This window comes from Dromaius novaehollandiae, chromosome 2 (assembly GCF_036370855.1).
Source record: "Dromaius novaehollandiae isolate bDroNov1 chromosome 2, bDroNov1.hap1, whole genome shotgun sequence".
NCBI classification, from domain to species: Eukaryota; Metazoa; Chordata; class Aves; order Casuariiformes; family Dromaiidae; genus Dromaius; species Dromaius novaehollandiae.
The window spans coordinates 104,473,888-104,580,386 of NC_088099.1; the positions used below are offsets into that span (position 1 = coordinate 104,473,888).

General features: G+C 42.4%; 2 protein-coding genes and 1 long non-coding RNA gene across 3 annotated transcripts; 2 read left to right on the forward strand and 1 right to left on the reverse strand.

The window, feature by feature from the left end:
* Positions 1–5,364: 5,364 nt before the first annotated feature.
* On the reverse strand, positions 5,365–9,159 carry LOC135327550 (uncharacterized). The gene is made up of 2 exons (XR_010387861.1): positions 8,638–9,159; positions 5,365–6,450 (listed from the first exon to the last, which is right to left on the reverse strand). It is a non-coding gene; the product is annotated as an uncharacterized LOC135327550 (long non-coding RNA).
* A 9,842-nt stretch (positions 9,160–19,001) lies between these two features.
* On the forward strand, positions 19,002–61,609 carry DUSP22 (dual specificity phosphatase 22). Its single transcript, XM_026114897.2, has 7 exons — positions 19,002–19,343; positions 25,775–25,808; positions 33,398–33,480; positions 47,503–47,552; positions 53,512–53,586; positions 54,661–54,832; positions 57,701–61,609. Exons 1-7 carry the CDS (start codon positions 19,323–19,325, stop codon positions 57,884–57,886), a joined length of 621 nt encoding a protein of 206 aa, XP_025970682.1. The 5' UTR covers positions 19,002–19,322; the 3' UTR covers positions 57,887–61,609.
* A 20,420-nt stretch (positions 61,610–82,029) lies between these two features.
* On the forward strand, positions 82,030–98,978 carry IRF4 (interferon regulatory factor 4). Its single transcript, XM_064507099.1, has 9 exons — positions 82,030–82,160; positions 83,678–83,982; positions 84,447–84,633; positions 85,487–85,575; positions 86,145–86,286; positions 88,196–88,303; positions 89,555–89,908; positions 93,787–93,899; positions 96,040–98,978. The coding sequence occupies exons 2-9, from the start codon at positions 83,779–83,781 to the stop codon at positions 96,181–96,183; spliced, it is 1,341 nt and encodes a 446-aa protein (XP_064363169.1). The 5' UTR covers positions 82,030–82,160; positions 83,678–83,778; the 3' UTR covers positions 96,184–98,978.
* Positions 98,979–106,499: the final 7,521 nt, after the last annotated feature.

The following is a 106,499-nucleotide window of genomic DNA, read 5'->3' on the forward strand; positions in this document are numbered from 1 at the left end:
TAATGAATCTTATTCCAACAAAGATGAGAGTGGAAAAGCTGTAGAAATAGTAGACTTTCTTAAAGATGGAAGATAATCAAAACTATTTGTGCTGGGAGGAAAAACAGCCAGAGAGGAAAGAAAGCTTAAGAAAAAGAGATAGGGAGTGAGGCAAGGAGGTGCAAAATAGATCAGGAGACAGAATAGAGAAGTATCATGGAAGCAAGAGGAGATGTTAAAGGAGGAGAGCAGATAAATGTCTACTTGTGAAGTGGAAAAGGTAGGAAAGCTTAAGGGATGAGCAAGCTAAAGTGAGGAGGAAAATCATAGCATATTTAGCAGCTATAACTTGAAAGAAATTGATGGCTTCTGGTATGATTTAACACATATTCTGAAACATCCCTACAGTTCTCAATCAGACAGGAGACCTATTCTGTCAGACACTAGATAGCTGTAACACTTCTTGCCTGCTGGGCTTTTTCCAGTGAAATCAGCCTCTTTCAATGAATCTTCTTTCTCACTTGTTGCAAATGAAATGTAGCTCTATAGTTTAAATTTTCCTTTTCCTATCATGAAGATTAATGTTTTCATCTGAGAAACACTGTTAAAAGTGTTTACTTTATTCTGCATTTTTTCACTCTCGAGCTCTCATTTTATGAACCTACCCACTTACATTAGAAAGTTCTTCTGCTGACTATTACTGGAATGAGTTATCTTTCTACACAGAACCATAGTGAAGCTATCATTCATCTTTTCTTTCTAAAATGGTATCAAGAAGCTGCTCTAGTGTGGGTTAGTATGGATTCCCTCCAGAACTTCTACCAGTTTGTGGTAGAAGATCTATTTTTTATTCCTTATTCAGATTAAAGTCCTTTGGAAATCACCAGAAGATTTGTTTGCGTATAGTTTGTATGCTCAGATACAGAGGTAACATTTTGGAGCCAAATTCAGGACTGAGGAGTATATGGATAGATCTGAATGATGAAATGAAACTTGGAAGTACTTGGAACATTGCAAATCAAGAACCAAACCCAAATGTTTTAAGTTCTAATTGGAATGCACCGAAAACTATCAAAATATTTCAGTCTGGAGCAAAGGGTGAGAAAAGCTTTGGGAAGTTCCAGCAAAAACTGAGATTTGGTTAAGGCCACTCTTGAATTTCCCCCACCCACATATGTCACCTGATATTCAAGAATATTCACAGAAAACAGAAACTATATGGAAGATTTTAGTTTCAGCTGCATTTCCTAGCCTTACATACAGGACCAAGAGTATATGACTAAAGTTAAGCTCATTGGTTCTATCAGAAACTAGGAATCTCTTCTGAAAGGCTGCAGCATAACAAAAGATGCAATTCTTAAAAGGCTGCACTTTTAAAAGATCGATCAGTAAAACCTGTTGGTATATTTCTTAATTTCTGCTTTAGAAACTACACTCATTCAGAAGACTGGATGCTTTACAAATATGTGATAAAATATACTCCTGGCTATAAAGATCTTAAGACCAGTATAAGCATAAGAAGAAGGATAAGAGTGAGGAAACAGTGTTATCGCAATTTTCCTGAGGTACAACTTTTAGCACAGCCTTTGGATATGTTTACCCTTTAGACAGCAATATGGTAAATAGATACCTAAGATAGCTTTAAATAAAGAATCCTGCTTTCACAATGTAAAATAGACTTTTTAAAGTCTTCATCTGCCCCAGCTTCCCTATTGTTATCTCCTGACTAGTTCATATGAAGCTCTGCAGTGTAGACCTACTCAAATTCAGGAAATAATCTTAGGTTTTCTGAATCTCAAATCTAGTATCTTTGTTACTGCTCTTTTTTTTTTCCATTAAAGATAGGATATGAGAACCAGAAAGAGAACTAAGATAATGGAATTAATCTTCATTTTTAGCTTAAAGGGTTTTTTTTTAAATTAACTGAGGTGATCTAATCTTCTAGCAAAAGGAAAAACAGTGGAAAGCAAAAATCTGCAATACTGTAGAATATTTTGAATATGTAGGTTTACAGAGCTGGGTAAGTAAAAGATGGCATGTAACGGTGACACTCAGCTGGAGATATTTGTGTTGTTTTGACGACTGTGATTGTGAAGAAGATTTTAGGGAGAAAGGCTTAAAGTTCTGTCTGTGTTGTCTTTAAAGCTGATGCTTAGACACCACGAGAAAATACAGAAACAGGATATTCATTAGGATGGCAGAGGAAGGATCCAGGGAAGAAATAGGCTTGTGAGAGGCTAAGGCTAACAGGGCTGAGCTACTGTAGCTGTGTTTTTCTATGAGATCCCTCAGCAGTACGTGATGTAAAGAATAAAGAAGTAGAATTGTAGAATCAGAGAATAACTTAGGTTGGGAGGGGCCTCTCGACATCATTTAGTACCGGCTCCTGCTCCAAGCACTGCCAAAGTCAAAGTTAGATCAGGTTGCACAGGGCCATGGCCCATTGGTTTTGGTTACCCCAAGAATGGAGATTCAACGGTCTTTCTGGGTGCCTGTTCCAGTGCTTAACCATTTTGCTTGTGACCTGGCATGAAACTCTATAGGATTTTGTTGGATGTTGGAGAATGGTGTAATTGTTTAATTTTAAAAGGATCATTGCAGCATTAGGATTAAGTGCCAGAAGTTTACACTGAATTAGGTTTCAAGAGTGGCAGGTTAAAAGCAGTTTTGTATAACCCCTTGAAATATGGTACAGAAAAAGTTGAGGCCTTGCTAAGAAGCACCTATGACCTCTAGGGATAAGAGAATTCAGGTATTATTTACATTGTTTAGATAGATAGTTAATTCTTACATGATTCTGCAAATGTTATTTCTTTCAATGGCTGACCTACCCATATTTCAAACCCAGGTTTCTGTCCTCATCTGTGTGAAATGTTCATGGTCAGATACCTCTCCTGATGTCTAAGACATCCTGAAGAACTACAGCCAAAATTCAAAGCATGGATTTAATTTAGCCAGAATGCCTTAAACAGAGTGTCTTCTGTTTGGAGGATGTTTTTGGCTTTTCTAAGTGCGAGATAAAATTTGTCATAGTGCACAACCGTCACCCAAAACCAAAGTAAATGAAAATGCTGTTGATTTTGGTGGAAGCAGAGTTAGGCTGAGGCTAAACTTTGAGGTTTTGAAAATTCTAGCCCTAGATGACAATGGAAACTATTCAGAATATAAACTGTGATGGAAAAAATGAATTAAGAAATAATATTTGAGATTGGGGGTTACATCTTACAATCTAGTAATGCCGTGTACTTGAGTAAGTGCCAGACCAATTCAGTTTTCTCACATCTATGCCACACACAGAAGAGTAACACCCTGCCTGAGGCAAGGCAGAACTATCTTATTATCAAAGGATGTCTCAGAGGGCCACAAAATAATGAAACAATAACTTGAATGTCACAAGCACACAACAAGCACACAAAGCATGTAGCAGATTTCCAGCTAAGCAGCAAACAGCTTATTTTATTCAGCTATTAAATAAAATTTATAATCAGAACAGTACATTTCAGGTCTCGGGGAGACACTTGCACTTCATGCAGCTTCTAGATTATCTACTGGCGTGTGGTATGACTCCTCTCAGGTCTATGCATCTAGGTTTCCTTTCTAAGGTGTGAATGGCATAGGAGTATGCATGTTTTGAGGTGAAACTCTAGCCAAACCGGTGCCGGGATGCAGCTAAGGTGTGTACCTGGTCTCAGGAACTAGAAAGTTTTCGTCTTTCTTAACCTAGAGGTAACTTCAAGGCTTGTCTTCATTTTCAAGAAGCGTAGTTCTTTTGGCTTTGCTGCTGTCCGCATAATTGCCACCATTTCTTCTTTTGCATTTTTGTTGAGATAGCAATCTTCCCTTTGGTCAGTCACCAAACTAACATCTTGATACGGTCAGTTAAACTTCACTGCATCCTAAAAAGAGATCTGTGTCTAAAGCCAAGAAGAGTCAAATGCCAGTTTAAATGTGTTTCTATTCTGAAAAGTCACCATGGAAGAATGCCATCTTCTGAGAAGCAGTCTGTAGGGACAGCTAAGATTATCACTTGAATTGGTGATCAGAGATTTTTTTTTCCTGATTTTATCTCTGTTCATCCTGTAGTCGTGACTGACTAAAGGAGACAGTATTTGATTCAATTCTACCTTGTGGCATTGTATGCTAGCCACCCTGAAAGCAGCAAGTTTGCATAAAAAATATCCATCTTCATAGGAAAGCTCAGGAAGTGCGGGCTAGATGAGTGGACAGTGAAGTGGACTGAAACCTGGCTGGATGGCAGAGCTCAGAGGGTTGTGATCATTGGCACAATGTCTAGCTGGAGGCCTGTAGCTAGCGGTGTCTCCCAGGGGTCAATACTGGGTCCAGTATTGTTCAACTTATTCATCAGTGGCCTGGATGAAGGGACAGAGTGCACACTCAGCAAGTTTGCTGACGATCCAAAACTGGGAGGAGTGGCTGATACACCACAGGGCTGTGCTGCCATTCAGAGGGACCTCGATTGGCTGGAGAGATGGGCAGGGCAAAACCTCATGAAGTTCAATAAAGCAAAGTGCAGAGTACTGCACCTAGGGAGGAACAACCCCGTGCACCACTACAGGCTGGGAGCAGACCTGCTGGACAGCAGATCTGCAGAGAAGGACCTGGGAGTCCTGGTGGGCAACAAGCAGACCACGAGCCAGCAATGTGCCCTTGTGGCCAAGAAGACCAGTAGTATCCTGGGCAGCTTTAGGAAGAACATTGCCAGCAGGCTGAGGAAGGTGATCCTGCCCCTCTACTCAGCTCTGGTGAGGCCGCATCTGGAGTGCTGTGTCCAGTTCTGGGCTCCCCAATACAAGAGAGAGAGGGAGCTTCTGCAGCAAGTCCAGCAAAGGGCTGCTCAGATGATTGAGGGACTGCAGCATCTCTCATTTGAGGAAAGGCTGAGAGATCTGGGATTGTTTAGTCTGAAGAAGAGAAGACTGAGGGGGGATCTTATCAATGGGTATGAGTATCTGAAGGGAAGGTGTCAAGAGGATGGGGCCAGACTCTTCGCAGTGGTGCCCAGTGACAGGACGAGAGGCAATGTGCATGAACACAGGAAGTTCCATTTGAACGTGAGGAAAAACTTTTTTACTGTGAGGGTGACTGAGCACTGGCACAGGTTGCCCAGAGAGGTCATGGAGTCTCCATCCTTGGAGATACTCAAAAGCCATCTGGACAGGGTCCTGGGCAACATGCTTCAGGTGACCCTGCTTGAGAAGGGGTTTGGACTAGATGATCTCTAGAGGTCCCTTCAAACCTCAACCATTCTGTGATTCTGTGATTCTGTTATTAAGGGACATAATATGATCTGCTGCAGAAAAACTTCAAGAGGGGAGGAAGCAATCTTCAGCTCTGGCGATCAGGCTGGATTGAAACTCTCAGACATTCTGTGTGAAAATGAGCACATTTATGGTGGGAAATACTGAAACTGACAAATGTGAAGCCTCTTTACAGAATAGAACTGCCCTTGAAATGTTAAGTCTGCTTGAATTTATAAAGCTGAACAAGACCTTTGGTAAGCTCAATGAGCAGTAGATACTACTGTATATAAAAGACCCTTATTTTGAGTCAAAATTGAAGAACATAAGGACAGTTGCACCAAGTCAGACTGAAGGTCCTTTTAGCCCTTCTGCAATAGCGGCAAACAGCAGATGCTTTGGAGGGAATATAAAGGTGAGGTAAGCATACAGTGAAACTTTTCCAGAATAATCTCTTGGCCTTCAGCAATTTATAGCTCAGAGACTCTTTGTGAATTTTTCATTCACAGATTTTTCCAGTTGTTTTTTGAGCCCATACAGACATTAGTACACACCACCTTTTGCAGCAAGGACTTCCACAGCTCAATTCAATGTATAAAGGATCAATTCTTTTTGTCTGAACTTGCTGTCTCGTAGTTTTATTTGATGCCCCTTAATCATTGAATTGGAAGAGACAAGGAACAGCCATTATCTGTTCACTTTCCCTATGGGTCATAATTTGATAGATCTCTAAACACTTTCTTCTTCAGCCATCTCTTTTCCAATCTGAAGAATCTTCTTTGTCACCACAGCAGCTTGTTCCACACTCATGTTCGGAAGATGTATCTGGAAATCATTCTCAAGCTTTAAAGCTTCCAGAAAAACGGGTAGTTTGGAAAGAACCTTCTTACTCACGTGAGGTATGCTTTCCGCGTAGAAAATTTAGATAAATTTTAAATAATATATTATTTTCGTGGAAAATGGTGAATTTTGTGGTAAAAGCATTAAAGATTTAACAATTTCCATTCTTATCTCTCTTCATGCTAACCCTTCCCATAACTTGGTTTGGAAAGCAGGTACTTTGGTTTACTTAAAAGCCCAAGTTTACTTTTATACTGGAAACCAATTTAGCTAGAAAAACGTCAGGCACTCCCCCTCAATGAAGGTCCAAAATGAAGCACCTCTGCATGACTGCTTCTCTTCTCAGTGTTGAACAGTGGTTGAAACTCAGATTCTTGGAAGGGAGAAATGAAGGTAAAAGTCAGACTTGCATATAAAGGGAAACATGAGCATTCAGTTGTAATTAGTATTTGTCCCACTTGCCATTTACTCATTGGCATTTGTTCTATTCTTCTGCAATTTGGTTTCTAGAAAATGAAAGATAGTAAGGCTTGGAGCTGTGAATGGGGAGCAAAAAGAGAATTAGGAGACCGGGAGGAAGAGTGAGATGAGTGAAGAACAAAGGTTATGGGGAAGGATAAATGAGGAGTTGTATAAATAAACAGGGTAATCCTGCTTCCACATATGCAGAAAACCTGTGCTTTGGCTGATGGATTGAGTAATGATTCATTATTGCAACAAAATAAAGAACAGATATCTGTATTTCCTTCCTCATTCTGGCTTTGCCACACCAGCAGAGGAAACCAACTTCTTGGTTTTAAGGTTTAGTATAAAAATTTTCAGTGGAGAATCAAGTATGTATTGAAAGTGCCAGATTTCAGAGTGGTGAAACAAGCCAGCTAGCTGAGGGACTGAAATCCTCTATGTAACCCCAGAATAGCTCATAGTGGCAGCAGCAATGTAGACATCCCAAACATCAATATACAGCAGACTTGTTCTGAGGGAATCACTTCTTCCTTCCACCGTACCAGAAGTGATTTGAGTGACCTCTGTGATAGGAACCTGTTGGAAACTTTCAGACTTAGGGGCAAGGGATATGGCCCTATTGATTTCAGTGGTGCTGCACTTCGTGCACCAGAGCTGACTGTCACCCTTTGGTTTCTAATAGAACATGAACTATGTTTATTTGGGAGTTCTGAAGGTAGTTATACAGATGCGTTATTTGACTCAGCAAATGCAAGCCCTTTTACCAAAGGTCTATTTCAAAGTTCTTTTAGAGGCAGAGATGCACTGAATTTGCAGCATGAACAGAATGTTATAGTTCATATTCCTTGAGAGTCAGTACTTTGTTTTGCTTCCTGCAGAACTTCAGAATATATTATTTCTTGTTGTTTGTGTTCTAAAATAATCTCTACTGTCAAAATGAATAAACCAAAAGAGACCTGCGTGTTTCAGAGAGCATCATCTACTACATAGATTGTCCACCAAAACATCAAATGGAAATTCTTCTCTTCTGTATGATCACTCCTATGGGTGTGAGTTATGCATAACTGAAGGGGGCTATGGAGGGAGAGAACAGAATAGCCAATAAAACAGCTATCTCTTTGCTATGAGAATCTTTTTTTCCCTTAAGCTTCTTCAGATTGATATTTCCAGCACTGTAAGCTATTGTCACCTGGACTAGCACCAGCTCCACTGCTCAGGTGTGATTCATAGCAACACCACAAAGCAGAAGTGTGTCCTGAGAGAACAGCAACATGAGCCGCCCACCACAGTGGATGTGTATCTCAATATGTACAACTTCCATTAGCTCTCCTCCTTCCTACATCTTTTCCACCGCAGACCCTACTTTGAGAACAGACAAGACAGAAAGCGACACGTCAAATGTTAATATGCTTGTTGCTTTATGTTACTTCTCTGCTTCCTATATTAGAGGGGCTAGTCTATTTGATTAATATAGATGCTAGCTTCTTGCAAATACATCTGTCATAATCCTACTGACTACAGGATGTGGTTGCTCCTCTGGTGAAGGTATTTAGATTCACGTCTGAGGTTCATGAAGTTCTTTAGGTATGGAAAATCTGCAGTCATTGTTTTGTAGGTCTGGCTTTTCTGGCATGTTTTCTGGGCACAGAATCTGTGCAACCACTTCCAGGAAAAGGGATCCTGTGGTCCATCTGCCCCACCTCTTTTTTGAAAAGAGATTTGTGTGAGCAGCTTTTGTCTTTGTTCTTTCTTTCCTACTGTGATATTTTATGCTCAGCCCTGCAGACAAGCTGGTGCCATCAAGCTACAGCCCTCCTATTGTTCTTTGGTGCTTTGTTGCGGCCCAAAGGGAGTCGTTCAGGACGACCTCCCTCCCCTTGGGGCCAAACGACCAAGTTCGTGATGCCCTTGGACTGAATTAAGGTGAAACGACACCAGCCAACCAGTTTTAAGATTTATTAACACAAAGATAAGGCAGGTGGTCAAATGGGATCAGCTAGCTAGAGAAGTCCCGTGCCACACGTTTCAAACAGATTCAACAAAGGAGAAGGAAAAAGAGAGGAGAGAGAGAAAGCGAAAGAAAAGATATCACCACCCGTGGATCCAGCGTTGTCCCGTTGGTCCTCTTCCTTTGGGAGTCTCGGCGGTGGGGGGGCTTCCATCTGGTGGTAGGTAGGTCCTCTTCGCACAGCTCGAGTTGGGTACCTCCAAAGACAGACCCCGAACAAAGAAATCCCTGGACAATTATACCTTCCAATCTAAGCTCTCCACCCCTCACGCGGTAGTTTGGACCAATAGTAATTTTCTGGGTCTGGCGTCTCCTGCTCCTTATTGGATCTCATCGTTGTTCCTAGGCAGGCTGTTTTCTGCTGCAGTTTCTTCCACAGGTGTGTCTCCATTCCTCGGGTTCTGCTGTTGTCTCTCAAGGTCCTGACAAAGAGATGGTAACTCCAGCAATTAGCACTGTTTCAGATGCAAATTGCTGGTAACTCCCTTATCGTTCCCGCCTGCACCAGCTCTGGGGCCCTTTCTCACCGAACTAGGGAGTGCGGCCCAAGGCTCCAGCAAATTCAGCCACTCATGCCAAGCAAGTCTCACAGAAGTTGTATGGCCTGCCTGCACCCCATGCACCAAGAAATGTTTAAGGCAAAAAGATTCATTCATCGGTCCGCCACATGCTTCCAATTTGCATGGAAAATTATTCATGTTAATAACTCTTCATTGTTCCTCTCTTATCTTCCTAAGTCATGTTGGAGAGCTACACAATACAAGCCCTACTGTCAAAAGGTGGCTGTATACTTTAAGGCATTAAGTGATTTGCCTTCAGTGAATTCAAATTAATTCAAGGCATTTAGTGACTTGCCTAAAATCAACCAGAATTCTTAAGATTTTCTTAATTTTCCCACAGGTCATGTTATCCACTTTTGCCTCTGATATCAGTCTTTGACCCAAATACTTCTGCCTGTGTTACAGCTGAGCCTTGTCTTGTTTCAGAGAGGGGCAACTTGTCATTCCACTCAGACCTGCAACACTTGTAGTGCAAGTGAAGGGTATTTTCTGAGCAGACATCTACTTAAAATCTTTTCTTACAGATATCATTTGAATTCAGAAAACATTTGTTTTGGCCTATTCTTGCATTTACTCTTGCATTCATGTTTTCCTTTTCACATAAATGGACCATAAATATTGGTCATGGGAAGATATGAGCCTTTTAAGTTCGTTGACATTTTTCTCCATTTGTATACACAAGATAATGCTCTGGGGAAAAATAACAGTTTTTAACAGTTAGACTCAGGAACGTTTTTTCATAATCTTCAAAACATGCTGACATGCTCATATTATAAGAAAAAAGTTATTATTTGATAGGTATAACCCAAAGTACAGAACTAACACTAATATAAGATGCAATGTCTTGTACGTAACTGCAGAAAACTGTAACATGTTTTTAGAGTACAAGGGACTGCTTTAAAAAACATCAAAGTATCTTTTCAGTTGCTGTTTAAAACCACTCTTGTTTCTCAGTTTTTAAGCACTATCACTCAGCACTGGTTTTGCTTCCTAATGCTGATTTGCTTTCAGCTGAGCTTTTGTTTCACAAAGTTTGTGAAACACACCTGCTTAAACACTTTAGCAATACGGAGCAAATCTGAAAATGGCTCAGTATCTATTATTTCATAACTGAAACCTAGTCAGGTTTCTTTTGTATTTTAGTATGATATTGTAAGCCACACAGGAAACCTACCTTCATTTCTATAGTGACTTATTCTAGAATATTTGGTCAGATATTATCAACTATATAATATATTAAAATTACTCAGTGTTGGCACCACTCCTAAATACAAACCCATCTATATGCTTTATAGCTCTATTCAGCTATTAAAAGAGATTAAAATGAGTTTCATTTTCTGCCAGACAACAAATAAAGTAACCATCAAAGCAGGTGAGATAATAATAAAAAGAAAAAAGACATTGTGAAATTTCCTGAAATGTCTTTTCTTTATTTACATAAAGATGAGGTCAAGTGATTCTTTTATGACAAATGGCATTCCTGTTCCTACTGAAATCAGTGACAAAACTTCACTGACCTCACTGGCAGCATGAGCTGTCCCTGTTAAGCAGTAAAAATACACATTCTGACTGTGTCAGCATTGACTTAAATGGAAGTCTGCCTTGACTCCACTCAGCTTCTGTGTAACTAGAATTTGACTATTCTTGCATTCACTCTAAATGTGTTTGACTCTTTCTAATAAAAGTACAATTGTTCACAATGAAGGGACAGATGGATTTTTACTTACAGAATCATGTTCAAAGGTATAAGATAATGAGATAAAACAAATATACTGATAGGCAGGACAGTCAGCTAGTGTCATCAGCATTGCCAGGTGGAATTAGAGGAAATACACTCACTGCTTTTTCACCTGCAGTGCTCTGGCAGACTGCACAATTTCCTCAGGTCAAGGGGAAGCTTAGATAGCAAGAATACTAAAAACCTTTTGGGCTCAGAGACAAACTGCTTCACATCTACTTGCTCTCCATCTTTCTTCCCATTCCAATTTCCCCCAGCATTTGGATGATGGTGATTTTCAGAAAGCTTTTGACAGGATTCCCCACACCCCCAAAGGCTCATTAAAAAAGTCTTAGGTTAAAGGAAGGTTCTTTTGAGAGTTAGTAACTACCTAGAAGATGAGAAACAAAGCTGGGAGTGACTGATCATTTTTCACAATTGAAGGAAGCTGCAAGTGGAAGGCAGGGGAGGGAGACTGTGCTGGGCCCTGCACTGTCCAACATATGTGCTGTTCAGCATATTCACAAATGGTCTGGAAAAGATGGTAGATAGCCAAGATGGGTGATGATACAAAGTTGCTTCCAATAGTCAAACCCAAAAGCTGGCTGGGAGCAGGGGTATCTTGCATTATCAAGTGACTCAATAGGAAAATGGCAGAGAAAATTCAATGTTGATAAATACAAAATAGTGCATATGGGAAAAATACAACCCTAACAAATGCAGACAGTTCTAAGTGAGCATTTGTCACTCAAGAAAAAGATCTTGTAATCACTGTGAATGTTAATATAAAAACATCAGCTTAATGCTCAGACCAGGGACAAGGTGTGCCCCTTGGCTCAAAAAAAGGAACTGCTGGTTACCAGAAACTGCAAGATATAGAAGGGGAAGGGGCCCTCTGTACTCACCCTGTTTCTCATTCTTCTTCTAACCTTAGGTATCCACTACTTGCCACTGTTGAGAGAAGATGTGAAGCTATATGAATCTTTGGCATGACCTAATACAGCTGCTCTTGTATCCTGATGTAGAATGAACTGTGCAAGAGAATAGATGTAACCTGAGGCCACAAAGGAAAGTGAAACCATTGAAAAGTGTATGACTGGAGAACCAATGTCACAAATCATGCATCTAACCAAGTCCCAGACAAAGGGCCAAAGGATCAGAACAAACGAACAAGCAAAACTCAGAAGAGATCACAAGGAGATTATGAATTAATCTTCAACATATTAGAAGCTTGCTGGCTGTTGCTGTTGCTTTAGCTTGGTGCTGGACCTTGACATAATTCAGATCTTTGAAGGCACTGAATAGTTACTGACAGTAGTTGCAATCATATTGGTCCATTAGGGCATTAGGAAGTTTCATCCCAAGTGGACATATACTAAGGGAGAAAACATATCTTTTGTAACTTCCAGAAGGAAGGAAGGCAAGGGGCACTGAGTCTGCTGCTTAACGTGAGAACATCTTAATGGTTTAAAACACTAAGTCTAAAACACCAAAAGAGACATCTTTACTGGCTGTAAGCTTGCAGTGCTCTGCTTCCCACCCACCTCCCATTCTCAGGGCTGCCTCACCAACAGCTGCCTCACAAGACAGCCTGCTGAAGTGTCCTGGGCATGTGGAACCCCAAATGCCATGAAGATGTACTAACAGACTTCCTAGGCTACCAGGTAGTTTGGAGACAATATTGAAGAGATACATGACTTCTGACCAGATGGATAACTACAACAGGCCAAAATAACCAAACAAAGGGAAAACTATGCAAGAAAAATTGAATAAATATCTCCTGATGACAACAGTACTGTTATTTCCAGAAAGAGCCACAAGTACAAGCAACATTGCAAGGACCTCAAGATTAACTGAATGTTCTTGGGAATGTAGTGAATATGTTGGAAATGTAAGTATTTGTATTGTGGGTTTCATAAATGGTATTTAAGGTTTACTATCTTAAATTTTGGCTCAGAAAACAAAACACGGAATGGAGAATTGTAGCTTTAACTGGTTTAATTTTCCCAAATACAGGAAATCTTAAGCTGTATTCCTTTAAGCAGAGGCTCTTGGAAACCACATAAAGTTGCCTGTCCAGTGGCTTGGGTGGATGCAGGCAGCAATTATTGAATACCACAGTCTGCACTCTGAGTGTCAAGTGATTGTGGGACGGCTGGGGAACTACCTCTTGGTACTGACCACATCTGTGGTTGATTCAAAGATGCCTACTGACTTCAGCGGATCATACCCTTAGTAGGTCACAACTGAGGGGACCACTGCTGCTCACCAAGCTTCAATGGAAATTTCAGAAACTGATCTCTTTCCACTCCAAAGAGTTTTCATGAACTATATAAGAGAAGTCCAGTGTTTATTATTGTCAACTGAATTCCTGCACAGAGGTGTTGTGAAGATTGTGTTCCCTAGGGTTATGCAGATATGAACTGGAAGTGGAATTTAGGTTATTATAAAAGTATTTTTCCATCTGAGAATGCTGATGTCTGCCCAGGGAAGCAAATACATACTTAGCTTATCGAGGGAATGCATTTGGATATTTTCATTCACACTTGGCGATGGACTATTTTTAGTAACTAATAATATATATGTGCTTTGCAATATGTTTTTGATGGCCTACTTGCTATTGAAAATAACACTGTAATAAAAAGTTTGTTTTTAAGAATCCAAAATTTTACTGTATTTCCCCCAAATCCTGGATTAGTAGAAAATGTCTTACTCTTTTTGTAACATGACTGTATCTCTCAGTAAAAAGTAAATAGAGCTGCTTGCTGATAAGACCAATTTCTTTCTTACATAAGCATTGGAGGTAAGGGTGTCAGGTTGACCTTGTAAATACATGCAAAAAAGTCAAAACAGTATAAATTAAGAGTTAGAATTGGCTGCTATAAAAGTTAAAGAAATTATCTATTTTTAACCAGCTAGTGAAATCAGAATTTTTAAGACTGATTATTTTTTCTACCTCTGTTTTTCTAAATGTTTTAACCAAGCAGCCTACAACAAGCACAGTATCTGCAATTCATTTGCAGTCCATCTTGAGTTTTAAGGTGGATTGATTTTTTTCAAGTCTTAAGTACATATAAACAGAAGTAGCTGCTGGCATTTCTAGAGACACAGAAGTAAAGTGATTTGGTACATAGTTGCCATGGCAGCTAACCTACATCTAAATTGTCTTGTACACTTTTCGTAAAGCTTGATAAGTCTCAGCCATTCTCTGGTGTTCCTCCTGTTTGAATTGCCAGTTCCGTTTTTGGGATCTGCTCTCCACAAAGCCTTCTTTTGTGCCACTTTGGCCTGGGGTGCAGGCTCAGCCCTTTCATCTTACCATACACTGTATTCTGTTGATGTTGCCCATTAATGGAAGGGGAGGCGACAGGAGTGCGAGGCAGGTGATGAAGGTCTCCCAGTTACTCTGGCTGTTGACAGCAGCTTCTTGACAGCTTTTTTTTGCTGATGTAAGCTACAGTGGTAACTCCCTTTAGTTTCATGATTTAAAGCAAACAGCCACACCACTGATTTTGATGAAATTACTGCAGATTCACAGTGACATAATGGAAGCCAAGCTTGGCCTTAAGACAGTGAATTTATAAAATAATGAATAACTTCTGCTCTGTGGATACATGATAATAAATAGAGGCACCATCCTTCTATCCAGTACACAGGCTCTGAAATGCTTTAGTAGTGTCTATAAGCACCATTACCATATAGAAATCTTCAAAGACGGGGTTGTGAGTCCTCCAAGCTCTTTCCCACCCACTGGCCATCCTCTCACCACAGTTAAAAAACAAACTCAGTGCTACTTATGAATGTGCATGTTATTTGTTTCTGGTGAAACAGTTCCTTTTCATTAAATCAGCATATTTCAGAGGAAAACCATTCCACTGGCTATTTCCGAGCAGCCATCCTTTTTATCTTCTTTCTTGCCACCTCTGAGAACTAAGTCATGACACCATTTCAGTGGAACCCAGTCTGGGACTTACCAGTTCTTGACAGATCCTGGATGGCTAACATGCCTTCTGCCTATGGCTGAACTGCCTATGGCTCAGAACTCTAGTGTTTACAGAAAGTGAGATCAGAAGATAAGAAGTAGAGAATATTTACTTCTTTATTTTTAACATTGTTAGCTCAACCTGCTGTCAAAGCAGTTTTGTCTAATTTTTTTTAAAGAAGGCTCAGTTTCAGTATCAGCGTGGTTCTGTTTCTTTTGTTATTTTTCAGGCAATTTCCTAGAAGACTAATGCAGTAACTGGAGACGTGGTATCACCAGATATATTTGCATGCGAAGTCAAGGACTGGAATTACTTAATATATCATCCTCATATCACAAAGCAGTACAAAAATCCCTGGATCTGTGGGATTACAGGCCACGCTAAAGTGATCTCTCTTTTCAGGGATACTGGAAGCTATGAGATTCAGCAAGAGCTTTTTGCTCATATTTGCTGAGTTTATTTTTTCAGTCTAGTCATTTCAGGATAGCTGCTTTTAAAAATGGACTTTCAAAGTATTAATAACAATGCAGATACTAAGCACAAGGAATAAGATTCGCAGAAGTGACTATCAATGAACATCCTGTGTTGATTTAGGCCTGCTGAAGACCAGCCCCCATAAATGCATTTTGTAATAGTTTATTAAACAGCAGCTGAAGAAGTAAAACAGATGAGTTCTTGGAATAACTGGTAAGAGAGACAGGTCTGGCAACAATATCAGGGTTCCCCCTCTAGAGCTGTGGGGGAGAAAAGGAGATACTATACATCACAGTAAATGTTTAAGTGGATTTCCTCCCACTGTTTTTTTAATCTTGGTGTATTATATTCTCCCACTCCGTTTTTTGCTATTTCATTGTAAAAAGCTGCCCACACGCAATAAAATTCTAATAAATGAAGCACTGCAGGCTGAAGTAGACGTCCTGAAGAGAGAGTCATGAAACTTGAAAATAAAACAGAGAAGACTGCATGACACCTCCCATTCAAAAAAATGTCAGATGACTTAGTCAGATATATTTGTATTCCATGTGTATTGCCTAATATAACAATGATTTCACGTGTATCACACACAGTACTTTTCAGGGCTCTTTAAAGGATAGAAATATTGTTATTTGCACTTTACAATGGAGAAACTGAACTACAGAGAACTGAATGACCAGCCCACAGATTTCCAGCATATTGATCACAAGGCCTTCCAGTTATCACAGACCTCTTAGCACAACACTGAAGATCACTGCAGTTATCAGGGATATCATTTATTCAGTCTATCATCTTGTTTCACAAAAAGAAACTATTGCTGCAGAGTCGCTGGTAAAGAATTCTTTCATCTTTGGGGCAGAATGTACTTAAAAGTTATTACGGCAAGCCATGATTCATACCTTTTGGACCTCAGTCTTATTTTGTGCGGCATGAGAATAAAGCTAAATGCAATTTGGAGAGCTATGCCAATGAAATATTAAAGCCAGTATCCGGGATAAAGTTCATTGCTGAACTTTCCAGCCATACTGAAGAGGAAGAGAAGAAAGAAGTGAAGTACATTAAGTCGAATGGCTATCCTTCCTGGCCTTACAAAGAGAACACTCAGATGTTTACGTGGCTGAGAGCAACATGACAGACATGACAAACTCTGTGGAGCTTCTGGGACAGGGAGATATAGGAATGGTTCAAAAGCAAAGCAGTGACTCCTCTGGGTCCCCCTGCTCTGCTGCAAGCATACTGCAGACATACTGCTAGGTCCCAGAGGCTACAGGGGGTGTCCATGTGGTGAAGCCAAGGTCCTGATCCCAAGCAGTCCTGGCTGGAGCATGTGTTGGCTTCCTACTGACCTGCTGGCACGGTTCACTTTTTGAGAAAACAGATGTTTGCAGAAGGCAGTAAGGCCTGGCTCATGCCAGAGCTTCCCCTGACATGGGTTGAGGTGTAGCTCAGAGGGGCTCCCGAGGCCACCCAATTCAGACAAAGCAAAAGTCACCTGGCCTCAGCAGTCCATGCTGATTGATTTCCTCACACAATCCCAGGATAAGATTACTCAGCAACGCTCATGCTACACCTTGCCTCCTCACCAGTCACTTGACACACCACCATCATGGAAGCTCGCCCTAAACTGCCTGCCTCCATGGGGAGCAGGCTCTAGGAACTGATGACCCCAACTTTCTCTGGGGCTAGTTCTCTGAACAAATTCACCATTGGGTCAGACGAGGGCTGGGACTAGTTTAAGGATGGGGACATGGATGTACTATTCAGGGTAGGGTGGAGGATGTGTGACTGCCTCCTTGGCAACAGCCAACCTGCAATTGCATTTGGAGACTCAAATTGTTCCCTAAGGCTATACTGGTACAGGCAACTACTGCCTCCTTCCTCATGAAACACCCTCCATCACCATCACTCATCTGTTTGTCATTTCAGAGGTCATCCGTCAAGTTGATACCCTGCTTTGCTGACTGTTTGCATCACCCTATTCTCCATCTTTCACCTTTCCACTGTCTATCTTCTGCTGCAAACTCCCCTGACCAGCCCAGTGCTATTGAAATGTGCCCAACAAACTGCAGCTAACATGGAACTCTTTGAGTCACAGGTGACACATGGATATCCATGTAATTGTGTTTTTTTTTTCCATATATTTTGGCAATTTTTGTGGTTTTTTTCCCCAGTGTGGTATTTATGTTAAAACAACTGCTGAGAATAAAGATGCAGTTTTCTACAGTAAAATATTTCAAGTATTTCTGAAAATACTTATCCGTGTTTCACACAGATATTTGTATAAATGCACGGAGCACCTGAAGCTGGATATGCATCCGTCTTGTCTTTGCTTTGCAGTTGTGCCATTAAGGACTTCAGTTTTAGGGGGCAGTGTTACTGGACTGGTTAATGGCAATGCTGTTACGTAGTAATATCCTGTCTCTGTGTATTTAAACTATGTGTATCCCTTAAGTACCTGCATGACATTCCTCCTCTCTTACATTAACTCTTATGGGTAAAATTGCTTCAGTATCCATCAAATCACCTCACCATACCTGTCATAAACACATCTCTGTGAATAGGGTATGGCTGTATCCTGTCGTGTGTCAAGCATTAGGGAGCAAGAGCATGGATTTGGACTGATTGAGCATGGCTTTGAGCCTAGGCCTGCCAAGACTCATTCAATGAGCATCTTTGTTTCAGACTATTTGCTTTCTCCTCTCTTTTCATCTTCGTTAAGGCTTTATGTCCTTTACGTACCTGCCAACCAGCTGTGCCTGCAGTATGCGGTCACACAGCAGAAGACAGGCACACACAGTGTGCTGTGATGGGGGGATGTGTCCCCCCACAAGGCCCTGCTCCCTGTGCCATACCGCCTGGCCCGACCTCACGCCTGCAGTCTCCCCTCTGCTGTGACTTCAGGCTTTGACACACTGGGAGAGAAATAGGTTGGGAAGTGGGAAGCTCTGGTGGGAGCCCCAGTGTGCTTGGTCTGGTACTATCAGCCAGGCAGGTCCTTGGGCCTGCGATGGCCCATTTGATGTCAAGCTGAAAACGTAAAATTTGTCGGTGTGGATCTGGTTTCGGGACTGTGCAGAGTAGCAGACAAAGGCATCCGGGAAGGCCAGCAAGACACAACCTGCTGGCTCTGACCCCACGGCCCTGCCCTCCCTGTAAAGCCGCACCATAAACCACGATTTTGACATGCAGCCGCCTGTGTGATCATGTCACACCCAGAGTGGCCCTGCAGCGAAGTCTCTGCGGAGCACTGTGGCGCGGACTGCGTCCACAAGCGACACACGGACAGACGGATGGACACGGACACACAGGGACATACGGAACCACCCCCCCAAAGCCGGCTGCGGGCACTGCCGTCGCTGGCCGGCCGCCCCACAGCGCCGCGCACTGCGCACTGCGCCCTCCCCTTTCGCCTGCGCTCGCAGCCCCCGGCGCGAGTGGCTGCCGGGGCACAGCCTGGATGCGGCGCTGTCTGGCCCCTCGCTGCGGGGACACACCATGCCCTCAGCGCCGCTGCCGCTTACTCATCCCCTGAGGAATGAGGCGAGGCCGCGCCGGGCGCCCGCCGGGTGCCGCCGGGCGCTACAGGTGGGGCAGCTCCGCGGCGCGGGGGGCGCCGGGACATGTAGTTCCCGCTGGCGGGCGCAGGCTGCGGCGCGCGGCGCCGCGGACTACAAGCACCAGGCCGGCCTGCGCCTGACGCGCCGGGGCTTTGATCACACGTGGAGGCGGCGACCGCGGGAGGCAGTTCTTGGCGGCGCAGCCCCGCGGCAGCTCGCTCGAACTGGGCGGGGGGCGAGCGGAAACCCGCCTCTAATCGCCCGGCAGCCGGGAGAAACCCCAGCCCGTGTGGGGGGAGATGCTCGTAACCCTTCCCAATAACAACAGCAACAGCAGCCGCCGCCGCCCTAATTAACAATAAGCCCATACCCAGTCACCCCCGGCAAGCACTTTCCCATGCACGCTGACCTGACGCTGGCAGCTAATTAGCCTGCAACCGACAGTTTCTCCTGCGGTGCTAAAGTGCAGGTCGCTTAAGCCATGGGGAATGGGATGAACAAGGTAACGCTGCTTATTGTTATTTCTGTATGTGAGTGCATGTGTGCGGGCAGGGCTGAGCGGTTGCAGATCTCCGAGGATCACGGTCCTTCCCCGCTGGATGCCGCGTCTCCCTCTCCTTTGTTTCGTACTAATCAGCCTTCTGCGTCGATGCAGAAAACAGCAGATGCTGAAGTTGTTCCTAGGCATCTGATTAAAAAAAGAAAAAATCAGCAGCAGAAGAGGTTTTTCTCTTTAACTTTGAGGGTTTTTTTTTCCCCTCCCCGAGGCGAGGGGGAAGGGAAGGAGACCGAGGCGGCACGTCTCCCTGGGGGCGCGCTTCCTTCTCCGCTGCCGCCGGTGCCGGGGCTCAGCCCTCGGCGGGTGCTGGCCCGGGCTTCCCCGCGGGGGCGGCCCCGCGTGCCCGCCGCTAACCGCCGGCCCTAACGGCCGCCCGGCGCCGCGCGGGGCGGTGGTGGCGGCGGCGGGGTTAATGGCGGCGGCGGTGCCCCCTCGGGGACTCCTCCATGTCCCCCCAACACACACCAGGTTTTGGCGTACTCAGGCAGCGCTTTCCGGGGGTTGTGACCGCCGCCTCAGCCTGGGGTCCCCGCGGAGGGGCGGCTTATGGCCACCTGCTGCCCGAGGTGCCCGCGAGCGGGGCCTTTGCCCTGCGAGCCCGATGAAGGCAGCGAGCGCACAATGACACCTTTAACCGTGCAATCGCTTGCCCTAGGCTGCTGCCCCTCTGCAGTCTGCCCGGACTGACTAGTGAATGGCAGTAAGAGGTCTGAAAATGCGAAGCCCCAAGCAAATACTGGCTGTCGCTGGTGGGCTGGGGTCGGTGTTGGGCATACACCCCTCTTGCTCTAGGGGGACAGGAAAGCACTTGGCCCAGTGGACATAACAGTGGGGAAGAAAGATGGATCCGCTCTGTAAAGGGTGTTGGCTTTTTGGCCGTGGAGGCTTACTGTAAGCACGGACTCCCCTAGTATGTTGTGGTGCTTATCAAAGGGCTACTGTGATTTGTCTCAGCATCTCCACTTATGTTTTAAACCCAGGTTTGAAAGCATGGTGGTAGCTAGCCTTTTATATAGCTTACTACGAAGAACAGGAGTTGAGTCATCTCTTCTGTCTAACATCTCACTTTGAGTACTTTGGGGGCAGCTTTACTATGAGTGTGGCAGCCTACAAGGAACAGAAGAACTAGAGCTAGCTGCTCACAGGTTCTGTATGTGTAGCATCCTTGTCCCCTGGAAGTCAGTCTGGTGAACGTTCAGAGTACTTAGTGAGCTATTGAAGAAGTGAAGTCTTCTCATCCAGTGGATAGATGCATTGAAATAGAAACTTCAGGTGGAAGAAAGATCTAGTTGGTTAATCTAACTGAATTAGTAGATAGGAATAGAACTTCCTTTGGTCCTTCTTTCCATTTTCTCTCTGAAAGGCTGAGCTCAACATCATGATATGTAGTCGCTCTTTGGACGTACTTCTTCCAGGAGTGGCTGCTAAGGAAGAAACGCAACTGGAGAGGCTTCTTTCAGATGTTTGTAGTTTTGTTTGTTTGTTTGTTTTGGAAAGTTAAAAATCATCCTGTCACTAGATGCTTTGACAGGGGATGCTAAAGTTGCAATTTAGAATTCTTAGTTCTTTGAAACTTAGCGCTCTTTCTCTGCAGCACATCTTGCTGTAGTACCATGTGAGCAGGAATTGGTGATCTGTGATTTGTAAGTTTGGTCAGTTTAATTGTGTTATGTCTTGCCCTGATGTGTACCAGCCAGCGCTTTCAGGACAAGCATAGCACTACCTTGATTTTTTTTCCTACTGCCTTCTTACTGCTTTCATCAAGATGCTAAAATGTTCTGCAGTTCTGGAAGAGTTGAATCCTCTAAGGAGGCTATAACAATGCTGGGTACTGGCCATCAGGGTTAATTTTTGTAGGGTCCCGAGTGTAGGTCTCGTACTTGCCCCCTTCAGGATGTGCCCCTGGATCATCTGTTCCTTTTGATCTTGTGAGTCAGCAAAAACTGGAGGGGCAAAGAGAAATGTGGAATCGTGAACGCTGCTGTTTGGAGGTATTTCCTTGGCTCAGTGTAGTCTTATCAATACAAATTAGCTTAGCTACCAAATGCAGTGCTTTTTGTCGTAGAGCTGTATGCAGATTATAGAAGAAAATAAACAGCTTAACCAATGGTGGATTATTTCATTTAAGAGAATCTCTTTGTACTAAAGCCAGGGGAAGAGGATTAGTTGTGACCTGTAACGGGTATGGTAAGGAAAAGCTCCAGAGATTGCTGCAGCTGCTGTTGCTGCTCTTGGATGCTGAGCCTTTCTCAGTGGCATGGTCCCCTCCTATTTTTCTGTAACATGATATTGATGCATTTCATAGCAAATAGTAATTGCACCTGACTTGGTGTGGCCATTAGTGCTGATAGGAGGGCTGGAGGCCTGCCATACTTGGGGGGGAGGGGGGGCTTTCGTTGTTAATTTTCTTATTTGTAAAATTAGCTGTGTTTATTTTTTTGAGTTTTTTTTTTGTTTGTTTTCTGAAGCCCATCCAGGCCTCCTGATTTTTTTCCACATTAAACTGAAGTTCATAATACTGTTCTCATTCTACTCAGTAAAGGGGAATTGGCTAGTGGACATGCTTTGACTTCAAACTTACCGCTTAACTACATTAATTTTCAGTGCCTTACCTTTTTTACTTTTTTTTTTTTTTTAATCTTTAAAATACAGAATGAATAATAGGATCTGACTGTTAGGAAATTGTCCTGGTGTTGTCTTCACATTTAATGTCTAACCTTGACTTGTATTCGAAGTTCAAGTTGAAGCCTGTGGTTGAAAATTATAAAGACATTTCCCTGGAGCTGAGGGCTAGCAGCTGAGATGATGCTAGAGATTGTAGTACTTAGATTTGATTTTCTGTGAACAAGATCTGCTTAGTGAAGAGTTTTTCCTGGGATTTAGTCCTTGCTTGTCCTGATACAGCTAAATGCCCATTATTCATACAGACCCTTTTTGAAGGGGTGAGTTGAATGTTATCTCTACAAAAATGGCAGATAAACCATTTTCGTTGTAGAGGCTGATTCATAAGAAATGTAAATCAGTGTGGATAGTTACAGCTGATGCAAATAGTTCTACGGAAGTCAGTGAAGCCGTGCCAATTTACGTCAGTGGCGAATCCATCTCACTGATCTGTGTGACTCTTCTGTGCCGCCTGATAAGGCGGGCTGTCCTGCTCCTGAGTGTGTTCTGCAATTTCTTGCCATCTCCACAGAAAACCTGACTACAATGAACTTGTCTGGAGGAAGTCATGTGTGCAGAGTACCAATTGATACTACCGCAGCTAGAAGTAACATTGGGCAAGGAGTTTGCTGCTTTTTACTGAACCTGTGTTTATACAGAAAACAGCGACAAAGTAACCACTTAACCATTTTCAAGAGAAGCATATCATCCAAGAGGGCTGATATGAAGGGTTAGCTGTCCATTGCAGGGCTCTACTTTTGTGCAAGGTATCCATTAGCTGTTCTCATGAAAGAGATGAGAACAAATACAGGCATTGCTGTCCTTCTTGCTTGGTTGTGCAGTCTCGTACATCTGTTATTTAGTCCGTGGTCATTTTCTCAATGTTTCGGATGATATAAAGAGGCTACTGTTTTTATTCATAAAGCAGTGGTTGAAAAGCTCACAAAAACAACCACCTTATTTTTTCTCTTCTGCCTCCCACCCCTTCTCTCTCACACGCCCCTAGCAGCCATCGGCCTTCATTTTTTGTAGCTTTGAGTTGCAGTTACTGATGGCAGTGTGAGATGACACAGCTGAAAGTTCCCAGCCATAGTCTATATCTGAAGTATTAGTCAGCACTGTATGAAGATTCACTTCTTTCCAGGTAGCTTTCACCCAAAGTAATGTTTCTTGCTTCTAGAATGACTAGGACAACAGGGGTAACATCTGTCCGTGGTTGCGTGGTGTCCTAATTTTCTATCTAGCATACAATGTTGCTTCATTATGCACAAACTTCTGGAATTTTCCTCCACTAACAAGTCAAAAAATCCTCTTTTTTAAGCCCCTTCCTCCCCTAGTGTTTCTTGGTATCTCTTTTATTTATAATGTCTAACCTTAATGACTGAGCTTAATTTAAGCTTTCATCCTCTCTTGAGAGCACATACTTGATGCGGAAATAATGTCTTGGAGTCTAAAATGCTGTAGCCCACAGTAGGCTGTTGTGATTTCAGATTCATGCTATAGATAGGAAATACCAGACTGCTATTTAAAAATATCAGAAAGGCTTTTTTTCTTTTTCTCTCTGTTTCTCTTTCTTTTTTTTTTTCTTTCTTTTTCTTTTTTTCTTTTCTTTTTTTTTTTTAAGCTTAAGTTGAGGGAGCTGACTGGGTGAGCTTGTGAGCTTGTTGGTGAAATTGTTTGCCGATTAGACTCATCTTTGCTTTAGAACATTTTTTTGTCCGCAGATTTTGGCCCTTAGCAATGGCTCTTAGGTACTCTGCTCTTTAGAGTAGCTGCTGGCTACTGAGGTGGTGGCCTTTGAGGGTCTAGCAGAGTCAGAGCTGCAAGCATGCTTAAACTAATAAATCAGTCCATAAAACTATGACTCTTGTCCATGTGGAAAGGGACAACAGGAAGTTGCCAGGATGCTTTTCCCTGCTTGATAACTCATCATTGGAAATTATTCTGCTCCTTCCTCCCCTGCCACCCTTTTATAGGAAAGTTGAATTTTTACAAATGGAAAATGAAGAGGAAAGGAAAAATGGAGAAAGGTGGATGGGCTTGTCTGTGCAAAACTTACAGGTCTCTGTTTGTACAGAGTTAAAGAAACACTTTTTTTCCTGTAGTTTGTGTTGTCTTCTAGCCGCTAATTATATGGGTTTTCTGAATTTCCTTCCAAGACTGAGATGGCAAAACCAAGAATAGTATGCATGAATACTGTTTGGCTTTGTAAATAGTTCAGGATATAGCAAGGGCGACAGAGAAGTCATCTTTTAATAATGTTTGCAGAATTGAGCCCTGTGGTCAGTGCTGATGTGACATGGCACATGGTGATAGATCACCCAGCAAAGCTGAGGAGGAGAAAGGTTTGCACAACCCAAAGCTACTGGGAGTGTGTGAATTGCTGGAGCTTCTCTTTTTTCTATAAGGCTAGGTAAGGTAACAGTGAACGCTATGTTATTATCAGATGCAACCCCTAGCATTAAGGCAGATCCGAAGTTATTTTACAGGCCCTTCTGTTGGCTTGCTAACCTTAGTGTGGTAAGCTGGGTTGCCTTTCAACAGGCAGGTTGCTGGGAGGCAGAGACTCAACTGATAATCCCTAATGAAAAGTCCTTCATGACTTTCGGAATTTCTAGGCTGCCGGACTGAGCTAACTGGGTGGAGTTTTCCCTTTAAATAGCTGTGCTCAAGAGATTGTTGCTGCTGTTGTGATGACATTTGGGTGTTGCTAAGGCTTTAGGAAGTTAGCGCTGACATATCTGTATTGGTGGTCTGCTCTGCATGCACTGAAGAAAAATGGATCATAAGCTCTCGCTGCCAGAATTTTAGTCTCTTCAAAGGATGTGGGTGTGGGTCAGAGATTTCCAGGTGGCAGAGAACAAAATTTTTGGCCAGAAAGTGGGGTATTTTTTCCCCCCTCCCCTCTCTTTTTATTTTTTGTGTGTGTCCTCACTGCTGTTTCCAAGGTGGGAGGGATATGAAAGGGTGGGAGGGGTAGCACTGCAGTGTTTACCCGCTTGTGTGCGTGCACGTGTCCTTGGGCTGCCCAGGGCTGGTCCTCAGGCTGACCTTGAAACTTGCAAGTTAAAGAAAGTCATGTAACTGAGAACAGTGCAGGCTTCTAGGAGTGTTGATGTGAGTGGGTAGATCTGGGAGAGGAAAATGCAACTCACGGACTTTCATCAATTCTCTTTCTATGTGAATACACAAGTAGCTGTTTGCAGTGATTTCCTCTATGTAAGAGCGCAACAGTGCTGTGGCTCTGACTTGCATGGCCTTGTGCTTTAAGCGATTTGCTGGATTTTATATTTTGTAGTGCTTTGTCGAGCTCGCTAAGCAACTTTAGGCAAATCACTTACCTTTTCTGTTTGAAGTTTCATCACTAGTTAAATAAGGGTAACTCTTATCATGCAGCAGGGGGAGGGGCAAGTTGTGAGGCCCACTTCACATTTGTAAAACACTTTTGATACCCTTGGAGAGAGACCACTGTGTGAGAGTCTGACATGATTAACAATTGGTTCTCAACGAAAGCTTCCAGAGTGCAGCATACCTGGAGTGATGCAGTTTGAGAAGGCTGCAAAGATGCACAAAATGTTGTCAGCACTTTTTAGATTGCATTTGACAATAGTCTGCTGCTAAAGTAGTATGTTCCATCCTGTATGCAAATTGAACTTTGTCAAATTGTGTTACCACAAGATATCTATATTTGATACTATATTTCTTTCTCACAGATTCTGCCTGGCTTGTTCATTGGCAACTTTAAAGGTAAGATTAGTTTTATCGTTATCTCTAGGGTTACTTAACAGGGGTCTAAAGGTATTGTTTCACAGGCCTACAGAATTTTCTAACATCTGTGCAGCTTCTTTAACCCCATCTTGCTTGATTTCTGGATTCATCTGGTACCACTTAAAGAAGAACTTGCTCTTTCATCTGTGTGCTGTGCTGCGCTGCAAGAACTTTAAGAAAAGAAAAATGAACACCATCTCCTCTGAGCGTGCTTCAGCTAGAATTCCTAAACACTGGCCTCTTTTAAATGAATCCTGTGCTTAGCAGACAAGCATGTGAGCTAGGCAGATTCTTCATAAGGCTTATTTCAAGCCCTCCTTATAAGTAAAGGCTTAGTATGCCTCCCGCTCATTGCTTTCATTATTCTGGTTATTTATAACAACTGCTAAGGGGTTCTGTTATCAGTGCTTGTGAGACTGATAGGTCTGCAGATTGCTTTCTGACCACCGATACTTACACTATCCATGCTGCAGATGTAAGACGCTCATCTCTCTGGATTTTTTTCCGTTTTGCATGAGGTTTACTTTTTTGTTTAAAGAATGACAGAACCATATTTAGAAAAAATAGATGACTTTATATAGACATCCAAATAAATGACCTGTTCTCAAAACACTGTTAGCAGCAATTCCCACTATGCCTACTCAGAAGGAGGTGGATCATGCCTGCATAGTCATTTTGATACACATAGACCCGGTATTTACTGTGCCTGGGTGCGATAGTGAGGCAGGACTCATAGGGGCGACTGCAATATCATGCCCTTCCATATGCCTGGTCTGTTATGACTGGACAAGGTCGATCAGTGCAGACTCTTGGACTGGGCCTATTTTTTATTTTGATTTATTTATTTAATCAAGTAAAGTGGGAGAGGGGAAGGGTGGGAGGGTGTTTGATGGTAGATGCCTTCAAGTTTCAGACTGCCAGGTGGAGTGGGCAGGAAGGACCCAGGGAACATGGCTCTGAATCTGTCCCTCTTGCTGTGGCAGCCCTGCCAGTCAGCCTTTGATAGTCCGCCCAAGGGAGTGAAACTCAGCTGGAGCATCTGTTTCTTGGTGCGGTTCTGTTTTCAGCTAATGAACAATTTGACCGGCTGAGGGGAGTTGGCCAAGGTTGCAGAGTGAGTCAGCATCTCTGCCAGTCCCAGTGCCTGCGACCCTCTTGCTTGGGCTGCTCTGGCCATTCAGCTGTGTGCATTGCAAATGGTCCATAAATGGTGTGTCAGGTCACTTCTACGCCCAAAGTGGTGGTGTGTTCATGAAGGTGGGGTGAACAGGCGGTATTTTTGGAAGTCTGGCTGAAAGTAAGCAGAAGCTGAAATGCTTCAGCTACCTCCTTAAAAGAGAGAGAGAGGATGGGTTAGTTTTGATATAAATGTCTGTGTTATCGAGTCTGTTCTTACATTAATAAAAAACAAACGAACGAAGTGTTCATTTATTTATTGCGATGACCTTTGCTTGCATTGCATTTAATCATTATGCTCTACCGTTGTGAGTATCTGTCATTATATCTCAAATTATTGACTATATCTGGGGAGGAAGAAAGATTGCTGTTGTAGCACTTCACTAATATAAAAGCATTTTTAAATAATTTTGGCTTTTTCTGCCCCCCACTCCCCTAACAACAATTGTAATCAGTTGTCTGTGCAGTGAAGTCATTCCATTTTGGAACAGACTGTTGGTTTATCACTAGTGTCTTTTTCTGGAGGAATTTGATTACCATGTTCTTGAGGCTTCTGATTTGTGGCACTCTTTCAAAAAGTGACTAATGAATTTTGAGTTTTCCATAAAGGGGATCATTGCTGAGAAATAGACAGTAGCATTTGCAATTGGGCTTGGTTAGAGTATCCCAATTTGGGTAGCTCAAATGTCTAGCTACTTTTAAAGTCACGAGTTTAGAAAATTAATTTCTGTAATGCACCCTTGTTGAGCAGTCTGGCTATTTCTTCTTGTGACTGATAGTTATAATTGAATAGAGTTGCATCTGGTCAGTAAGAGGAATAACACTGAATCCCTGACATTACACATCTCTCCCAGAGACATACTGAGGCATCCATTCACCCTCACCCTCTGTGTGTCTGTGCAGCTGCCAGAGAGGAGAGAGCTGCCTCCAGGAGTGGAGTCAGAAGAGAATCTCTCTGCAGTGCTCTGATCTGCCCTCTGGAGGATAGTCTCTCCTCCTTTTTCCATCGATTGTATAGGGGGCCCAGGCAGGCAATTTTTCCATAGCTAGGTTATCTAAATACCATTCTTTGCACACTCATCTGTCCTCATTGTATGGGAAACCCCTGGGGAAAGAGGCATGTGTGTTTCAGAGTGATGCCCTCTTCCTTCTAGATGAAAGCAGGATGTTAAACGATGTTAAATACTGTAATCCTGGAGGGGCAATGCCTGGAGGAGACATTCAACAGCTGATTGTGGCATTATTATCCAATATTCAGTCATGTTTTTATTCTACATATAGGGCTTCTGAGTGTCTGTTTAGGCTTAATTAACAGACAATTTGTGGGAGAAGACATGCAAACTTCTCGTAATTTAATTCATAGGTAAACTGAGGCACAAAAACTGTTGCAGAGCAAATCTGTGGCAGAGATGGGAGTTGGTTTATTGGATGCTGCACAAGCCCATTTGTAAGTACGATGCTACCTATCAGTGGCACATTAAAACTGTGTTGTGTTCCTGAGGTGAGTCTGAGATTGCACAGCTAGAGGGCAGAAAAATTCAAGAAGAACCACTGCTGTCCATACAAAATACCAAGAGTGAGTTTAGTTTGAGAACCCAGAAGGAAACGGATCTCTCAGGCTTCCGCAGCAAAAGTTCCTGAGGAGCTATTTCTTGGGAATAGGGGGGGATGGTGGGAGCAGCACTAGGCTAGAAAAATGAGGGGAGGGAAAGAGAGACGCCTACCCAGGCTCTTTTTCCCTGTTTCAGTCCAGGGTGATTTTGGTTTCTTGCAGTTGTTCCTTTCAGATGAAATTCAGTCCTGCAACCCCCTCAGAAGACAGAATTTTTTTGTGGGATTGCGTGCCTGTGTGCATCTCTTCTGCACTGGAAACCTGATGTCCCTTGAAAGGCATCTGTGCTCATGATAAAAATAAGTGCTTTGTTCCCTAACAGACTGATGTGGCAAGGCACTTTTTTGCCTCTTTCTCTGCATGAATAGAAAAAAATATTTCTTCTGATATGAGGTTTTGAGTGAGTGGTTGGTTGGTTCCAAAGAGAAAGTTTCACAGCAGTCAGTGCTGGAGACCCAAGAGTGTTCCTACCTTGTTTATTGAAGAGCTTGTGTCCTTCCTTGCTGCAGTTGTATTTGGAAGATTCAGGTTTTTCCAATGGAATATTTGGGGGCTTTTTGATTTGAAGGGGAAAGCCACAATATGAGGTTTAATTCCCCCAAAGAGTCCAGTGGTGTTGTGGATGAGCTGGAGAGTCTTGGGAAAGTTTCTGCTCTTCCTGTTACTGAGTATAAAAAGATAGTGTCCACCAAGTGATTCTGCTGTGTTTCTAGATCCGTTTAATTCCTCTTATTAGCTTCTTTGTTCTTTTAGGAAGAGTTCCCTTTTCTAAGGTTATGTTTTAGGTATTGAAAACAGGAGAGGATGAAGAGACTATTTCCTTTTTCAGGTTCATCTTTTAGGTACTCTCATCAAAAAGAGCACTGGACCCTTCTCCCCAGCTTTCTCACTCCCTGAAAAGGTCCTTCTGAGAGGCTGGGACAAAATATTTATGAGAATGTAATGTGAAGTGGGGACAGGAGAGGTGGAGTTTTTGTTCAGATACTTGGGGTGTGTGTGTGTGTTTGTGTGTGTGTGTGTGTTCCTGCGCATGTGGAACCGCTGAGCTCTGTGGATGGAACACAGCTTTCCAGCTGGGAAGCTGTTCTCAGTGATAGCTCTTAGTGCTTTGCACCACTGAAGATGAGGTTCTCCTTTCAATGTCTATCTCTAGAAGTCTCCAGAGCAGAAAATAAAGTGTAGAAGAAAAGACATTCTATTTAAAAATGTAGTGGTGATGAAACTGTCCGTAATCTCTATATTCTGCAGGCTGAAACTTAACGCTGTTGTACTTCCTAGGCTAACTTGTTTTCTCTAAGCAGTTTTTTATCTCTTTTACATATATAACCTAAAATTTAATACCGAAAACCTAATACTTATTGGCTTACCATGTTATAAGAGTGTGCCTGCTTTTTCCACTAACAACAAAGTCAAAATGGTGTGTTTGAAGGAGGAAGAAGGAAGGATGTCTTTAGTTTGAGATAGCTAGCTAATGTGAGAAAAGGTGATGGAAATGGACAAACGGATTTCATTTATATTTTGTGGAGATTTTTCATCTTGTAAGCTCACAGGTGAGTTGCAGTTAAATGTTGCGGGTACGGACCCATATCACTGTAATGTGTTTTTCCTTTCCTGGCAGGGTGGTTTAGTATTTTGCTGTTATCGGTAGAGGTATCTACTGATACCAAAGGCCATACCTACAGCCTTCCTATTTCAAGAAGGGAGAAATCTTTATTTATCACCTTGTATCTCTATGGAATTGGAAAAGATAATAGAGGATGACTATATGTAAATATGGGACTTCATCACTGTAGTATTAGGGTCCTGTGATCATTAATGTGTCTTATCAGGAGAACAGTACCCTTGGAGAGGTATTGTCTCCCTTTGACATGTGGGGGGTTGAAGTACAAAATATTAAGTGATTTACTTCCCTGATCACACAGGAAGACTTCAGAGCTACAGGGAAGTGAGTTCAGGTTCCACCAGTCCCATTTCAATGACTCCACTTTTATGATTAAGGATCTGTAGCTCTCAGCATATGAGTGGAGATTAGAGCTAGCAGTAGTAGGATGAAATTAAGTGAGAAAAGAAAAGCTAAACACGAGCATGTGGAGATTACAGCTAGCAGTAGTAGGATGAAATTAAGTGAGAAAAGAAAAGCTAAACATGAGCATGTGGAGATTACAGCTAGCAGTAGTAGGATGAAATTAAGTGAGAAAAGAAAAGCTAAACACGAGCATGTGAGGGAAGGAGGAAGACTTCCCTTGTGTGAATTGCATCCTGTCGTTTGAGGAGAAAGTTTCCTGAAGGCTATACTCAAAAGTCACCATCAGCTGGGAAGTTTTTCACTGCATGAAACAAAATATTAGGTAACCTACTGTGAAGAATAATCCGATGTGTGAGGGACTCTTATGGATGCACTAGATGGACTCTATTTCTTTAAATTCTGAGTTGGGATGTTTCATGCTGTGATTTTGAAATGTGAGCCTGTATGTGCCTGTGCAGCACTGTGCTACAGTAAATTCAGAATTACTGTGTTAATGGTGACTTTTCTGGTTTTTGGTGGTCCTCTGCATAATGCCTTAAATTTTTTGAAAAGTTATCGTACAAGACTGTGAGTGACAAGAAGTCTCATTTGTGCTACTATTGAAATCAGCTTTGTCTGTGCTATCTGCAGTGACTTATGGTGGGGACTAGGGGGAATGTGGGGAATTTCCCCCTTTTAAACTATTTAAGGTTTAGATCCAGATAATACAGTCACTGGCTGGGAAGTTTTCTCCTCTATATTCTGTGATTTGAGTGATTGTTTCCTAAATACATTAGGACCTGCTGGTTATCCTGGGATGTAGCCCTAGGATAGCCATTCCCTGCCTGTATCTGAAATCTCACTGTCTTATTGTACAGTTTTGATTTGTTGAAGTTCATGTAGCCTGAGTGTCTTTAGTTAACTGAAAAATTAAAATCTTTCAGTCCATTTGATCCAGACTGGTGGGCCTAATGGACACAGTACAACTCAAAGCAGTTAACTTCTAATTTGGGTTGTATCTGCTTAAGGCTGTTTGCCTTGTGTGGCAAGCTGCTCCTTATCATTTGGTCCATACATATAGTCAGAGGTTGAAGTCTGGTTGTGCTATGTATGCATTAACACTGTGAATTCCAGCCAGCAGGCTCTGAAATCTGCCCCTAGCTTTTGGAGAACAGGAAGCACTGATAGCATATTTAGGATGTTTTCTGGGGCTTCCAAATCCTTGCCTGCTTAGGTGCTGTCTGAGAAATCAAGATTGTCATCTACACCATTAATAAACCTGGAGGTTTGGTGGATTAAAGGAACTCTCCCAGCAAATGTCAGCATTTCTTCTTTGAAATGCTCACTCTGAAATTCTTAGGAAATTGAAATTGTTCTGTGAAGCTAGAATTTAATTCTGTTTCAGATGGACTATGCACTAGTCATGCAAGCTTGACCTGCATGTGAAATCCATGCAGTTTTGACTCTTCTCTTCATTTTGTTAGCCTTAGAGAAGCCTTTTAATTGGATTAGGTTTAAGTTTTATTGCTTAATATTGTGCTCATGTGGATCTCGTCTATGGGACAATTAAATGTCCAATTCCTCTTTATGAGATAAAAGAGGCATTGAAAATTTATAGTGGAGTGGAATAAGATGAAGCAAGAGATACTGACGGAACTGTTGCAGGTACATAAAGAATGTACAGGTGATGCTATTGTTATTTTTGTACCTAGAGAGAGCCGGTTTGAAACCTTTGTGGTCAGTACTCTTTTTTTTTGTGTGCAACCAGGCTAGTGTGAACAGATCATATGGGCTGATTTGGAAGGCAGGTGTTCACATCACAAAACCACTGCTGTAATTGCCATGATGTGTTGTGCCATTCTCAAGTGAAAAGGTCAGAAGTAAATGGACACAAACTAGCTTTTACCTGTATTAGTGGTTCTTGGAGGTCATTTTCAGGTAATGGCCAATGCTAATGGCTAAGGATGGGGAGAGTTGCTCAGTGACTGCAGATAATCTATTTTACCTTCTTTCTCATAGAAACAAAACCACATTTTCACATTATCTAGCATAAAATTTTCAGTCACCTCAATTTGCTTTCCAGTTTTGAATGTTTGAAAGCCCTCGGTTAAAGGTTAGGAGCCACCTTTTTACAACTGCACTTCCTTTCTGCAGCTTTTTTTTTATATATATACATTTGATATCTTTATCCTTCCAGTCTCTCTCTTCAGACTTAAAACTGTGCTATGCATTGGCTAAATGCACCTCTTTGCCTGCTAGTCCATAAGAAATAAGTATCCAGTTCTGGTGCTGGTTGACCCAGTTGGTTCTTAATTCAAGTGGTGTGGTTGGCTTCACCCCTTAGACTTGGATATCACAAGGTGAATTCCCCAAGTGAGAATACATTTCCTGAAAGGGGATTTGTGGGTACAGAGGAGGTAGGCTCTTTCTTGTACAGCTCTGACTGCTTCTTCAGATGGCCATCACCTGCACACAGAAATACACACAGACTTGTATTTCAGATGCAAAATACATGAAACTTTTGACTTAAGAAAACATTCCTTAGTCACTTAAGCTGGTTCTTTATATAGTATATCATTTGTTTTGGAGTTAGAAATGTTTCTTTCCCCTTCCCCCTGTGATGATGGTGTTCTAGAACAGCTGCATTCAGGGTCTTGCTTTGCTTTATGAAGAAATGTACCAATAATAGTGATTTTCAACATACACAAGGGAAAGGGTAGTGGGCTATTTCAAGAGATTTAAAAAATTTCTCTTCCTTTTTTCCGTTTATCACAGATGCCCGAGATGTAGAGCAATTGAGTAAGAATAACATTACGCACATTCTTTCAATCCATGACAGTGCCCGCCCTATGCTTGAGGTAAGAGGGATGGGGGGACTCCATGGAAAACCCTCATTTTGCAGTTGACTGTTCCAGTCATCCTGGTGTTAATTTCACATTCTGTACAGTTGGAGTTTTGAAACTGATTTTCTTTTGGAAATGTTTGACAGCAGTAGTTTTGGGATTCAGGCACAGATTTCATTCTTGCTGCTGTTACAACAACAAAGAAATCTAGCTGACAGAGGAAGAGACAATTGCAGTGTCAATCAATATAACACAATAATGAGACTGTGTTGTTAATTTAATAGTAAAGGTAAGTTTCTGTGTGAAATTAAAGCATCACATAAATAATATTCCTTCTCCCTCTTCCCACTACCAACACTCCTTCATACCAGGCTCCTTTCTTGAATCTGTACAGCAGGTTGTTGTGCAAAATGTCTGCAATCCCTTTCCATGTAAAATAGCATTACTGAGGCTTGGGGTGAGGGAGGAACCAGTGCTCCCTGACATACTACATCTAGTAGAGCACAGCATCTTCAGGTCTCAGGCACTTGACTATGAAGTATTATTATTTCACAGAAGGGAAACTGACCTGAAGAGTTGAAATGACTTGACTTGCTGCGTCATTTTGAGCAGTGAAAGAGCTGAGACTAAACTGAAGGTCTTCTGCGTTTCACTGCTGTGCTTTCCTCTCTATGTTGCTTTACCTTTGGAGGAGGGCAGTGTGGCTGGGCTATGCTATACCTTAAAATCTTGCTCTTTTGATGCATATTGGGAACTACTTGTCCCCCTGAAAGTTTATTTCTCCCTTCCCTGCATTCTGCTTTTCACCAAATATGGCAAAGTAGTGGGTAAGGCAATTGCTGGTGCAGCTCCTCAGAACCTGCTGGGAATATCTGCTTTTCACTCTCTTCACATGCAAAGTCTCCAGTGAATTCAGTCCTTAAACTGCAAAATTTCTACTTGCCCCCAAGCAAGTCAGTTGGTAGGCTGAACAAAAGGTCTCCTTAACATGTCACAGTCAAAACCAAAAATCAAGTCAACAGTGAACTCAAGGTCGACTTTGAACTTAGAAGTGTGAAGAAGAGCTTAGGCTGTTGACTTTATTCTAGTGTCCACTTGACTTATGCCTGATGTTTGTTAATTCTGAAACATACTGAATTTCAAGACTGCTCTTAGTTGAAGCAATATACGGTTGCATTGACTAAGGGAGATACAATCTGGATGCCTTCTGCATGTGTTTCCTCTAGGGAGTTGTTCTCTAAAGTAAATAGAAGCTTGCTTTATTTTATTATTATGATTAGAAAGGAAAGAAGACTAGTTATGGCATAGTTCAGCTGCAGCCCCAGGTCAGAGTTTCTTCTGGTAGTGGTGGTAGTTTTGGCAGCCCACACACCACCCCCTCGCTTGTGGTGGTGCATCTGTTTGTGGGGTTGCATGGTGAACAGAGCTGGTCTGGGTTAAATATAACTAAGTTGCTATTTCTTCCTCTAGCCACTCCCTGCAAAAAGCATAAAGGATTATATTTACCTGGATCAGTTTCCCAGTCTGGTTTACCATGCAGTCTCTCAGAAATTACTGTGGCATGGGAACAGTAGTGGCTGGTGTGAGCACACACATTTATGCGAACATTGATCACCTCTAAAAAGCTGTTTTCTTGAACTGTAGTAGTTGTGTTTGTCTTTTGATAACAATATTTTATCTTAAGTATTTCCTAGTTAACCTACAGGAAATGTTGCAAATATTTCATTAAACAAAGCTGTTTCTATAAGACATGAAAGGTAAACATTTTTAGGTTCAGAATCTCAACAGTTTAAGTAATACATTGTTGAAGTGAATTTGGCATTTTTGACTGTCTGTGGAACAAAGGCATATGGTCGTCAAAGAGGTGACAAATTACCCACATCTTCCTTGTCAGAATTTGAAGTTTCAATATTGATTCTTTGTTCTGATGCAATAATACTTCTGATGTAGCACTTCATTACATCTGATAGCATTGGGCAGAAAATGAGACTGACCAATTTGATTTCCTTGTCCATATTGCATAGGAACAATACTCAAGAAATGAAAGCAAATTTCAGTATATGTGGTGAACACCAGCTTGCTACAGGCTGTAAAAAATACCTTCCATTTTACTGCCTGTGTGGTACTATATGAACTGTTTTTACCTGATTGTGTTTAAAATATTCACAGTACCTTTTAAAAAATTAAAGAATGTGTTTTCATTGGAATTTGATTTCAGAAGTTGATCATAATGATCATTTACAAGTCCTCATGGACTTGTGATTTATTGGTTGCTCATAAGCAAAGGTTGGGCTTGGGAAGCTATTGCTAACTTTCAAGCTGAATATAAGACTTTATACCTTTAGACGTTGGCAGTCTTCATTAAGTACAAGGCATAGAATTGTTTTGTAAGACTTCAAGTGATTTAGACTGGAAGGAATTTGCCAAAATCTGGACTAACTATCTTGCAAAATTGCCACTTAGTTCTTTTTGTATAAATGGTTTCTGGGAAACGTGTCCTTAAGTAGAAGCAAGCGTCAAAGTAATTTATATACAAAAAGAATCCTCATGCTGTCATTCCAGTTAAGTACTCCTCTGCTATACATGGATCTTTAAACTACAAAATGCTTACCTAAATGGTTAAGATACTGGAGATAACTCCATCAGAGGAACTGTAGGTAACTGGTGGTGTGTCCAAGAAAAAGAACTGCATGCAGTATGGAACAAGACTGATTATTTCAGAGGCACAGAAGCCATCCCCTGAGTAAAGTGGTGTCCAACAGCATTGTCGCACAGGCATGGAGGTAATAGCCCTGGTGAATCAAGTTGGCTCCTCCAGCGCACTCTGGACAGCTGCCCATGGAACAGTCACAGATGTTTTTATAAATCCACACAAAAGCCACATACAGGAGAGAATAATGAGGTGTCTTGCCATCTGCTTTCTAATCTGTCTCAGCTAGTTCGGATCTTAAAATCTCTGCTTAGAATGTGAGAAACAGTGAAGGGTAGATGGGAAAACAGATATCTGAGAGTGTGCTTTAAATAATTATATAACCGGCAGTGACCTGTTGGATCTCTTGGTAAAACTGTCTTTAAAACCATAATGAACAGCTATTGGGATTGGAGGCCAAAAGTTAGGTCTGACTATTGTGGTATCCTGATATCCTAACCAAGTTGGTGCAGTCGGCAGAGCCAGTCAGGTGCAGTCAGTCAGAACCCACAGACAATGTGGAAGTGCTTACCTAATCCTGAGCAATTTTTCCCCCTGCCTATTGCTTCAAAGAAAAAACGGCTAGGCCAATTAGAGCTTTTGCTTTGATTGCCCCTTCAGCTATTACTCTTAGGGTATCTCACAAAAGCTGGGAAAAAGCCTTTAGAGACATTCCTGACAAGCCCAATGTTCTCTACCTGGCAGAACTTTTCAACAAATGTCAGAGGATACAAAATACAAGAAACCCACCTTGCTGCTGTTCTGCAACACACAGGGAAAATAATACCACATCAGCCTTTATCTGTATTTAGTTATTCTGCACCATTAAATCTGAATCTACGAAAGTTTGTGCCACTTGATCTGAGTGAAGGAGATAAAGGTAAATCTTGTTTACAAGGTGTCTGATTAAAGGTCCATTGAAGTTAAGGCTGTTTCTCTGTGGACTTTCCTGGCACTTGACCCTGTCCCAGGGGATGGTACTTGGAGATGGATGTGAGCCCAGACCAAATAGGATTTTGATATGGATTGTGCAGCCACTTAAACACAGGTACATCCCTTCCATGGTAGCATGTGCTGTGCTGGACAGCAGTGTGCAGCAGCTGAGCTTTCAGCATCCTTAATTCTTACTGTGATCTGCGTGCCCCCCGCTGCTAACCTCTGTTTTTGTGTGGGGAGTTTATTCAAGTAAGGCTGCATGATAGTGGTCTCTGGGCTTTGTATTCTACAGTCAGAACTTTTGGTCCTTAGTCTATCTGAGGCTCTTCAATTGAGATGCCAGTTGTGATGACTGTTTGTGTGTATTGTAGACACCTGTCCATCAAGAAATGGACTGAAACTACCAGCTTGGTTCGCACGAGCCACCACACATTTGTCAGTTGCTAGTAATTTTGTTGCTCTTGACCCGCACCAGAGGTTTAACCTAATAAACATATGAATTTTACCAGCCCTCTGTGGCTATGCAGTCCCTTGACATTTATTTATAACATTGTCAGACTGACAACCAGAGCATCACAGGAAGCTCTGTATGCTGTGCTCATATTGGAGACACCATTACAATCGCAGTGATCTGGGTCTTAAATCAGCAAGAGTTTACCTGGGCCTTCCTGTGCTGTCACAAGAGTTTTCCCTTGTTCACTCTGTTTGCAACAAATTGCATTAAGAGTAGGTTTTTGCGTGTATGCCGCTCCTATATGCATGTGAAGTTTTTTTCTGTGCTTTTTGTTGCTAGAGAATATTTTGGATGTGTTTTTTTTATGAGGAAAGGATATATCATAGTAGTTTCAATTAAAGTCATTCACATGAAGTGTAAGTAAGTGGGTTGTTTTGAAATCCCAATAAAACACATGTTTTTTTCGATTGGGGGAGGAGGGGATGTTGTCATCTTTCTCTCTGCCCAGCACCAAAGCTGTCTTAAGTTTTAGACATCTCCATTTCATGGATATAGCCAGTCTACTCTGCTTCCCTGTGCAAGCTTTGCTATACAAGCAAGTGATACTGATCTATGCAGGTGTTTCTGTTCCAAGTCCTGTGGTTTGCTGGATTTCTTCTTCAACAAAAAGGGTAACCTAAACGCACTGCACAGAATTGTGTGAATGTTCCACCAATGTCTTCTCATTGCTGAAAAAATAATTTGTGATGCCTATGAAGCATCCACCCTTCTTTTCCTCTAGCTGTCTTACGGTGTTCATTTTTTAGGTTATATGGCTGTTTTCTTCATTCTGCAGTTAACCAGAGCACCTGCAGAAGACAGTTATTCTTTTTTTCTTTAGTATTGTGATGCCCAGAACAGTGTTGTCTCAATCTGGTACATGCTCTCTCCAGAACAGTGGTTTCCCTCCCCCTTCATCTGAATTGATAACTACCCAGAGCTTTGATGAGGTAGGTGGATGGTGGCAGAGGTAGAGAAGAGCTCATTGCTAACTGAATTAAGCATCCTTTTTAAACTAATTTGTTAGCTTATGCAGCCAGAATAACTTAAATGAACTGTATCTTTGAAATTAAAAGAACCTCTAAGGCCAGGTCATCTTATAAAGAAGTTGGATTCCAAATTAGATTTTCCTTGCACATTTTAAAATTTCAATCAGAACAGAAGTATGGTTTCAAATACTCAGTCTCTAAGAAACTGACCTCACAGGAGAGGGAGGAGCAAAGTTAAAAATCTTTCTGAAGAAATCTTCTGAATCTTGAATCTTCTAGAACAATCTTTCATATTCCTTCAATAAAAAGCCAAATGCATTAATAGAAAAGAATACAACCAACAAAAAGATGAAGCAGTTGGAACAGAACCAGTAAGTAGGTGTGAAGAATAGAAGTTGTAGGAAAACAAGGATGTTACAGAGAAGCTGTACAACTTCTCTGTATCAGTTTTGTCTGCTGAATGCTGTGATATATCTATTTTACAAAGTATTAAGAATGACACAGTTACAGCTGGGGAAATCAATAGAGAAAGTGTTGAATCAAGTCAGTGAATTAAAAAAAAAAATCATGACTGGTTTGTAAATCCAGACCTTTGGAGGAAACTGGAGAGCTAAGTGGCTGAACATCTATCAAAAGCCAAGAAATGTTTCCAAATCAAATGGTCATAGCCTGCAGACCTACTATAGTTAATGCATTCATATCAGCCTCCATAAAGATCTGAATTCTCACTTTTTAAGCATGGCTGGATATTGCAAATCTAAGTTCAGTTTTAGCTGGACATGGTGGCCTTGCATGTAAAAGCGGTAAAAGGGTATAGAGGAACTGAACTGGCTGCACTGGCACAACACAAGTAATATTCCTCAGCACAGTTTTTGGATGGTATTTTTGATGCTGTTTTGTTTTTTTTAATTTAGAAATTACTACCTGTCTGCTGTTAACACTTAGGAACGCGATGAGGTTTACTGTTGAAGGGCTTTTACTGAAACTTTGAAGGGGAAACTTTTCAGTCCTCTAGTTCTCTCTCTCCATCACCAGTTTGTGGTAGCTTCTTTCTCTATCATGGTTGCACAGTCTGGATGGGTTCTGTTCTTTTTTTGGTGGTGGTGGTGGGGAGGCGGAAACCCTGTGTTCAAATGAAAGAAAAAGTTCTTATCCCCCCTAACTGATATAACTGGAAGTGCTGAAGGCTTTCTTAGTGCCTGCATCTTTGGTTCTGAAACCCAAAGGAATATTCCCCCACAGAAACCAACCCAGAAAGCATTTGCCTGGACTCAAAAGCATACCACTGCTTGACAAGACATAACTAAATAGAGAAATACTAGGAAACCAATCAGCCATGCTTTATTATTATTATTTTTTTTTTGGTGCACACCAGTTGTGGACAGATGATGCTCAGTAAGTGGGAACCTCCATTCAATCTGTTAAAACTGTTTCTATGCTGGATAGCATGCAGAAGCCTTGAGCTATGGGAGAACATTCATATAAACAAATTGTATCTTGACAACATGATGAGAAAAGTCATTGCTTTTGGGTATGTCTGGGCAGCATATTCTCTGCACAGGTTCTGCTGGCTTTTGTATCTAGGCCATATACGTATGGGAACTGTTAAAGATCAAAATGGCAAGGCAGCATTCAAATTCAGAGATGCAAATACCACATCACAAGGTCAATACTATCATACAAAGATCAGCTCTGCAAGCTGTTAATTCAGTCCAGGCATACTTGCGCTATATTCTTATATCACCAGTATCGGAAACTGTCAATTTTCAGCCGTTAGGCTACCATCAAGAGGACATGTACAAATGCCCCTTTTAATCAAAAACTTAACTTTCTTGTATGTTTCACTGCTTTTTCATGATAAGGGTTTCCCCTCATGAGATGTTTCAGAAGACTATGCTGAGCAAAACAGCTACCATTTTTCTTTCAGGTATAGCAATGCCAGAGGATTCTGTGTAGTAATGTCCTGTCTGGCTTTGGCTCTGCTGGTGAATTTGGGAGCTCTGACTAATTTTTCAAAAGTGACTTTGGTCCACTAAGAAGCCTCCAAGAGACTTCCACAAAGCAGCTTTTAAAGTGTGTCAGACTGGGCCTTCACTATGAGTTATTCTTAGCAGAAGCTGCTGTTAGGATACACTCAATTAGTTTGTTGTTCAGTTTGCTCAGCTAACACTCGTTGTTTTGAGAGAAGCACATTCCTTCAGCAGGGGATGGCCGGGAAGAGAGGACAAGGACCACCTGAGGCTTTCAATGGCAAGTTGCTTATATGAGGGATTTTTAAACCAGCAAAAGCCTGGGCTGGTGTTACTCATTGGTTGGCTGCTGCATTGACGAGAACAGGACAAACCCTCTGACCCATCCTGTGCACAGGAGATGATGTGGGATATTAATTTATGTTTGTAATGTGAACATATTGCAGAGGTGTAATGACTGTGCGCCAGTATTCCCTGAAAGAGAGAGGCAGCTTGGATATACTAGTTTATTGTAATACTCCAAGATCCTTTTTAGCATTAGCGACCAAGTGTGATAGGTACTGCTCAGATGTTAGATAAATTCACCCTGACATCCCTGGAGGGTTGGATACACCATCTAGTCAAGGCAGATTAACAAGGTCCTTCCTCTTAGTTGCAGTATGTAGGCCTGTGAATGCTCTTAGTGTGTCCTGAAGGAGATAAAACCCATTTTAATGTAAACTTATTAATGTTTTCTCACACCTTTCTTTCCCACCCCCCTAGATGAGCCAAATTAGAATTAGAATTCAAGGTTAGAATTAAAAGTAGTATATGCATCTTTTTGTGCAAGTAAAAAGCCTTAACTTTTAAACAGTTCCCTCATGTTACAATTTTAGAAAGTGGGATTTGGAGGAAAGATGGGGAAGAAAAGGTACAGGGCTTTAATAGGACGCTATTTGTTTGCATTTAGCACTTTTCAGCCTTGATGACATGGACTTTTCAAAAGTGTCATTGAGCCTACTTCTGAGGAATACCATGAACAAACTTCGCAAATGACATAGCTTTTACAAGACATTGTATTATTCAAGATAACAGATAACACAAACTAAATTAATGAATTTTATTACAGGAGCTTGCCACTTTCAATGGTTCACATTCTTCATGCAATTTCAATTTCATTCATTTATAATATTTTTTTCAAAACCAAACCTGAGTGTTGTTCACTAAAGTCAATTAGTGGTTGTGTTTTTTTGCTGGAACACAAATGTATTTTCTATGAGTCATTAATAAAATCAACACCAATGGTGATTGCTACAGAAAGTAACTGAAAGGACAAACAAACGGTTGAATGGTTTTCAGTTTAGTAAGTGCAGTTTGGTGCGTTACTGGACAGAACTCTTGGTAAACTCTTGCTGGTTTGGCTTGAGGAAGCTTTGTGCTGGCTGTTTCCCACTTTAGCTTTTTTGCTGAAATGCCCCTAAACAAAAATAAGTCCTCCTGTCCTCATCTGTTGATGTGACGACTCAAATTAACACATGGTTTTTGACTAACCTGAAAGAACTTGCCAGGTGCTGGAGGTTTTCTATTTGCATCTGGGTTCACAAATTTAAGTTTAGGGTTTTAGGTTTAAAAAAAAAATTCTTGGAAGTCGTTGATGGTATCTTTACATATATTTAAATAGAGAGGTTTAATGCCAAAAATATAATCCCGCTCTTTTAAAAATATTTTGATTTTTTTTTTTTAAATCTCCCTAGGAGAGTAGAAATTTTGTAATTTGAGATTGTCTTCCCCCCTCCCCTAACATCCTAACTCTAGATGAGGTTTCCCGTGCTAATTAGAGTGACAGAAATGATAAATATACAGCAGTGAAGGGGACAAAGTTCTGAAGTACATCTGTAAAAACACTACTTTAAAACCCCACTAAATATGAAATAATGAGTAGGGTTTATAGTCCCTCCTCATATTCTCATGCATATTGTTTTGCTAGAGTACTCAAAATTTAAAAGAAAACTGCCCAATGTTTTTTTTATAACATAAAGTGCATGTTAGTAGGATTTAGGGTGCAGTCAAATAGAGCATCATTCTTAATGACTTCAGAATGTCTTTGATCATAATAAAGGACCAGTATGTACATATAGATGCTGCACTTCTTTCACAGCACTGTTCTTTGAACCTCATCCTGTTTGGAGTTGAAATTATTCTTGGTATTGTGAGATCGAATTTCTGTGTGCTCTTTAGAGATCCCATTCTCAGTCATTGACCCATTATCTGACATGTAGTTCATGTAGATGTGTCATTTTGCTACTACAAAATTCTGCATGTTCGACTATGAAAACCTAAATGCCAGTTTTTACAGGTTTAGTTAAAATGTAGCTGGAGTCTTTTTTTTCCTGTAAGCTATAGGTGAGTAGAATAGAAATGGACTGTTTGGATTGGATTGTTACTTTTGGAGTTCTTCATGTGAATTACCAAATTAAATAACAAAGATATGATCCTTTTTTGAAACTAATGAAATTAGAAAGGTGGTGTTTTGTAATCTTAATGACTTTTCCAAATGTGAAATAACTGTTCAGTTTCCAATCCTAATAGATAGGCATCTGAAATAATTAGAAACTTGAAAATGCTTCCAATTCTGTTAATAGCTTTTAAGCTTTAGCGTAAAACATCTGTATATATGTATGTGCACCTAAACTTTTTTTTTCAGTATCTCTACTTTCATTGTAGCAGGACTGGCTTGATTCTAGAATCTGTGATGAAATTGTGCAAGTGTGTAGTCAGTGTTTCTCAAATAACAGTGAATTTTAGAAATTTTACTTAACTCTCGCTTGTTTCAACTTTGACAATCTTGAAATCAGAATACTTGCTCTAGTTTTGTTAGCTCTCACTGTATCGGTTTAACTGTAGCATTTAGTTTCAGGGCCTAAGAGAGACAGAAATCTAGTTTTGGTGGTTACTCTGCTGAAACAGAAAACTGAAAAGTAAATGATGTTTTATTATATTGATTTTGTAGTCTTAATGCTTTAGATGCACCAAAACAAATAGGATTGCTTGTAATTGATTAGGGCATCGGTAAGTATCATGTGAATAATAAGAAACAAGTTTAGAAACTGTATGCATTGAGGGTAGATGTTTGTAGGTAAAGGTGATTGCAGAAAGGAATGTGAGCAATGATTTAAAAGTAACCTTTGGAGAGTAGTAGTGAATTCAGAGTTGAAGCAAGCTATATTCACCGTCTCATTGGCCTAGGAGCTTTGATTTGAACTGGGAGTGTATAAGCTGAAGTGGTACAGTACCACAATACCTGTTTTGTTTTGTGCCCTCTTCCTCCCCCCTGAATAATTCTTAGGAAATTATGTCGTTCCTAGGGGGCAAAACTGTGTTCCTTTTATTTATTTATTTATTTTTTTAAACAAAACAAAAAGACAACCATACAATTGACATCAATTTTATATTTTGTCCTCCCATGCTAATTAACACAGCATTTTAGTTCAATTCAACCTTGGGCATTCCATTTGCAAACAGTAAAGCTTCTTGAATCAAAGTACAGATTAGCTACCAATTCAGAACCTGTTGAAAATTTTGCTGGGAGTTAATCTACTCGACTTTTCAACATTCTTTCATTTTGGCTTATTCTGTCTTGATCACTGTGTCAGTTGTTCTTGCCTGCAAATATCTCATGCTGTGCAGTTTTAGAATGGTAAGCAAGCTCTGCTAGATACTAAAATAGTGATGCCTGTATCATTCTCACATGCTAGTAGCCCATTTAAAATGTTGCAGAACTGACTATTTATTTCTTCCATTGACAAAAGCTGTTCTGCTCTGATGAGAGGGTAGGTGTCCTTTGGGACAATTCTTAGATAATATCTGCAGGGTATGTGTACAGGAAGGACAACAGTGTCTTGGGGCACAAATATACAAAGAACATCATGATCTTGGGTAGGTTTTACAAAAATGGTCACAGACAGCAGGGTTTAGTAATTAAGTAGCTTCCTATTGGCAATATCTTGATAGAAAGAAAAAGTATCCAGCATCTATGAGGAAAGGCTAATTCCAGCAATCAAAATATGAATCTCTACACAGAATATATTCCTAGGATCTCATTTCAAAATACCTTTCCCATACAATTCTGTCCAGTTACTATATTTCAGTTATCCAATTATGAGGACTTTATTTATTTGTTTTTTTTAACCAAGAGAAGCAAAACTTGATAGAGTGGGATCCCCAGGAGTCATGAAGTCTGGCCAAACTGTGTTCGGGTCAAAGTCGCTGAGAGTTTCACTGTTGATTTTTGTGGGAGCAGGATTAGGTCATTGCACAGTACTTTTGAGATCCCACCTCTAACTATTTCTGAGTTGAGTGTGTGATTATTTCCTCACAGGGAGGAGTCCATCACCACAGCCTTCCAAAAACACCGTACAAGTGACATACATTGGTCAAAGTACCAAATTCCAGTGGCTTTAACCATCTCCTGTTTGAGAATCTGTATTAATCAGGCTGACAGACTGATGCTGAGCATTTGTGAGCACAATAATGAAAGGCATGCTATGGGCTTTGCTGCAAGTTGTAGGTGCTGAAGACCTCCAGGATCAGGCTCTGGATGAGCCATTCAGTACCATATGTGGTCTCTCATATGCTAGTTTCATGCTTGCTTTGTGGTAGTGGGAACTAGCCAACCATGACAAAAAAAGAACATTGTGGGTCTTAAACTTGTGCTGGTGCTACTTCTGCTTTTAAAGTGAACCTGATGTGAAAGCCCCTCTGCACTTGGTCTGTGAAAAGCACTCCACAAGTGCCATAGCTTCGGAAATCTGTGAAACAGCTTGAATCAGTATAGATTGCAGGAGTGAACGTTCTGTTCTGTAGCGCACACTGGGGTTAACCTGTCTCCTACTTATGTTTTCTCTTGGTGATGCAGAATTAATGGCATGGAGTTGTCCAGAGGTGTGGGGGAAAGAAGGTCATGTAAATTTACTTTCAGGTCACAGGCCCCAATTCTACTGGAGTGACTCACTTTAAGTGATACTAGTGTCAAAGGTAAACCTCTCAGATGCATCATGCAAGAAGATAATTATCATTATTATCTATCATAATGTAATTATCATCATTGGCTCAGCAGTCTACCAGTTTATAGACTACTGCTACACCCTGTTTTAAACAAATATGTCTGTGCTATGTGCTGTGGAGCCATCCTGGTGTGCCACAGCAGGCCTTCTTTATCCTGGTGTAGGACAGGAGGGACTGTCGCCTGTTGATGTGATTCCCTCTGGCAGCAAGCTGCTTCATTTTGCTAGCTGACTTCCTTCCTATTCTCTTTTGCCTCAGCTGCCTTTGCCCCATGCTCTCATATGCTGGTTTGGCATCAGCCCGGTGGTGCCTTCTCCCTTGTCAGGCACTGCCACGTCCCCGTCTCCCTGCTCAGTGTCTGTCTGCAAAGCCTTCCACTCTCTGGCTGTGCATTCTCCAAACCAGACAGCTGTAGATAGCAAGTGTCTCTGCCCTGATTGTGGCATGCTAGGGATGGCCTGTCAAAATGAGGAGGTCTGGCAAAGCATGAAGGGGACAGGGCAGGCTCTCATTCTGGCAGGCTGAGAAAATGGTTGGTGCATTAAGTGGAGGGCGAGAGATCACATCCCTTTGGGCACAGTGGTGAAGTTCAGGCATCTTAAGGTTAGGAGGATGGTGTATCATGGTGCCAGGGGTCAGGACCTTTTATGAAAGGACTACTGCTTGTAGTATGGCAAGTGAAGTAATGAAGTGTGTATAGGGGGAGAGTAAAGAGGGAATTCGGACCCAGCCGAGCAAAGGTAGTATTTGAGAAGATGCTGCCTCAGGTAACCATCATAGTTGAGCAGTGAGTTTTTCACCCTCTATCCCAAGTGGAAAATGAAATGCCTGGTAGAGGCATGTTATATTTCAGCTTACTGGCAAACACATTGCTTGAAGAATAGCTTGTAGGCAGGATGTATGATTTGCCATGTGTGTCAGTGTTTGAATGTGCATGCTTACAAAGGGGACTTGCATTGTTACAAAGAGAGAAACTAAGGTGCTTTTTGTGGTGGTCTTTCTGCTGTGAATCCTTATCTTTATAAATACATCTGAAAAATTCATAAGTTGGTGTCTGAAATAAGTGGAAAGACTTCCAGGGATTTAGTTTTTGTGTGTCTGAGCTACCACCTATATTCTTGGAAGTTCCATTTGAGAAGTCAGCTGAATATGCTTTTCAGAAGCATTTTTTCTTAACAGTCATAGGAGCAAGACAAGCTTGGGGGGGGGGAGGAGTTAAAATGAGCATTGACAATGCAAAGCAGTAGTGTGTGATTATAGTGTTGTTTTAAATACACCCTGTAACACTTTTAATGTATCAGAAATGATTATCTAACTTCCCTAATTGATCATGTAACTCATTATGATAGCTGACTAAGAAAGTGAGGTTGACTGCAAGAAAAGCCTGAGTTTTACAGTTGTCCTCCTTGAAGTCCTTCCCCCAAGCCCCCTCTCCCCAAAAAGACAAACTCCAGTTGCTTTTCATTTTTTTCGGTTTGTCAACTAGGTAAGGAAAAATGGTTGCATGGAATTAAAAGAAATCACTTTTCACGATTTTCAATTGTAGCATCTGTTCTGAGAAAGCAAAAGACAGGAGAAGATGCAACGTAGTTGTACTAGAAATGTAAAAAGAATTATATTTTGAATAAGAGGTTTACACCCTTTCAGTAAAGATGCTTCTATTTTAAAAAGCTTGTTCCCGGACTTTGGGGCAAGCATGACTAAGCTATATGATGGTGTTTTAGCAACAAAGGAGATACAAAAACAATGTTTTAAAATCCAGTTACATAGAGATGATCTCCCCTTGTCTGAATAATGGTACACCTTCCTCAAAGTCAATAAAACTGCACCAGTCTAGAGCAGAACTCGTGCACTAGTAGCTGACAAATATATTTGTCTTGATGTTTTCTTCTCATTCCTTTTTGCTTCTTTACCCAGGGAGTGAAGTATCTGTGCATTCCTGCTGCTGACTCGCCCTCGCAGAACTTGTAAGTTTTCTTTAATAATAAAAAGCAAAAACCTAGAAGTCCCTCAGTACTGTGATGCCTGTTCTATAATGAGCTAAAGGATCTGTTTCTGATCTCTCCTAAGTATTGCACTAATGTGTTTTTAATCTGTTAAGAAAACACACCAAGGTTTTCTTGCAGCTACTTTGGTTTTGACTGGTTTTTTTTGTGTGTAAGGATTTGTGGGAGGGTCAGTGTGTGAACACTCTTCTGCCTCTGTAGCCTTAAACTTTAGGGATTCCTCAGTGAGTCTGTTCCTAATTATTCCCAGCTTAGTCCAGCCATTGTTTTTGTAAATCTCTCTCTGCTTGGCTGTTCTTTTTTGTTAGCACCGTCTTCAGCCATTAAAAAGAAGAAAGTATTGAAAGACGTATGAAGTCTTGTGCTTCAAAGGTTAGGATAACTTCTTCGCAGTGGGCCTTCAAGGTAGACTCCCAGTGTGCAAACTAGCCCTACAACTATCTGCTCTGGATTATTTGCCCCTTCCTTTGAAAACCCCAGTGCCCTTCACTATTAGGCCGGTATGGCGGGGAGTTTGTCTGCATGACAGTGATTCGTGCCTTGAAGATATGTCTGTTGAAACTACCGTGTCCCAGCCTTTCTCTTTCTCATTTCTGTTAATGTTCGTTCGGTGAATAACTGCCCTGGAATACCAATTGACATGCTCTGGGTTTTAATACTTTGAACCATTGAGCTGAAGGTACATGGGAAATCTTGATTCCAAAGAGTAATCAAAACACACTTTTTAAGAGAACTTGGATAGCGACCAACTCTTTCTTCTAGAGCTCACTGTTTATGTTGGGGAGAAATGAGGGGGGTTTCAGCCACATCCTGCTACAAGTTTTGTAGAGAAACAGAAGTACTTGAAAGAGGCCTGGTATGTACGGAAGGAAACAGAGCACGGCTTTTCTCTCACATCATAGCAATATTCTGGCTGATGCTTTCGGTGGATGTTTTTAGAGCATTTGTTTCTCATACCTTAGAAAGATTCCAGTGGAGCATTTGATGTGTGTCAATTTGCCTTTCCATTCAGGTGCATTTCTGTCGTGATAAACAACAACAACAAACAAAAAACAATTCCCCTTCCCTCATGAAAACCCTAATTTTCAAGACAGGTCTGTAATAAGACCATTTTACTTGTACCTTCTTTCCCTTCCTTCCTCACCGTAGAAGTGTGAAATACCAACAGAGGAAACTGGTCAGTAAACAATTCAAGGGGTCTATGTTTCTTAAAATCAATGGTAGGGGATCATCAATATTATCGAAGTTACTCTTTTAGAATAGGATTTCAGTTAGATGATAGACTGTGACTTCTCAGACCTTCTGATTTTGCAACAATTGTTTGTGCTGCTTTATGGGAGCAGAAGCATAGGCAACAACCTGCATTTGTAGCCTTAGTACCTTAAAAAAAAATAAAAATTGAGGAGTTTTTCAATCCTTTTGTGAAGGAAAAAATCTGAGATTAGAGGGAAGTATTCACATGGAGCCATCTTAATTGTTTTTTAGTATTCTGAGATTTATGAAGCATTTGTGAAAATGTTTTGCAAATCTGTCTCCTATGTTATAGAGATCTGGATCAATTCAGGAATGCAGATAGAAAGGAAAACATTTCTGATGAACGTTAATCAACATGATGAATGTTAATGTACAGTTCAGCCCCTCCCTCACTGTTGCATATCACGGAATTATATTGAAAAGCCACCTCCAGCACTTGAACTGTCTGGCACTGTACCAAAGCTCTTAAAGCTTTGGTAAGAAGATACAAATTTGCATGAGTATTGTTTCTGTTATGCTGCAGGCATCCACAGTACTTACTTTGGTATCGGATGGTTGCAAACAAACGTCATTACTTCTAATATCGATACACTTGATCACTTAAAAAAAAACTTGATGAGTAACTGATTTTTGTTTTTGCTTTATACAATCCAGATCTTCAAGTAAAATCAAATCATGATGTCTGCAAGTAGTGATGTTGCTTGCTTTTCACATACGATCTTTTGGAAGCCAGAGGAAGCTGTTTTTATTCAGCCTGTGAGGGCTTGATAAAATCTTATCTAACAGTGTTTTACTGTTTTACTGTGCGCCGTCTTAGGAGAGAGGGATAATTGGGGAACAGGAAAGGGAACCTATTCCTGAGCAACATCTTTATGTACCTATCCTCTTTCAAAGAGGGATTCTGGTGGTGTTAGAGTAAAAAGAATAGTATCATCTTTTGTTCTAGGTCTTCGTATTTTGTTAGCAATGGCCAACAGGCATAACTGATGGGATGCACATAGTCCTGTCTGTCTGACCCAACACCATGTTTGTCAGGAGAAGTTTCTGAAGCTCTATTGCTACTTTGCAACTGCTGGCAGCTTGAAAGGGTCCAGCTGAAGTCTGTTACTCACTGAATTTGGGAGTGTGAGCCCTTAATTCACTTCATCTAAGTTTTTCTGAGGGGAGCTTTTGGTTTCTTATGTGTGTAATACACATGTACTTGCAGTAAACTTGTTTAGTGGAGCCCCTTTCCTCAGGGGAATGTGTTGTGGTGAAATACAACAGTGTTTCCCTTGCTAAACTGTAGGTGTTTGCTTGGCTTGAAAGCTTGCCTCTACTCCTGTTTTCTGCCCCTCCCTAGTGTATGAATGAAGCAGTTGCTTTTGAGACCTGAGGTGTTTCCTAGGACTTCAGTAAGGTTTTTGTTTTTGTTTTTTGTTTTCCCTGGGCTGTGAGAATTTTGCCTTGGCCATTAACTTCCCCAGAAATGGCATCTCCCACAGAACGTACTACTACTAAGTTCATTCTATAGAAGTTATATCTTCCCTTCCTGTCCTGTTCTAGCTAATTATCTTAGGCTATGTATTTCTAAGGAACTAACATCCAGCTTGTTAGCCCAGTGAGGTTAAAATTAACATTCTGGTCAGGCTGTTAGAGGTGACAATACAGAAGCTAGAGGACCTATTAAGAAAAGAAATTCAGGTGAACCTTAGTTGCATTTAGATTGCCAAAGGAAAGAAACCTCAAGATGGTTCTTCCTATCTGTTTTTGCATCCTTTCTTTTCAACCTTTAAAACACTCTTAGAAATCTGACCAGCAACTGTGATACATAGATCTGGGAATCTGCCATCTGACTTGTCAAGGATTATCCGTTTTGTTAACGGACAAGTGTAATAACTTAGCGTGTGCTGGTAGGGGCACTGTACTGATTCTTCTTCCTGTGGTATTTACCACTGTGAAGAAGATGCAGTTCAGAAGATGCCCAAGTTTAAGCTGTGATATAAAAGCCAGATACCTTGTAATAAATTGTCTTGAAGTAACTGTTTAAGCCAACAGATAAATCGATGCATTTGTCAGATGCTTTCCTGTTACAGATGTTGATTAGCTATTTTGTGGTTAATGTAAAATTTGCCGTTCTTTTGTATGTCTGTGCCACTTGCCACACTGTTAACTGGTCCTCAAAATCTGTTTTCCTATATATAAGTTTGTACCATAACCCTGAAAATGAGTTTAGGCAACTGTGTCTGCTGGAGCCAGCAGAGACCCTTATGCAATGGTTTGTGGAAGAGTGCATATTTCCTCCCCTCTAACTATAAGTGAGGAGGGGTCATGGTTCTACAAAGTAGCACTAACTCGAAGTGTGGCTGTTTCTCTTGTAATCTATATAAATGCCTTTAGACATTTACACTTGATGGTGTTTCAGCAGACTGGGTACCAGCAATAAAGAAGGAAGAATAAAACAATGAATGGAGCTCATGGCTAGCTAGCAAAGGTGCTGCGCTCATTCACTGACTCTTTTCAGCCCAAAGCATTGAAGTGTTTAACCAAAGCTTATGCTAGGCCATTGAAATGAATATACTGGTGTTTGGAGCTGCCTTGTTGGCAAGATTGTTTAGAGAGAAAGAGAAAGGAAGATGGGTGCATGAGAAGACTGGGGTGTGGTCAGACCAGCCCTAACCAAGTTTCATGTTGTTGAATCTCTTTAATCTTGGACAAGTGCTCCTTCATTGTGCAATAGCAACAGCTCTCACACATGCAACCTGAAGTCTGATTTGTCCTGAGTTCATTTATGTGAAGCTGCTTATATCCCACAGACAGACCTGCATGCCACGATTTATTAGAACTCAGCCAGTGAAAACTTTTTGGAGTAGCAGTCTGTTTCAGAGTAGGGCTTCCTTCCTCCTCTTCACTCATCCCACATACTTGATCAGTTTCTTGAGAAACATGAAATCCTGAGCTGACATGCTGTCTGAAAGCTTGGGATTGCATCATTCCTCCGGAGATTGTTTTCCAAATAAGTCACTCAAGCCTTCTCCAGCTGTTCCGTCCACGTTGTATTCAGTGATGCAAGGAATGTCTTGGAAAGGGAGTCCTGGGCTTTGGACTCCCACTGTTTGGATATATCAGCTTAGACACCATTGCCTTTGCAGGTTCCGCAGGCTCTATCACTCCATTGCATTCCCTATGTTGTCCTCCAGCTCTGAGTGTTTATAGTAGCAACAGCTGCCCTGTTGGGCAGGAAGGGAAGCTTCCTTTTATGTGGGCATTCCTGATTTTTTGTGTGGCTGCTCATGTTGGGGCTGAGGGGGTTTTTTTGTTTGTTTTTCATGTTGGCTTGGTTGGTTGTGTGTTGTGTTGGTTTTTTTTTTGTTTTTTGTTGTTTTTTTTAGCCCTTGTGGTATAATATTCACTCAGAGAGGGGAAACATCTTGAATACAGGACGTTGTGTTTCATGGGTGTTGTGTAGCGTGCTTTCAGGTTTATCTTTGCCAGTAAGCCTGTAACTGAGTGCCTCTTAAGGAGCTCTCTCCTCTGCCTATGTGCTACACACATTGCTACCGATTAAATTGCAAGAGTACTCAAAGGCCCCAGTTGAACTTCAGTTCCGCTGAACTGTGAGGTGCTGCTTGCACCTGTAATGAATTGCAGGCAGCCCCAAAGGCTTTGCAGCCTGAAAGGCAAAGGCAGGGTGAGTGACTTGGGGCAGGGATGCAAAGAAGTGAGGTTGCAGATTTGCTGAGATGTTTGCAGTTAGCTGCCAGTGGAGGCTGTCAGTTCCTTTCCTTCAGGTTTGCCCCAGTTGAAATGAAGAGGCATATGTAAAGGATAATGAGAGTGGCTGTACGGCTGGTGAACTGAGTCTTTATCTTCTCCACATATTCTCCTACACTGCTTAAAAAGAAGTAGGCTATACGAGGGGTTGGCTGATACCCTAAATAAGGAGAGATAAAGGGGCACAGCTTATACTGAGATCTGAAAAATCTAGGAGAGGAATTTTGCAGCTAATGCTAGGTGAACTTGAGGAAGCTGATGCAATAAGCCAAGAAATAGTTGATGTATAGGCAAGTTTGGGAGGTACTGAGATCTGAGGGGAGGAGACTGAAAGAGTTGAAGTAACAAGGGTTTGAGTCAAGAATTTTTCATAGCTGGGACAAAAGGGAGAGATTTGAGGCTGCAAAGAGGAAAGACATAAGATTTACACATGTCCTGGTACATGAGTTGCCTTTGACTTCATCTCCTCCTCCAAACCCAGCTTGGAGAGCAGGTAATGGATATCTCTTTGTGAGGACAATGTACTGTGGGAGTGGTTTGCATAGCCATTCTGAGTTTCACCTGATGTCTGAGCATACTCAAAGAGATGTCAGGCCAGGTTACTGGTCTGAAGGGGAATGAGAGACAGGCCAAAATATAGACTTGCCAGTCATCAGCATAAAGTATTTGCTGATGTCTATCACACTGTGGTGCCTAAGATACCAGTTTCTTCTTCAGGTAGCTTGGAGAGTAAGTATACCAATCAGTTTTGTTTTTTATTGGCAGACACTAACTTTTGCCTCTTTAGCCCCATATTCAATTCTAAATTCTAGAAACAGCATGAAGTGAGCTTTCAGATACATTTCTCTTTTTCTAAGTAGTGATTTTACTAAATAGAGTACTTTCTGTATTCCCCTTCTGTTTCTGTTTTCAGGGCAAGGCATTTCAGAGAGAGCATCAAATTTATCCATGAATGCCGGCTTACAGGTGAAGGCTGTCTAGTTCACTGGTATGTATATCACTTGCTAAAAAAAACCTTTGTAAGGGTTTCTGTGCCTTTATTTGGATTTCACCATCTTAATGATAAGTTAGCATTCATCTGCATTTTATAGGGAAATCCTCTTGAACTGAAATGTTGCCTTTATTTGAAGAGCCACAAAGATTCACAAGTACTATTAAAGCCTCACAGAGCTGAATCTTTATCTGGAGTCAGAGTCATCTCATGATTTGAACACTGAACTTGTACGCAGGCCCTTACATGAATCCTCAATTTGCTACTGACTTATGACAGGGCTGTGGACAAGTCATTTAGCCAGTCTCCATGTGTGTAAAACAGGGATAATTTGTCTGAGTCTTGAGAGTGTTTTAAAAAAGCCTATCTTTATTTCTAAAGCACTTCAAAGGCATAAAATATTTTGGAAATGCCAAGGGAAGGTATATCTGATACAAATGTACTCCAAACACATTCTTTACACTCATAATAGTAACAGCTGGAATTTTTTGTCCAGAGCTGTCAAATCAGTAATAGTGAATGGTGCTTGCTTTATCCCAGGGTTTAAGGTGGGGAAATTGGAGTCTGGAGAGCTGAAATTGCATAGTGCATGGACAGTAGAAAGAGGAAAAGAACTCAAACATCCAGAGTCCTGTGCTTTAACAATCCAGTTAAAGTTCATTTCAGCCCCATGAAATAGGAGATGAAATTCATGGTGATGAAGAATACAGTCTTATTTCACTGCTCTGATGTGTATAGGCAAAAAGATGTGGGTGAATTATTTCTAGCTTAATAAAAAATCAAATCTAACTTAGAACACATGTGCTGTACTACCCTCCTATGAAGACTTAATACTTTTTCCTTCCTTACCAGTCTTATGTGAGTTATCATTCAGAACCCACTTTCTTGATCTTGTACATTTATTTTGATGCATTTGAAAATGCAGTAGCAAAAAACACCTCAACTCAAATATAGTAATCTCTCTTCGTGGTGGTAAGCAACACAGCAGCCTGCTGTGACGTTGGGAAGTGATGCTTTTGATTGAAGTAGTGCTGTACTTCATCTATTTATTGCACCTTATTTGTCATGCAGCCTTGCAGGTGTCTCCAGGAGTGTAACGTTGGTTGTTGCCTACATCATGACCATCACAGACTTTGGCTGGGAAGATGCACTGTCTGTTGTCCGAGCAGCAAGATCCTGTGCCAATCCTAACATGGGCTTCCAGAGGCAGCTGCAGGAGTTTGAAAAACACGATGTTGATCAGGTAAATGAATTACAAACAAATGAACTGAGAAATACAACCCCAAGTCAGTTCATGGGTTGCTTTTCATTATCCTGAAGCCTGAGTGGTCTGTCTGGATCTTCTTTGTTGTGAGGGAGTGATTTCTTGGGCAAGCCTGCTCCACTAGGGAGGTGCAGCTGGACCTGGAGATGTCAGGGAATGCTGGATGGGAGAAGAGACAAATCACAACACCTAAACACACCTCCCTCTGTTTGTCTATGCTCTCAATCCAGTGATTCCCTCATGTGGGCTGAAGACATAATGCATAAAAGACTGACACCTTTAGAAGGGTAAAAACTGAAGAATGAGTAGTGCAGAATGAGGCAGCAAGACCAACCTATAAGTATCAGTTGCATAAAAATACCTTTTTTTCCACATCCACTTGGAATAGTAAGCAAGAAAGAAATGATTTGTGGATCATAATCAGAAATGCTTGCTGTCCAGGAATTAAGCTGTGTTCTCATTATGACTTATATTCCCCCCACTGGTACCCTCTGCGACTGAGACCTTAATAAACATTTTGATGTATATGACAGTCACAGGTCTGACTCTTTTTCCTGGTCTTTAAGAGCTTTTTAGGGCTGTGAAGATTGTTGGAACAATGATAAGGCTATAAAGTGGTTTTCTAACATAAGTGGAAGTAACTGAGCACCCACAGGGAGCAGGTCTTTTACGCAGGATGGTTCTTCTGTGGGGGAAGAAACTGATTTTTATTTTAACTTCCTACTCTGGCTGTCCCCTCTATTTTTCAATTGCTCAGCATGTTACTGTTCTCTTGGCTTTCCTGGATTGTACTTATTAAGAAATCAACAAGAACAACAAAACAGACAAACAAAATCTGGAAAGAAAATACGTAAATGAAGCAAAGGAGACTGGCTTTTTGTATTCCCTGCTGCAGAAAGCTCCAGATTTAGAAATTACCATTTGATTTGCATGATGCAGTTTGCAACTGTAAATATTTGTGTTTTTTTTATTTAAATACTTAACTGAATGTTTTCTGGATCGTTTGGAACTGGTGTAAATGGGAGAGTAACTGATTTTAAGAGACAGAAGTCAGAGGGGGACTTTCCAGACTTGTCTCCTTCCTCCCTTACAGTCATTTCTACTCTAATTGGTCTGGGCTAACAGCAATGACAATTAAGGCTATATGCAAATAGCCTGATAAAGACAGTAACGTCTCTTTCTTTTTTTTCATCCACGATGGAGGGACATTCTGCTTCTTTCACTGAGGGGGAGGCAGTACGTTACAAAAAGAAATATCCACCTGTGGTCACTGGCTGGGCTGTAGTTTCCTACTGTCTCTTAATAACAACCACATCCTTAGCAGGTGTCCGTTTACACACCTGATTTCAGTGGAATTGTGCCACCTGCCAAGGGCATGAACTTTTTCTGATTGCAGCACTAGGGGTGTTTTGCTATGCTTATACAGTGTGGCACCCTATGGGATTTCTGGAATGAGGTCCCTTAGATTTTGATCTCACAGGGAGGTGTTTAGTCCCTAAGATCATAACATGGTTTGCACCAGATCCAAATTTCCGTGTGGTAGCCTGAGGCTTCAGATTTGACTTATGACCTTATGATCTTTTATGGACAGGGGAGGAAGTAATTATGCTGAGGTCTTGTCTTCCAATGTCCCTGTAAATGTTCTTTGTGGATTAAATTATCCATAATAAGCCCCAAACAGAACAAAGCTATGGAAGGTGAGGCTAGAAATATTATTACAAAATGATATCCACACTGGTACAGAACAGTTGAGGTCTGTGTCTGCTTGCTTTTTCTGCAGAGAAGACCAACAAGGTTGTCAGGAATGACTAAATGAACTAAAATTCTTCAGCTGGCAAAGAAATGATGGAGGAGAATGTGAGAAAGGTCTAAAAAGTTGAGTGGAATAAAGAAGGTGAACAGGTGTGGTTTCCACTCTTCCTCATAATATGAGATGGAGCTATCAAGTGGTGGGTCCCAATCAAAGAAAAGGAGATGCATATTTAATGCAATATGTAGTTCAACTGTGGAGCTTGGTGTTATCCAGAGATCTTGTGGCAAAAATTGGTGGATTCAGAAAGTGATCTCACGGCAGACAAATCTATTCATTGCTAAGAAACACAAAGATACTGCTTCAGCCTCCAAAAGCACCTGAGCTGAGAATTGCTGGAAGTTGGGACCACGACCAGGGAAAGCATCCTAGTATGCTTACCCTACCATTGCATTCCTTCCCAGGCATTTACTTGAAATGGACCTGGCACAGTTGTTACCATATACCATATTCAGTCATTCACATCAATAATATATACGGCCTCTCCTATAGCTTTTAAAGCTCATGGCCTTTTTCCTCCAAAAGATACCTTTCCCATTATCTGCAGTGCAGTTTTTACTATTGGTGCTTATTGGTTCAGTATGGAACAGCAATATGAGTCGTTGACTTTCTGACCCTCAGCCTTCTGAAGTTCTTGCAGCCTACTGTGACTTGGATGAGTTGCCTGATTGCAGGAGCTTGCAGCATCTATGCATCTCATTTGTAGATGGAAGTGGAGGAGGGTGCTCTTAAGTCCAAGATGTCCTTGTCCAGTGGGTGTTCCTTACTCCATATTACTCCAGCCAGCCATGCTCTTATGCAAGTGTGCCATTTTAGAGAAGTAAGGTATCTCAATGACTCTAATTATGTGTTCCTGTGCCGATGTATTCTGTGCTGCTATTAAAGGAGATGAAAAACTTGGAGTGCTTTTTTTTAGCTTGCTTTTGTTCTTATAGAGTCTTGAATAGAGTCTCTGTAGGGCAGGAGGGAGTATTATTTCTGCATCAATGTCATGTTATTATTTCATCATATCATATATGTATGTTCAATTTCTCCAGTTCAGGCAGTGGCTGAAAGAAGAATACGGAGAAAATTCTTCTCAGGATCTGCAAGAAGCCAAAAATCTTCTGAGCAAATACAAAGAGCAGGCAGAGTTGCAGCAGACTACTGGGGGAAGACAGTGGAATAACAACTTCTCATCTGTGCCATCCCTCTCATACAACAACTACACAACAGAGACCTAATCGTAAAAAGATGAATTTCTTTTCTCTTTTACCTGTTGAAAAACATCTCACCGTAACTTCCATCCCACCTTCAAGACTCCCAGCAGTAATCATGCAAGCAGTTGATTTGTAGGAAGCTTCTTGATGACAATACTACATTAGATGTGTGTGTATGAGTGCATTTGACACAGTTTTATAGTTTGGGCAGCATCAAGCTCTATGTGTGCTCAGAAACATGATCAAGTTACTGAGGCTGAGCCAGTCTGTCAGCCACAGCTATTATCCCCTTATGCCCATGTAGCCTGGCATTTGCCATGAGGTTAGCTCAGCTCCTTTTGTTGTAGGCTAGCAAAGGGCTCTGAGAGATGAACTGTGGTGATTAAAGCTGTGGCAGTTTGACATTTCTGCCCCATTCATGAAGATGTTATTGTACCTGAAGAAAGGAACTTAAGTCTGTGCCTCTGCTGCTCCAGTTCACCGTCCATTGACAAGTAATAACCTGGAGATGGGCTTGTACCTGAATGCTATGCTCTAAACTGGAGCGGGTGAGATATGGGTACATGTCCCTTTCTACCAACAGCAGCATCTAGGGGAGAAGTGGTACAGACAGCTCTGAGTAATAACATCTTCAACTGCCACAGTTGTACTTGCTTCAGTGCACGTGAGACAGAGCTGTTGGTAGAACTGGCGCAGACGGAGAGCACCGAGACTGTTAGCACAGCTCAGCTGATGTGCACTGATTTAGGTCCTGGCCACTTGATTGTGCGTCTGGTCTCCCAACATAAACTTCTCTGGAGAGAAGTTTTTCAGGTTTCCAGTGCCACTGAACTGCATTCCCTGTGGAACGCGTGCCTCTTCAACTCATGCCCGTGTGCCCATGATAACATGTGTCCAAAGAGTGGGCTGGGTGTGAGTGTGAGCACCTGTTTCTTTGCTTGTGCTGTGGTTTGCTCTTTGACTTTAGCTACCTCAAAAATGCTGTTCTTGTCATTGTGGTTGTAAATGCAACCTTGAAAATTGCCTTGTGTAATCTTAATTTCACTCTGAGTGAAGTGTGTGTGTGTGAGAGGGTATGTGTGTGTGTGTATGTTTCACTAATGTCTGTATTTAAGAAGTTTATTGTTTTCTTTTAAAACTGCCCATATTTCTCACCAGTTTAAAAATTCAGATGTTTGAATTTAACTTTCTACCATTTTAAAACCACTGTATGTTTTGCTGTGGTCAGATTTATAGGAATTCATTTGTAAAATATATTTTAAACTAGGTTAAAACTAGGGGATGTACTCTGCTCTTGGTAACATGGTGTATATCTGGAATGGAGCCATTAAGTGACTTAAATGTTTTATGTTTCTAAGACTGTAACTTCAAATTAGAGATGCTGGGCAGTGTATTGATTTCTGATGGTGTAATGGAGAGTAGCATTGATGCCACAGTCTTGGTTTCTTGTCTTTGACTTGGAGGATGAAGGGTCTATTTTTCTTGAAGATTCAAAAAAAAATTTCCCAGCCATGTTAATAAATAAATAAACCAAACTTTTTAAAATATGTGGTGTATATAGTGCTAAAAACTGAGTATTGAGAGTGAGAGGCAGTCAGCACACTAAATAGACTGTTGTCATCTCTTTCAATACCTTTGGTACTCTGACCTCCCACCCTTTTACCAAATTCTTCTTCATGTGATTTTTTCCTGCTTGCTTTGAATGACAGTGAATACTTTGAATGAGAGTGTGGCTTTTTGGGTCAAATAAGCCCTAGCCTTGTTAAAAATCTTCTAAAACATTTTATATCATGTGAAATATGGATCTTACAAATCTATTATTGCCAAAAGGGAAAAAAAAGGGGGGGGGGGATGGGATGGAACTAGCTTTACTACTTTATCTGAGTCCCAGCTCCATCATAATTCTCATTGCAGTAAGTGCTTTAAGTGTATTGAACACAGTTGAGAGCAGGATAATTATATACAGTATGTGCTGCAGTAAAGGATACTATTGGACTTGGGAAAGGTGCTGGAAGTTGCATTGTGTTTGTTCCCAAGCTTATAGCTGAATGAATCACTGCCTATTTGGGATATCCAGCAGATGTGCTCTGTGTTTTTTTGGTAAGAGAAGTATTTGGCTTTTTTTCCTTCCTCTCTCTCTCTCTTTTTTTTTTTTTTTTTTTTCCCCCATCCTCTCTTGAAGATGTTGGTCTGCAAATAAGTGGCCCTTTAGGAGTTTCAGCACACCAGTGCCCAGATTGGCAGTGCCCTCTGTGTTTTGAGCAGAGGGTCACCAGCTTTTGTGGACATGGTAGAGAATATTTTCTTTGGTAACAGGGTCTGACACATGGATTCAGGATCCTGTGTCATCAAGTTCAGGATATTGGTCTCTTTGTTCAACTCTGTCCTCATAATAGGATACATGGTGTAATTTCAGCCCATGCCCAAAAGGTAGCTGCTAGAAGTATTCTGCCAATGGTCATGTAGGTATCCAGTCAGGCCATCCTGTCGCTGACTGCTGATGGTGGTAGGTAGTCCGTAACATTTTTGTCAGTCCTCTTCTGTCCTTGCAGTAGTAATGTTGTGAGTGCTGATAAATTTGCAATTACTTTTTTCCATTTTGAGAAATGCAAGACAGAATGGGAGACATCTGTTAATGTTCATGTGTCTAGGATTGTTCTCTACTGGATTTTTTCTTTTAATAGTTAGATAATCCCCAAAGAGTCATTCCCAGAAATGGGCTTTAAGGCTATACAGCCACCTCAACAATGTGCATTATGCTGCAACTGGAGAGCAGATACAGGGTAAACCAGGAAGACAGAGAGGTGCCATATTGTCAGCAAGTAGAAGTGCTTCTCTCTCTCTTTTAAAAGACAAGAGAAGGTATTTTCTGTAGTCACTTGCTCCTAGATCTTGTTTAGGGGGATATATATAGTATATACCACCTTTGAGAGTGGAAAAAGAGCAACAGCAGTCTAAGAAAACTTGCATCTGGTTTGCCTATGTAGGGAGCAGGAAAGTAGAGTTTATTCCCTTAGCACCTTAAGCTGCAGAAGAAACAGCAGCTACAGTTCTCACCTTGGTCTCCTAGAAAAGGAGAGGAGCTAACATTGCCCAAGAACATGACATGATCTGTCTTCCAACCAGCCTTTCATTGGCAGTTTGTAGGACTTTATAGCTATCTGGAATATGACTAGACCCCAGTCCACATTTTAGTAGTTGGCCTATATAGTGTAGATGATGTGTTCAGTTATTTTGTGTTTCTGTACTTCAAAACATTGTCTTCATTTTGATGTCCACTGGAAAATGTATAAAGTTTATAATACCTTATTGGATATCCATATTTGAAAAGTATAATCAATCTTTTGTAAACTTGATATCCATGTCTGATTATAAGCAAATGCTTTAGTGTTATACTATGTAGGTAATGGGTAAATGGATTAGTATTTATTACCCTGATTTTTAACCTGGAAAGAGTTGCTTCCTTACAATTTGTGGTTGATTGGGAAGATATGGTAAATCATATCTCTGTTTTTTTTTTTTTTTTAAAGACAGTAATAACCTTGGTTGCTATAATGGTCACTGTCTATAAAAGTCGGTGAAAAATTATAGTAATTACTTCAGCTAGTTTAGAAACTAAATCTGGTAAGCTTCTTGATTCTCTGTCTTCCTCTTCCTGGGCATCTTAGTGAAGCCTTGATTGCTTTTTCCAAATGTTTGTATTTAATACATTCTACAATTTTTTATAAATAAAAATAAATGTTAGCATCTGATCTCCTTGTGTGTTTTCTTGAAATAAATAATAGTCCCTAAAAGACTTCTGGCCACTGTCTGTATCCTGCAGGTACAGTAAAAGTATAACACTAAGTCATTTTGATGTTTAGACTTTTTTTCTCCTGTGTGTAGACATCTGGAGACTTCCCCTCTCTTCACCCAGTCCTTCCAGGTGAGTTCAAGAATCTTCAGTTCAAGCATCTTCTGATGGTAGTCCCATAAGACGATATTGCATGTTGCTCTTCCTTACTCGTTGTTGCAGACCCATCATTACTACAGCGTATGTAGTACCTCCAGGTGATTTTTTTTCTTCTGAAATACCTTCTTTTCCATAGCAGACCACTGTTTTATGTCTTAAACCAAATAAAATTTACAGTGAGTTACAGGCTGCAAAGACACTAAGACTCTACAAAGGCTCGCGGTAGTGGCTCGTCAGAAGCTGATGTAAGTGGCAGAACATGCTTCCTGAGCAAAAAATTTAAAAACTTTTAGTGGGGGGGGGGAAGCCCCATTTAAATTCCCACAGATAACAAAGTACATTTCTGGTTTGCCAGAATTACCCTCTTAGCAGAGGTAGTGTCATTCGAACAATCAAAAAAACCCAATCTGAAAGTATGATCAGTCATGTCTAAGCAGCCAAAGCTCATGGCCACTTTAGTCATTGCTGAAGGCTGTGCTATGTTCTCACTGTGGGACTCCCTCATCATGAAGGCAAAGTTAGATGTTCATGCACAATGGCTTCCAGGTCTTTTTTCTTTCTCCCTCCTCTCCCCCGGGTGTTGGTTTATAGACTGCTGGGAATATGTGGATGCTTTCCAAGGGATCTGTGGGAACTAACTATGAGGAAAATTCCACTAGAATAAAAGGTTATGGGTCTGTGGATAGCTTTCACTGGACTAGCAGATGCACCTCTTTCCATAATATGTTCATGCGTTCATCGCCTTCTATGTAAGTGAAGTGGTTCTGATTTTATCAATGTGTATTTTTCAGTCCCCTGCATTTCTTTCTACAAGAAGACTTAAACTGTAATGCAGCCTGCTATGTGAGGCTTGAGTTAGTGGTATAATTGCCTCATTTCTGCTGTTATCCCTAGCAATGTCTTAGATATACGTACTGTAGCACTGACAAGACAGAAAACATGTTAAAAATATTGTCAATCTCTTCTGAATTGTGAAAAGTTCTTAAATTTTAGAGCTGCGTCCCCTTCCTCCTTCCCCCCCCCCCCCACCTTTAAGGAAAACAGTAGTTTCCAAATGAGTAATACATTGTTGTCTTTATCTTCCTTCCAATAAAATAGCATCTTTCAAGGGCAATTTTTATCCAAACCGGATGTAAAAAATGTGCTGCAACCATGGTGCTGTATTATTGTTCCCAACTGTCTATCTCATTTTATTTGATGTTATGTGTAAATACCATGAGTTCCAGAACATGGCAGTTCTGACTTGCTTCTTATAATGCTGTCCCACCATGCAATAAAGTAAGGGAGCTAGAGGGTAAAACCAGTTGTCCTGAAATGTGCTCATAACCTGATCAAGTGTTTGGGCTTTGCCAGGAAATTATGCAAAAGAGTCCTTACGCTTCCTTGAGATGATTGTACTAAAGACGGGCCTATGATGGTGTGCTCTAGAAAATATTAGACAGCATGGGGAAGATGTTCATGTGTCTTGCAGCATTTGTTTCTGTAGAAACCCCTGGAGACATAAAGCATGCAACAGAAGCAGTTAGCTATTTTCACACTTCTTTCTCAGCACAGCTTTAAATGTGGCTCTCCTTTACCATGTGACCCAACTCCCCTATTTAACTATTTCATTGCTACATTTAGCAGCTGTCCAGTACTCTTCTTCTGCCTTCACCCAGGGGACAAATTCTTGTTCATACATGTCTGAACATGTGCAAGCTTAGGTTTGCTTTTGCTCTAGTGAATTATGCAAACTGTAGTTTACCAAAAGCGGGTAGCTTGTGAGTAGCAAGATGACCTCCTGTAGTTTCCATGTAGTTTTTAGTGTAGTTATTAGGAGTAGGCATCTAATAAAGTGTGAGCAGGTGCCTAGTTACCACTGAAATACTGCTCAGCTCAGTATTTTTGGGAGGCTACATTCTGCTCGAGTGTGAACCAAACACATTTGCAGTAAATTGAGGGTAAAATTTATTTGCAAACAGTCCCAAAAGATGGGATTTTCAGCCAGACTTGCACCCAGTTTCCATTTTAGTTGAGGCAATTATGAATGTTCAGCTCTGTACCCTTCATTATTCACTGAACTATGAATAGAGAGATTAGGACCAAGACAACTAAGTTATCTGATTTGAAGTGCAAAAGGTGATTTTAAGCTGCCTGCTAATGCCTGTGTGAATAGATGACTAATTGAGCAAGTACAGCTTTAGTTCTGGGCAGATGCATTTACAAATTAGCCCTGAGTTGTGATCCCTTCTGCCCTGTATTTAAATTTAACAGATATAGGGAATTCGAATTTTTTTAGTTTCTTAAGGAATCTCTTTCGTGCCCCCCCCCCCCTTTTCTTGATGATAATTTCTTTCATAATATTTAGTATTTATCCCAGAATTTTTGAGACAGGACAAGTGCAACTGTCAATGTATAGTTTGCAAACTATTAATTTCATGTAAAAATGTATTAATGAATATGCTACATTATAAGGTTGTTGATTTAATTGATTATGTATTAACAAATACCATTCTGCTGTCTGTGCGTCTGTCCTGGTATGATGGTGGTGGTTACAAGCCTGCCATGATTTCTGTGGTTGTTTGTGAGCTTGTCTGCTATGAATGGCTGAATGTTTTGGAAATGTAACACCGGTCTGTGACACGGCTATGTTAAACCTGACGTAGGGAATATTTAGGGAATATTTAATTTATATTCTTATGTCAAAATGCAATGTTCCTTCATGGATCAACATCGTATATGGGCTGTCGAAGGTGAACAGTGTTTTGTTTGAGTGGATTCTTTCTATTTCTCACTCCTTGTCAGGATGTGGTGGGGCTTTGTTGAAAGCTTGTAAGTAACAGAAAACTCTACCATGTATTTGGTGAAAATATATGTTGAAGTATGGCTGTGTTTATGCATACTCATGTATTTTCACAAGGAGTTGCCTTTTGGAAGTCTTTGCAAGCAAGCCTCCAGCATGTCACTTTACCAACAAAACCGCTTATGTAATCTCTGAATGTCCTACCCCAAATGGGAACTCCACTGAGTACTGTGCAAGTTTTGGTCAAATCCTCAGGTTTTAAAGATGAGATTCTTACGTTCTTAAGTAGATTATTTACTTGACAATGTCTGTTTCGCAGTAGGATTCTTATTAAATTTGATAAAGATATCCATTCATCTGGAAGATCTGGTATGTCATGCAACAACTTCTGTCCTCTGAGTAAAGCCTCATTTTGGCAGAAATCTGTAACCTGGGCTTATTCGCAAGATGCTGAAGGTGCCTGTGTTGCACACAAGTGAACTGATTGGGTTTTTACTGACCAGCACTGCCATTTATCCTGGAAAGATAATGGCTCTTGTGTTCAAGACTACTGAAAACCTTTTGAATTTCTGCAAATCTTGGGGGCTACACAAGCATTTCCCAATCTTTTCTCAGCTATATAAAGCCTTATGGCTCTAAAAGTAACCCTTGGTAATTAGTTTGGGGAAGGAGTGGGAAGAGGTGTGTCACAATATCCAACCCATCAAGATACATTGTAGTAATGTACCAATTCACTGCAAGTGTACTTGGGACTTTGTGTTCCAGGGAAGGTTGTTAAATACATCTTATTTATCTCCTTCAATTGTATTTTTCTTTCAAGGGACAGAAGTGGGGTTGTTACAAATTTAGAGTTTACCTTAATTTTCCTGGGTTGGTCATCTTACATCAAAGTTGATTGCACTGGAACAAACTTTCATCTTATAAACTCTCATATATATCTAGCTGGGCTTCTGTCCCTAGAAATTAGGTGTCCCTAATATGCATGCAGAATTTCCAAAATGACATTGTTAGGGTTGTACAAGTGGCTGTAAAGCAGCTCCTCTTTGGCTCAGAAGTCTTGTGGTTTTGTCTTATCAAGAAGATATGCTGAAAGGCCATCACCTTTGCCCAGACTGTAAGATACTGGACTGAGAAGCATTTGGGATTCTGTTTCTGCATCTCCCACAATCTGCTGTGCGATTAGGCAAGTTGCTTAATTTGTATTCTGCTTCATTTCCCTAGTCAAGTGGGGAAGAAAGAACTGTTATGACTTTCCCTGGTAGAGTTCTGTGAAACCCACTGCTGAAAAGCATTGTGACAGTGTTGGTTGTTTATAGTTAAATGAAATCTCTGCTCTAGATCTCAGGAGTGCTCAGATATGTTGGTAATAAAGAGATTCTGAAGTAGGACATGGAGCTATGATGGTTTCTTGCTAATTCACAGCACCTCAGAGTGTGCACATCAGCCCTTCCTATGTAGATGGACTATGTTGCCCAGACAGGTTGTTGAGTATTGATTGTAATATGGAAAAATCAAGGTCTGATTTCCTCCGTACCAGTTGCTGTATTTGAGCATGAATTATCAAAACTGCAGATGTCATTATTACCACATGGAAAAAGATGGACTGAAGTGAAAGAGTTCTGGAGCAATACTGATCTCAACTCCCCTAGGCAAAATTCATCCTGCAACTGCTTTTGTTGAGTATAAAACAGCAGGTAAAAATAAAATGATAAGAATGTATAACACTGTGATGTCAAGAATGATAATGGGGCAAGTGGAGGGGAAATGTCGTATGGAAAATGTGAAAACATTGGTACAGCTGAAGGTAATAGGGTGAGGACCCTGTGATGTGTGTGCTGTGTTCTGTGTACTCCAGGAACAAGCTGGCAGGTGAAAAAATTAAAAGGGAATCTACACTATTTCCAATATATTGGATGTATGACTAGCACTAGAAAAAAATGATTTCCCCTAGGCTTGTTCCAGAAAGAAAACACATATGGGGAATATATCTAATAAAAGCTGTTCTGTCAGATGAGAACTGAAGGAGGAACAAAAATAGTGCCTCCTTGACTGGGGTGCTGCTGCTGCTGCTTTTGGATGGTTTCATGGAAGACATGAATTTGATTCATTTCCAAAGGTGACTTGGAAACTCCAGGCAGAAAAGAAAGGGACTGCCCCTTGCCTTAGCTGTTTTTCTCTGAATGTATTGCACTTGTGTGAAATGCAGTCAGCACCATTTCTCAGTTCATTTCTGGGGGAAGGTCAGTGCATGGGGATTGACCCTTTGTTCTTCAGTTCGAGTGATCTGGGAGCACAATGAACTTCGAGAGGGACTGGGGCACTTTCAGTGCCAGCTGTGGGCACCTCAATTAACAAAGAAAGCTCTAACTTTGAACCAGAGCATATCCAACCTGCACTCCAGAGAAGCCTGTCTCTTTCTATTGATGGCCAAGGTCTCCTCAGTCTCTTTCTGCTTACTTCCAGCACTAAGCTAGGTGATTAGGACTGACTTAGTCCCCCTAGCCCTCCTTTCCTCCAGCACTGAATGAAGATGGTAGCTGAACTCTGTGCTGTTCATTCATCCAATAAGGTCAAACATGGTTTTATCCATTTTTAATTTGTTTGAAGCACGTATATGAGGATGATTGGAAACTAATTGATGATTTACCTAGCTAAAAACAACCCATGTGAGGTATGGGTTGTAAATAGTCGAGGCAAATGTGGGGAGAGCAAGGTTTGGTGAGCATTATGATAGTAATTTGCCAGCTCTGATGGGAAACTATAATGGGGAGGAAGAGACAGTAACCAATGAATCAATCCACATGGCTCATTTAAAAATACCTCCTTTTTTGTGGCTTTGGTTACAAGAATACTTTGTGGGCAACAGAAGAAAGACAGTAGTAGCTGTTGTGTTAAACAAGCTATATTCTAATTTCACATTTTATGAAGTCCTGTGAACCTCTGAGCCACAGGATTTCCACCAGTGTGTCAGGGCAGGGGAAGAGGGGGACCAATGGGTAATTGATACTTTAAGCAAGAGGATGCAATTAAAAAAAGCAGGAGCTTTGATAACAAGTGCTAGACATTGCAATTAAGGAGTGCATGTGTTAGAGACGGGACAGGATGACACACTGGCAATGCCATTTCAGCAGAAACTGTCAAAATTGTGCTTGAAGGAAATATTCGGCAACAAAGTTGCCTGTAACAGCCATCATCTTCTAGGAAACTGTAATAAATATGGTTGTGTCTTCATCATCTAGAATAAAACCTGCACAGCCAATATTCCCTGCTTGTATGTCCCAACTGGCCACGTATTTCAACACATGGCACCCTCTGGCTTTCCAGAGGGCTCATCAGCTCAGCTGCAGCAAGGGACAAGTGTGCAGAACCAGGTCAGGTCCAAGCTAATGACCCTTCCCAGCTCAGAGGCACTTGAGCACGGCCCCACGGCATGGTTCACTGATGAATGAGATAAGCCATACCCAGGTAAGTGGGAGCTGACTGTGTGTTGGTAGTGTTAAACATATTCTGTCTGGGAGATGATTAGCCTGAAGACCTTGAGGGGAAGTTTTAGACATTGGATGCAATCCTAAGATAAGTCTGTAGTGCATGTTTTCTGAAGTCACTAATGCTTTGGGCAGTTTTGGTTTTAGCTACCCTTCAAAGGAGGGTAGCGATCAATATTCTTGTGCTGTCCCATGTTGGCCAGCTTTAGGAAACAGGAGCTTCATATTTCAGGGATGATTTTTATCAGCCTCTGCAGATGGAAAGTCATGCCTGGAGGGAAGGATGAAGCAATCAGAAAAAGGAAACCCTCTGTTATGGTATGCCTTCCCTTCCACATGTCAGCAATAGTTAGGTGTGAGAAGATTTCGTAAGATTGCATCCTAGAGAGCTGTGTACCAGACTACTGATCTGAAGGTTTCAAAAGAATTTCCCACAAGATAGTGTGTTTAAAATCCTCTTAGCATCTGATGGCCTGAGCAGTAAACAAGGCAGTTGTTTGAGCTAGGCGGATGCCCACTGTGGTCATCTTTGAAACTAACATACAAAATGTAATGGAAAAGAAGAGATCACATAGTCATTGTCTGACTTATGGTTGTCATTAAATTTCTCTTTTTCTTATACTCTTCTAAAGCTTTACACCAATGACTCTCAGTTTCTGTTATTGTTGGTGTGCTGGACAATCACGGTGCATGGCTGTTAAGACCCTGAAGGTTAACGGTCATAACAGATAATGAGCTCTGAATGAGGTTTGCAGGGGGCTGGCTCAGGCGAAGGATCACTGAAGGCAAGAGAACAGCATAATGATGTTTTCAGATGAAAGCCAGCTACGGATTTGATTTTGGTCTGTTAGCTTCCTGTTGCTTTATCTTTAGGGGAAAGCACAACAATCAAATAGCGGCACCTGTGGGAATTGTAAGGAAAATTTGGAGGAACTTTAAAGAGTTGTGTAAATTTCTTGCAAAGGATGCCGTTAGGTGTAGTCACATTTTATTCTGGATTCTCTGAAAGCAGAAAAGGTGGCTAATATTACATGTAAACAGAAAGATGAAAGGAAAAGGACTCCTCTTCAAGAATTATATTGACTATTGTATCTTAACATGCCAAAGAAAGATGATGATGAACATATGATGACTAACCAAACTAATTATTTTGGTTCCTCATCCATTTTGGAGGTTTCTTTTTTTTCCCCAATGCAGACAACTAGTACTGCTGCTTCTCCAACAACTGACTCATTCTTGCTACGAAAAGTAAGCACCTACCCTTGAAGCTCTCCCAGTCCTTAGTAGTGAGGACTATATCTGACTTTCCTGTGTGAAATGGACACCTTTGATCCTATCCCAAACATAAGATTACCGGAGTTTCCAAACTCTCTGCTAACAATAACATACTCAGATATATTACACATTAAACAGGTACTACCTTGGGCTTTGGGCTAAAATTTAGGGGGATAGAGAACATCACTGAAACTGTATCCTGTGACTGCCCTTAGCTACACAGCATATATAGCAACATGGTGTCTTCAGATCTAGGAAGTAACTATGCCAGTAAAGTCCTTACCTGAAAGATGCCTTGGAAGTGCTAATACATGTGCAACTTAATGTAGAGCATTTATGGTTAGGAACCACTGTGCCAGTAAAGAATATTGTCCTATGTCCCTTTAAATACTGATGTCTGTCTTTTTTGAAAGGTTTTCTAAAAAATTGTTGCCATGCAATTGGGCAGGGAAGCCACACTGATGCATAGCATCTCGGACAGTATATCAGCAGGCAGCATGTTATTCTGACAGCACTGCGACCATTTGTTTCTGTGTATCAGTTTGCCCTGTCCTGTAGACCAAAACTCCAGACACCTTGTTCCTAATAAAGCCAATGGGAAAACTCCTCCTGAGTTCACTGAAAAAAAGACCTATCTTTAGCTTCTTGAGTAACAGTTTGTTAAGGCCACCAAGTGGCCATTTCTGTCTCGTTTTCTCAAGGCAGCCCAACAGCCATGCTGCAGAGTGCAGCACTACTGCATCAGGAAAAGCTAACAGCCAGTAATAAAGAGAGTTAATGTGATTTTGGCTTACATAAGATGAAATCACATCACTTCTCTTCTAATTGTTCTGTCTTATCACAAAGAAATTCTCCCCTCTGCATGGAAAAAAAAGTCTGTGAAAGCAAATGGTTAGAGCAGCTCTTAAAAAAAAAAAGAAGAAGAAGAAGAAGAAGAACAATTTGACAATGTATTACTCTTTAGAGTGAATACTGACAGCTATTTGTATGCTTCTCAAGCAGTAAGAGCCATGGAGCACTACAAGAGGCTTTCAGAAGCCTTTGTAAATGTGGTAGGTCTGAATATCCAGAGATGGTAACAAGGAGGAGGGATGCACTGTCCTGTGATGGGCAGGAAAGCCGATGACAAGCTGCCTGTGCCCATCCTCTTGCTCTAAGTGTTAGCCCATGGTGCCTTCCTGCTCAGTTGCTGTCAGAATTGCACTTACTATAAACAAACACAATAGGCAGGATTTTTATTTTAACAGGCACTATACTTTCTGGTCCAATCCACAGCAAAAAGAAAGAAAAAAGAATTGCATAACAAAATGAGTAATGTCAAGTGAGTGAGGGAAATTCTTGGTGTTTTCTAGCATGCATTGCCTTCAGTAGATGTGTGCATGGCTAAGCTTGCATCACTGGCAATGTGAAAAACTTTATTTTGCCCCAAAAGAGAAGCATTCGCCCATGCTAGTAAGTCATCCTTCAGAGTATCCTTCCTGTTCATGTTAACCAAGAGTAGCCATGCATGCAGAGATCTCTTTTTTTCTCACCATTAGAAAAGAGCAACTTGGTTACTAAAGTTAATGAAATAGGCCATTCAGACTATCAGCTGTCAACAGTCATTGCAGCTGTTAGCTCATCAAAAAATATCATGGGCCAGCATAAACTGTCAGATGAAATTTAGAGAATATTCAGAATTTTCCTGAGGTAAAGTGAAACAAAGTGAGGTGGACAATGTATTTTAAAAGGGGAGTTTTTCCGTGTCACTAGAAGGAATGAAAGACTCCATTGTCACTGAAAATTTCCCTTCCTACCTTTGCAAATCTCCCCTCGGCATTCAGAGTGCTTTGTTTCAGCCACTGTGAAGCAAGTATTTTAAAAAACAAATACTAGCCATATGAAATCTTCCGTATGCATGCATGCACTTGTACAGTCCTTTCCAATTCTCCTTGGCAGCAGTTATACAGATTAACACCTGCTGTCTAATGTAAGATTTTCTTCTAGTTCTAGTCTGGTTTCTTCACCAAGTCGCAAGTGTTAGTCTAGTGGAAAGGCTGTCGTGACTCACAGCTGTAGAACTGCCATGGCCCAATCTTACGTAGAGACATCAAAAGCTGCTGTGATCTGGAGTGGAGAAATTTGGGAGGAGAAATAATAACATATTGTTATTATTATTTACCATGCCTACTATTCATGGATTCTTTTCCAAAAGCAGCCAAGTCTCCTTTTTCAAGGTGGTCACAACATTGTGAATTTTTCTGATGACTTCTGATGACATCTTAACTCCTGTGTATTTGCACCACTTTTTCACAGTTTTAGCGCAGACTGGCTAGGCAGTTGTGTTTGCTCCTTGTAGATGGCGATAGGATTTTTTTCTGGTGCATTCCCATACCAAAGCATCCCACGTGTGCCAGCCTTGTCGAAGGGTTCAGATCAGGAGCTCTGACCCTGATTTCCAAAGGGACCAAGCAGTTACTCTGTTCCAGAAGTTCTCAGCACCTTCAGAAATAAGGTGTTGTGAGCATTGTGCCATTGGACTCGCCAAAGGCAGCGAAGCAGCCAAGCTCCCTCCATCAGGCTTTACTGTACTTGGGGGAGAAATGTCCCCCGCAGGCAGTAGCCTGTTGTTTGGAACACATTTTTGCCTCTAGCTTTCGCCTTGCTCGTGCAAGGTGAGCCCCCTAATTGTTCCACTTGGCACAGGGCCCAGGTGTGAGATGGTGCTGGGAGTATCATCTGGGGGAGCAGAGGAAGCCGGTGCCTAGAGGGATGTTACCGTTACACTGCCTCTTCCACCCTGCTCCATGGTAGGGAAAACCCGTGCTAAAACTGCATGAGACAGAAGGTCAGTGACATCCTCAGAGGGAAAGGTGATTTCAAGCAATTTAGCAAAGCCTTATGCTGCCAGAACAGTCTGGACTGCCCTGTGATCTGATCACTGGAGGTGAAACCACTGAAGACCTTGGTGGTTCATCAAGCTGTAAACTGAAGTTTGATTGCGTTGTGTGTTGCAACTAGTGAAGGTGTTACGTGTTATTGAGAACTTTCAGAAAGCATTCACTGATCTGCGTGTTTGCCAGACTGATCATTGATAGCAGGAGAAATTCTGACTGGACATACCTACCACCTCCCATTCTTGTCCTCTACCGAAATCCTTGTTTACAAAGACTTGTTTCTTTTTAAATCATTCTTCTGTACATGTAATACAGTTGCATCACTTCTTTTCAAAGTGAAATACCACTGTACATTCATTTAGGTCTCACACGCACTCCCTCTAGAATATAGCCAAACTTTTGCATTGTGCTGGCGTAAATGAAGAGTCAGATCTCTACGCAACAGAGAAACACAAGCAGTATATTTATTCTGCTGCCTAAGGAAATGCAATTAATAACTGAATTTTTTTCTGTAAATAGTTTAGATTATATCCCTCCTTGCATGCTGAATATTCTTTCTCTGGGGCTGTGAGTTCCTCTTTTGCCTGTCAAAAAGAAGAAGGTAATACAAGCTACTAGACTATCAGCACCATCACCTTCTCACAGACATCTGCATCTCATCACCATCTGCTCAGTAAGTCCGGGTTGAGGATTTACCCCTCGTTAATCAAGATAGGATGAAAACAAGTCATGTTTTAAATTGTACAGGATGTGCTATACCTATCATCTCTGAAATAGTTCCTTCCAAAGGGAAGAGTGTGCCACAGATGATTTCCACCACAGAATGGCCACAGACAAGAGGAAAGCCTCCCAGTTTCTTTAAAGCAGGGAAACCTCAGTGGCAGCAGGAACTATGTTTTTTGTGAAACTTCCCTCCTCAAGTTTCAGACCTTTTCCTATTATTTAAATTCTTCTTTTGCAAAGATGCTTCAATTCAAAAGAACAGAAAATCCAGACAGGCATTTTTCCTCGCTAATGAGAAATTGTAGTAGGTAGTGGGAGCAGAATGGACAACATATACATAGTATAGACCTTGTGGACTCTTTCTAATGTTCAGCGTTTATCTTTCTGCCAGTGTTTTTTTTCTTCTTGCACCACCCTAATCCTTTCCCTCTCCAAGTCATTTTCTGATTTAACTCCTTTCAGCTCAGTCTCTTTGAAGTGGAACCTCAACCCAGAAATGCACAAAACCAAGTTGATCTTTTGAACCAACCCAGGAAATGATGTGGGTTTGAAGTTAGATACAAATGAACAGAGGAACAATTCTTACCTTATGCTGGTATGAAAGCATGCAAAGATCGGTTGAAGCAAGAATACTTGAAGTGTTCATACAGGCAACCTTGGTTTTCCAGGGTCTTGAAGCCCACTAGCCGGGGTGTTTTTTAACCTTGGACCCTTGACAAGCTTAAAGTGTACTCCAAAAATTCTTGGTCATTTGCTCCTCTCTCCGTGCTTGCTCACCGGTGGAGGAAGTGGCTGGAGACAGTGACCCCCAGCCAGGCGTGGGAGCCGGCTCTGCTCTCGGCTCAGCCCCTAGAGCCACCGGCCACAGTGCCAGGCCTTTGGGGCTCCCCAGCAGCTGGTGCCAGTGCTGTGGAGGCAGGTGGGGGTGGGGTGGTGGTGGCCGCGTTTTGGGCCCAAGTGTGAGGTTTGCCCAGCCTGGATCTCTCTTTGATGCCATGGGAGAGCAGGGCTTGGTGGGAGTTGCACAACTATCACCCCCGCTTGTGCAGAGGAGCCTGTTGGGGACAGCAGTGGCAGGGTGGTGTGGCTGCCTTTGGGGACAGCAGTGGCAGGGCAGGATGAAAATCCTTTGGGGATAGCAGTGACTGTTTCCACCCTGTCTTTTACCTCCAAACAAAGGATGTTGGCTCTGGAGAAAAAATTAGCATTACTATGTTTTGGATCTAGAAAAGAACCACCCACTGCAAGATAAAATGTAGCTTGAATTCCCAAGACAGAAGGAGTGAGATGGACACATTTACTCCCAGGAGCAGGGGACACATGGCCGTGCTGTGCCACATGGCAGTGGCCAAAGAATAACATTTCCTTTGCTTGAAACAGGCAATCCCAGACTGTCCTTGATAGACAGATTGTAAAGACTCAGCACAAATTTCTTGAGTTATGGAGAAATTGTTCTCAGGACCCTGTGGCCAGCATTGTAACATGTGATAGAGCTGACTGATTTGTTTCCTGCAAGTCATTAGAATGCAAAATTTTTTTGTACTTAAAAAAAAAAACCACAAATAAAATTTGAGAAATTATTTCTGTCTGTGATAAGCATATAAAAACATACAATTTTAAAAAGCCCCAAAAGGGGAATTTTAACAATTTTTTTCTTTTTTTCTGTTTCGTCAAACATCAAACACTTAAGCTTCTGGGTTTTCATATGAAAGCTGAACAAGTTTTTAAATTTCTTTTTCTAAAAAAATTCTAAATTTCTTTTTTGAAAACTGAGCAGGAAAAAGTTTTGGCTTATTTTTCCATCTGCTCTCCTTGTTACAGTTTTTTTCTTTGTTGTAAACTTTAAATTCTTGTGGAAATTCATTATGTTCAGCTTTCTGATTTTATTTAAGGGCCATAAGGCCTCCCCAAGCTTCGTCAGCACAGGTTACCCCTCCAAAGCCTTTGTTTTGGGAGTGAGCCTTTAAAAACAAGGGATTGGAAATGGTACTTACTATTATTTAATAGAACAGCATTTTTAGAATGGAAACAGTGACTGGTAACAATTTGAAAGTTTCAAAAAGTTGAGTGTTTCCACTTTACACAAAAGTGGAAGCTTTTGGTTTCTTCAACCCAACACCAGCAAGCAAAGAAACAAGAAAGAGAGAAAGCAGACAGGAACAGAGATTTCCTTTCAGTAATAGGTGAGTGGTCATGTTCACTGAATGGGCGGCACGATGCTCATCTTGAAGAGTTACTCTGCGGCTCGCTGGAATTGAGCATGGGAAGCGGGAAGAGAGGTGAAGGTCGTCAGCACATCAGCTGCTTAGGCACCAATAGTAAATACCATGCCATATGCAATGACTGCCTGTGAGCTGAATGTATTCTTTCAAGACAAAATGGGTTTATTTTTCAAAAAGCGAAATGAAATCAAAAAGCCAACCCCAAAATATTTCCTGGTAAAATCAAAGCTGCAGATGGTATTGCTCATGAAGAAGTATTTGAGAAACCAGTTCCACCCAACTCTAGCTATTTGGAAGTCTCAGAGATGCATATTTCTGTTCAGAAATTTTCATAAATCATTGGCTTGAACATCTAATTTTGACGGATTATGGTCTGAATCATAGACACAGGAATCACCAGTGTGATATGTAGACAACTGAGTGCAGCTAGAGGGGGCTGTTTTTCTGTCACATCTCCTGCATCCAAAAAAAAAAAAAAAAAAAAAAAAAGGCACTGTTAGACTCCAGACATGTCTCCCTGTGGCTGCTGTGGTGTGCCCTGCCGGTGGCTTGGAAACTTCCAGCCAGGGCCCTTGTATCACAGGGATGTTGCCATACACAGGTGTTTTATGGGTTTCTGATGGCTGGGAGAGTAACAGCAAGTGTTAAGTTGGCTGCCTCAGCCAGCAGACAATTACATCATTATCAGATGAAATAATAATAATAAAAAAGTCTGGATAATCAAAGTCAAGGTGTTACTGTGTAGTCACTGCCTCATTTCTAGCATCTGATGATCTCAAAATCCACCACAACTGAAAACATACAAGATCTCTGTAATTATCTTAATGTGCATTTTAATGTGCTGGACAAACACTTTCTTAAGTGAATGCAACTTTCCTCACTTTTTATTTGCTCAAGCACATCCTAAAGCCTACTTGCATTTTTTTCCAGTAGCTAAACAATCGGATGAATAAGTGCTGTTTGCTGACTGGACTGTCATAGCTTGGACTGCTTTGGGGAGATGAGGAGGGAGAACAGCATCATATTTGGAAATAAAGCTAAAGCAGAAAAAAGAATGGGAAGAGGATGTCATTCTAGAGTAAACCATTGCACTTTAAATTCTACTTTGACCTACAGTAAGCTCTATTTCTTGCTCTTTCACCAATCATCTCCCTCAATATTGTCTTTAATCATAATGTTGGATGATTTGGTTAGTTATACCACTCATTCATATATTTTCATTTCCTGAACTTGGTGAAATTGTTAGATTCAGGTATCCAGCACAAATGCAACTGAAATTTTTTGGAGTTTCAGAAAGCTTCACTGTATCTTGTTCATATTGTTGACACATAGGTAGTGATGCAGAGATGCTTTGTGACTTTTCAAGAAGTGCAGGGTGAACCTTGAAAAGGCCATTTAGCAAAACACACAAAAAAGCCAAGCTTTTCATTCTCTTATGGAATTAATAAAATCTAGAGCACATCAAGAATAAAGCCCATTCCTCCTACTAGTTTTATACTGGAAATATTCATGCTTTATGGTTCTAGATGGCAGTACTACAATAGGCAGATTAGACGATGGAGTAGTGTCCAAATTCTATCCTTTGTACTTCTGCTTACTCCTTTGGTTTCCCAAAGGAAAATTCCTTTTTTACCATCCTGTTTCTTTGCATGTTCGCAAGGAGCTTGTCATTTTCCTCAGATGACAGTGGTATTTATTAATCATTTGTTGTCACTGCAGTAGAAACTAATACATATTTGCAACTCTCCAGCAACTTTTGCCATCAAGGATATGCAATCTAAGAATTGCTGTTTTCAGGCCATACCGTTTTTCACATATTTCTGCATATTGATGAAAACATTCCATAAATCTAAACATTAGTTATTCCTCATTTCAAAAATCTGTTTGTAAGATACACTCTGTGAAACTGTACTTGTATCTTCTCTCCCCAAAACAGTGGGAAGTGTCAGAAAGCATCAGGACTAGTTCATGAATGAGTTGTTGAGCGAACAAAAAGTTATACCCCTTTGTATCCTAGTTCAGGATCTCAGTGTATCACTTGAGGAAATGTGAATTTTATTGTGGCACTGGTAGGACAATGTCTAATAATGATCCAACAATAACCAAGGATTCTTGAGAACACAGAAAAGAGTAAGATAAGTAAGCAGAAAAAAAATAAAGAGAACATGGAAATACTATTGATCTTCAGAAGAAGTAAATTAATACTAAGAAGTGTCATTAGATGTGAATGTAGTGATTTTATTATTATCAAAACAATTTTCAGCATCCAGCAAATAGTGTTCCTCTCAGTGGAGCTCTCACTTCTGCAAGTATAATGTTGACCATAATGACCTTTCCTGTTAGGTGCCTAATCAGGATCTGAGCTCTCTGAGCATACCTGGCAGACACTGAAGGGACAGTGATGCTTTATGGAGATGAAGCCTTTCATCTCCCAGTGCCAATAGCAAGACTAGCACATAAGTGTCTGCTTTATAAAGAACACATTATCAGAACAAGACCAACTACCCAAACAGCCTGAGACTCCACCAGGATGTCTCAAGGAGCGGAAAATCCATGTGAATTTTGCTGTCAGTTTTGCAGGGGAAGGTTTCAATGCAATGGTCTCTAAGGTGTGCTCTTGGCCTGGTGACCCAGCACTAGGAAGCAGCACAGAGCTGGGAAATTCACCTTGCAACTTCTATCCCATTTCAGTATATGAGCATGTCAATTTGTTGGGAAGGAGAAAGTCTGGATACCAGGTGTTTAGGTACTGGGAGGAGGTCCACTTTTTTCTTCAGAGGAAAGCTGCAGAATTTCTCAGGTGTTACTACATACAGTGAAAGGCTATTTTAGTCTTAGGCATGTACTGATGTATGGAGATATAAAGACAGTCTTATGAAAGGCGTTTTTATATATTTTTGGTTATGAAGTGGAGGAAAGGCATGTGAAAAGAACAACAAAATGTACACCAAATCCACCAAAAATAACTACAAGTGGACCGTGAGACTTTTCACTAGTTTAAAATGACTATGTAATTAGTAACATGGAAGATCTATGGTAGAATAATACTGTTTCATGAGTCCCTATTTTAGATAGAGGAACTGCAAGTATCCTTCCAAAATGAAAGGGGAGTGCCTATGACACAACAAGTCAGCACAACAAAGGGCAATTAAAATCTGGCTGTTAAGTCTAGTGTTAGACCTGGTTAAAGAGCAGGTGCTTTTCTGGTGTAAATCAAAGTAATCAGTAATCTCTCCCCAAATTTCCAGTGTGCCTTTGAATTCTGTTGATACTAACCGTGGAGGTCTTTCTGTGGTATAAGGATGGCTGTCTAGTGATTTGTTTCCTCAGCTCTATGTCTCAACTTCGCTACTTCAAGTGTGGGGTTGTGAAACTTTCATAGTGCTGTTACTTTTGGTCTGAAGTTTGTGGCTGCTTTGGGCAATTGAAGGCATCATCTCACAAAGGCACAAATGGGGATTTTTTTGAGGATTTCTAAGGGAAGAAGGTACCTTATGGACTGGTGCCAATAACAAGTTACTAAGCCCTTCAAAAATCTCCATCTCAGGAAGGAGGTTTGGGGGCACCTCAAGATGTAGACAGGCAGCTGTGGGCTTTTCAAAACCATCATTAGGAGCTTAATTCACTTCTGAAAATGCATTTGCCCAAGCCATTTGTCAAGAGCTCCAACGCAACCTTCACTGGGCTCCTGCAGGCCCCTGAAACCCAGTCTCTGTGCAGCTGCGTTGTGTTCCCAGTTGGGTGAACTGGCTGCTGGGCAATAAAGCAGGGGAGAGCTTTGTACTTGAGCATCCAGGTAAAGAAAAGAGAAGTTTGACCTTTTGGGCTGAAAGTCATGGTCAGGTGGCTGCTGCCTTCATCCAAGGCTAGAACTTGACTGCTGATGCAGATGCTTGCTTGCTGCTGCGTGCCTTGTTACCTGTGGGTTTGCTGTGGCTGTGACCTCTGCAGGCGCGTGGTGCTTCGCTTGCTGCTTGGACTGTGCCTAGTGCAAAGGAGTCTCAACCTTTACCAGTCTCCAGGATCTACTGTACCACACACCTTCCCACCAGAGCTGCAGGTGGACATCCCACACAACCACTGAGGCCATCTTAGTGAAGATGGGAGCAGCGAGCAGGTGAGCCCAGCCTGCACCCTGCCGTCGCCCCAGGCAGGTTCCTCTTCTGTGCGAGGAACTCCCCCTGCACCGGTGCTGTAGGAATTTCGTGGTCTCCAGCGTGGGGGGAAGCCCTGAGCAAGTGGCAGCCCTTGGAAGGTCTCTGTTACTCCGCATCTCGCTTCTGGCGTGTTTCCACCAGCTGCTCCTTCCGACTTTGAGACTGGATTCACCCTGTGGCCTCTCCTGGGAGGCAGGCAAGCCCTGCCACTACAGCAGGTAGCTCTGCTCCTGCACCCAGGGAAAGCGTAGGGCAACCTTTCAGAAGGATTATTTATTAACCACAAGGAATAAATTCCTGAGTGCAAGACTGGCTAATACATGTGCCTTTCGAATCATCACTGCACTCTTCTTAAGGAACTCGCTTCACACATCTCCTGGTAGCTAGTCTGAGCTTTTGTCTCTGTTGTTTTTCTGCCTTGGGTGCAATTCCCACGGGAGTCAGCTGGAACTTCAGAGGTTTTGGGTGAAAGCAGAACCCAGCTTTCTATGCCTTAAATGTTTGTGAGTGACTGTTGAGAAGAAACAGTCATTTTTCCTGGCATGCCCTTAATCAGTGTGACCTTCAGAGTGTGAAAAAAGCAAGGGGCCTAGTGGTGAATGCAGTGGTTAAGCAGCAGCAAGTGTTTTCACATAAGGACTTAAATTCAGGTATTGACACAGAAAACTTCCATGAAGACAAATGGGGCTTTTGGGTAAGGTTTGGCAGGTTGGGTTAGCCACTTACAACGGTGTGGAAATCACTAGAAAAGAAGAACAGATTGTGAGGTGCTCTAAGTGTTCAGATCATGAGCTGGACCATTTAGGGAGTAACAGGTTCTTACAACATGCAAAAAGCACACTATGAAAGGTTACCAGTGCACCACTGCAACATTTAATGCAGATAACACAGTTGCATTAGTGATCAGAGTTTTCTACTCTGCACACTGAAAATGGTGGTCCTAAATTTTTTTGCCATCCAAAGGGAAATGGCTGGTGCCAGAAACTCTGAGTAATGAAGCTGGTAAAGCTAATGAGACTTAGTTTTTACAAATAACTCTTTTCATGAGTAAGACAGGCTAATTATGCATGTAGGAGTATAGCTTTAAGCATCCACTCTAAAAATTTAGGCAACTGGAGACAGTTTTCTATTGAGTTCTTTTTTGCACCGAGACAGTGACAAACCAGTCAGTCAACCAGATAATTTCCCATATATGTACTGTCTTTTTTTTAAGTGTTCTGACTGGCTTTGTCTTCCTTTAAAGATTTCTGAATTTATAACTCATTTACCTAACTATACGTGGAATTCATTGGACAAGCAGAATTATTTTTTTCAAAATATTCTCCAGAATTTGAGAAAGCTGTTAATTTTATCCTGAAGGATGTGATCTAATATAGATCAAATCTGCATGTTGCACACTGGCACAGAATTCCCTGTCTTAAAATTTGCAAAAGAGAGAAGGCATTAGAAGTGTTCATTTTATAGTAATACATTTTGATACATTTTTATATTTAAAGAAATTGCAGTTGGAGCCCTGAGTACCACCCAGTCTTGCTTCTAGGAGTCATACTTTGAGTTTTTGGAAAACGTTTCAGATGCCCATGGCTAAAGCTACGGTTGCTCTTGTCTTGATTTATGACAGCAGTTACCTCCAATCTCCATGACGTGTTTTAGTGTTAAAGGTGCCTTAACTTGTGACTGAAAAAAAATTCTGAGAGGCACTGCCAACACTTTTTCTAGAGGATAGTGCATGTTACAAACTAAATATCTAAAAATGCCTGTACCTCTCACTTCCCCCTCAAAATGTGGTGATAATTACATTTAAATTTCAGAAGATGGCGTTGAAGATTTGCAATTAATATTCTAAACTCTGCATGTACCCTTCGCACCGGCGGCCTGCCAGAACAGTGTGCGATGACTGGTTTTTGATCTGATACGTTACAGCAGAAAGGATGTGGATGTGTGTTGGAAACGTTAAAACAGAACAACAACAAGAAAGTGTCGCGGCATGAAACACGTGTTTGAAACCTGAAAGGCGGTAAGAAAGATTTTCATGCAAGTCCGCACCTTGCTCTTCCTTCCCCCAGCTCCTGCGCCGTTAAAGCAGGAGACGCTGCCGCCGAGCACGAAACAAGCTGCTAAAGCCCCCAGCGCTCCCGTGTGCCGGGTGCCCCACGGCCAGGCTGCCGCGCTGGCTTTTAACGCGGCCTCCCCGGGGAAGCGGCGCCCCTGCCCCGCGCCTCCCGCAGGGTTTCCGCCCCCCGCTTTGACATTTTGGGGGCCACGGGGCCGCCTCGCCGGGGAGCCTCCGGCCGTCCGGCGGCCCGGCTCGGGCGCCGTCGGCGCTGGCTGCCCGGCGGCCGGGGCCGCCCCGCGGAGGGGGCGTCGGGGCCCGGTGGCGCCGCTCGCCGGACGGGTGGGTGCCGCCCGCGGCCCGGCCGGCGCCGTCTAGTACGTTTGTGGTGGGTGTAGCTAGCTGGGTCTTTTACAGTAAAAGCCGTCTGGCTATCAAAGGTAGGAGTTTCCCCATGCTATTTATATACGTGTGTGTCTGTATAAAGAAAAAAAAACCGCGGACGCACAGAGGGCGCCGGGCTCCGAGCGCCCCCCCGCCCCCCGGCGTCTGTTTACCAGTAATGGGCATGTGTCAGATGTTTTCCACCTCGCAAAGTCCCCGCTCCTCTCCGCCGGCTCCACCTCCGGGCCGGGGCCCGCCCAGGCCCCCATTCCCTCCATCATATAAAGAAACTTCCCCGCGCCCGGCGGCCCAGTCGCGGTGCGCCCCTTTCCGCTGCCCGCCCGCCCGCGAGCCGGCGGCCCCAGCCCGCCGCCAGCGCCGCAACAGAGGTAAGCGGCGGAGGCCCCGCCGGCGCGCTGCGCTGCTCTTCGCTCCGCCCGCCCTCCCGAGGGCAGCCCCGCGGCGGGGCCCGCTGGGGCCGGGGGACAACGGGGGCTGGGGGGGGGGGGTCGCCTCGCTTCCCCTCGCTCTGGTCTTTTCCTGGAGCTGGTGATCGATTTTTTTTTCTAATTAAAATTATATATAACATCCCCGCCGCGTTTGCCCCTCGCCGGGACAGAGGCGAGGCGAAGTGGCGCTCCCAGGGGCCGCGCCGTCCCTGCGCCGCAGAGGGTCGCGGAAAGCTCGTCGCAGCTCCGGGGGCTCCGTTTCAGGCTGCGCTTGCCGGGGGTGAGGGTATGGTGAGGGCCTGGCAGGGGCTTCGCCGGGCCGCGGGCCGGGGAGCCGCAGCCCCCGCCGCCCCCCGGCACGTCTTACCCTGGGGGGAAACTCGGCAACCAGGTTTGCTGCGGTGGTGGGAGCTGCCACCTGAGGAGGGGGTGCGGGGTGCGGAGCTGCCTACACTGGCGTGCTCCCGGCTAACAGGGGCTCTGAAGGTCTCCCTGTGTGTAGAAGCAAGGACTGTGGGTCAGGACTCACTTTTTTATTAGATACGGTTAGACTCCTCCCCCCCCCCCCCCCCCAGCGTTTGGGTGAACAAGCACTTTATCAGGTCGAGGGGGACAAACTTTACTCCAGGTCCCCTGTCACTGGTGTTGGTTTCTTTGCCTTAGGACCTTTCCAGTGGGTGCCCATCACTCTGTGGAGCCTTGCCGCTCCAGGCAAGTGCATGCACCTCTGCATGTAGCAAGGGCTCTGGGTGTAGCGGGGTGCAATTCACCCATCTCTGAGGAAAGTGTTCTTATGCCAGACTCCGTAGCTTGGTGTATTTCCACTTTTAGGTATTTGCAATGTATAGATTTGAATGTTATTATATGTGCGTATTGGGAGCAGTTGGAGAGGTAGATATGTATAGGACATCATGTGTTCAAAGGTGTCTTGCTTAAATGAGCTTGAAAAAGCTACTTCAGTGTTATAGTTAGATACCATATAAATTGTAAATGTGTGAGGCTCTCCAAACTGCATGCGTCTGCTAGATTATATGTGCACTGTCATGTGCAACTTCATTTTTATGCAATTTTTTTTCTTTTAGGTTAGAATAAAATCCCAGCTGAACTTAGAGCAGGTCAGGGGGGTTGTGTCTTAAGTCACTCTGTGCTGAAAATTTGAACAACTGGCGTGTGTTCATGCAAAACAGTGTTGAGAAGGGGAGGAAAGTCTGTCAAAGTCTGCAGCCTGAGTGGTGCCTGGGGAGGGTGTGAGGGGCCGTGCGCAGCCTCCTGGGGCTCTGCACCGCAGTGCTGCTGTGCTTCCCGGGCTCTCTGTGCACCACAGCCCTGCTTGGCGTGGTGCGTGCAGCACCGAGCACCAGCACGGCCGGCAGGGCTCTGCACTGGCACTCTGGCTGGCACCTGACCCGTGGGTTTTCCTCTCTCCCTGTCCTGCCCCTCTCCCCCCTCCTCCACAGCCCCCAGAGAGCCGGTGCTCGGTGCTCGGGTGTGTGCAGAGAGGCGGGCTCGCTGAAGCACTCCAAAACCACCCCCATCCCGACCCCCCAAGGCGAGTGGCATGAACTTGGAGCCGGGTGAGTGTGGGATGAACTCGGTGAGCTGTGGCAACGGGAAACTCCGCCAGTGGCTGATAGACCAGATTGACAGCGGCAAGTACCCGGGGCTGGTGTGGGAAAATGATGAGAAGAGCATCTTCCGCATCCCCTGGAAGCACGCCGGCAAGCAGGACTACAACCGCGAGGAAGATGCCGCACTCTTCAAGGTAGGGCTCAGCCCGGTGTCAGGGCTGCAGGGGTGCAGCCAGCTGTCCACTGTGGTGGCTCCTCGCCATCCCACATCGGCAGGCTCGCTCCGCTCAGTGCCCCGCTGCCCCCAGCAGCCTGCCCTGGCTGTGTCCCTGTGTCCCACCGCAGTCTGGGTTTGCGGGGTGAGACTGCCCTTCCTTTCCCCGTTCCCTCATGTGGAGCTAAGTGCTCGTGGGACTGCAGCACATCTGTTTCCGTATCGACTCTGGATCATTTTCTCCCTTTTCTTGTGCCTCTGAAACCGGTTTTCCTTACCTTGTTCCTAATATTGTCTTTTTCTTAGCCTAAACGTGCAAGGAGTAAATTCATGTGCATATAAGCACACATATATATGCTGTTTCAAGCATTGTGATCTTGTACCTTGTAGTTTGATTCTTTTTTTTTTTTCCCTTGCTCTTTTGATTATCTGAAATGTTTCCAGGCTTGGGCTCTTTTTAAAGGAAAGTTCAGAGAGGGCATTGATAAACCAGATCCCCCTACCTGGAAGACAAGATTAAGGTGTGCTTTGAACAAGAGCAATGACTTTGAAGAACTAGTGGAGAGAAGCCAGCTGGACATCTCAGATCCCTATAAAGTGTACAGAATAGTGCCAGAAGGAGCTAAAAAAGGTAAAACGTCTCAAATTCCCTGTGTAATGGAGTGTGAATATCTGTCTCACTGTAAGCATATGAGGACTGAAGTGTGCTTTTCTGGAATGGCCATGCAGTCTTTTTTAAGTGTGCTAGTGCTGCGGTGAATGCAAGGAGCTGAAGTGCAGGGCTCAAGTACATCTTATTCTGATGACTAAAATAAGAGGCTCCGTCTGTAGGACTGTCGGCACTTGAGTCAGAGCACTGAAAGGGAGCCTGTTGTAAAAGATGCTTCATGTGTGTTGCTGCAGAAATTGCTCTTTTACCTGGTGCCTCCCTTCCAGTTCTCTGTAGAGAGAGGCCCATGTTAAGCAAGCAGCTCAAGGGACAGGCAAAAAAAATTGCTCTTTGGATCTAGATTTTGAATAAGAGGAAGAGCAGAAATGTCCTGAGCCAGGCAGTACATAACTGCTGCAGAGAAGAGCTGGGGCCGAGAGACGCTTCGCCTGTGGTCTCCTTCGCAAAGGCTGGGGACGGTGGTAGTGTAGTGTTGCCACAAGCTTGCTGCCTGCTCTCCAAGGAACCCCTGGCACCAGAAAGGGCTTGCAGGAGGCAAAGGCTTGGCAGGGTTTGGGGAGGGCATTGGAGCACTCTGGGGTATGACTGAAGGCCGTTTTACATGCTAGGAAGCTCTATGGGACAGACTGCTTCCCTGAGCTGCCTGGGATAGGAGCAGTGGATGGCAACCCTTCCCCATACGGGCTGCTGGAAGGTGTTTGAGTCCTGTGTTTGCTAAGGGATGGGCTGTATGGATTTGTCTTCAGTGTGCTGGTTTCAGATTTCTTGAAGATATAGCTGACATCATTTATTTTCGTCTGTCTGGTGACGATAGGTGCAAAACAAATCAGCATGGAGGAACAGCCATTAATGATGAATCACCCCTTTCCAATACCTTCTCATTACACTTCACTACCATCTCAGGTATGACATTAGTTATGTGTTTTACTTGGTGCTTGTATGTTGAGCAGCAGCATTTTTGTACTATGTGATATATCTTTCTTTGCTGGTATGGCCCTCTTTAGTTCTGCCTGTGAGGGCACTTTATTATGAAAACTGAGAAATTGAGAAGCAATTTTTCTAATGTCATATGAGGCCACAGGGCAGCTGATTTTCCTTGGTTTTGTTTAATCCTGAGTAACAGCTCCTTTCTGTTCAGTGATAGAAATTAGTGTACTGCCATCCTGTTAATGCCAGAGTATAAGCACCCAATGAAGCATTGGTGTTCCAAGCAGACATTTGCCAGCAATACTTTGACTGCCTTTTGTTATTCTACCCTGCTTATTATTTACACCAGTGGTGAGAAGTTCATTTGAAAGTCTCATCGGTGGTGGTGGCAAAGTGCCATTCATGTAGCCTGTGCAATGCTTAGACTCTCTGTGAGCTTTGGCAAAGTAAATAATACCAAAGAGCTGAAAAGTGAAAGCTGATGCAACACATGGCATCAGTTTCAAGGACTGCCAAATAAAAGAATATCTTGTTAAATTGAATAGGTACAAAACTACATGGGGCCCCATGAACGGAACTGGAGAGAATTTGCCCCGGAACAGCCCCATCCCGATATTCCCTACCAGTGTGCCAGCATCCCTTTTGCAGCTCGCAGTCATCATTGGCAAGGGCCTGGTTGTGAAAATGGTAAGACCATCCTGTTTAGGGTCAATTGCTCATCTTGGTTAAAAGAGATAATATTTGGTCACCCTAGAAGGACCACAGATTGCATATTTCTTATTCATGGCTTTCATTGGGATAAAAAAAGGTGGCTTGACAGAGTGCTGGGCTTCCTTTACAGAGAGCTAGGGGGTCCAGCCGCCCTCACGGACCTTTGTCTTGGCTGTTGCTTACAGTGCTGGCATAGGTGCAGTGTGCGGGTTGCACAGTCACCTGAGTTAAAATCCTCAAGTCAGCTCCCAAAACACATCAGGTGCCTTAAAAGTCCTGAGCAATAAGAAAGGACCCACCCTCCCAAAAATAACATGGGAACATGTGGTCTTTAGCTTTGCCTTCTGATTCCAGACCCTTTGAGGTGCACATTTGCAAAGGTTTTCCCTCCAACCTTGTGGGTTAGAATGGTATCCTTCTCCTAAGAGGAAAGCAACGACTATTACTTTTTCTAGTACTGTGGCGACAGGGCAACTTGTGGAATGAGTCTCTCTTGGTGCTGGTACAGAATAAACAGAATAAAGGGACGCTCCCTTCCCCACAGATCTTACACTGTAAGAGTCCAATGTAATCAGAACTTTCCAAGTTCTGCATCCTTAGGAGAAATCCTGAATCATGTGAAAACTGGCAATGCTAAAATCTGCAGGGGATAAAAGGTGAAAGAAAGGGAAGCATGATCAGTGCCTTAATGGGGAATAGTGCCACAAAGGTTAAATGTCTCACATTGGGCAAGTCTGTAGAAAAACTGGAAGATGAACCCAGATCTTCTGAGCTGAGGCTGAGTGCCGTAGTCATATATCTCCTGTGCATCATAGACACTTGCAGGATAACTCACCTCAGTAGGCAGGTATTTGCTTCATGAGGAGCAGAAGCTAGTTAAGGAGGGCAGAAGAGGGTGTGAAGCGAGGAGGGACTTCTCAGAGTGCTGGAGATATTAAATCTTCAGAGGGCAATTCTCTAGCGGTTTTGGTGCAGAGAAATAAACTTTCTTTGGATCTGCTAAAAAGTAAATACTCTGCAACATTTGCTGGTAGTCTATTGGAACTAGTAGGCTGAATCATTGCTAATAACTGAGCTATTAAGGTGAATGAACTCTGTCCTGAAGTGCGTCCTCTGCATCAGTTAAACATGTTTGGGTAGTTTGCTGAGTTTGGAGGCAGTTGGTAGTGGTTGGTATTGGGTTTCTCACTGGGCTCTCAGGCTTGTCAAGAGACGCTGAGGCTTTGGATCCATGTTGCTCCAACCCTTGGGTTCTGTCACTGGGAAAGGCTGTGTGTGCTTGTCTGCAAGTTGCATGCATCTTCCTCCAGAGATTTGTATTGACATGAAGAAACAGAGAAAAACTTCAATTGCCCATGTTATAATCCATTCACTGGTAGGCATCGCTGGGATCCATCTAATACTCGTTCTTGTAATAAAAACCTGATAGTCTCTTGCTGGACAATTTTCTTTATCTACTTTTTTACCGGTGTTAATTCCAGCTTTACTGTTTTACCTGTCTTTAATACAATTCCTTAGACTAAATGGCTCGTTTTATGCCAGCAAATTTAAGAGCACTACAGTCTAGTTAAAATGTAGGTTATTTCTGTAATGGAATAGCACACTCTTGTTAGTCAAGGAAAAAGTGCTAGAGGGAGTACTAAAATGCTAAGGGAGCATTTCATGCAGACCCAAATAAAAGCACAATGCAGATAACATCTAGAAAGATTTGTAGAGTTGGCACATTTAGAAAAATGGGAAGTAAGACCTTTTTAGGAAGAAGAGGGGGAAGAGAGAGGGTTTCTGGTGGGGCCAAAAAACCTCGCTTTTGCATAGCTGTGATCTTTTCTGGAGTTTTTCTCTTAGAATTTAGGCAGTTGTCACTGACTTTTGTTTGTGAAAACAGGTTGTCAGGTGACAGGAACTTTTTATGCTTGTGCCCCTCCTGAATCCCAGACTCCTGGCATCCCGATTGAGCCAAGCATAAGGTCTGGCGAAGCCCTCGCACTGTCAGGTAAGGTATATAACCCTTCAGGGTTCCTGGGGAGCTTTACAAGAGACTCCCGTTTCTGACTTGCCCTGGCACTGTTTCTCCTTTTTTATGAGGAAAAAAAAAAAGAAAGAAAAAGAAAGAAACCTCTCTAATGAATCAATCTGGTGTGTGGCCTTAAGCCTCTGTTCATCAGGATATTCAAACACTTGTAGCCGGAGCTCCCAGGTACTTGTTCTGTGCTTGAAGTTAATGAAAGTGCTTTGCTGGATCAAGGTGTTAGTTGCTTAGGTGAGTCATCAGAGAAGGTCTCCCTGGGAGAGTTTGGAAGTTTGGGGGGTCAGAAAATTTTAGCTCAGTTTAAAAAATAAAATATTATAAAATATATATAAATTATAAAAATATTTGGGAGGAGCCCCCACAAAGACTGGTCTTATCTGGGTACCTTACTGTGCTTCTGCTGGAGCCATCTGGCTTTGCTCTGTTTTATTATTCTTGGTTTAAAAAAAAAAAGACATTCAGGAAAAAAAAAGAAATAATCTCAGCCAGGTTTGCAGAAATCCCACCACTGGGTGACTTTCTGAATAACTCCAGGAAAAGGTGTGGGAATGTGTTTTTTAAACTAATAATGGATAAGTCTGCAACATGTCGCTAGGCAGGTTTCTTGAGTACGGTTTTTCTCCTGAATCAGGGTCTGTACATATAGACCCTGTGTGAGCTCTTAGCAGTGGGCTGTGTTGACTGAATGGCCATTTGAAAGGAAGGCCTGGGATTTTGGTTACAGTGATGCTTGAGCTGGAACCAGCAGTAGCTTCTCTTAGGGCAACCAAGTGCACGTTTGCAAATCCCCTGTGCAGAAGCCTCTTTTATGCAAAATCTGGGGAGAAACAAAGCTACTTCTTGATTAAATCTGAGGAAGTGTACTGAGCCAGCGGGTTTGATTGTGATGTAAGCTTGGAAAATGTGATGAATGACTTCTTTCATGTATGTATTCTTCTTATTAAATGGAAACGTGAAGTTTGTTGGACTACTGACTTTCCATGTCAGTAGAAAAATTTGAGTGAATGTTCATGTTACCGTGTCCCAAATATTTTAGTATTTAGATTCATTATATGATTTTTACTAATGTGAGCCTGTCTCTTGACTGGTGGTGACTGCTAATAGTTCTAGAGGCTCAAAAATCTCACACAAATTTGTCTCTTGGCCTTAATACATATTTGTACTGTAAAACATTCGTACTAATGTATCACAATGATTTTTTTTTCCTCCTCGTAGATTGTCGGCTCCACATCTGCTTGTATTATCGTGAAATACTGGTAAAGGAGGTAACAACTTCTAGTCCTGAAGGCTGTAGGATATCCCATGGCCAAAGTTATGAGGTCAGCAGCCTGGAGCAAGTTATCTTCCCTTATCCTGAGGATAACGGCCAGAGGAAGAACATAGAAAAACTACTGAACCACTTGGAACGAGGAGTAATACTGTGGATGGCACCCGACGGCCTTTATGCTAAGAGACTTTGTCAGAGCAGGATCTACTGGGACGGGCCCCTCGCGCTCTGCAGCGACAGACCCAACAAACTGGAGCGGGATCAAACATGCAAGCTCTTTGATACTCAGCAGTTTTTAGCAGGTAATTCTTACTATGGGTTTGATATCATTTCTGCAGATGTCACACAGTTGTTCTCCATATTGGCTTTATGAGAGTGCTCTTTTAATGTCACCAAGGCCACTGGCAGAAGGCCCGGCTCAGCACCTCTTAAGAATTACCCCAAACTACTACTTCTAAGCAAGCACAGTTAAGGCGTGGTTAACTTCTGAATAACCCTGTCAAACTCTGTTCTCTGTGCACATCCAGTGCTCTTGCACAAACCAACAGGAGGGAACTGATGCCCACCTGGGGACCCCCGAAACCCCGCATCTCTTTAAGAAACATGAGGAAGAACCTAACAAAATAGTCTTCCCAAATATTGGGTAATAGAGGAAAGTGGATCCTGATTTCAGACCTGCTAAGTCCTGGGTAATTTTGTGATCTGCAGTCATGCTGCTCTCAACCAGACCCAGACTGAGTCTGAAATCTGGCTTGGAGTATTCAAATATCGGCATCAATTCCAGCAGAGATCTTTTCAGTCTGGGTTCTGTGCTGGTGTTTAAAAGATATCTTGGGGGGTAAAAAGCTTAAATAAACTCTGGAGTTTCAACATCTGCCCAAGGCTCTAGGCCAAGTCTTGCGCTATGTCTTCAGAGCTCTGTAGGAAGGTTTTCTTTTTCTGTAGGGCAGTCACGAACGCTGATACGGAGGGGGCAGTGGTGTGCTGCAGGACTGTGTCTTTTCCTTACAGCCCATGAAAAGAAAAGGCAGAACCTCAATCTGGCTTTCTAGCACTTTGGAGCAATGAGAGGGAGGAAAGCTGTCCACCTAGATTAACTAGTGGGAACAAGTCATTTCCCTTTCTTAGAAATGAGAGAAAGACTAGGCAGCTGGAATACACATTGCCCCTTGTTTGAGATGTTTGGAATCACTACAGGTGACCTGTGTGGCTATGGCTTGGCATATTTTTCCATTAAGGCAGAGCATCAGCACTGGCATGAGTCTCTCAGGAAAATAATGCCATGCAAAATAACAAGTCAAACCCAAACCAACAGCTTTAGCATACTTTATATTCCAGGGCTCATGTGTCATCCTGGAAAAAGGACCAAGCAAGAAATGCGCTTAAAGAGAAATCTATGGATACGAGAACTGACAGTTAAAAAGGGGAATTTGAGGTCAAGGTATCGGGTTAAGTTTCAATCACATGCTAATTTAAAGATGTATAAATCTGCCTATGATGAAGGTTTTGGAAATCCCTTTCCCTTCTCTCAGGTAGTTTTTTAAATGTAATCTGGGTTCTTCCAAATGGTTCACAGGATGGATCTCTTTTTAGAAGCCTAACCCCAAAGAAAAGCTTTAACAACAGTTATTTTCCCCCGTTCCTAAATTATGTATGCACCAGTGCCTGTGCAAACGCAAGCACATGGTTGTAGTCATAGTCTGCGGTGTGTGCAAAGTGAGCTTTTGCATGTGTTAATGCTCAGCTAGGTTTATAAGTGACTTGTCATGAGCTTATCATATCTGCAGATTAATTTAAAATACTGAGGTCCCAGACTAAAGGCAAGTGTGGGGATTCCACCATTAGGAAATTGGGCTTTCCTTGGGAAGAGACACAGCAGACTTCTACCAAGTGGGTATACACTGAACAGGAGAGAAAGGGGCAGAAGCAGAACTGCTGTGGGCTGCAGTTATTGGGGTCCTACTGAGGAGCTGGACCCTGCAATGCAGACTGTGCTGGGCGATCGAGCCCCGTCTTAAGCAGCCTGTACTAGAATGGCAATAACTCAGAAAACAGATGTTTGGGGAGTTCTGCGTAATAAATGCAGTATATCAGGGTGGGTGAAGAGTGGGAGGGTATGGAAAGAAAATTTGGGAGCGTGAAGACGAAAGCTAGAGGAAGGCTGGCTTGGCAGAGAGACGGGCATCTGGAGCCAGAGTGAGCAACGGTTTGGGTAGGAGTGTGAGGAGCCGTATGGTGCAGGGGGGAGGCGCTTGGGCATGGGGAGGAAGATAAAGTAAGTAAGTGGATGGCTTGGAAGAAGTGCGATGTGGACCTCAAGCCCTGACTATCCTGCAGGTGACAAAGCAAGTATTTTCTTTTCCACTTCCATGTCAAGGATGGCTGTGTAACACTCCCACAGGTATTCAGGATTTGGAGAATTGCTGAGGCTAAATAAAACTGGCAGGAAACAGAAAGATGGGCAAAGTTCTGCATTAGCAAATGAGACAAGCATATCAGGAGCTGGACTGGTCCTGGATGGATCGTCCTTCCCCGTCCTGTAGCAGCACTAAGGAAAGCGGGATCCTATAGAAAATCTCTCTTCTCTCCTAACAAACTTCTAGAAGGTTCAGAGCATTTTTAAGGCTTTTGGGGGAGACTCTGGAGAGAACTATGCTTTACTTCGTGTTTAAAGTGAACTGACCATTGTTCACTCTTATAACCGACCCTCCCACTAAGGCCAGTAGCTGCCAGCTAGGGCCATTGAATTCACACCTTAGTCTCAAAAGCTGGAGTAGAAATGGCAGCTGAGAAGATGTATTTGTCATCCCCATTTCAAAGACTCTCCTTTTCCTGTGTAGCAAGGAGTACTTCATTATAAGACATTGATTTTAATATTAATTCCCTTTGCAACTTGTTCCAGAGAGCACAAACAAGGTTATAAATTAAAATGAACTCTCTATCAATCAACTATGTAGAAGGACTTCACATAATGCAGACTTTACTGGGGATATTGTATTAGAGGCAAATTCTTTTTGAAGGAAATACAGTTTCTAAAATACAACATACTGATTTTGATCTAAGTGGAACTCTCCTATAAAAACCTTCCTAGTATCTGTTGTGGGGAACACTTTGACTATTGAGGTAATAATATAATTTGACCTACCTTTTCTCTTTGCATGAGGGTGTGGGTTAGTGAAGAGAGTACAGAAGTGCAGAAAACACAGGCTCTTTCCCTGGCTTTCTGCATGGCTTAAATAAGGTCCTTTGCCTTTCTGTGCCTCACTGTCCCTCATTAGGAACAGTGATGATAATAATGGCTACATGACTGTCTAGCTAAGGCTGAATTTTGTGCTGGCAGTGCAAGTCTCTGATTCTACTTACGTAGTGGTTTCAGTGCTACTGTTGGGTGTTGGGAGTTTTTCAGATATGGCCCAAGGTTTTCCCCCTCTGCTTATTTAAGTCAGTGGTAAAATTCACGTTCACTTCAGCGGGCCCAGGCTACCCCTGGTGCCTGCTCCGTAGCAGAAAAGTGGATGTAACAACAAGAAATGACATGGGGTATATGGAAGAGATGAAAGGAGGTGCTGGGGCTTTGGACAAAAGGAATCGAGTGAAGCCTGGAAACTTAGCTCTCACAGCAGACAAAAGGAAAGTCTTGCACAGGCCTGTGTAGAAAATGAATGAAACAATCCCTTTCGTTTTTGGAGACTTGACCTGGCAAGATGGACAATGTGGACTCCCTAGGTTCATTTCAATCATATATCAATAATAATCCCTTCCATCTCCTATTAGCCTGCACTGTTTATTAAAAAAAGAAAAGCAATATGTAAGCAGTATCGTTCCTGCAAAGTACACATGCGCACAGGAGAATGGCAACAGGGTCCTTTTCCAAGGTCCCCTAAAACTGTTCCAGAAGTTTCTGATGTTAAGGCCGAATATAAATATCAATTGGAAGACATCCCAGCTTGTACATATGAAATGGCTTGTGAGGCAAGACAAATAGAAAAATTACAGTGTTAGAACTTCTCCTCATCTGTGGGAAAGCCTCCAAACTCAGTTTCTTCTCCTTGCCCTTTGCCTTTCTCCTGACCTCTCTAATCCTCCACTGGACCATCTTCTTCCACCATGCTCCAGGGTCCTCTACTTGCAGCTCAGCCACCCACAAAGACTTTCTTAACAGTCTTTTCTCTCTTCCCAGAGCTGCAAGCTTTTGCTCATCATGGACGTCCACTGCCAAGATACCAGGTTGCTCTGTGCTTTGGGGAGGAATTTCCAGATCCGCAGAGGCAGAGGAAACTGATTACAGCCCATGTAAGTAGGATTTCTGCCTTAGCTAAATGAAATATATTCCTTGGGGGATGTGAATCTGCCAGTCAGGCTTTTCTACCTCATGTAAGTTGTGAGGGAGGTGATAAATTCTTGAAAATACAGCACCATCGCAGCTGGGGTTGAATTCCCAAATCTGCCAAGGACTGACTGGTGGCCCTGGGAAGGTCAGAGCACCTGATTTCCCTCAATGCAAGACATAAGTGTCTTGAGTAACTTCTGTTGCAAAGCCCTTTGAGACCTAGAGCTGAGAAGTGCCCTAGGAGAGCTGGACACTGTTGTAAATACAGGCCCAGTAGAGCAGTGCCCTGGGCTGCAAGGCCAGTGCAAGACGTGGTGCTTTCACAACTGCTGTATTTAGAGGTGCTCTGTAACTCCACCTTGCTTCTCAAAGACCTCAAAAGCTTTCCTACACAATGATACAGGGACTATCTGTGCAGCTCCAGTGTTAAGATAGCTGGCAAGCAAGAGAGCTGGATGACCACAGTTCACACACACTCAAAGCTAATGTTTCAGGATGCTATCTGAGAGACAGTGATGATGGAGACTGTGACAAGGCACTTTTTATATTGGCTCTGTTGGCCCATAAACCCACAAGAGAGTGATAATGCGCATGTTAGTGGCAGGATTTAGTTTATTGCTTCCTTGGGTAGAACGCTGGTGTCTGCTTTAATTTTTCTAAAGCACCTGGATACTGTGGGTTTCAAATCAGACACTTGTCATAAATCATGGCTTTCCCTTAGCTGTGTGGCTTTCACACATACACTGCTGCTTGTTCCTGTCTGAATCTCTTGAGTGGAAGGTGGGAAGCTCTCAAATCCATCCTGAGGTATCCAACAGCTGTTTAAGGGGGCTCTAAACCCCTCTCTCTCCTTAAACTCTGTGCCATCCTCCTTTTAGCTTTCCAACTTTCTAGCCCTCTTTCCTAGCACTCCCTTCCCAGCCCTCCATCTCCTGTCTTGGCAGCATCTCCATGAGCCTGCAACTCCTGCCCCCGTGACCTTCTGTGAATCTCTGTGCCCCCTGTATCGGTTGCTCTTCAACTTGCTCAACTTCTTGGGCTAGCCCAGCTCCTGGCTTGGCTGGGCTCTGCTGTGGGGTGATGCACGGTGGTGCCAGGGTCAGGCTGTGTGGGGCCACAGTGGGTGCCTCAGAGCTGGCTGGCTTGCTGGCCGCACCGCCCTCCCATCTTCCTCGCTGCAAGACATGAGATGCTCAGCTGCCTCTGAAAGCTGATGTGAGGAAGAGAAGGGGGATTGATACAGCTGTTCCACTAAAGTGTTGCCTTTCTGGTTCTGTCCCTTTCTGGAAGGAGGACCTGCAGCATTTGTATTATTCCTCCTAAGTGGTGCCCATGTCCTAACGTTGAGAGGCTGGCTGACTGGGAAGAGAGGGTTGTGGCGAGTAACCTCAAAACCTGCTCAGTCCTCAAGTTGAAGGAGAGCTTCAGGTGCCATTTTTTAGTGTTCAACTTAAATATCTACAGACAACGCCTAAAGCCCTGAGGGGGAATAGTGGTTTTTAAGTAGACGGAAGCAAAGGCTGTGCTAGATTGTATGAATCCCTCTTGACAATGTTAGTGGCTGAATAGATTTCTTATTAGAGTGTGTATGAATAGAAATGAGTATATTGAGGTCTAATTTAAAACACGGTTGTTTGGCAACACATCTAAGCGTAACTGAGGGCTCCAGTGTTTCAAGTTAAGTGAGTAAAGTTCTTGAGAGTGAAGGCTAGACTTTCAAAGCCCCGGGTGTGCATTTGAATGTGTCTAACTTGACCATATACATGCCTGGTGTGTGCAGCCCAAAAGCAGGCATCACTCACAACTGTGGACTGGCTAATGGTGTGCAATTGCAAATACATCGTTTGTGTCACTGATACATGTCCTTCTAAATACCTGCCATGCAGGTAAGGTATGCATGCAGTAAGCAAAGCACTTGTCATCATAACAGGCAGGCACTGTCTTAAAACAGAAATTAGTGAGGATATAGAAATTATTTTCCCATTCTGGCAAGCAGAACTCTTTTGTCTGATCTTGCGCTTAACTTAAAAATGCCACAAATAGCTAACATGAAGAGCATGAAATTTTGTCATATGTCTGATTAACATTTTGTCTGTTCTTAAGGTTGAACCAATGTTTGCCAGGCAGCTGTATTACTTTGCTCAACAAAACAGTGGACATCTTCTGAGAGGCTATGATTTACCAGAACTGGTGACTAGTCCAGAGGATTATCACAGATCTATTCGCCATTCCTCTATTCAAGAATAAGGTCCTCAGAATGACTGTTTTAAAAGGCACTGTAAAGATTATGCAGAGTGGAGGAGCAGATCTGGATTGCAATTTGGAGATCCGAATCACAGCTGGATGCGTTCAGGGAATCAAGGGTTCAATGATAGGAAAGTGAACTAGAACAACAATATTGTATGATACAAATGATGGTTTTTCAGCGTTTGGATGCTACATCTCACATAGATTCCACTGTTGCTGGGAATAACTCAAAACTGACAAAACAATTGCTATGTTTACGTTTGCTTAATGTTCTCCTTGGGTTTTGAGGACTGATTCTTATCGAAGACTTAAATCCATAGTTTACACTGTTACATTTACAGGGCTATTTATTTTGGATTACTGATCTCAGGGAAGGTACAGAAATTTGCGGTATTCCCAGTTTGAAACTGTAGCTACCATAGATGGGTAGCAAATGTAGATGGTTTTTTGAGACTAACTATACATGTAAGTGGTTAAAAATTTAGCTTGATAAGTGTGGTAGACATTTTATGCCTATATTCTTGTATAGAAATTTCCATGTATTTTTTAAAAACAATGCAATTCTTCAGAGACATATTTTTTTAATGCCTGACTGACATTTTTCCTTACAATGGATTTTGTTGCTGCCACTGTTATTGGCCCCATAACAGCAGTTTTTAAGGTGGTGAATTTATGGTACTGTGTGAAAAGTGACCATTTAACTCAGATTACCTGTGGATTTAGTGGATTAACCACTAAAATTCTAGAGTCCCGAAGAGCAGGTTTAAAAATAAATCACATTTTTTAATGATTGCAAGCTACTATACATTATATATATATGCATTAGAATTAAGTTGGTGGACCTTCAAAAACAGCACAAAAATGGTACTGCTAACCTTTCTTCATGTCACATGCATGAGCCAAGTTAAAATAACTACCACTTCTGCCTTGTACAGAGCCAAATTCTGTTCTTTCTGTGTGCTCAGAGTTCCCTTCCGTTGGTACTGAAGTAAATATGAAGGAAGAATTCAAGGAGAGCAGAATTTGGCCTCCCATACTAAGGCAGTCAAGTAAATATTTGTTTTTACTTTTGTTTTGAAAAGTTTTACAGAAGTATAATTTCATGTGATTTACAGCTCTTATCTATGATGCCATTTTAAAGGTAAAGAGAAGAAGAGGTCTATTGGGTATGTATCTTAGTGAAATTTTCCTTTGTGTTATGCTGGAGATCAGACCAGGTGATCTTACTAGCTTTAACTCCAGAACATGATCCTCCCTGTGATTAACAAACATACTTCACTTGATTTTCTAAATGAGGAAGAAAAAATGGTACTTGGTCTGGCAGCAGACTTGTGTTCTAGGGACCTTTAATATATACATCTTAAAGATGCATACTCTTTCGGGATATATTATCCCACTCCTTCTCCACAGTGCCAAGCGAAATGATGGATCATTTTTATTTTTGTGTTCTTTGTTACTTGAAGTGTTTTCCTGGCTAACAGATTTTCTTAAGGGAGACCTCTTTCTTAGATATTAAAAGCACTGCTTTAGGTGACCTTCAGAGCTTTTGTGTATACTTTTGGCCTGTGCATACGTTTTACTGAATGGGACTTCTGCGTTCAGACTGCACTGATACTATACAATTATTTGATGTGGTTTTCACTTTTTTCTAGTGGTCATTGCTTCATACGCTCATTGCTTCAGCTCACATCTTAAAATAAAATCCTTATTCCCTACCAATTTGATTCGTATGTGTTGTTTTCGGTAGCGGGGCACATCTGACAGATGCAGTTCTGCACAGCTAACCTGGGCAAGACCACTGGCTAAGTCTATGGGGAACTATGTTTTAAGTCAAAAGCGCAGGGAAAGGTCCAAGAGGTAAGGATTTTTACTTACAAAAATGTCTGCGATATTAGCTTAATTAGTAGGAAAAGGGAAAAGGGGAGTTGCGGCTTGGCTGCCAGCGGCTGTTCAGTTCCTGTGCCGTGCATAGTTTAGCCAAGTCCTGTTGTTGGAGATGGGGTGCTGCTGTGCACCTCGGTGCTCTGCCTGGTGCCGCGCTGCCTCCGGGGGCTCGTGCCCCTTCCCATGCAGCCCCATGCTGTAACGTGCTCTAGCCCGTCCCTTGCCGAGCTGGGGCTTGGACCTTAAGGTGATTTTTAGGAGTAGCTGTAGTTTTAGGAGTGCTTTCAAGTGAGAGGCAATCCAGGAGAGGATGAAAGGGAAGATAGTAAAGTAACTGAAATAATTAAGTTAAAACTATAGGAATTAATTTTGCAGAGCAGCTGTTGCTGGAAGTAGGGTGTCCTTGAGAGGCTTCAATAGCTTGCAGACAGAGAAAACTGAAAATTTTTTAAGAGATCTGTAAAATATCTTTAGATGGGGAGCCATGTTTTTCTTTATGTGGTATCGTCTCCTGTGAGTATCAAAGGTACATTATCATTTTTGGCTTTGGAACAAGCTTTTAATTATTTTCCCTGAAAAAAAAGCATGATTTAAAGTCAGCAACTATGAAGAGGGAGGGGGGAAGACCATCATCTAAGTTCTGGTCAAGCACAACTTGCTTAGTATTAGTGTAGGTTAGCTCCAAGTAAAAGATTTATTTTAAACAAGCAAAGAGGTCCAAATATTTCTATTGGGGAGTGTGTGTAGGGGGGAAGAGTGGAAGAAAAATCAAGCTGTTGAATGGAATAGAATATTTTGTAAAGGAGGACGTTAAAGGTGTATTTGATTTGTGTGGCAATCTTTTATTGTTCAAAATAACTAATGGATTCATAAAGTGGGGAAAAAAAGAAATAAAAGAAAAACCCTGAAAACATTGTCTCATTTTAGTATTTTTTACAGTCACTATGTGAAAGCATTTGAGGTACTTCCTACTTCTGTTAAATTCTGTTTATAGTTTCTGAGGTCTACTTCCTTCCTGTTATGATTTCAGTGGTGTTATAAATGACATGTTTTACTCCTGTCGATACCGAAGGCATGGCTGGTGTTTTTAAAATGAATTTTCAGTGTGCATTTGTGTCAGTATTGGATTCTCTTATGTTAATATTGCCACAATCAGAATTATTTCTTGAAAGGGTTTCGTGCCAGAGTTTTGCAAATGAAATATTTATTTTTAAAATTTGGTTCTGCTAAGTGGTTCTGCCTACTACTGAAAACTGTATTTGCCTTAGAGGGGATGTAGGTTAACCAGAAATGAGGAGATATATTTTAAGCTGAAATACAACGTAACACGGTTTGTGGAAAAAACACAGGATTCACGTGAAAACCCCTGTGGCCTTTTAAACAGGCATATGTATGCTGTTTACATCAGCATTTGTCAGCAGAGTGGAGGTGGGGAAACACCACCTTCAGCGAGAGCTTTCAGGAAAAAGTAAAGCATTCTCTGTTGCACACTTTTAGATCATTGTCTGTGTATATATGTATAGAGGGAGAAAGAGAGAGAGAAAGAGTGCTTCTTTTTTTAAAAAAAGGAGTAGTTTGAATCAATCATAATACCTCATTTCCCAGCCAGAAATATGTCAAATTTAGCTGAACTTGGAGGGCAAGATTTTAAAGATTGCCAGAGTGTTTTCATCTAAATTCAATATCTGATCTGGCTAGTAGGTGTCAAAGAGTTAGGTATTTGTGATCAAGTACATGTGAGTTTGGTCATCTCCAAAGAGAAGTTGAAAGGTCCCTTTGACTTAGAAGCAGTTTAAACACAGTTTGTGTGCAGCTTATTCTCAAGTTAATATGCATTTATATTTCAAATGTGTAGCCAGGAAGCACATTATCTTGGAATCCCAATGGGATGGTTACCTTCACTACCCCATACAACTCCACAGACACTACTGGGTGACACATAAGACTTGCCTGAATGCTTGCAAAATGCTGAATGACTTGAGTTTGCTGAAATGACAGTCAAGGCGGAACTAGCAGGAGTCTTAAAATAACAATTCCTTGAATTGCCTTATATACTAAACAGCTAAATAACCAAATAATACAATGGGGTAGGGAAGGATGGGTTGCACTGGAGGGTGGGAACCTGCCCTTTTGGCAATCAGCAAGAGGGTGAGGCAATCACATGATCATGCATGAACCAAAAAAACAGGCAGATACGTTGGTTCTGAGCTTGGGCTTGGGCTTCTGTTTTGCACTGGTGGATTGTCACCCAAAAGCTGATGTGTAAGTAACCAAAGGAGGAAGGTGCTGGCTCTGGTGGCCCTCCACAGGGTGGTGTTTTGTGAAAAGGGAATGGTCAAGAAAGGGTAGAGTCTAGTCCATTTTTTTCAGCTCTTAGATGTGAGGAGGTTCATAGCCTGGAAAACAATGGAGATGAAACACAGGACGGCATTTTGCAAATGCGTTTGCATTGTTTTTGCAGTGCTGGCACAGCACGGTTGTCTCGCATGTCTATGCATGCCAGCTGGTGGTCTCCTGCCAGTTTACTTACAATGTTATTGACTAAGGCTAGATTTGGGACTGTGCTCTGGTCACTTTTTCTGAAATTAGTCTTCCGAGCTCTGGCTATTATTTTTGCCCCCCTCCCCCCCCCCACCCCCCCAATTCTACAAGTTCTATCTCTAAAGTCAAGAGAACAGATAGATTTAGGTGACTTCTTTTGCACAAACTGCAGATAACACGTCCTCCACCGTATTCCTTGGAAATGGTCCATTTTTGACCTTGGGCTTGGTCTATCTTGGTTTCAAGCCTGGCTTCTGCATTCTTGCTCTCAAAAGGTCTGAAATCCAAAGACTTGGGGACAGAGGTTGGCCTGGCTGCTCACCCCAGCTTTTAATCCCTTTCCCAGCCAGGCAGAAATGATGTCCATGTAGCATCAGTGAAACTCCATCTATCAAGGCAGGCTGTCCTGTGAATGTCCTCACATGTGAACCCTGGTGAGGAGGTTAGAATGGATAGTTGCACCTTAGTGGCTCAAATATACTTGCCAAACTCTATCTGCTACACCAGTCTTAGTGCAACATGTGTATCACCATGTGCATCAAGCTCACCTCACCACATCCTCACCATGTTGTCCACATTGCTCCTTCTCACTTTCTTCACCAAGAGCAGATACTCAAATCTGACTGCCCAAAATCAGGCAGCTAGAGGAATGCTCTAATTTTTTCCATTCCCCGAGATCCAGAATCTCCTCCTGGTCTAATATAGGTACCAGCCTTAGCTCATCAAGAAATTTCCTTCTTTACTGGTGGTTGCAGTTCTCTAGTCATGTGGATTGCTAAGTATCTTGTGGTTATAGTTAGAAATTTCATATCTCCCTTGGGTCTTCTCTCCATCTTTCCCTATGTTGACAGCAAGCTCTAAAGGCAGGGTATAGTTCTCACTATGTATTTGTACATTGCCAAGCACAGTAGGGTACTGCCTTTGAAGGTGAGCCTCTAGACAGTACCACATTTCTCATAATCATGAGTAAGATGGTCTTGGGTCTCATGGGTTATGATTCGCACCCTAGAACCCATAAAATACTCAGCAGAATATAATCGTGGCAATCATTTATACTAGGATTTCCCATAGGAAACTGATATGCAGCTTAGTTCAGCCTGAGCCACCACATTCAAATTACTTTTTTGCAAGGAGGTGATTGAAACAATTGTTTCTCATGCTTCTGTTACAGCCATTCATAATTCTCTTGTAAAGGTGAAGGCTGAGCATTTCCATTTTCTAGCACAGAGCATCTAGGCTCAGATAAAATCACTTGTAGAGGTAGATCCCTGACTTTTGTCCTTTCAAACTTCGCCTGGGATTCAAAGTTTTTATATCCTCAGAAACCAAAGGTATGGGTCAGGTCTAGTTACATCTCCAATAACTCATTTTCATTTCCTCTTTTCACACATGATCAAGAGGTTTAACCCTCTTCATGACTGTCCCCTCCCACAGAAAAACCCATGCGAGGAGTAGTGAGAGAGAAAGACTTCAAAAACAGCGTGAGTGACATCATCATGTATCTACTGTAGAGACGTAAGTCTCCAAGAAATAGGAAAGGTCAGAGGTGTTCAGGGCAAGGGGTTTTCACAAAATAGCTGAAAAAAAACAAGCAATGTCTGAAGAATTCATACTATCCTTCTCCTTTATTTCTTCTTTTCCCAAAATATGTGGAGAACCTCCATCCAGAGGAATTACTGCTCTGTGATTCTTAATGTTGGTTTCCATCCTCGAGCACTGGTCATGTGTAATGACATGGCCCCTCCAGCCTGCTTGTTCTTCACGTTGTTGTTGTGCATTGGGTCTTCCTGAGTTCAGACCAGTGCATCTAATGCTTGCAACTGCTGTTGGCTGGAGGAGAGGGGAGAAAAGATGGACAAATCAATTCCACAAATCAATTCCAATCTTCCTTCCAGAAGGAAGGTGAAGAAGTCTGGGGGAGCTTGAGCAAGATCTCTGTCTGAATTACCTTGGGCTGGGGTGAATATTTGGCTCCAGTGAAGTAGATGGAGGTCGCCCGTACCTGCACACAAGGAAATGTCAGCCTGAAAGGGTGACTCTGAAGTCTCGCTTTCTTTAAAATCATCACTTATACAAATAAAATGGCTTAGCTACAATCCCCACAGTTGCAGCCACTATTTAAATATAGCAAGCATTGATGTCTATCTGTAAATTACAAGGAAATGAATAAATCGAGGCAACATAAACCACAAAAAGGAAGTTTGAAATAAGCCCAAAACTTTGATTGGTTGGCTTCTGCCAAAGGAACCTGCCTAACCTTCATGATCCACTCTGGCAGTAACATAACAACTGAATCAAACCCACAGGTCCTGATTCCTCAGACGGTGTCACTTGGTTTGAAACTATCAGCTTCTCTGCACGTATATCTACATATATTTGCCAAGGATTTGACCCACATTTAGTGGTCTAGACATGTGCTGTGGGGGCACTGAGCTCGGAAAAGCTGAATGAACCCTTGACATTGAGTATCTGACAATCCCTGTCTCACGGAGGAGATGGCGCTGCATTTTCTGGAACTGATGAGTTCATTTCTGGGAGGTGTTGGTGGGGGTTGCTTCAGTGTGCAAGGGGTTGTGAAGAGGATTTATGCAGGAAGTTAGGGGGAAAGGTTTCTTTCTTGCTTTTTTTTTTATTTGAAGAGAGGTTTCTGTGCTGCTTACCATCTGCAGATTGCTAGGTGCAGATACTCAGCAAGGAGAAAACCAAAAATCTCTACTTGGCTTCATTTTAATTATGAAGACTGATTCTTGTTTTCTTTGAAAAAATTTTCTTCTTTTTAAAACATAGATAATTAAGAAAAATGAAGGTTTTGCATATAATGTTTGTGTTTGTGCACATGTGTGCGCAGCTAGCAAGCCACCCTCATCCCTCCAAAATTACCTTTGTTGCAGTTGACCAGTTTCATTTGCATTTGTCCTGCAAAATCATATGGAAAACAAACTGCACACTCATGTCTCCTCCGCCTCCTTCCACATGCTCAGTGCTTGCGGAACAAAGGCAGTAATTCTGGTACCACCGTCCCCTTCCTCTGGCTACCAGCTTGGGGAGGTAGTTTCGATTTATGATGGTGGAAATGGGTAACTGAGTTGCCGTGTGTGACCTCTCTATTCAGCCTTTCCAAGGGCTGCCAGTGTGCTCTTACAAATAGGCTGGTACTGAAAATATGCAAGAATTAGTCTGGCAAGAAATGAGGGTTATCGACCATGGTCTACAGGAATGGACCTGGTCGATACAAGGAGGTGTAGACCAAGTGTGGAGGAATAAAGCAGGCTTACGACAGTATGTTTGCCAGGAGTCCTTTAGCTAGGAATTATTATGGCCATTTAGTGCATAATGCTAAGGTAGGTGGGTTGACAGCTGAAATTTGCCTTGCCTTGCGTAAGGGAAGGGGAGAGCAGGTCTGGAGTGGAGAAATGGGTTTTGGCCAGGAGGAGAAGTCGGCTATTTCTCAGAAAGAAGGGGGCAGAGACAGACCTGGGGAGCAGGAAGGGCATGAAAAAATATAATCAATGTATAATGCCCCCCCCCCCCACCTCCTCCAGAAAAGGAGGAAGAGAGAAGCTAAAGATGGCTCGAAGAGGAGGGTAGGTATAAGTTGCTGCTTATGGCTGCACAGGGAAAGTAGGTTATTTGGCAGGGGAATGGGCAGCAGCAGCCCAGCCAAGGGGCTAAGAGGCAAGTTAGCAAAAGGCTGGGAAGCAGGCAAGCTGGATAGCGGCAACAGAGCTGGCCAGGAGCAAGCCTGGAGGCAACACCAAGTGCGTGTGGAGGAGAGGACAGGGAGCAAAAGGGCTTCAAAAGGGGCAGAAGTTGGCCCTTTAACTGCAGGGGAAGGTGGCAGTGGGGTTGCTCACTGAAGGCATAAGAAGAGGTCAAGGGTGAGTTTGGGGAACATGTCATGCTTGAATTAGTGGAGAGAGAGAGACTGAGGAAGAGGTGGGAGGGAGGGAAAGAGCAAAGAAGGTACAACAAGAAGGATGTTGCAGCCACTGGTTCTCTGAAAAGAAGATGGAAGGGAGGTCAGGGATAATGAAGAGGATGGTGAAGGTCAGAAATGAGCAGTACAGCTGGTTGTATATAGGGGAACCAGTGCCATGTGACAAAGGCTACAGGAGGAGGAGGAGGGGGTTATTGGAAGGTCTTGCCAGAAGGTTTTCAGTGGCACTGGGAGAATGGGAAAAAACAGATACTGAACTGTGACAGACCTTTGCGGGATGGACTTGGTGCTAAAGGAAGAGCAAAGCAAGAGACTGAAAGCTGTTGGAGAGGTCCCAAAGTAATTCAGCAGTGCAGAGGGACACGGGGAGGCTGCAAACATCAGAGAAGCCATGGCCAGCAACACAGCTGAGGTCATGGAAAGGCCAGGCAGGGAGACAAGAAGATGATGCTGAGGGAGATGAGAAGGTGGCTACAAAGAAGGAACTGAGAGCCCAGAGATCAGATAAGGAGCCGTGGGTAGACTGAAAATGTTTTTTAAGAGGAGCAAAATTTAACAAGTGGTCCTGACGTGGTGAAGCCCTAGTGAAAGTGGGATGTTGAATAATTCCTCAGTTCCTCAGCAATGTCAAGCAACGCTTCCTTGGCTTCGTGTAAGAGTCTCCCCACAGCTACCCACGTGCTCCTGCTGCCATCCAGGTCTCTGCAGCTGTGTGTTCAGAGGGAGACATGAAAGGGTATTATTTTTGGAATGGAGACTGCAATTCCTGCTGCATATACCATGGAGTCTCAAGACTGTAAAGGATCTAATGGACTAGCAAGGCTGATTTTAAGCAGTGATTAATCCTAGTTAGTCATTAATTTTGTTACAAATGATAATGAGGTACCACCTCCCATTACTGGCCAATGCTGCTTTTTTTTTTTTTTTTCCTGGGAACCATCAGGCTGTTGCATTGACAATGCCACAACCTTGTCCCCAGCAGAAGGCACGGCTGTGAGCTGCAGGTGTGTGAGGAGGCGTGTGTGCCCAGGGTGCACAGCATTGCTTTCAATCAGCCATTCCTGCCTGGCTGCTCTGTCCCTCCCCATAGGCAGGCGGTCAATCCTGTGCAGGGAGCATCTCCCTGGCCTGCAGAGCCCCTCACAGCAGTGCTGCATGTCTGGCTGTGGGAACCAGCTGTCCCCTTCTCTGTTGCACGGGCAGATGAAAAAGGCCATGTAAACCAGTCAAAGGTGTCTACACAGCACTGGAGAAGGTTTCAGGCTGGTGGCAGTGCCTAGAAAGCCCATCCAAACTCACACTCCTGCCTGCTGAGCCTTGTGTAAGCACGGGGCAAGGTCCTCCACCTGGCAAGCCAGAAGAAAGGCAGTGTGGGTGGGGAAACCTGCTTGTGAGGTTTGCCAAGGGGCAGTTAAAAAGTCTGCAGCGGGTCCAGGATAAAGCCATGTCCAGGATAAAGCCATGATCAAAGGCTACCCAAAACCATCCTTCCATTACTAAAATGGCCCTGTGTTTATTTGTCAGAGCTTCTTTAGACCTGCTTTTAAACGCATTGGAAGTAGGGGAGTTTTAAGATGGACACAAAGGAAATATTTATTCACAGTGTAGAAGTGCCATTTATCACTTTTTATGGTGATGATTAAAGTGAAGGTTTTCTTTTCTCTCTAGGGAATATTGTGAACTGTGTTCAGTTGTGTTAGTAATAGCAGTAACAACAACAGTAGCAAGTATTATTCCAGTGGAAACTGAGGTGTTCATGTAATCTTTATAGTCTCAGAAGGGGGCTTGGAGCAGGGCTCGGGGTGGGGGCTTGAAATCCTGATTCTGCTGACTTTGTGGGTTAAGATTTCATACCATATAGTAAAGTCTCTGTTTGAAAAACAGAGCCAACTTTAGTCATCTGGGAGTCAGTGTATGATGTTAGTTAACTGCAGAGGACATCCCATGAACCTGA

What these genes read in the sequence shown, in the direction of transcription:
- DUSP22 (XM_026114897.2), top strand. Translation starts at nt 19,323, where the DNA reads ATGGGGAATGGGATGAACAAG. An exon ending in TGGGGAATGGGATGAACAAG is followed by an intron (nt 19,344 to 25,774) that starts GTAACGCTGCTT and finishes TCTTTCTCACAG; the next exon opens with ATTCTGCCTGGCTTGTTCAT. An exon ending in GAAGGCTGTCTAGTTCACTG is followed by an intron (nt 53,587 to 54,660) that starts GTATGTATATCA and finishes TTTGTCATGCAG; the next exon opens with CCTTGCAGGTGTCTCCAGGA.
- IRF4 (XM_064507099.1), top strand. Translation starts at nt 83,779, where the DNA reads ATGAACTTGGAGCCGGGTGAGTGTGGGATGAACTCGGTGAGCTGTGGC. An exon ending in GCCAGAAGGAGCTAAAAAAG is followed by an intron (nt 84,634 to 85,486) that starts GTAAAACGTCTC and finishes TGGTGACGATAG; the next exon opens with GTGCAAAACAAATCAGCATG. An exon ending in AGGGCCTGGTTGTGAAAATG is followed by an intron (nt 86,287 to 88,195) that starts GTAAGACCATCC and finishes TTGTGAAAACAG; the next exon opens with GTTGTCAGGTGACAGGAACT.